General features: G+C 39.1%; 7 protein-coding genes, 1 long non-coding RNA gene and 3 pseudogenes across 8 annotated transcripts; 1 reads left to right on the top strand and 10 right to left on the bottom strand.

Moving 5' to 3' along the window:
• Positions 1-7,453: 7,453 nt before the first annotated feature.
• Positions 7,454-10,019, bottom strand: LOC104449373 (annexin D1). Its single transcript, XM_010063507.2, has 5 exons — positions 9,823-10,019; positions 9,406-9,551; positions 9,097-9,315; positions 8,303-8,515; positions 7,454-8,004 (listed from the first exon to the last, which is right to left on the bottom strand). Exons 1-5 carry the CDS (start codon positions 9,896-9,898, stop codon positions 7,708-7,710), a joined length of 951 nt encoding a protein of 316 aa, XP_010061809.1. The 5' UTR covers positions 9,899-10,019; the 3' UTR covers positions 7,454-7,707.
• Positions 10,020-11,171: 1,152 nt separating this feature from the next.
• On the top strand, positions 11,172-12,073 carry LOC104451894 (early nodulin-like protein 3). Its single transcript, XM_010066455.3, has 2 exons — positions 11,172-11,437; positions 11,557-12,073. Exons 1-2 carry the CDS (start codon positions 11,224-11,226, stop codon positions 11,964-11,966), a joined length of 624 nt encoding a protein of 207 aa, XP_010064757.3. The 5' UTR covers positions 11,172-11,223; the 3' UTR covers positions 11,967-12,073.
• A 2,697-nt stretch (positions 12,074-14,770) lies between these two features.
• LOC104451893 lies at positions 14,771-16,200 on the bottom strand (annotated as a pseudogene).
• Positions 16,201-57,678: 41,478 nt separating this feature from the next.
• On the bottom strand, positions 57,679-61,460 carry LOC104451892 (MDIS1-interacting receptor like kinase 2). The gene is made up of 2 exons (XM_039315258.1): positions 58,592-61,460; positions 57,679-58,259 (listed from the first exon to the last, which is right to left on the bottom strand). Exons 1-2 carry the CDS (start codon positions 59,487-59,489, stop codon positions 58,063-58,065), a joined length of 1,095 nt encoding a protein of 364 aa, XP_039171192.1. The 5' UTR covers positions 59,490-61,460; the 3' UTR covers positions 57,679-58,062.
• A 332-nt stretch (positions 61,461-61,792) lies between these two features.
• LOC120294439 (probable leucine-rich repeat receptor-like protein kinase At1g35710) lies at positions 61,793-62,874 on the bottom strand. Its single transcript, XM_039314520.1, has one exon. It carries the CDS (start codon positions 62,831-62,833, stop codon positions 61,793-61,795), a length of 1,041 nt encoding a protein of 346 aa, XP_039170454.1. The 5' UTR covers positions 62,834-62,874.
• Positions 62,875-75,310: 12,436 nt separating this feature from the next.
• LOC108956357 lies at positions 75,311-77,898 on the bottom strand. The gene is made up of 2 exons (XR_005552088.1): positions 76,820-77,898; positions 75,311-75,581 (listed from the first exon to the last, which is right to left on the bottom strand). It is a non-coding gene; the product is annotated as an uncharacterized LOC108956357 (long non-coding RNA).
• A 2,138-nt stretch (positions 77,899-80,036) lies between these two features.
• LOC104451887 (MDIS1-interacting receptor like kinase 2-like) lies at positions 80,037-81,901 on the bottom strand. Its single transcript, XM_010066449.3, has 2 exons — positions 80,811-81,901; positions 80,037-80,451 (listed from the first exon to the last, which is right to left on the bottom strand). The coding sequence occupies exons 1-2, from the start codon at positions 81,724-81,726 to the stop codon at positions 80,066-80,068; spliced, it is 1,302 nt and encodes a 433-aa protein (XP_010064751.2). The 5' UTR covers positions 81,727-81,901; the 3' UTR covers positions 80,037-80,065.
• A 35,484-nt stretch (positions 81,902-117,385) lies between these two features.
• On the bottom strand, positions 117,386-118,105 carry LOC120294438 (predicted GPI-anchored protein 58). Its single transcript, XM_039314519.1, has one exon. It carries the CDS (start codon positions 118,103-118,105, stop codon positions 117,386-117,388), a length of 720 nt encoding a protein of 239 aa, XP_039170453.1.
• A 2,649-nt stretch (positions 118,106-120,754) lies between these two features.
• LOC104455691 lies at positions 120,755-123,053 on the bottom strand (annotated as a pseudogene).
• A 1,665-nt stretch (positions 123,054-124,718) lies between these two features.
• LOC104434192 (annexin D1) lies at positions 124,719-127,935 on the bottom strand. Its single transcript, XM_039314518.1, has 5 exons — positions 127,741-127,935; positions 127,453-127,593; positions 127,144-127,362; positions 126,488-126,565; positions 124,719-125,040 (listed from the first exon to the last, which is right to left on the bottom strand). Exons 1-5 carry the CDS (start codon positions 127,933-127,935, stop codon positions 124,738-124,740), a joined length of 936 nt encoding a protein of 311 aa, XP_039170452.1. The 3' UTR covers positions 124,719-124,737.
• A 3,004-nt stretch (positions 127,936-130,939) lies between these two features.
• On the bottom strand, positions 130,940-132,677 carry LOC104430028 (annotated as a pseudogene).
• Between the last annotated feature and the right edge of the window lie 11,502 nt (positions 132,678-144,179).

Here is a 144,179-nt window from a genome sequence, read left to right as displayed (position 1 = left end):
TTACTTATTTTTGTTTTTTGAATAGAGACAACTCTTCAAAAGGTTGCAAAAAAGAACAAATGCAACATTTCCCGAAATGTTGCAAAATGAACAAGTATGTCTCAAAGATTACGTTGAAAAGACATTAAAAAAAATTGGAATTAGATAAATAATAAATTAAAAATAATCGTAAATTTCCGTAAACAGTCACACTGTTTCAACAAGACTTTATATTAACCACTGGGATTTGCCTCCGTGCCACCCTTCCAACATGGAAGGGGGAGGTGGGGGATTCGAATCCCCACCTTCTCAAGGGTTGGGGTGGGGACGATATAGTTTCAGGAGTGGGTTTCGATTTCCACACCCCGCAAGGAGGCATGGTAAAAGTCCGAGAGTAGGGGTTTATGACCAACTAAAAAAAAAAAACAAGACTTTATATTTAATTTTTATAGAAATAAATCCGAAAATAAATCCGAATTTTTTCAATAAATAATAATGATCGTTGGTTAATGCCAAATCTCATCCACATGCACACTCACATCTTTTCGATATGGGAGAATGCACCTCTTCATTTGTTTGATAAACAAACTACCAACAACAAGAACTAGGAGACAAACAAACCATATCAAAATACAAGTTTCTGCCTTGAAGAGGTTCTCGCCATAATTCTTGGCGTAGGTTTGCCTAATCAGCTTCCTCTGCACCGAATTCCTATGGAGAAAAGATTAGATTAGACAATAAAGTGTGATTTTTTTTTTCCAAGACCACACTAAATGCCGGGCTCAAGGTAGGAAAACAATTTCTTTACTTTGTACTGGTGAACATGTTGCAGCTACAGTGGGATAATCATGTCGAATTCAAAAGGAAATCATAATGATCGATCGAATTTTTTTGCATCTCCTGATCACTTCTGGACCCAAAAACAGCTCGACCTTAGCAGCTGATCACCCCAAAAAGAAAGCACAAGAACTCTAGAACAGATCGCCACCACAAGATCACTCGGACCGGACCCCTCACGACCAGGGAGCACGAAGAAATGAGAAAGGTGGAGAGGAGATAGCGTGCCCCTGCGAATGCTTTTCGGAGTTGATCGCATTCATCGGCCATGGAGAGCACCGGCTCTGTGTTCACGTCGAAGCGAGAACGAGAGAGAGAGAGAGAGGAGGAAGAAGAAGGAAACGAAACAAGAGAGAGGAAGTCGGCCTCCGCTTCCAAGGCGAGAGAGAGAGAGAGAGAGAGAGAGAGAGAGAGAGAGAGAGGTACAAGTGTTGGTGCAATTCCTACATCGAGTGGAAGCCGGAGGGACGCAGAGTGAGATGAGGGAGATGAGGCACGCGGTAGGCAGGCCCCCTCCGGGCCCGTTGGGCTAGGTTTGGACAAATTTTTCAGGCCATATTAACGGGCGGGCCAGGTCGAGCATGGGTTTTGAGATCTTGCCGGACCATACACACGTTCATTTCAAAATATATAATTAATAATGCAATCTTTAAAGTAAGTCCAAATTTCTAATATAGGAATGAGAAATAGTATGAAAGTCACAAAGGAAAACAGTAAATTAGGATAAATCAAGGCTCTAGGCATTTCATCCATCTTATTGGCTCTTGACACCCCTATTTTCACCTTAAATTGACTATATTATTCATTGCGAGTCTTACTCTTGATTTAAGATTATTTCTTACATTATTTCTTCATTTTCTTTTGTATATATTTTATTAAAAGAAAAAACCACCCACATCCTCTCAAACAACTTTTTTTATTTTTTTCACTCTAGCTGCTTCTTCCACACCCATTACAATTTGAGGTTTTATATTTGTCTTCTTCTAAACTTATTTCACCAATTATTAACTTTATTTTCTCATATAATCATCATGATTTTCAATGTTTCGACTTCATCTTTTGGTACAAAATTATGATAATTTACTCAAAGGTTGAATATTATGGTTGATGAATACATTATATACAATATACTCATCTTTCATTGTATTATTTTTTGTAGTGTAGTCATTATGGAGGACAATATTGAAGAGCAACCAAATTTTTTAAATATATCTATTGATGATGAAACAATGAATGAACAACAATCAATCATGCCAACTAGTTCATTTGGAGCTCTAGTACCATAACATTGAAAATTATTCCTACATACATATATATTTTCAAGAGAGTAAACTTTTTCAGGGGAGCCAAGCAATCGAACGAATAATATCTCTTATTAAGCTGCATATGCAATTTACTATTATTGCAGTACATTTGTATCTTGAGGATAATTTTACTTTTCATTGATGATTTTATGAAAAATTCCGATGCATTTAGAATTGACAAAAAAATAAGTTTGCAAATGATTTGATTGGGTTGTCTTGTAGTGTCATTACAGTTGTCATGAATTCTTGTCAACAATCACGTAATCAAAGCAAAGATAATATTATACGTAACAATGTTTTAGGGAGCATTTTCTTTTGCATTTTGTAATAATAATTGATGTTTAAATTTTTTTATGTACTCAACTTTTTCGTATTTTGGACATCATACCATGATGGCATGAAAAGTAATTAAAAATTGGACTATTCGATTCTCTCAATAAAATGAAAGAAGAGAGGTTAAAATATACAAACTACAATGTAATGACACATGTAAGAATTATAATTAAACAAAATGCATACTAAAAATAATAGATGATTGTTTTTTCTCTTACTTGTGCTAAGGTTATTTTTTTAAAAATAGTTGCCTCGTACAAAAGAAAATTAACTCATTAACATAATAATTAGTCATCTATCTACTAAATAAACTATTTTTCGAAAAAGAGGGACACCAATTTTGTTCCTCAAAATATAGAGCACTTACTATCAAAGGGGGTATGGATATAGGAAGCCCGATCATTATCTACCGGAATGAACAAAGAAAGGAAAAGAAAAACAAAAAAAAACAAAAAACAAAAAAAGAAGGTAAGAAATAATCTTAAATCAAGAGAGGGCCCCACATTTGACCTCAACAAATGTTGTTGGAGCATGGGTAGTCTAGCAAAATTAAAACAATGTACCACCACAGTACGGGTGGACGAAGGTGTAGGGCATTTAAATCATTACTGGTTCAAAGCTTGGTATGTTTGGTTTAATGGGGGTTATTTTGGACCCTTCGAGGTATGTCGAACCACCTAAGGGCCTTGACAAATCCTCACCAGTGTCACAGTGTTGAATCTGCCAAACAGTACGGTGACTGATTCTGACCTCGTCCCCTAAGGACACCGACCTAACCGTGGGGATACTAGCTTTTTACGCCATCCTTGTAGAGGAGTTAGAACTAACCCTCTATCACTTTTGGATGTAATTAGAATGGCCCAACTAAGCGGGCTTGTAAATGCAACCTTTTGATCCTAATGAAGCATAATATAAGTAGTGTGTTTGTGTATGTGTTTTCCTTACTATCAACTTATTATTTATTGATTTGATATTATAGTCGCATGTTCGCGTTTGTGCTTAACTAAAAGATAAAAGTAATGAGACAGCAGCATTTCGTAGGACATTGCAAATTAATCCTGCGAATGTTACTTTCCCACGACAAGGGAAGGTTCGGGGCATGACAGGTACAGGTTCTCATACATTTATCACTTCATATTAATGGAGGATGGTCATAGTATTCTCATTTTATTATATGTTAACAAGATGTCCGTACATTGCACGGGATTGACACTATATACTTCATATTTTCCTAAAAGATTGTTACTTCAAGATAATTATTTGATACAGTTAACGTTGATTGATACTTGTCTTCATCACTTTAAAAAATGTGCCTTATCTTTTCTACGAAAAGTCTGAACAAATACCAATTTATATGCCATTTTTGGGTGAAGCGGCACTTGCGATGAAAATTTACATCTTAGTTTTTTTTTTTTTTTTTTAGGACAGGAGGAACCAGCTTGCATTCGATAGCCGCACCGTAAAACCCCCAGTGACGCTAGTGCAGGACCCACCACCACGGCGTCACACTTAATACACCTAGTGCTGCAAAAATTTACATCTTAGTTTTTTTTTTTTTTTTTTTTTGGACAGGAGGAACCAGCTTGCAGTCGATAGCCGCACCGTAAAACCTCCCAGTGACGCTAGCGCAGGACCCACCACCACGGCGTCACACTTAGTACACCTAGCTACTCCTGCCAGCCTCCTTGCGTAGCAAGGGATTCAAACCTCTCCCCTCTCTCGCAAAGGGTACCCAGCAGAGCCATCACGGCCGGTGGTTTTACATCTTAGTTGTTTATCCCATCTCTCTTGGAGAAGTAATACCAAGGTACTGGTATCTTTTTTTAGTTGATTAGCTGATATCATTTATTTGTATAATATGTTCTAGCAATATTTTGTGATGATTGGTTACGTTATTATCGATACTTTAGCAGAGATTTAGTATAAATTTGTTTATTTATTTATTATACATGGGATATGATGTCATACAATTTTTAACTATTTTTTGTCTGTTAAATATAAATTATCATGTTATAATAAATATTTCTGCACTGTTCAACTATTTGCGAGCATGTTATCTATCATAGATTTGAGACATATTAATGTCATTTATTTGTTGAATATGATCTATCGTTATATAAGTTCTTTATCAATTTGTTAATATCATTTTCAATGCAATTCCACAAAATATTTTGTCATAATGCGTATTCATATAACTAATCATAACAATGGTCACTCATTATACCCTATCCTTATATTTATTGTTGTAACATACACAATCATGCAATAGGACCTTCTAAACATATACTGTTTTTTCCTTCTATGATGGGTGATTTACTATAATGGTTCATTTGTAGAGCATGTTATATAAATTGTTTGTGATGATCAATATTTATTCAATTGATTTTTTTAACGTTATTTATTTGTTAAATATAAATCCAACATGAGATTGATCTTTTGATATTTATTTTTCAAATACGAGTATTATTTATTTGTCAAGTATGAGCCTGGTATCAGATTGATCTTCAGTTATTAATAGCAATCAAATATGAGATAAGATATCTTGATAATGTTAATCTTTTGTAAACCTAATCTTAAGCTAAAGGACATTGTTATTTTCACACCATGAATAGCTGGAAATGCATGCACACCACCGCTTTAAATTTAAACTCTTCATATACCCTCAACATCACTCTCCTCGAAACAGCCATTATCATTTACCTGCATCTGAAGCTGCTCCATGGACCGAAAAAGTAGCCCATATCACCATTGGATTTCCTTTCCTCGATCGAGAATTACAATTACGATCCAATAAGCTAAATCTTAATTGGGTTCGAAACCCCAATTTCCTCAATCTATCAACTCTAAATATCACTCCTCAAAACCATGATCGCTGGCCGATCATCGATGCGTCAGGAGGGGTTAAATGAAAAATCCCTCTTGCAAAATGTTAGAAAGATATGAGAATGATTCCACAAATACTGGAAGAATATATCTCTAGATGGCACTTACAAGATATAGAAACTAGTCATCACGAAATCTCGTCAAGTTGGTTTTATATCCAGTGAACTAAGATAGTGAGGATATGGAGACGTGATAAGCGAATCACAGAACTATGCAAATTAGTTGAATTAACGACAAATTTGTAAACATTATAACTCGTTCGCACCGGGAGTCATTTTGAGGATGGAGGAAAGAGAGATCTTGATAAAAAAATAATAACACAAAAGAGATAGAGGAGAAGCAAACTATTATAACAATGAAAAGGTCATAAGACATTATAAACATTTCAATTGCTTAAGTTGTGCTTTTAAATTAGGGATGAAATTAGCGAGAAACTTTTAATATATATAATATATAGGTATTTCCATATATAATCTATACATAAATAGTTATATTAAGAATTAACGAAATTTGCTAGGATTATATATTTGCTAAAGTCACGATTAAGAGCATCATTACACAAATATGCAGAAGAATTGATTAGAGAATTATTACTTAAAATTCATAAGAATTAGAGATTTGTTAGGATTGGAGGTTTTCTGAAGTCAAAATCAGAAGACAAATTATAGGGTAAAGCTCACACATGAATGTGTCAAACCGTACCATGCCATGTGATAGATATATGACACAACGTAATTGTAAAATGAAAAATCTCTATTGATTTCACCGTAAATAATTTGCATTACTCCTTAATTTTTTGGATGTGCAATTCCTTGGACTTGTCCTTGCTCAAATAGATCAATGGTTTTCTAAGAAAACTTTCTATCCCATCCCTGTTCAAGATGTAGCTTTGAACTATGTATATGCTCCTCATATTAAGAATATGTCACCACCATGTACCTTTCCAATTGCATCAAACTGACCTGCAACGGATTGCAAGTCACAAGGGCTTTGACAATATGTTTGGACTAAGTTACTAATACTAAGTAAGAAAACCATGCCAACCCAAACTCCACGCGAAGAAAAGTCCCTTAGCACTGGGAGTCTAACTTGGCGACGGTATTGCTCAAGGGCTTGGTCAAACCATCGTGTGAAGGTCATGAGAATTCCAAGTGCAGGGGGCTTGACAGGTTCTAGGGAAGAATCTTTCTTTTCCTCTTGGTCCAACAATTCGCTACAACATGATCCTCTCCACTTTGAGAAGGCGCTGAGAAGGCGCATGCTCTGCTGACAAGCCTAATTTGGTTTGGAGATTGGAGGACAATCATAATAAGAACATTGTTTGGCCTGGAACGAAAATATTCTGAAGATTCTACCTGTGGTCATGCCTCACTTCATGTCCTGGGATTGCTCTTGCTCTTGACGGGTAGGGAAACTTCTGCTTGTCCATCCATCAAGTCGGTGCTCTTTCGGCCATCAGTTTGCGTCCCTGCTTTTTTTTTTTTTTCCTTTTTTGGGCCCAATCCAACTTTTGAACTTGGAAATCAACCCTGGAAACCCATCCCAATGGGCCACGTGCCTGTTGGCACTTCCCTGTTGGGATTTTAATCTGATCTGAACCCGTAACGGATTAATTGATAAGGCTTCCTTAGGTGTGCTGCAAAATGTTCCATCGCCATTGCATCATGGTTGTGCTTATTGAGATCAGCCTCGCATCAATTTGCAATTAGCAGCTGAATTTCTTGTGGGAAGTGGGGGTGTGGTGGTAAGCAACTTAAGAGATTGCCATGATACTGCTAAAGCATCTCCAAGGCTCCTGTGGGTGGTTTAATGCTAGATGGTTCGGATAGCATTCGTGCCTGATGGAGGTGTCATAAGAGATGAAAAAGGCAATGCAATCTGTAGTTTCCACATGAAGCTGAAATTACCCTAAGCAATAAGCATTATGGTTGAGATTCTGCCACCCCGATGGACATCCTCTGGCAAAACAACACAAACATTTGATGGATATCCTCAAGCTACTTCAATAGGACTTTAACCTCCGATCGTTATAATATTTGTTCCTCATCAACTAAAAGGCCATAGCATCAGCAGTTTCTGCAGCATTGTCCATTGAATTTGCTAGCACTGGTATAACATGATTGCAAGGAAACCAAGTTCACGATCACTTACTAGCAGTCTTGATTAAAGATCAAAATCAAAGACTTCTCATAAGTACATAAACCAACGCCATTATAAGAAGTGTATTTGCTTCGCATAGCTACAACTGACAACTGGGGAGGCATGTTGGTAACTACACGTTGTTGGAAAGCAAGGAAAATAGAAATGCCTCAAACCACACCAAAAACAGAGATATTGCCTCCACCAGGATAGCTTCATGAGTACTTGTAAATCAAGCCTCGACGTGGCCAATCAATGCCAGAAGCATTTTTTCATAGTCTCCAGTAGTGTCCTTGACAATGGCACGATCGAGAGGGATGCTATTCCTCCTCTGGTACTCCTCACTTATAAACTTCATGTCAACCTCGGCCCTGGTAGCAACTACTCTGGTCAGAGCCCCTTCATCTGTTCCTCGCTTATTGATGGCTAGACGAAGAACCTTCTCAAAATACTTCTCAGGGCGAGTCAGGCACTTTACTGTAGCTCTCAGTATAGTAAGGAACTCGTCTTTTGGATCAGTTTTCAAATCCTGCGAACATGAAGGATCAAGAATTAGACAATCCCTAATCTAGAACAAAGAAAAGTCAATATGTTCTGATGCATAGCACAGATGTTATAGTCTGGAAGTGAATGAACAACTCGGAAATGGGTGATATTATCAAATCTCAATGTTTTTGAAACAAGACATCTTGAAGTTGCCTCTTAACAACATGACTATTAACCAAAAAGAATACTACCCTGGCACTCTTCATCCTTGAGGAGCTATAAGCTTTAGAAATATAGGTAAAAGAACATGAAAGGTCCAGTTCATAGAAATTCCAACTCACCTTGTTGATATCATTTCCAAACTCATTTTTGTAGTGATTCAGCGTAGCATTGACCTGTGCTTTGCTCCTAGTAGCCAAAATCCTTATGAGATCCTCATGGCCATAAGCCTTCTCTGAGATCTTCTCGTGGAGTATCTTAGCCTCTGCTTTTGCCAAAGTCATATTCACCTCATCTCCATCATAACGGTAGGAGCTCACAAGAGGTACCAGCAACTAGGAGACAAAGAAACCATATAAAATTAAAGTTCTTTCCCTACAAGCGAGGAAATTACTTACATCAACACCTCATGAAAATTGAAATGATTTAGGATAGATGAGAATTATTTCACAGGTTGTCATAGGACTAATCTTTTGATAATGGACTTGGTTATTCATTTGACACAATAGAGAGAGGTCCAATGAAGTAGCGTATGTGGTCTCTAGAGTTTCATGAAACCATCTTCAATAAATTGACAAATCAAAATATGAGGAACTGCTCCAAAGTACACCACCATTCCAACAAGCATTCTCCGCAAAACTCCAAAACTGTCTTAAAAATTGAACACCTACCACTAATATTCTCAAACTTTCTGTAATATGCTGAATCAGTCACATTTGATTTTACTTGCCTTCATCAATCCCAAAGAATATTTCCCAGACAGCAATAAGAAATTATTCTGAGTATCACAAGGCTACATAGAATTGATTGTACAGAGTACTTATTGCAAAATGTACGAACCTAAGTTGCTCGGAAGAACAATCATCAGCATTGGGAAATGTCATGGAACAACTTGAGGCAAGCGTAAAAGCAGTACCTTACGAAAATCTCCAGTTGTGTGGTGACCGACGTCCTCTTCCAGCGACTTCTTGTATCGGGCATGATATGCTTGTCTTGCCATAAGCAACTGCTGCGGAGACCTCGTGCAGGCTATTTCCATTAGAACCTGGTTGCTTGAAGTCCATCTTTTCGTCGCTTCATTCGCCAAGTACGCATCACGTTCAGCCGGATCAAGTGACCAAAGGACCACCAGCCTCTGACGATACGGAATGAATATGGATTAATCTGATAGAAAGAGGGACACGTCTCCATGGGATGAATCCAAATAATTAAAGGAAGATCAGACCTCGAAATCATTGGTAAGTTCTCTGTCCAATGCCTTGAGGAGGTCCTCGCCGTAAGTCTCGGCATAGGTTTGCCGAATCAGCTTCCTCTGCGCCGCATTCCTATGACCCAATATGGATATGATCAGCTTCTCATTTGTTCCCCATCCTTCCAGATCGTTCATGATAACCATCCAACGAAGAGAAAAGATTGAATTAGACAATAAAGTTTGATTTTTTTTTTCCGAATTCAAGAGAAATAATAAACCCAGAAATAACTCGATCTTAACAACCGATCCACCGAAAGATCACTCCGATCAGACCACGATCTCCAAGCAGATCGCAGATCCGAACACTAAGAACGGAGCACGACCATCGACGACCGAAGAAACACGCGATAAGAGAATCGGAGGAGGCAGCACGAAGAAGATAGAGCGAACCTGCGAAGGCTGTCCGGAGCTGCTCGCAGTCATCGGCTACAGGGGGCAGTGGCTGCGGGACGGTGAGAGTCGACATTATTGAGGGAATGGAAGATCGTGGGGGTGCGTTCACGACGAAGCGAAAACGAGAGAGAGGAGGGAGGAGACAAAACAGAGAGAGAGAGTCAGCCTCTGCTTTGAAGGAGAGAGAGAGAGAGCGCGCGCAACGTAACAGCTTGCGCGGAGGCGCTGCACGAGCGCCACGTGTCGTTGCAATCACTACGTCCGCTTTCTCGAAGTGGAAACCAGAGGGACGCGGAGGAAGATGAGAGAGAGACGTCGGCACGCGGCAGTGTCCAGGCTCGTTGGGCCGGATTTGGATAAAATTTTGAGATCCGGTCAATGGGCCGGACGGGTCAGGCCCGGGGTTTTGAAATTGGCCACGTTCAGGCAAGGGCAGCAGCCCTTGGCCCCACAATCCAATCCTTTGATTTTGGATAAGGGTGAGCATCGGCTATGTAGCATCGACACGGATACGCGACACGCGACACGGCTATTACGATACGACACGTCGATGCGTTATTTATCAAAAAATGAGAATTCCGACACGTTATATATTAAATATATGCAAAAATAAATAATAGAAAGAGCATATAATTAATTTATACTAAAAATATTAATTCAACATTTGTTAATATTATTCATTTTTTTTTTTTAATTTGACAGAGATTGAATAATAAATTCAAAAATTACAAACACAAAAGAGTAAATTTGAAGAAACACATCATGTTTTCTTACACTTGTCGAATTAGTGAGATTTCTTATAGTCCCAGCCAAAGTTCGGAGTTCATGATATAGACTGGCTTGGAGCTCCGCTTTTCACAATAGAATATTTAGTTTGAGTCATAATTATTCTTCATTTCAAGACAACCCATCACCGTCGCCTCGTACCAGTGGGAGTTGAGTTAATGTTATCTTATGTCATTACACGGTCCAACCTATATTGTAGAGGAACGAAAGACTTTCCGAGTCGGAGGAGCATTTGGGGTTTCGAACCTGTTGACCGGGGCATCAAGCTACTCGAGAATGAGTCCGAAGATTTGAATGTTCTAAGCAAATATTAAAACTTGCAGAACAATGTTTAATAAAAGGTGGGAGGCCCGGAAAGAAGCTCGAAGAACAATTTGTTTACTCCAACCACGTGGAATTGCACATACATTTTGCACTAATAGCTAAGAAATCCAAAGGAAATCATAGAACCTGGAAAAGCAACAAAAGCTTCACCTCCACAGCTTGTAAAGTTCATGGCCACTGGCCTACAAAAACCCCACTCTGTCGAACTCAGATCACATGCCAATCCCAAACAGAAGAGACAATTCTAGATTTCTTCTCGCTGAATCGCTCGTCTGTTCCAATTCTTCAATGGCAATTCCCATGTTGAGATTAGATCGCCAAACGAAGAGAGTTTTTCAAGTGATGCGGGTCTTGCTCTGGGTGACAATGTTGGTGCGACGGAGTGAAGCATTCGAGTTCAGAGTTGGAGATGCCGGCGGTTGGACCGTCCCTACTGATTCCAGTGCAAATGCTTTGAATCAGTGGGCAGAAAGAAACCGTTTCCAAATTGGAGACTCTCTAGGTATGTCGATGCTTCTTATCGTACTAGTCCGATTTTTAACGCAATGTACTTTACGCGAGAACAGCATATATAGATCGGTAATTCATCTTGACAGTCGGTTCTCTCTGTTAATCCCGCAGTCTTCGACTACACGCCTGGCCAAGACTCAGTGCTATATGTGAACCAAAACGACTACAACAACTGCAATGACGCGTCGCCTATCGCCAAATATGTCGATGGCCACACCGTGTTCAAGTTCAACCAATCAGGACCAATTTACTTCATCAGTGGGAATAAAGACAACTGCCAAAAGAATGAGAAGATGGTGGTTGTTGTGATGGCTGATAGGAGCAACAAAACTGGTGGCGCAGTTGCATCATCCCCATCGGGACATAACGGCACTGCCCGATCCCCGGCACCTTCTGGCGAGGAGTCTCCTTCTCCACCGGCTGGTTCGGAAGAGATAAATCCAACTCCGGCTCCCGTTAGTGAAACCCCAAAGAAAGAAGATGATGGTACTTGGGTATTCACCGGTTACACGCCTGGTTAGGTGTTTGTTATTGTTAAATTTTGTTTCGAAGCATTTGTAAAACGCGATCTGCTTGAATAAAAATTTTGTATGATTTGATCGTGAAGATATTTTTCTGATTAAGATAATATGAGTAGCAACTTTCTATTTCTGTTTTTGCCTTTTGATATTGTAGTTGCACAAGGGTTGAGACTAACAATAACCCCACACAAGTCTTTGTTCCCTCTCAAGTTTTCAATTGTAGCATTATGAAAGGCTGGATCAAAGGTCGACACGATTGAACCTTAGCTGATTGCTTGATAGATTGAGTATTTCCAATTGGTGCAATATCCTAAGTTGTCCAGGAATTTCTCCCGTAAACAAATTTTGACTCAGATCAAGAACTTCAAGAGATTGAAGATTGCTGATCTCGATGGGAATACTTCTGCCAAGACTGTTGCTGCTTGAATTCAAAAACTGAAGCTTCAAACATTTCTATGAGCCAAACTGGATGTGATCAACTTCTCATTTGTACTCCATCCTTAAAGATCGTTCATGAGAATGATCAAATCGATCAAAGAAATAGCCCGCACACAAGAACTCTAGGACAGATCGCTCTCGAAGGATCACTCCGATTAGATCACGATCCCCGAGTAGATTATAGATGCGAACACCAAAAACTAAACACGATCATCGACAACCAGACGCGCGACGGGCATTTCCATAGTCAAACATCAAGTGGACTGGAAACGGAGGAGGGAGCGACCCTGCGAATGCTTTCTGGAATTGCTTGCAGTCTTCAGCCGCTGAGGGAAAAGAAGATTGGGCTGTCTGCTTCTAAGCGAACGACAAAGGAAGGAGGAGACAAAACAAAGAGAGCGCGCGCACGAGCGCCGCGTGGCAGGCGGCACTGGTTCTAAGAAGTGATATAAAAGTGATGTGTAAAATAGTGGAGTAAAATAATTTCACAGGCATTATAGTAAATTTTAGTTTATTTCCATACTTTCTGGTTTTTTGTCCTTTACAAGGTATTAGGAGCCAATAGAGGTAGTAATAATGCGAGCCTATGTTTTTTTCATTTAATTTGGAAATCAAACGACACGATTGTGATGCCTCTACTAGATTTAGAATCTCGATCTTAACAGCCAATCAACAAAAAACAAAAAGCACAAAACCTCTAGAACACGTTGAAAGATCACTCCGACCAGACTGTGATCTCCAAGCAGATCATACATCCAAACACTAAAAACGGAACACCATCATTGAGGACCAAACGACACTTGACGGGAGTCGGAGGAAGCGGCACGAATAAGGAAGGAAGGTGGTGAGGAGATAGTGAACCTGCGAATGCTTTTCGGAGTTGTTCGCAGTCATCGGCCAGGAGGGCACTGGCTCTGGGACGGTGAGAGTCTGACGTTGTTGAGGGAATCGAAGATCGTGGGATATTTCCGTTGAAGCGAAAACGAGAGAGGAAGGAGAAGGCAAAACAGAGTGAGAAGGAAAGAGAGAGAGAGATAGAGAGAGCAAGCGCAACGCTAACATGGAAAGCGCTGAGCCGGAGGAGCTGTACGAGCACCACGTGTCGTTGCTGTTACAGCATCCACTTTCTCGAAGTGGGAACCCAAAATTTCAGGCCCAATTTATGGGCAGGCCGGCTCGCGCTCGCGCAAAGGGTTTTGAAATCTGGCCCGCGCATAGTTCATTTGAAAAATATAACTAATGATGCAATCTTTTAAAGTAAGTCAACATTTCTAATATAGGATTGAGAAGCAGTATGAAAGTAACAGGTAAAATAGTAAATTAGAATAATACAAAGGTCTAATCTTAGTTTTTAATTTATTATTCATATTCATTTATTTTTTAAGTTGAAATTTAAAAAGATGAAAATATAAAAAGACCGCTTGATCGGCCCCTGCACGTCCATGTTTTTCCCTCGGGCAAGTTTGGACTCTTGCAGTGGCAATGGACGTAAAAAACAAAGGTTAAGTGTATCATAAATCCTAAAATTTATTGTGATAGTACACTAAAATTTTAAAACTTTGAAAAAGCACAATCAAATCTTAAAATTTGTCAAATTGATGCAATCAAATTCTTTATTAATTATGTCCATCTAGTTAACAAAAAATATTGGTGCGACCTTTTTATATTTCTCTTCCCTATGTGACCATTATGATAATGAAGAGTGCAATAATGACAAGAGGTCCAAAACAATCCTATTGTTTTTCCTAACATTAATTCAAATTAGATTAAAAGAAAAAAATCCAAAAAAAAAAAAGCTTAAAAAAGATGAAAATAAAAAATAAAAGAAAAACAAACCCTACCGAAGGGAGCTTCAAGGCCGATCTGCGATTGGTTTAATTTTCTCAAGGGGATTTAGAGAAATGCAAAACAATTTATGCAATTTAAATGTTAATGTATTAACAATATAAATGTAAGAAAATCACACTTCTTTTTTAGCTAAAAAAAAAAATTGACAAATACAACAATGTATTAAAAAATTTCACTCATTTTAAGGTACAAAGATGCATATTTGGACAATCAACTATACTTGCTCAATCTTACAGAAAACAAAAGTAACTATTAGCAATCTCATGATCCAATGTTGCATTTTTTTCAATTTGAGTTGCTGCCAACACACTAGCCATGCTTATTTAAAAGTTCTTTCCGTTCTCAGGCTGCAAAACCGCTCATATCACATCGATCTCAAGGTGCATATATGCATTGTTAAAATCGACAAAAAGTTACATTTCAAACATCCTGCAAATAGTAATTGATTCTCGTACAGGTGGCGGCATGCTACACAAGAGAGACTGAAATATCTCAATAAGTGAAGCATGTAGGATCAATTAGTTCAATTTGATGTCTTCGGAGGCGCTTAACACGATTGAGCTATGTGCTGACATCACCTGAGAAACTTTTTACATGCTTGGACGATGCTCTGGTTTGGGACTTAAGCACAAAAATGCCATCTTTGTCACGAAAGCCACTTCCTCTAGCACATGACCTTATGGGTATGGAATTCTTTGATCCAAAACTTCTTTCAGCCGCCAAGAAGCTGTTGAATGGCTCAAGACGATGAAAATGAGGATGCAAGACATGATATGAGATCACCCAGATGTCTTCCTAACATTACTTCCAATGTCATAACTCTGGAACTATAAACATCACATTTCTCATTCACTTCCATTGTGTATGCAAGTCCTACATAGAGAAAAGAGCAAATTTTTTCTAGTTTTTATACAATATCCATGCTTTGTAAATTTAAACTGATTTTGAGTAAATCAAATTTAGAGAATTAAGTATAAATCAATACATTCTTTAGATTCTAATGGGATTTAAAAATTTTCATTTCTTTAGGAACAAGTTTGACTTTATTAATTGGTGGCCTAAATCTCAATTAATCTATTATTGAACCTACTTGGTGTAAGGTATTTAGAAGTATAAAGCGAGTAGTTACGGATGAGGATCTTGTACAAGCATTTTCCTATCTATGAAAATGAAGTCGGGGTGAGACCAAGTTACCTGGAGCTGCATATCCAAAGGTGCCTGCAAATGAAGTCCAATTGGATGAATAAGGCTTTAGAACCTTAGATGTGCCAAAATCAGAGACGTGAGCTTTGTATTCTTTATCTAACAAAATGTTCTTGCTCGAGAGATCTTGATGAATTATAGGAGGAGAGCATTCATGGTGCATGTAGGACAAAGGATAAGCCAGCCCTTTAACAACTTTTACTCTTTTATTCCAATCAAATGGCACCATCCCCTGTTCATTGCTCAATATATCCTTCAAGCTGCCTGATTCCAAGAACTCATTCACCAAAAATGAATGTCGAGAACTCGAGCAAAAGCCATAAAGCTTGATGATATTCTGATGCCTAGCTCCAGTCAAAGCATGAATCTCCCTTTTGAATGCTTTTCGATTGGCCATTTCAATAGCCAGTGATTCCTTAAATTTCTTTATAGCAACAATCTCACCTGTTGGCAATTGGGCCTTGTAAACACACCCTTGTCCTCCCACACCAATGTAATATTTGGCATCAAACTCCTCCTTGGCTTTAATAATACTCTGATAAACCATTTTTCCATCAAAGCTCCATACTGTCCACAAGTTTTCATTGCTTCCATCAACCGAACTAGCCTCTATTTTCCTTACTCTTCTTCGGCATAAAATACTTGAAGCTCCCACAACAAGAAGCAGTAGGCAACCTAAAGTGGGAATCAATATTAGCATCAGCTTTTTGTTTTTGTTTTTCCTTTCAACATTGTTGTTGTACATGGGTCGAAACTAGCAATAATTCCACATAAACCTTTGTTCCCTCTCACAACTTCAATTGTAGCATTATGAAATGCTGGAATATTTGGTAACAAACCCTCTAAGTCATTATAAGATATGTCAATGGATGTCAAGCTTGCCATATCATCAAAGGTTGATGCAATTGAACCTGAAAGTTGATTGCATGAGAGATTAAGTATTTCCAATTTGTTTTTTCACCCAAAAAAAAAAAAGTTTTTCCAATTTGCGCAATAGCCCAAGTTGTCTAGGTATCTCTCCCGCAAGGAAATTTTGGCTCAAATCAAGATTCTGAAGAGTGTGGACTTCCAATCTCAATAGGAATACTCCTATAAAGATTATTTCCACTTAAGTTTAAATATTCAAGGTTCACATAGTCCCCAAGTTGTCCAGGAATCAAGCCACTTAGGTTGTTTCCGCGATGTAAATCCTCACTAGATTGGGAAGTGTTCCAATTTCTCTAGGAATATAGCCTGAAAGATGATTTCCATCCAGTGAAAGCTCTAGCAGAGACGATAGCTTTCCTAGTTCTTTTGGAATTTCCCCAAACAGATTATTTGAGGAAAGGTTTAATATATGCAATCTAGTCATCTTTCCAAGATCAGATGGTAGCTCACCCGATAAGTTGTTATTGGAGATTTTTAGGCTTGTCAAATTGCTCCATTCGCCCAATGTGGATGGAAGCTCTCTATAAAGTTCAATTATTGGTCAACTCAAGTTAATCCAAGTTGGGATACATGCCAAGAGCATCAGTAATACTTCCCTTTAACTGGTTGTTGTGGAGCCTAACTCTATACAACCTTCTATAATTTTTTAAGCTTGATGGAATTGCCCATGTAAAATGATTGTCAGAAGCAGTAAGCCATACAAGAGCTTGTCCATTGCATAGGCCTGGTGGCAATCGACCAACAAGCTTGTTATTTGATACTTCAAGGTGTGTGAGTGATGTGAGATTACTAATCTCGATGGGAACATCGCCTTCTAGGTTATTCTCAAATAGAATCAGATCTGTAAGGAGTCCCAATTTTAATATCTCTTTTAGAATCGAGCCAGACAACTCATTTTCGGATAGGATCAAACTGTTAAGTGTGCTCAAGTTACATACAATGGAAGGAATCGATCCAGAGAGGCTGTTACGGAAGCGCCTGAGATCAGAGATAGATTTGAGCATCCCTAGTTCTATAGGAATAGGACCAGACCACTTGTTTTGGTAAAGGTAAAGGACATTCAAATTGCTTAAGTTACCTATGGATGACGAGATAGGACCTGTTAAGTCAGTGTATATCAGTTGGAAATGTATGAGAGATCTCATTCCTCCAACTTCCGAAGGTATGTGGCCACAAAGTTAATTGTTATAGAGGTAAAGATATGCCAAATTACTTAGATTCCCTAGAGTTGTTGGGATGGATCCATTGAGATTATTGCTTGACAAATCAAGTTGACTTAGTGACCCCAACATTCCCAAGTCCTTTGGAATGGGCCCAACGAGTTGATTACGAAAAAGCCATATTTTCCACAAGCTGCTCATGTTTCCAGTGGAAGAAGGAATTGGACCAGTAATGAGGTTGTTCATCAGGTAAAGATAATTGAGAGATTTGATAATTCCTATTGCTTTAGGGATGAAACCTGAAAGCTTATTATCTGAAAGATATAAGCCAGACAAGTTGTTCAAACTTCCTATGTGACTGGGAACTGGACCAGTGAAACTATTATGTGAAATATCTAGAACTTGCAGCAATTCAAGCGATGCAAGTTGAGCAGGGATATGCCCAGAAAGATGATTTTGTCACAAGTCTAGATAAGTGAGCTTGGAAAGATTACCAATACTCGGAGGGATATTCCCATAGAGTGAGTTGTTGGAAAGCTTAAGGGTGATCAAGCTGGGCAATTGGGAGAAATTGAGATGGTGCAGCGTACCACGTATGGTAGAACTTGAAAGGTTCAAGCTGACGATGCTCCCAGAAAGATCACAGGCGATTCCAAGCCAAGAACAAAGGCTACTTTCATTCCATGAAGACAAGATAAAGCGACTCTCCTCGTTGAGATTAGATTTCCATTTCAAGAGGGCCTCTGTTTCCTTGCCTATTGTTTCGCTAGTTACACCAGCAATAGAGCTTTGGGATGAAGCAAGGCTAGGTATATTATGCATGAGTACGAGAAGAAGATACCTGGAATGGAACTGAGAGTTGCTTTTGAGATAGCGCCATGACAGGTTAATCTTTTTATGGGGGTGGGCTTTTCTTCTTTCTAAAGGCGCAAATTTGTTAGCTATGAACATGTATGTCCTAGGCATTTATAGAACTATAATGGACAAATGAAGTCAACAACAGAGTCATTGGTCATCTTCGTTGCAATAGCAAGACTGAAACTGACACTATCACCAAGCACATCCACGAGTCAATAAAATTAGCCATCCTGCGGGCCATGGAATTGATGTTTAATCTCTTCCGTGAAGGTTTGGGATATATTATCAAGAGACATCTACATTGATAGAGTTGTGGAGTCCGACAGAGGAAAATAATATTCAATTGCATAATAATTTATTTTAGGTAGTTACCAATCCTATAATAACATACATGTAATTTCCATATTAAGTATGTATGCCCTAAACTCCTGCTATATAGAGGGCAATATCTTTTATAGCTGTAACACTAAAGCTTGTCACCTAGAGCTTGTAACACTAATACTGATAGTGGAAGATTGCCTAGTGCAGCATTGTGGTTTTTCCTTTTTCCTGATTTTGGGAAAGGTATTCCATGTAAAAATTCTTGCTTGCTTTCTTCTATAATTTTTCTCTTCATATATTCAAGTTCCTAATAATTGGTATTAGAGCTTGGTTTTGGCGAAATAGTGGGAGCGAATATGGATGAAGGGAAGGTGAAGATTGATTGGTTTGATGGCAAGGACTTTGGTTTTTGGAAGATGCAGATTGAGGATATGCTGTACCAAAAGAACTTACATCAACCTTTGTCTGGAGAGAAACAAAAATTATGAATCAAGAAGAGTGGGAATTATTAGATCAACAAGCTCTGGATTTGATTCATCTCACATTGGCATGAAACATTGCTTTTAAAAGTTTATAGATCAATGAGAGCAGTTTGACCAAAGTGTTGAGGGAAATTCCCTTAATAGTTTTAATGATAAACAAAACTTTTTTTAGTTGCTCTTTGATTCTAATGGTAAGATTTTCCAGGTGGAAATTATGATGAGCACTATTGGACATTACTCATCAAACTCATAGAATCGGACTCTAAGTCATGAAGAAATTCATATCCTTGGTACTCAATGATGTTGATCGGGAAATTAATCTTTGTGCAATGGCCAGAAATTTTGTGGATTCCTTGTTGAAATTAAAAGATCTATCTAAGAAAGAAAGTATATCAAATCAAATCTTTCAAAGTGGATTATAGCAAGACTTGGATAAATCAATCTACAAGAGGCGAAATATTCTTTCCAAGTGAAGCACTCGTCTTTCGGAAACTTCATCTGCTGTAAGGGCCTTAGAATCATTAAGAGACTTCAATATTGGCAACTTTGAAGCAATCGGATCTTTTGACAACATTCAAGTCCAACAGGTAGATTGGTTGAGCGATTTTGTAATGATTTGTCTAGTGGTCAGCTTGGACACTGAGGATTATAAAAGAAGGCCGAGATGCTGAAAGGATATAACAAGCTAAAATTGTAAAGTTTATAATTTTTAAGTTTTGAGTGATCTTAAAATCATATACATTTGTTTTTGTGAGCTATATTGTGTAATCTTTTAGAGGTTGAGAGTGTGTAAGGTTTTGTTCACTTGAGTTTGAGTATTTTGTTACCAAAATGTTGTAAACTTTGACAGATTCATTTAGTGAAATCCAGCCAATCGGCTGTCAACGTGGAAGAGTGGATATAGACTTACTAAAACCAAATCACTATAATCATTTGTGTGCAATTTTCTATCACTTACTCCCTCTATTTTACTTTTGATAAGAGTTAATTGTACACTAGTAAGATCTGACAATTACTTGGATTGTCGTCAAATGTTGTTCTATTGCAATAACGTTTTAAATTTATATTATTGCGCACCATCACCAATTCACCCCGCTCTAAATGATCCGTCTAGCCCTAACACAAAGTAACCGTTTATCATGACATGTAGCCATAAGTTCTAACGTGAGAAGACAAAATTATTAGAGAAATTAATGAGAAACATTAAAGAACACTAGATGTGTGGTTCGGTCCACTCCATGGGGAGCTAGTGTTCAAAAAATTAATTAATCCGATAAAAAAATTACAATCGTTTAAGTGTTTTCCAATCTTATATTAAACTCAAGATAAAACTTACACACGTTACCCCCACAGTATCACATTCTCAGTGCTGACTGCACGACAAATTCCTGCACAATTTTTTCCTTTCGTCAACTCTTGACATCTAGTTATTCTACTTCTAAATACGCTTCTTGATTTTAAGTTTTCTGTCGAAGGACTACCCAGATTTTAAGTTCTTCGTCAAAGTCATTTCCATATGTCACAAATGATGGTAATTCTCCTTTATGAATTTGTACGAGACCTTCTATTTTAAAACAACATTGGGAGCTTAGATTTGCTTTTAAAGAAAGTCACGCATATTATTTTAATTTGTGTTAAGGAGATTTTGTAACATCTCAATCTGTTTTAAAGACTTGTGAGACTTTTGTTGTGTCCTTTATATCCTTTTTTAACTTTTACGCAGTGCATGCTTCTCTTAAAGTCCAAAAGCAATGCTTAGCTCCGTCGGAGTCTCTGTATTCTTTTCCAGAAAACAAGCAAAAGACTTACTGGTCATTTTGGAGCAAGGACCGGGATGCAATGATGGTCAACAAAGCGGAGAAGGTTTACCTCTGCGAAGTCGAATATTTTTATTCAGAGAAAATTCTTCCCGGTCGATGAAACACGGCACATAAAAAGTCGGAGAAGTCTAACTAGAATTCTCAAATTTGAGATGAATCTGAGGTAATCGATTTCGAGGATAACAGGGATCAACCCACCTGATCTGGCCACCGTAACCTCATTTCTTTGATGACTCCGCCACAAATTGATGCCAATCTAAGTTCATCGATGTACGGATAAAATGATCAATACTAAAGTAGTAGAGACAAAGACATCGACAATATGGCGGGGCTAGCGATGGCTTCGGTGGTTGAGGAAGGTGCAATGGCATGAAGGGATCGAATGGGGGAGCTATTTCTTGTAAGATAAAATTGTAGGGAGGGAGGAAGAGATAAGTGTTTTCCAAAAAAAAAAAAATTAGGCTCGCCTTATTTTCACCTCTCACATAACTTTAGTCTCATCTTAAAACTTAAATAGTCCAAAACAGCTCCCACCGGATCTCATTACAATTGATGAGAGAGGAAAAATATATTTTTAATGTAGATCAATCGATCTGACTTTTATAAACCATTCCTAAACCGTTGTTCCTCCTTTTGTGTTCAAATTGGACAAGTTCACATGTTTCTTGCTTTTTACGATAATCGTGTAATATTCAAGTACTTTAATCAATTTAGTGATCCGGATTCTTGAAAGAATATTGTAGAGTACATTTATTTACAATGTTTCATTAAAATTCAACCGGAAGCACAGGCATATGGCTACTTCAAATTTCAATTCCTCAAATACCTCAACATCCGTCTCCTCAAAATGGCCGCTATTATCTACTAGCATCCTTCGAGCAGCACCATGGACCCAAAATCGCCGGATTTCCTTTCCTTGGTTGAGAGTTAGCTAAATCTTAATTTGGTTTGAAACCCCAATTCCTCCATCTTTACGCTCTAAAAGTCACTCCTAAAAATCATGCTTGGCAGTAAATCGAAACGTTGAGAGGGTTTAAACGAGAAATGCCTCATACAGAATCTTGTAAAATTATGAGAAAAGTAATATTGGGGGCATATATGTATAAATGGCACTTACAAGCTGTAAAGACTAGTCATAACGAAATCTCCCAAGCCGGGTTTTAAATCCGGTGAACTAAGATGATTTCTGGCCCTAAAAGAAAAAGGAAAACTAAAACTAACATGATGTAGAGAAGAACTGGAGACTAGATAAGCTAAGCACGGAGCAATGGAAATTAGTTGAATGAATGTTAAGTCTGTCAATATTATAATTTATAGCCAATTTGGACCGGAAGTCTTTTATGATGGGGGGAAAGAAAGAGATTTTCGCTGAAGCTATAAATATATATTACAGTTATATTTTAAGATTCATTACCGATATATGAATCATTCCGTTATTTCTTATACATCAATTAGAAATTTATTACGAAAATATGCATAAGAATAGAGATTTGCTAGGATTATAGATTAGCTAAAGTTGTGCTTAAAAGCATTATTGCCCAATATGCATAAAAATCGATTAGAGAATTATTATAAAAAAATGCATAAAAATTAGAGATTTGTTAGGATTTGAAATTTTATAAAGTTACAATCAAACGGGAATGCCACTTCTGCTTTTCACAAAAAAAAAAAAAAAAAAAAAAAAAAAAACTAATGTGTTTATCAAAATTCAAAGTGCTATAATTCTTGATGCCCTTATTATAATTTCCATAAGTTAAGCCCTATGTAGAATTTTCTTTTTCTTTTCATGAGATGGACTCTCTAAAACTTTCTATTCAACAAAATACTGACTCATGCGAATCATCTCTTCACATGCACTCTAAAACTTTCAAATCATTTTTATTCTTTCATGATATTCACTCATTTGTAAGATATGTTCTAATAATATTTTTCTTTCAGGATTAATAACATTCTTATTGCTATTTTAGTACAAATTAAAATATATTTTAAAAAATGATCTCGTTAGAGTTATCTCTGATTATGCATTTATTAGAGTCGTTTGGTTATATTTGTCTATGACATACGGAAATGTAATTTATAAAAATCAATTTTTCCTGCTGTAAACATTGTGAAATGATGGCCTATAAGCATTATGATTTTTTTTTCTATTAGCTAGAACATTTTTGTTGATTTCCAAGTAATTATTTATTCATAAAATACAGTAATTTCGTACCCCTAATATTATATATTCATCAAATATGAACTATCATTTTATATATAGTTATTTTTAATAATCGTCTAATATTATTCATTTGTGAAAATTATTTTTATATTGTTTGTGTATATATATTATTCAACTCTCTTTCAGAATTATACTAATTGCAAAGTGATAAGAATTATTACCCATTATGCATTTACTCGTAAGGGTCATCACGTTTCATTCATTTTTATTCATCAAATATGCACAATCAGGTAAAATGACCTTTAACGTTATACAAGAAGTTATTTTGTATAGACAGGTACTTCTGTTTTATTTGATAGCATTAATTTTATTGATCTCATTATATAAAAAATAATCCATAATTAAGATTTTCTGTTAATAATCTAATACCATGTCTTTATTAAATAGAACACATTGTGTTATATAACTTTTTTTTTTTTTTTAAATTAGCCTCTAACATCCTATATTTACGGAACATGCACTATCATGCTATAAAGCCCTTTTAAGGTTACTGTTTTCTTCAATAGATTGTTTGTGTTAATAGATAATTTATTCTTAGTTTTCTAATTTCCATCTGTACATAAAACATGTGTTATGATCTTAACTAGATCATTTCATATAGCTTGTTCGTTTAATATAGGGCTATCATGTCATGAAATATTTTTTTGACATTTTACTATGATTTATTTGTGAAATAGGGCAACATACTTTTTCAAATGGTTATCATATGTTAGTGAACTTACTTATCATTTACTACCAACGTGACAGGAATAATACCAAACGTAGTATTTTATACTCATCAACTATAAAATAATTGGAATTATACGATATGTAAGGTTTTGATAATAAGAGCCGTGAATAATTATTCATTTAACATAATTGCGCAATATAACCCCCTTAATGTATATTATTTTCATTCCATAGAATTTTCCTAATAATGGATATCTTCTTTCCATTATTTGGGGTGGGATTTTCTCTGTTTCTAGGTGCATATATGTTTTTTTTTTTTTTTTTTGCTAAAAAATTTGATAGCATTTCCTCCTAGTTGCAAAAGGCTCCGGTTCCTTTGGAAAAGCATGTAATATCCGAATTTCCCGCATTGATGGGGCTTGAAAGAGGCCCCTTAAAATTTGTGTATATATATTATTCAACTCTCTTTCAGAATTATACTAATTGCAAAGTGATAAGAATTATTACCCATTATGCATTTACTCGTAAGGGTCATCAAGTTTCATTCATTTTTATTCATCAAATATGCACAATCAGGTAAAATGACCTTTAACGTTATACAAGAAGTTATTTTGTATAGACAGGTACTTCTGTTTTATTTGATAGCATTAATTTTATTGATCTCATTATATAAAAAATAATCCATAATTAAGATTTTCTGTTAATAATCTAATACCATGTCTTTATTAAATAGAACACATTGTGTTATATAACTTTTTTTTTTTAAATTAGCCTCTAACATCCTATATTTACGGAACATGCACTATCATGCTATAAAGCCCTTTTAAGGTTACTGTTTTCTTCAATAGATTGTTTGTGTTAATAGATAATTTATTCTTAGTTTTCTAATTTCCATCTGTACATAAAACATGTGTTATGATCTTAACTAGATCATTTCATATAGCTTGTTCGTTTAATATAGGGCTATCATGTCATGAAATATTTTTTTGACATTTTACTATGATTTATTTGTGAAATAGGGCAACATACTTTTTCAAATGGTTATCATATGTTAGTGAACTTACTTATCATTTACTACCAACGTGACAGGAATAATACCAAACGTAGTATTTTATACTCATCAACTATAAAATAATTGGAATTATACGATATGTAAGGTTTTGATAATAAGAGCCGTGAATAATTATTCATTTAACATAATTGCGCAATATAACCCCCTTAATGTATATTATTTTCATTCCATAGAATTTTCCTAATAATGGATATCTTCTTTCCATTATTTGGGGTGGGATTTCTCTGTTTCTAGGTGCATATATGTTTTTTTTTTTTTTTTTTTTGCTAAAAAATTTGATAGCATTTCCTCCTAGTTGCAAAAGGCTCCGGTTCCTTTGGAAAAGCATGTAATATCCGAATTTCCCGCATTGATGGGGCTTGAAAGAGGCCCCTTAAAATTTGTGTATATATATTATTCAACTCTCTTTCAGAATTATACTAATTGCAAAGTGATAAGAATTATTACCCATTATGCATTTACTCGTAAGGGTCATCAAGTTTCATTCATTTTTATTCATCAAATATGCACAATCAGGTAAAATGACCTTTAACGTTATACAAGAAGTTATTTTGTATAGACAGGTACTTCTGTTTTATTTGATAGCATTAATTTTATTGATCTCATTATATAAAAAATAATCCATAATTAAGATTTTCTGTTAATAATCTAATACCATGTCTTTATTAAATAGAACACATTGTGTTATATAACTTTTTTTTTTTTAAATTAGCCTCTAACATCCTATATTTACGGAACATGCACTATCATGCTATAAAGCCCTTTTAAGGTTACTGTTTTCTTCAATAGATTGTTTGTGTTAATAGATAATTTATTCTTAGTTTTCTAATTTCCATCTGTACATAAAACATGTGTTATGATCTTAACTAGATCATTTCATATAGCTTGTTCGTTTAATATAGGGCTATCATGTCATGAAATATTTTTTTGACATTTTACTATGATTTATTTGTGAAATAGGGCAACATACTTTTTCAAATGGTTATCATATGTTAGTGAACTTACTTATCATTTACTACCAACGTGACAGGAATAATACCAAACGTAGTATTTTATACTCATCAACTATAAAATAATTGGAATTATACGATATGTAAGGTTTTGATAATAAGAGCCGTGAATAATTATTCATTTAACATAATTGCGCAATATAACCCCTTAATGTATATTATTTTCATTCCATAGAATTTTCCTAATAATGGATATCTTCTTTCCATTATTTGGGGTGGGATTTTCTCTGTTTCTAGGTGCATATATGTTTTTTTTTTTTTTTTTTTGCTAAAAAATTTGATAGCATTTCCTCCTAGTTGCAAAAGGCTCCGGTTCCTTTGGAAAAGCATGTAATATCCGAATTTCCCGCATTGATGGGGCTTGAAAGAGGCCCCTTAAAATTTGTGTATATATATTATTCAACTCTCTTTCAGAATTATACTAATTGCAAAGTGATAAGAATTATTACCCATTATGCATTTACTCGTAAGGGTCATCAAGTTTCATTCATTTTTATTCATCAAATATGCACAATCAGGTAAAATGACCTTTAACGTTATACAAGAAGTTATTTTGTATAGACAGGTACTTCTGTTTTATTTGATAGCATTAATTTTATTGATCTCATTATATAAAAAATAATCCATAATTAAGATTTTCTGTTAATAATCTAATACCATGTCTTTATTAAATAGAACACATTGTGTTATATAACTTTTTTTTTTTAAATTAGCCTCTAACATCCTATATTTACGGAACATGCACTATCATGCTATAAAGCCCTTTTAAGGTTACTGTTTTCTTCAATAGATTGTTTGTGTTAATAGATAATTTATTCTTAGTTTTCTAATTTCCATCTGTACATAAAACATGTGTTATGATCTTAACTAGATCATTTCATATAGCTTGTTCGTTTAATATAGGGCTATCATGTCATGAAATATTTTTTTGACATTTTACTATGATTTATTTGTGAAATAGGGCAACATACTTTTTCAAATGGTTATCATATGTTAGTGAACTTACTTATCATTTACTACCAACGTGACAGGAATAATACCAAACGTAGTATTTTATACTCATCAACTATAAAATAATTGGAATTATACGATATGTAAGGTTTTGATAATAAGAGCCGTGAATAATTATTCATTTAACATAATTGCGCAATATAACCCCCTTAATGTATATTATTTTCATTCCATAGAATTTTCCTAATAATGGATATCTTCTTTCCATTATTTGGGGTGGGATTTTCTCTGTTTCTAGGTGCATATATGTTTTTTTTTTTTTTTTTGCTAAAAAAATTTGATAGCATTTCCTCCTAGTTGCAAAAGGCTCCGGTTCCTTTGGAAAAGCATGTAATATCCGAATTTCCCGCATTGATGGGGCTTGAAAGAGGCCCCTTAAACTGATATAATTGAAACTCATCTTATCCGGTCACTTTAAATATTTTATTTGAGGGCTTGACACCTATAGAATGGACGGGATCAATATAAATAGTATAGCAATAAGATCCTCGAGCCCCACGTACCTGTGCTAGTGGTTCTTTCAACATAGGTGTTGGGCTTGAATATTATGTTATCTAGAAAGTATTCATACGGTAAAATAAGTGTGAATGGATTTCCAAATTAAGAAAATAAAATATATCTCACTCGAAGAAGACCCATGAGAAGTTATATCTTCAGGGCTGGCGATTCTACTTTGAAGATAGTGATAGATCGCTTCCTCCAAGTGAGTAAGAGAAAATTCAAATATCCTCTTAGGGAAAATTACACATCGTAAATTTTGAACTGTTATGTATTTATCTCCTGAATTTTCATTTTATTACCATCGTTAACCCTTCATTAAAATTTTTCGTTATTACATGCAATGCACGTTGTACATCTAATATGCGTGGCCCTTTATTTGCAGAGACTTGCAACAGAAAAGTGATCCATAGCCAAGCATCGAGACAACCATGCCCGAATTTAATTAACCTCAGAACAAGAAAATAGAAATTAAGCAGTGAAAAAAGTTGTGGAGTCAATCGTCAAAGTCGCTTTTGCCGACGAGGTGATAGACATCGCTCTAGCTCCGCTGGGGGCCACCACCAGTTTTCGATAGAGGAGTCCACGTTCCTGCTAATTTGGTCCACGGGATGTCCTCTTTCTTTCCTCCTTTTGAACTTAGAGGTTAACCACTGGGATTCGCCCCAGTGGCCACCTTTCCAATATGGAAAGGGGAGGTGAGGGGTTTAAATTCCCACATTCTTAAAGGAGGATGGGGTGTGGACGAGTATATTTTAGGAGTGGGTTTGGACTCCCACGCTCTGCAAGAGGCAGGGCAAAAGTCTGAGAGTGAGTGTAGAGTAGGCATAGAGTATGACTGACCAAAAAAAAAAAAAAGAACTCAGAGGTTCATTCAATGGATTGTGATTAATTGAAAATATAAAAGAAAATAAAAAATTATATAAAACCCAACATGCCAATTTCCAACTTAAGTAATAGGTCACGAGTTTTATAATGCAACATATGTGGGGTTTGCTTTGTTTTGAATTTGAGCTTTTAAAGTAATAACTGATGATTAGTTCAGATTAAGATAACTTGAGAAGAAAGATGTCAAGTCGCATGTTTGATTAATCGTGCTTTTCTAGTTTGCAATTTTGTTAGTTTTGATATGAAACTAAGTGATCAGAAAAAAATTATGATATTCAAATGATCTAAGAAAGAAGAAGTTGATATTCAAATAATCGAAAAAAAAAATTATAAACATATAAGTGAGCTTCATATAAAAGTTATTATATTTATAGTCACTATCTCGTTTTCTATGTGCTTTGGATTGGGCTCGTTGAGTGGTCAGGTTTAGCCGTGATTGACTAAGTATTTGCGAACTGATCATAGGTGCGATCTGGTGTGGGACCTGGTTTTTGTGGAAGGGGACTGTGAACGTGACCGAAGGGCAGGCTTGGCTCGTGGATGCTCATGTTCGAATGTGCTGTGTGTGGCTTGACTTGTAGCATTGAGTTGGAAATCATGTTTGCTTTTTGCTTAATGGTTTGTAGCCTGGTCAAGGCGAGGTTCTTGCCGATAACGCTGGGCTGAGAATTTGCCGATAAAAAATTCTACCCGGCGACACTTGCCAAGGTGGTGATTCGAGTTAATTGAACCTATATTGTTTAGCCTCTTCCTTCCCACATCCTCCGCAGTGGGGTCCTCAACCTCGGCAAGATCAAAGAACGCTTTTTTTTTTTTTTTAATTACCATTTAACGCATCTCGATGTCGTTTCATCAAATATATAATTTTATTTGATATTCCATACATCTTGGCGTCATGGTAAATGAGGAACTTAATTGAAAAAGTGTAAGTACAGATATCCCATTAGAAAAGTAGCGAAAGTACAATGACAAAAAGTGGGGGGTTTTTCTTCTATATTACCATAGACTATCATTGATATTCCTTTTTCTTTTCTTCAAAAGAAGTCCTTTTGAGTTTAAGACTCGAAATCACGGAAGAAAGTTGTTGAATAGCCTTGACTTCATTTTGGTTTCCGAATCAATACTTCTTTTGTCTTTTGCTTTTATAACTCAGATTTATCGACAGATTAGCAAGTTTCGTTCTTCCTGACCGCCATCCCTCTCACTCTTGCTAGATGACTTTGACTAGTAAACATATGATCCCCAACAAAGAAAGATGCTTCTTGCGAGCTGTGATCCACACGTCTCCCACCACAACTTGTGGCCCTCTATTTGCAAAGACTCATTAGTCTTCTTTAGAGCAAGGACCGGGATGTAAATCAACAACACCAAAAAGTAAGCTCGGTTTGTTATAAGAAAAAATAAATTATTTCAAAAATATTTTCCTAAAAATTAATTAGTTAATAAAAAATATTTTTATTATTGACAACAATTTATATATATTTTCCCAAAATAGATGAAGCCTTAAGATTGGTTAAAATTGTGTTTTCATGTGGGTTTAGCATAGTGAGTAAAGTCCCCCTCAAGGATCGTGCGAGATCCGATGTGATGGAAGATAGAGTGACACAAGAGTTCACACCACACTAGAATCGACCGCGGTTTTGGAGAAGATTTTTCCACTCCGCAAAACATGACAATGAATAATGATATCTATGGCCATAAATGCTCGTCGTTTCTACCGGTTACTTCAGATATTTCATTTGAGGCTTCACCCATGTGGATCAAGCTGGCTCATACTCCATCTCAAGTCTAAGCAAGGCATTACGTGTGAAACACGAGATGCAGATGGGACAATGTCGAACGTGTAAAAGGACGAGCACATTAGAAAGAGTAAGAGACGAAATAAGGAGTGTGCAACTCTACATTGTGAGATATCGGGTGAGTTAAATTTTTTGGAAAACAGACCAATAATGGATTCACCACACGCGTGGATGAAAATTAAACGCGCACGGACATGACGATGACAATTAATCTTATATATGCAAACCGCAATGGGTCGAGCTTGTTTTGATCATTTTAGTTTTTTCTCTCCTCTCTCTTGGACTTTTGGGTGGTTTGGCATCCATATTTGTTTTGTGTCTCTGGATGTTTTCATGGTAATCTAGCTTTATTGAACACACGGATTACATTATTGGAAAATATAAATTCCAAATTGCTCGATAAATTCGTACAAATATAACTACACACAAGATGAAGATCTCTTGAGGGACCTGAGTAATGTTGCTAATTTGGTTATTGAGCATTCCCAAGGGATATGCTTGTGCACACAAGAAAAGCCCAAACTGTTTTATCGATTTGACTTTCTATTGGAGCATTGCACAATAGAGGTGAGCAGTTTCAAGTTTCATATAAGTTCCATTTGGAACTTAACTTGGAACTTGAAACTTAACTATTGAAATGGGTTTTTCATTTTGGAACTTGAAACCTACCTACATACCCTAGAATCGATTGTCACAGATTCTAGGGTCTACCCAAGTTCCATCTATATTATTAATTAAACGATTACAATGAATTAAAACCTTTAATAATAACCACTTACTGCTATAATTCACTAACCATAAAGACATACGGAAAAATATGAACATTAATAAAGTAAAATCTCAATCATAAAAAGGAAACTCAAACTAGTGTATCTAAATTTTGCACTCATCATCGAACAGTATGGAATATTATAAGATTCTGGAAAGAAATGAACTAAGTAAAACATGTTGACACCTAAATTTTTGCCCAAAAATATTTCGTGTTAAATTCTTGCATATAAATTATTTATGCATTTAATATAGTGTTTTAAATGGAATATGTTTTTACTTTAAAAGAAAATTGAAAAAAAAAGATTAAAAAAGAAAAGAAAAGAAAAGTTGGGGCCAATGATCTAAATGTGACTAGCCAAGCCCAGGAGGTTAGATTGGAATTCAAATGGTAAGTTGGGGCCAAAATGCAATTTCCAAAAGTTGAGGGACCAATTTGCAAATTTTGCAAAATTTGCGCCTGAGCCCGTAAATCATCATTTTGGTCACCAATTAAGTTGAAATTGAATTTGGGCCAACTCGAATCAATCAAATCGAGCGAAAAAGACCAAATTTGCCTTGAGTTGGGTATTTTCGGATAAGAAAATGGCTAAGTTCGAGGGACTTTCTTGCAAAATTGGGTGGGCACAATTGCAAAATCTGGTTGAGATCTTAAACAACTATACATTTACTTGCTAATTGATCAAAAACCGCAGCCAAATTAATGGATTAAAGCACTCAAACTAGTTACCAAAACCCAGCCCATGATTAGGTCTTAATTCGGAGCTGCTAAGTAGGCATATTGGTGGCCCCACCATATCCTCCTCACCTGCCCAGCCAGCCCGATCTCTGCACGTGATGGAAGACCATCATTGGTACTGCAAGTGGACAAGCATTGGTCAGAGATAAGCTGCTGCAGGCACGGGAAAATCGCACCATATCCGGACACTCAACAGCTGCGAAATTTGAAAATTTTGGCTAAGTCAGAAAGTGGGTGAGCTGGGTCAGTTGACAGGCTTGGTAGGTGGACAAAAGGCCGACCAAAAATTCTCTAATTTGGGGGATAATATCACGGAAGCAAGTTATTTCGAGGGAAGAGAGAGAGGAGACGAGAGGGAGAGGACAGAGCTCGGAATCGTCCCCCAAAGAGGCCCTCAGAAGCAACTCTAGAAAAGAAAACCCAGAAATTCCAGATCAACCTTTTGAGAGAAAAGTGAGATTTTCATAACCCTTCGGAAAAAATTAGCCAAAAACTTCAACTAGAGAGTGAAACTTCACTCAAATATCTTTCCATCCATAGGTCGCACGTTCTAAATGGAGATCGGGAAGGCCTCCTAAAGCCCCCCGAAAAACACCCTCCAGGCAGGCCAGGAAACACTGAAAATTTTTTCCAAGTGTTGAGCCCAGTTGGTCACGAGTGAGGAAAAGGCAGTGTTTTTGAGAAATTTAAGAAACAAACGAGGAAAATATTGACTTCTAACCCAAACTAGAATACATATAGTTTGGTGTGGTATCAATTGTTCCAACAAAAGACGTCTTGAAGTCCAATTTTAGTGGTCAACAAAAACCTTCGTTGTCAGTTCTTCTTTTCTGCAGATTTCATTTCCAGTTGAAGAAGCCAACTTCCACGTGCTTCCAGAGGACAATTTATCGGTTTCCTTGGCCAAGAACCACTTGAAAAGGAAACTAGAAAGTAAGGTAAGCATCCTAGATGTACGTATTTTCGAGTTTGAGCATGTTTTGATCATGAAAATCAAGAGGGAAACCAGCCCGGAACACTGATTTCTGAGGTTGAAATTTTTCCAAGTGTTTGAAATCTCTTCAAGAGTGTTGCATGTGTGCTTCTTAGAGAGGTCGTCTTGATGTTTATTGAATTTGAAAGCTCATGTTACCTAATTTCACTCGGATCAAGTAATGTTTCCTTTAGATCTCATATACGATGAGTGTCGGGGCTTGAATATCGGCATGTAACCTGTTTGTTTGACTTGGGTTCAAACCCAGATTTGCAAAATCAGTTCAAACCCGTGTATTTGAGGATGATTTTAGCTTGGTTCTAGTGTGTTTTTAGCTATGATTTCTATCTAATCTTGTTCTTTGCATGTGGTAGTATGATCTTAATACTTTAGTTCCACATGAGATTGCTTATGAGTGGAGATTGAAGGCTGCAAACATGGCTTGATGAGGCTATTGGGGCTAGTTTAATGCACACCAAGTGTTCGACAAAATGCCCAAACTAAGCTTCGATCTTGAAACGGTCGATTTGAGCTTGATTATTATGATATTCATGTGCTGTGTTACTCCATGTTAGCATAGATCGGTTTAAGGAATTATTATTTTTTTTAAATAATTAAAAAAAGAGAAAAATATTAAATTTTCAAAAATATCAAAAAATGTTAGATAGCATCAAATTAGGATATAAATGACATATATGAAAATTTCCTAATTTTAAAAGGTCATTTTCCTAATTTAATGCTATTTTGGTATTTTATAACCATTTTTGTAAATAATCCATTTTGTGTAGATTAAAACTATTTAAAGTAATTTCATGCATATTTGAATTCTCATTTTGCTCATGGGGGTCCTGTCCCGGGGCGTGATAACAAGACCATGTAATATTATTTGCTCGACTTGTATCGAGTTTACTTTTTCCGCGTTTATTTTCAAGTCATTTCAATTTCTTGGATGTTTATTTACGCACTGCTTTTCATTAATTTGAGTGTAAATTTATCTTCTAAATTATGTTAGGATTAGTCTAGACATTAAAAAAAAAATTACAAAAACATTTGCATGGACACTTAGTGGTTTCATAAAGATTATAATTGGTAATCAAGAATGTGTGGCCATTTAGATAAATAACTTTCTAAGTTAGTGGTACCGCAAGGGCGCTAATAGAAACATTGGCGTAAACATTTCCCCGTTCCTAGAAATCTCTGGTTGCGTAGGAATCGAGACACCACTCCCGTGTCTCGATTGGTTTCTAGCCGACCCCAATAGGCTAGTGGCGACTCCTAGAATTACATAGGTTGTTAAGAACTAAAAAACGAATCCAATGTCGCGCGAGGTATGGGCTTGGGAGAGCCCGCGCCTAATCTAGGGCCATTGGTCCACCTCTTTAGGCAAATACCCCTAAACCTTCTTCATTTTCCCCCGGACGGAAAAAAAGAGGTCGTGACAAAACATTAAAACTTTTTTCAAGTATTATGTTATAGGTTCTAAGTTCCTCCAACTAAGAACCTGAAATTCACCTGTCAAAATAGGTTCCTCATTTTTTTAAACTTGGAATTTACTTTACATACCTTGGAACCTAGAGCCTACAGGTTCCCACTGGTCCCAGTTCTTATGTGACATCCTAGATTTTCAGTTCTGTTTTCTACTGAATAAATCGGGCATTTCATTAACGCGCCTATAGGGTTATTCTCATAACTGATCACTCTCGAGATAACTAGACTACTTAGGGAAACCATTAACGAATTTAAGGCAAATAGACTTAAGAATTCGACCAGAAATCGGCTTCTTGATCGTGCTCATCTTTAGATGCCATTACGGTACAGTATAAAATCAATTTCAAATCAGAGATAGGTTGGTTCGATAGAGATGTATGGTTAATCGTGGGTAACATCACTAAATTAGAAAATTCTCTTCGACCGGTCTTAGAATGATTCTTTTGTTGTTTTGGTACCCTGTGTTCATATTTGAATCCTCGATATTTTCACGACAATCGAGAGTCGCCAATGTGTCGAGTGGGTTCATTGTGGCTCGAAAAAAATTGACCACGGGTCATTTATACCAAAAATTTCTGAAAATTACCCGGTAGCTTAGGTCACGCTAAAAACACGCCGAATGAAAATTAACCGTGAATTCAAGTCCAATTTCAAAAATTGAATATTCTATCTTGTTACAATAAATTCTAAGAGCGTCGGCTCAATCTCATAAGATTTTTTTGCAATCTGAGACTTTTTGAGAAAAAGTTGACATAGGACCGTTTTTGTTCAAAAAAAATAGGATTGTTTTTTATCGCAAAATTGAGACGCAAGGTGGCTTATTGGGTGAAGAAAAATGTCAAGTTGAAGTATTGAAGTGTCAATTTAATTTATGGAGACCAAATGAGGATAAATGGAGCAAGATTGAGCAACTAATTGAAGCCATTTCCTTTAAAATTCGCGTGCCCCCATCCCCCTAGCCATTTTGGACCATTTGGCATGTCCAAGAAGAAGCATTGGTGGCTACATGGCAGCCAAGGAAGTATGCATGGCCTAGGATGAGTTTGGGAGATATTTTTGTGGAAAAATTTGGCAAGTGGCCCCTCCACCTCTCTCTCCCTCATTCTCTTTCCTTGCCCGGCCAAACTAGCAACCATTCTCTCTCTCTCTCTCTCTCTCTCTCTCTCTCTCTCTCTCAGCCTATTCGATGTCACCAACAGTAAAGGAAAAAGACCAACTGCCATCGCCGCCTCACGCTGCCCGTGCCGTCGCCGTCCATGCGTGCACCACTAGCCGCGCGCTGTCCACCCCTGCTCCACTGTCTAGCAGCCTGTCCCGCCATTCCAGCTCTCTGTTCAGCCGATGCAAGTGACTGAGGAAGCCGTTGGAGCCGCCATGCACCTCACTGAACCACCGCCTGCCCTTCTCCGAGCCTTGCTGTCCATCTCAGCTATGTTTCCTTATGTTTTGCAGCCAAACCAGCAAGTAGAAAAGTGGGTTTCCAGCCGGCTTCTAGGCCCGTTTTGAGGTGTTTCCGGGCCTCGGATCCTAGGCCCGCTTTGGAGTAAAACGTCTCCCGTGACGTTCCCGACGTTTCGATCCGAACGGATTGTTAAACGGGTGAGTTTTGCTCACTAATCCCTTATTAGTATGTTAATGATAGTTAGGAGTTGATTATATTTAATTAAGTGCAATTAGGTGGATAGATTAGATTAGAGTAATTAAATTAGAGACTTATCAATGCATGTTAGGCAAATGGTTAGTGTAGTTAGCAAGGAAATATGTCATAATATTTATTAAATGAGTCACGGTAATTTTCCGAGCTCATCTTGGCTTCCAATTAGGCTATAACGGGCCTAAGTTGGATTTATTGCATTTATTTAATATTTTTCCGTAATTATTTTATTAATTATTTTTTTTTCGGAAATTAGACCAGGATGGTCGACGATTGGAATTTTATGCTGATTATCGTGGTGCAGTTTGTTTAATTTATTGAGTGCTAGATTGTTCTGAATTGATTTGTTGGTGATTTTAGGATTTATTTCATAAATTAATTAATTTTGGTAATTAATTGAAAAATAACTGGGCGTCGGTTGACAGCGCCAAAAATATTTTGGTACATTACATAAAATGGTGGGATTGGTGGAAAAGAAATTATAATATTTTGGCTAAGGCCGATCGTGTACCCACACACGTGTATTTTATCGGGTATAATAAAATTAAAGAATTGATTTGAATGGTTGGGTGAGGTGTACTATATCGACCTACAGGTGATATATCAGCTTAGATTGCGAGCAATGCACTGATATACTATATCATCCTATGGGCTCTGATATGTCAGCTTAGATTGCGAGTAGTATATCTTAGATTTGAATGGTTGGGTGTGGTGTGCTATATCGACCTATGGGCGATATGTCAGCTTAGATTGCGAGCAGTACACTGGTATACTATATCATCCTACGAGCTCTGATATGTCAGCTTAAATTGTGAGCAGTACACCGATATACTATATCATCCTACAAGTTTTGATATGTCAGCTTAGATTGCGAGCAGTATACCTTATCAGCTTAGAGGGAGTATTATTAGTGTACTATATTATCCTACGGGCTCCGATATGTCAGCTTAGATTACGAGCGATACATTATTTATCAGCTTAGTGCGAGCTATATTATCTATCTTCAGCTTAGGGTGAGTGGGTCTTGACTTGATAGGACATTATAGATAATATTGAATATGCCGACCGGAGGGAGATTGTAGTGACATGTAATGGACTAGGTCGATTGATTAATGATTTGATCTGATGCTGTGAATTGATTGGTTGTTGTGAATTGAGGCATCTGTAAATGACATTGATTTGCATGATGGAACTGAGGCTAAGGTAAGTCATCTGACTCGTGTTGTGGTTAGGCAGCCTAAGGTATATTGGCTTCCTAATCGGGTCTTAGGGAGTAGAACTTGTTGAAACGTAGTTTCATCTCGGTTATGGGACAACATTTAAGGAGAAACCTAAGGAGGAAGAACCCGAAGAGGAGGACCCTGATGAGGAATTGGAGGAGGAGTCCGAGAAGGACCCCGAGGATGATCCAGAATATGACCCAGATGAATACTGAGACCTCACCCTGTTTTGCAAACTCTAAGTTGTGATCTAATATGTGATAGATCTGATTTGTTAATAGTATTGTAATATATACTATGAGATTTGCTTGTATGAAAGTGTGATTATGGTTTTTCAGTTGTGAAAAATATAGCCCTACTTTTCTATCACATTGCTTTATTGTTCGGGGATTTTATATGCTTCTGCATATGTATTAAAATGAAAGGGTCGGTGATGTGTCATAGGACGTCACTATGTAATCGACCAAGTGAAGGATGGGCACGTACTTGAAGATCAAGGCGTGACATCTCAGGTTCTAGGTTTTCCTCTGAAACCATACTTACTCTTATTAACTTGATTCTCTTCTTAGTGTCATTGGGCAAAAAAATATTATATGGTCTGCTGAATCTCATATGGATAGTTAATCATGTGGGCCCTGATGTGGGGCCCACATGATTGACTATTTTGATTATCATGGGCTCCTCTTCTGTTGTCTCAAAAAGGATTGTGCTTGTCAGCCCTTTAAGGGTTGGGCTAGGCAAGGGAGGGTCCAGAATTTTGGCGTAACCTTATTTTTATTTGGAGAAATTCCAAATAATGGACCGAACTACTCTCATTTTCTCTAATAAGAGCATGAAGTAAACTTTATTTCAAATAAGGACATCAAGTGGTTATGATTGTTTCATTATTTCAAATAAGGACATCAAGCAGTTATGATTGTTTCAAATAAGGGCCTAACCTCATCGACTCATCGGTTGGCAAAAAATTCTGACTAAATAGGGGTATTTTTTTCCAAGCACAATTTAAATTTAAATTTAATTGTATTAAAACTTAAAAAAAATTAAAAAGAAGGGAACACATAGCCATTACGTCATCATCAATGGGGTGGCGGTGATGGTCGGTGGGGTCGTTGGTAGCTGGGCTGTCACGCCCTGAACTCCTGAGCATGCGAACATCTCACAATGGTTGATAAATTTGCGACGTCCCAAGATACGTCGCTGACCCATTCTTTTTATCTTTCAATTAAATGCAACTGGAAACATTTAATATAAATAACACCCAGTCAATCATAACAAATATAACAAGGATAGCACGGAAAACACCACAATATCAAACCAAACACTTCAATTACAAATTTACTGTTAATCCTAGGAAGTTTAGTGATTACAAGCCCTTGCACCGGCAACTTCCAACCAACCAACAAAAACCAATAGTGGGTCAGGGTTAACCTAAACTTCACTAACGCTAGGCCAATATCTAGTCTCCAAAGGGACCCCCAAACTGAGCATGACGGTTCTCCATACTACGAGCCTGAAAAATATTAAACAATAATAGGGTGAGATATAAATATATCAGCGAGTCAACAACCTAAGCCTCAACTAGGACGCTAATTCGTCTTAAAGGCAGCCTAAACATGCAACATTATATCGACGATATATCAATAGCAAAGCAATTCTTGCTTTGCCTTAACTATAAACATGGTCCAGCAATCGATCCCAAAGACAAATATTAAAGCCATCAAATAACTTGTAGGCATCCTTACCTTGCCTTGGCACATCTTGCACATTAGTTAATCACATATGCCTCATGCGACTCATATATATTTCCATGCCATACATGTGCAAGTCATAACATCACTCTCAAACTATGCATTAGCACTCATGCATTTTGCACACACGGCGTCTCAAGAATATCATGGCATCCCACACTACCATGCTATTCTGGAGACCATGATTTCAGATTATTACGATCCATCGGGCCACAGCCACCATAAGGGTTGGCGGTCTTCCGGCATGATGTGGCGCCCCTCGAAGGCCCCCGATCCGTTAGGGTTGGCGATCTCATCCTAAAAGTCTGATACTCTAATACCAAAGGATTTCGATAATCCATGACTTCTGGGGGTTTATATCTTTTTCATTGGTCCCTACGCAAATATGGCGGAAACGCATCCAACAACTCCTTTTAATATATTCATAACGATGCACACATTAAGCATGTTTTTAAATAATTGCGGAACACTTTTATTTACATAAACTAGATGGACATCACTTGTTGGTACACCAAAATGCCATAGTTTTCTATACTCGGCTACACTTCAAAAGTTACCCAACATTTCTAACAGTTGTATACATAAAATCCATCGATCAGTGTTGGCGTCCAAAAATTTCTTCCTCTGCTGACCTTATCTCGCGATCACACCCATCTGTCTAATCCATCTGCTGGTGGTGGTGGCAGCAGCCCCAATGTTCGTCCATTCCGACGGACAAATACTGTAATGTACTCCTGGAGTATAGGGCCGGCGGGAGGACCAATATCGAACACCACTATCACTCGTACCTGTACAAAAATGACAGCCCTCACACCTCAGGGTGGTGATGCTCCGAGCGTTCCCATTGTAAGTCAATTGGGACTCCATAAAATGTGCCAGGAGGTACAGGTAGCAGAGGCATATTGTCTAGTTTGAAATGTTAGTCCCCAAAAGAGATGAGTACAATTACCCAGCAGCTAAAGATCTATTAAGCTATATCATGCAGAGCCATCACTATCTAATTTCATGTAAGGTAGACAAAGCATGTAATCAAGAAATGAGTATGCATCAGATCAACGGAACTTTTCAAAGTAATCACAAGTGCAATTTCAAAACCAAAACACATCATTTCAGTCACACGGGTCCCAATTATAAGGCCAAACTATTATAACACGTCCCATTCAGTGTCACACAATTTTGTCCCATAATTAGGCGCAACTCATTAGAATCATTAGTTTTAGAATTTAGTTTACTTTTCCATTTCCCTATGTCTATCTCATAGGACTAGTGTTTGCATCCCTTTGGGCATTCGCACCCAACCTAGCATTGCAAAAGCCTCCGGTTTTCAATCACTAGGCACCCAGAGCGTGTTACGACACACCTCTTAGGCATCTCGCACCTCACCTAGCATCACGAGGAATCTCCAAGGCTCGCCATGTGAATGGTTACCCTTACCCTCCGGAATCATAGCTCCGGGCATCCCGACACTCCCGGGGTACCTCTGGGGCTTTGCGGACCCCAGGCATCCAAAGGCATGGACCCTACGATCCTATGGGCAACTTGACTCCCGGGGCTTCGTCGACCCGAGGGTCCAATAGCATCAATCACAGTATAGCAGGCAAATCAATGCAACAACAGTAGACTTTAAAACATATGTCAAATTTCATATCGATGAAATCAATTCACAAAAATCAGCAGCATAATATCAATCCCACAAGTCCACTTCCACGGTTAACCCTCCAAAGTATTTCGAAATTCACATGTAAATTCTCGAGCCGCACTTGCGCCTCACGGCCATAATTGAAAGGATTTATCAAAACCGTAAGTAATTTGAAATTGACACATTGACAAATCTAAATCTCACTCCCGACTTCAAGGTTTTCAAAGTGGTTCACGTAAAAGTTCAAGATTTCGAGGGCACCTAACATTTTTCTTTCTTTTTTTGAAACATCCGTGAGCGGCGCCTCGATACATAAAAATTTCAATACAAATCGAGAGGTTTTCCAAAACAGTTTATAAACAGAATTTTCAAGCATTACAAATGCTAAAATCGATGTATAGTCGGAGTCAAAAATCGCATATATTTATGAAAACCACAAGGTTTCCCTCAATCATCTAGCCCCAAACAGATTCGGTCATTCCATATACCACCATTCAACGCCAAATTCATGCAATTCAGTCTAACAATGCAATTCCTCAGACAACAACAGCACTGCACTATATAGATTAGTAGACTTCAACTTACCTCAGGTCCTACAGCGTCGACGGCAAGTAAAACTGGAAGCTTGCGGCCACGGACAGGGCTCGGCGACGGCAAATGCGAGCGGCATCAACAGTGGCAGCGCACGCGAACCGACAGAGGGGCGACCTCCTCTTTTCCCTCACTTTTGCTTGCTGTTCTCACTCTCGCTCACTCTATCCTCTCGCTCGCTCGCTGCGCTCTCTCTCGCGCTCGGACTTTCTCTCTCTTGCTCACATTTACGAGCGTTTTGTTCTTCACTTAATTGACTAACTTAATCAATGCATGCAGGTTGCGGTGGCTGTACGAGAAGAAGACAGATGGGGAGGGCGTGGCTTCCGTTCGGTCGAGCTCCACGGCTCCGCTGGCGGCACCACTTCCGCGCGTCCACGGTGATTTCATTTGTTGACTTTCCTAGTCAACAAAGGAGGTGGCAACAAGGGGCATCGACGGCTGGGGGAGGAGTGGACTGACACTTGCCTCCCCATGCACGGACGTGACTCTTTCTTTCGGTCAACATCTCCATTTAGTTGACTCAGATGCTGCTGCCGCACGCCACCTCGCATGCTACATGCGAACGTGGCCTTTGTTGGCCGGTCGAAGCAACTCACGGTTGCTTCCTTCGGTCAACAATTCTCTCAATTGTTGACCGTCCAAGGCGTGGACGTGGCTGCCGTGCGATACTTCTCAGTCAACATTTCCTTTCTTCTGTTGACTACAAAAGAGATGTGGGCATGGGCTGCATGGGTCAATACATTCACTCTTGTTGATCATCAAATGGAGGGACATGCATGGTCTTTCATGCATGGTCTAATTTCTCCCAAAGATTTGACCCTTAATTTCTGCATGTGCATGGGCAAAAATGAAGTCTCTCGACTCCTTCGCCTAGGGTACATACCCAATGGGAAACGGCTAAAGTTCAACTGATAGATAGCTTGTTGATACTCCCGTCGACCCGTTACGAGCCATTACTTATTCGAGGGTTGTCAAAATTTCCGGATGCCACACATGACCAAGCATCGTCCCCCCATCGGGCACGACAACGTCTAGAATCCCTGCCTAGATGGCATTCCATAAAGGAGTATCGGTCCGGCCTCAACCGCGACTCGGCATCCGGTCCCCCGCCGGGCATTTGATGAACATCGGGGATCGCCCCCAAACTTCAGTTGCGTGACGGGTTCAATTAAGTGACCACTCAAGCACACCAACACTCAAGCCAATTTTATCTTTCATCAATTAGCCTAGTATAAAAGAGTTCGTGCTCAAATAACAAATCTCGAAAAATCTTTACACTTAAAATTCTGGTAAAATAATCACATATAGTCATGTAATTAAAATCAACCCGCCAAATTTTGCATGCTTTCGTTTTAAAACCCCATTGCCCCATTTAGCACATATAACATGGCGTCCAAACATGGCGCCTCAAAGTTTGCCATTTTCTTATAAGAAAAACCTTCTTTGAAAATAACATTTAAAACTTATGATTTGGGTAATCAACATCATGGCATAATAAGCTCAAACAATACGAATTATGCATAAATTCATCCTATAAATTTGTGGCACCCCTTGAGGCGGCTCCGATCCGCTTGGGTTGCCACAGGTCGCTTACCTACTTACCCTTTCACTTGTCCTAATAACATTCCACTCTGACACCATTTCAATTGCAGCGGGTCCATAAATCCTGGAGGGGGGGTTTGTACCATTTCAATCAGTCCTAGCACAGATCATATAACGGAAGCATACTTATCATCTCCCTAACCCATACATAACCAAACAATACAATGCAATACACACAAACTACAAACTTTCATATATATATACATCTTAGGGTCGAATCACTTTTATTTACATACTAAGATGGATTTCACAAGTCGGTATGACAAAAGGGCCAAGACTATAACTAAGCTTGGCTAAACTAAAAAAGAACCTGACTATACATCAAACATGTACATCTATCCATCAGCTAGTGTCGGCCATCCCAAAAAGTGGTAACCTCCACCAGTCACATGCTCCTATCACACCCATCCTAGTGCATCGGCCGGTGGCAGCGGCAGCATCCCCATCATCCTCCCATCTCGGCGAACATGGACAGACAAAAACTCTTGTACTACAGGGCCATCAGGCAAGCCCACGTCGTACATGACCAAAACACGGAGGTGGATAAACACCAAACCATGAACATCGAAGCAAGGGTGCTCCGTGCACTTGACCTCGACATCAAACGGTAATCCATAAAACGTACCACGCGTGATAGGTGCTAGAGGCATAGCTCAATCTGAAATGTTGGTCTCTAAATGGGTGAGTACAACCACTCAACAATAAAGATCCATCAAACTACACAATGCATCAAGCAAGACAATCAAGATATCACGAGTAAAGCACATATCATCCATGCTATCAAGCATATATCACCATGCAGTTGTGCATATAACACCATGCAGTCATGCATATCTTACCATGTCATCGTGCATGTACCACACCATACAATCATACTTGTATTTCCATGAGGTTTATTCTATGCCATATGCACATACATGCTCATGATTCATATCATCCATGCTATCAAGCATACATCACCATACATCACCATGAGATCCATTCATGCCTTCATGATCGCATTTTCAATATCAAATAGCATCAATTTACTTTCATCAGCAGATTATGCATCATGCCATATGCATATACCCATGCACATGATTCAATTTCAATTCTTATATTTCACAAAGATCTCATCATTTTTCTTCCAGGGACCAATGTTTGCATCCCTCAATTTATCGCTCGCACCCAACCTGGCATCGCGAGAAGCCTTTAACACAAACCTCCGGGCATCCGGCACAAACCTCTGGGCATCTCGCATCCCAACTAGCATCACGAGGAATCCCCTGCCACAAACCTCCAACGCTTCCGGAATTATGTACCGCCATACTACCAGGCATTCCCCCTGGACATTACGTACCGTATACTACCGGGCATCTCAAAACTCCCGAGGACCTCCGGCACAAACCTCCAGGCATCTCGAAACTCCCGAGGCATCGTCGGCTCACACCTCCGACGGTCTCGTTATTATCACAATATATAATCTCATATATGTCTCATTTTCATCATGGCATTTGATGCAACAATATCAAAGGTCTAAACCATCTTTTGATGTCACATGATATACCCAACATCACCGTATATGCAGCATATATAACCACTCAAGACATCATATTCGTAGAGCAGTCCATTTATTCTTGAAAATACAGCAAATTTCGGATAAAGCAGAATGCGCTTCTTTAATAAAAATTCTGGAAAAATTAGTAAAAGATCTCAATAAATTCTGAAAATTTGACACGATGTAAAAAAGATCTAGAGGAAGATATTTCATGAAGAACACTATATCAAGAAAGTTCCACATCAATCACATAAGTTCATACATCACAGAAAAAGAAATTCCAGCACTACTTCTTGCACAGTTTCGGGAATAATTTCGATTAAGCACTCAAATGAACTCCAAAAATTCTGAGATTTTAACATGTTATAGTTGAGATCTAGGGGTAAAAGTCTCATGAAGAAATAGAAGTCAAATTACTTCTAGATTAAAATATATAATGTTTTTAATTCTCCCTAACTCTCGGTTCACTGTCCAGATTCATCATTTTCAAAGAAAATCGTTTCCCCCGATCACTACTTGTCCGTTTAGCCTCAAATTTTAGTATGTTTCTCCTCAAGATGTCGTCTACAACTCTTATTAAGAACACAAGATCAAAGTCGGACTGGGTACTTGCACAAAATTCACAGAATCAGAATAGATCATCATAACAGTTTCCAGATCTAGCTTCATCAAAGAAAAATAATTTCACCGACCTATACTTGTTCGTTTCCTCTCAATTTTTAGTATGTTAATCTTCAAGAAGTCCTCTACAGTTTTCATCAAAAAGTTGAAGTCAGATTCCAACTAGAACATCTCATGCAACTCTCGAAATCACCAAAAGTCAGACTGTTTTTCCAGAAATAGAATACTAGGCTAGAACACAACTCCTATAACTTCAAAATTTCTCACTTCAACCACATCCGAAATTCACAATTCATCACACACAAACACAGCAAGCAAATGGTAGATCAATGGACACTACTTGCCTCTAATCCAAGCAAAAACACAGCAAGCAAACGGCAGGGCAAGGCAGCTCAACAGCGGGACTCGGCAGGACGCACGGCAGCGAACGACCTTCCTCTTCCTTTTTTCTCTTCCTCTCTTCCTCTCTTTCTCTCCTTCTCTCGCACGATAGCTCTCTCTCTCTCCCTCTTGGACGGTAACCCTCTCTTCCAATCCGCCTCTCCTATCTTTTCTTCCCTTCATCATTAGCAATCATTTGATTTTGCATTGCTAATGCCACTTGGCTCTAAAGGAAAAACACTTGTCAAGCTTCTCTTGTCACTTGGGGATTTACATGCAGGTTGATGGGCCTTCCTTTTGGGCCGGGCCTCTCCATCCATCCCTCTCTTCCCTTGGTCGATGGCAGCCCTTCCTCCTTTGGGCTTCTTGGGCCGGTCGAATGGTGGGGCTATGGGCTGGTTTGGTCCTTAAATATCCAACCCACCATCATTCCTAATAATCCACCTTAATTTCCTACTTATATAAATACCTAATTGGAATTCATAAAACCATAAAACTTGCAACATAAATTAATAAATTCCAGCCTTTAAATCACATAGCCAATAATGTAATTTTTCCATCAAATAATTATCCATTAAAAGCATGGCCTTAACTTATTGCAAATCATGGATCAAATAGCTACAACATAACTTGATGGTACTTCCATCACCTATCCATGGCTCATAGCACATCTAGAGGTTATCATGAAATTCTAGGATGCCACAAAATCAAGTACAAAACACATAAAAATCATCACTTATCACCTTATCACAATAGCCTATCAACCTTCAACCGATAGCTTATCGCCTATTTAGTGATAGCTTATCGCTCATTTTCCGATAGCTTATCACCCCTTTGGTGATAGCTTATCACCAATTTCTCGATAACTTATCATCCCTTCGGTGATAGCTTATCACCTATTCTTGATAACCTACCCACTTATCACCTATTACGAAAACCTATCAAGTTTACTTATCACCTATTGTGATAACCTATCAAGTTCACTTATCACCTATCGTGATAACCTATCAACTAAGCCATACTAACTACCATTAGCCTTAATCTAAACTACCCATATACACAATTAACACCCTAATAAAATATTATAAAGTTAACTTATGGTTTTACGGCGATGGCGAGCTAACGGCAATGGCGGCACGATGGTGACAAGAACGTGGAGCTCATGGTTCGAACAGTGGCAGCAGTGGCTTGAGCTCACAACCAAGGAAGCTTGATGGCTTGGTTGTGGTCTGGCGGCGATGGTGGCTCACGACTTGAGGGAAGACGAACGGCAAGGTGGCATGGTACGACGACATAGGGCAACAAACCGAGAGAGAAAGAGAGAGGAATGGGTATGAGATGTGAGAGAGAGAGATGAAGGAAAATTCGTCCAAATGGAGGGGTAGAGAGAGTGTGTGAAAGAAATGATGGAAAAAGAGGAAAACTTGGGGGCAGAAGTTGGTTATTTAATGCCCCTTGACTTAATGTCCTAACTTAGGGAGCAATAACACATCTTGGCCCTCAATTCCAACTTGGGGAGTAAGGGCAGATCTCAACTGCACAATTGCCTAAACTTGGGGAGCACACAATTGACTAAACTTGGGGAGCAAGAAGCAATCCTGGCCATCCAATAGTCTAAGCTTGGGGAGCAAGGGTTGATCTTAACCATGCAATTGCTTAGGCTCATCCTCCAAGCTTGGGCGTGTGGTGCTTCTCCTTCAATGTACATAACAGTTTCGAGCAACTTTTGAAAAAATGTCATTATCTTATCAAACAGATTCGAAAAATTATGAAAATTTAATTTTTTATATAGAAGACCTTAAATAACATTTTTTATGAAGGAAACCAAGCCCAATTCATTTTTTTTTTATAAAGAACAGAAAATCACCAAAGACAACCCAACATTTCGTCCGTCGGACAGATTCAATGACCGCAGAAGAAAATTCATTTCGACATCCAAATATTCATAAAACACTTTGAAATTTTACTATATTGTAGACATAGATGTCCTATATAACTTTTGTGAAGGTAGAATTTTCAGATTCCAAAGGGAAGATTTTATAAAAAAAAAAATTAAGAAGACAAATAGGTCATTGTTTTTACTGCACTAGACAGTTTTCACACGGTGAAAGATTAGGCTCTTGTATCAACTATTTCACATTAGAAAAATCTGAAATTAAATTAAGTTATACATCAAGATGTTTTGAACTACTTTTATGAAGGAAGTTTCTCCAAATTTGAACCAAAAGAAGTTCTATAAAATCGAAAAACAGTGAGGGTCCAGGAATTTCGAAAACTGGAATCAAATTAAAATTTAGGAAACCAAAGGTGGCAAGTCTTCTTGCAAGACCAAAATATTTGTCTCTTGTAATCATGGCTTCTAGAGGGCATTAATGAATCAAGACTCTAAAGGCAAGCCTAAAATAAGGCTTCTAGAGGCTAGGTTACTATTCATGCACACTATTCATTAGGGCTTGGGTTTGGGATTGACAAACTTGGACTTGGGCTTAACTCATCCAATTTGGGCCTTTAATTTGGGCGTGAGCCCATTGGGCCTTCGCTTGGCCCGGCTCCCTTTCCAACTTCCAATTCTCGACCTACTAATCCTTGTCCAAAGATTAAGGCTTACTGATAAATTGAAAGATAAATGTGGCGACGTTTGATAGGTTGATCTTGGAATCCTTGAAAGTTTGATACCCAAAATCGGATTAAAATCCATGGTTGAAATCGATCAAATGCAACTTTAATACAACCTAAACTATTGAATGGCTTTAAGAGGTTTTCATGCATTTGACTCACGGTCAATAATTTTCGATCCACATTTGTGCCTTTTTAAATCATGAATAACCCTCAATTATCATGTAATCGCGAGGAATTAATTACTCACCCTGAATACAAGATCAATAGAAAATCGATTTACTGTCGTTTGCAGCAAGCATCGTAATCATGCAAAATCACTCGCAATTCGACCACGTACCTCTGTCGAATCGATTTATATCCATTCACTAATTGACTTGTAACAATGTAGTATTGTCCTTTGTTGATCTTTATGGTCGAGCAGTCCATCTTTGATTGAATTCTTTAGTCATTTGCGTTTTAATCATTTGTGGCCTCTCCCAATAGATTAGTTAACTCATGAGTGATCAAATCAGAGTAAATTCTACTATCAGTACATTGATGAAATAACTATTTCATATATCTCGAGAATGGTCGAATTTCAAGATATGACATGGGTGAGAGCTGGCGACCCCCGCTGACCAGAGGCGAGTGCTCGTTGGCCTTCACGAGGGATGGGAGAGGGCAACGGGAAAGGGCAGTAACCCTCTCCTAGATTTGGGGGTGCTAGGTGGCGAGGTTTGAGGGCCTTAGGTGAGGGTTGCCAGGGCGACACGAGGACCAGCGACTCTAGCCCAAATGGGGGTGAGGGCAGGCGACCCTCGCCTAGATTTGGGAGAGAGTCACCACCCTCTCCCATCTCTAGCGAGGGCTAGCAAGCCCTTGCCTCCAGTTAGCCAGGGTCACCGACCTTCGTCCAGGTGCCGATGATCCTGTTGGTGTCATCGCGCCGGCCCACTTGCGGGCGGGGGCGGCGGCCCCTGTGTTTTCCCTTTTATTTATTTTTTAAAAGTTTTAGTTTTATTTAGTTTTTTTTTTGGTAAATGGTAAATATATATTAACTTTTGAACCAAAGAGTTACACAAATGTATAGCAAAAGACCCTGGCACCAAGGCTTATACTCATAAGACAACTAGTCAAGAGAGTGGAAGATTGCCGAGGAAAGGGGGGGGAAGGAGCTGCAGAAAGAGGAACGAAAGAACATCAGCTAGAACCAGGCTAAACAGCAGCCAAAAAAGAAGAGAAGGGGAAAGACGAAGGCACCTGCGCAGGGGAGAAGGAATACAACCAGAAAATTGAAAAACAGCGAGCTAGGGACACCATGGAAGCATCCAAAGCTGAAGAGACCGGACGCCGCATCACGCAAGGGGAATATCTTGGAAGCACCGAAGATAGCTAGCAACCAGTGTCGAGCAGAAAGCGAACAGCCAACGAAGAGGAACCCTCCGGGGGAAAAGCGGAGAAGGAGGGAGGGTGTCCTTAGAAAACTTGCCGAGATGAACTACAAAGAAAACCAACCAGAATCTTAGAGGCACTGACTAGTAAAAGGTAACGCCTTAGTCAAAGATCGAGGGATGGATACCCCAATTGAGTTGTAGTCTTCTGTTATGGGTTGTATCCGGGACCTTCGAAAAGGTAAAGGCTTTATCCTTGATAGCCTTGTGAAGATGTTCCTTTAAAGCCGGGAGGAATAAGGTTCGGTTGCGGAAGATGATGTTATTCCTCTCCTTCCAAATAGCATAAGGCGGCAAAGCCAAATCGAGCCACCGATTGATAGAAGCTAGTGTCGAAGAGATGCTTGATAACCCAATCTAAGTTATCCTTCCACGTAGAATTCCGCCATGGCAGATTACATTTATTCGCCCAAAATGCACCAAGTCTACCCGTAACCGAACATCCGAAGAACAAATGATCAACAGAGTCGGGTCTAGAGGAATAGAACACACAGGAGGAAATTGGAATTCTCTCATAAGCAAACAGAATTACCTGGGTTGGTAATCGGTTGCGAGTGATCAACCATAAGTGGGTTTGATAACGCGGGGGAAGGACCAAGGCACAAGTTGACCCCTCGCCCTTAGAAGCGTCCAAGCAGAAGCCGTCGTAAACACCCCTGAAGAATGGCCAAGCCATAGGAGTCGGTCATCATTGTCGTTGAGGTTTGGGAGAGGATCATCCCAATCCATAATGGCTGCCGAGACTGCAGAGGGAAGGGGGAGGGCAGTAATACTAGCAGCAACAGAAGCAAGTTGAGGGATGCCAGAATAGTATATGTTCGATCTGTAAAAAGCTTATAGAGCGGCTCCCGGTGATGCCAATGATCGAACCAAAAGGATGTAGATTATCCATTGCCTATGCGCCACATAAATTGATGCTAAATTAAGTCTAGAAGGCCTAGCAGTTTTTTCCAAGACCAAGAGCATATAATAGGCCTAGGAATGACCCAAAAATTCTTATGCTTGATGAAGTTGGAATGGATCCATAGTTTTATTTAGTTTGTTTTTCACAAAAATAGAAAAAATAAAGAAAAAAAGACAATTTAAAAAGACAAAATTACCATTCACAATTAGCGAGTTCATGTCCTTATGTGAGACTAATATGGTCACCTTATGTCATTATTTGAAACAAAGTCCATTTCGAGCCCTTATTTAAGAAAAATGAGAGCATTTCGAGCCCTTATTTGAAATAATGTCCACTTCATATCATTATTTTAGAAAAAAAAAGGGGCATTTCAAGTCTTTATTTGGAATCTTCCCTTTTTATTTTGAATAGATAAATTTAACTTTTCTTTAATAAGTTCAAACTTATGCTTAAGTTTATAAAAAATAATAAAATAAAATAGACCCAAATTTGTAATATAAGATGGGAATAGTATAAAAATCATAGGTAAAATAGTAAAATAAAATAAAATAAATGCCTAATCTTAACTATTAATAGAATATATATATATATATATATATATATATTCATTTTTGAAGTTTGAAATTTTAGAAACCAAAACATATAAAGGTGGCCTAATGGAGGGCTCGCCCCGCCCATGTTTTTCTCTTGGGCGGGCTTGTTGCATTGGCAATAGACATAAAAATAAGAAATAAGTGTATTAGAAAATCTAAAATTTATCATCAACAATGAAATTAAGTTTTAAAACTTTCAAAAATGCAATCAAAACCTAAAACTTGTCAAATTGATACAATTAAGTCACTTTTACATCTGTCTTTGGCAAACAAAATGTGGCGATGTCATCTTTTATATTGCTTTCTCTTTCTTCCGTGGTCGTCATATTAATGAAGAGAAATATAATGACCACAACAATGCTGTTTGTGATATCCAGAATTTTTAGTATTGTTTTCTATTAAATTAATCGGGCATTTCATTGACGTGTCTATAGGGTTGTTCTCAGAGCTGATCACTCTCGAGATAACTAGACTAGCTGGGTATGCCATTAAAGAATATTAAGGCAATAGACTTGAGAATTCGACCAGGAAGCGGCTTCTCGACCGTGTTCATCTTTAGAGGTCATTACTGCACAGTTAAAGATCGAATTGAGATCAGAGATAGGTCGGTTCGACTGAGATGTGTGGCCGATCGTGGGTGACTCCACTAAATTGGAAAATTCTCGTCGATCGGCACTAATTTGATTTTCTGTCGTTTTGGTACCCTGTGTTGGTAGTCGAGCCCTTGAGATGTTCACGACAATTGAGAGTCGCCAATGTGTCGAGTGGGTTCATTGTGGCTTGAAGAAAATCGACCACGAGTCAATTGCCCTAAAAAGTTCTGAAAACTACGCGGTAGTCTAGGTCACACTAAAAGCACGCCGGAGTGAAATTAACCGTCGATTTGAGTCAGATTTCAGAAATCGAAAGTTCAGTGATGTCACAAGCTGTTTTAAGAACATCAACTCTGCCTCAAAAGATTTTTCGGAGATTCAGGAATTTTTATGGAAAACTATTTCGGACGTCGCGGAAATTTGGCGGAAATTCAGATTGGCTAAATTGATGGAAAATTGGGCTTTCGGGTTGAGCCTTTATGTGTCGGGGATTTATAGAAAATCACTTGGGATTTTTCTACATTGAGATTGGACCTCAATTTGGGAAATTGAGCAAGAAAATTTAGTTTATTTGAGTGAAATTCGAAATTGAAAAGGGGTAGAAATTGAGGCTTGATTTGGATAATTAAGTGGATATTAGTCTAGAAAGTAAAAAGGGAACACTAGGATATTTTTGAGAGCTATTGGGGGACAAGCATTTAAGAGAAGAGATGTTGTGTTGATCTTTTCTTTGGCTTGTGGAACACGCACAAACGGCTGGCCTCCATCTTCTCACGCTCGGCAACCCTCCCATCCGCTCATTATTCCTGCTTTAGTTTTAATATCTCTACCGTGCGAAGCAATCCCCATCACTCACCTCTCTCCATCTCCGTTACTTCTCTTCCTCAACCGAAGCCCACACACTCCACTCACGCCAGCTACGAGATCTTCAATTTAAGCTGCTCCTCGCCACTTGTCCATGTCCTGTGGATCTTCAGTCAATAGCAGCAGAGTTTCTCCCATTCGGTTGACCCTGCAACACCAGCGAAGATCCCTGCTGCAACTCCACGATCATTTGCCGCTTCTTCCGTCCGTCCATGATCGAAGCCGCACGTCACCGAGCCATCTTCCCTCGCGTCTTCAGCCCATCTCAGCCGTGCGATTGGTCAACTGCAGCGCTCATTGAAGACCATCAAAACTGTCTTCTCTCGTTCGCTTTTCTAGCAACGTGTTTTCGGCCCATGTTCCACGAAGCTGCTCCATCTCCGCACGTTCGCGCCACTTGTCCAAGCACCGCGGTTCTTCGGTCAACAGCAGCAAGTTTCCTCCCATTTTGTTGACCACCGAGCGAAGCCGAAGCAGCCCTGTCCACGTGGTCTTCAGCTGTTGCTTCATGCGGCCTCGACGTCCAACTTCAGCATCCATCGGTCTCGCCTGCCACTTGTCTTCAACGTCATCGCCCTTGGTCGATCTTCAGCAACGAGCTGCTTCTTCGAGTATTCCGCTAGACCGGTCAACTCCAGCAACCCATCCGAAGACCAAGCCCTGCAGCAAGCCCAGCCCGTGAGCTTCAGTCCTTGGACCACCGAAGCCGCAAGTCCAGCCCAGCGAATTCCAAGCCCAATCGTCCGTGTATCTTCAGCCCATCTGCAGAGGCATTTCTAGCCCAGCATAAATTAGATTAGAAGCCCAGTAATTTCAGTCTTTTGGGCCCAGCAAAGACAGGCCCAATTCAGTTTTATTCCAAACCCATTTTCAGCTATTGTAGTCTTCAAGCCCAGTTTTTGAAGCCCAATCGCAGCTAGGCCCAAGTCCAAGAGCAAGCCCATTCCAGTGCAAGAACAAATCTCATTTGGGCTGAGATTTGTTGGGCCAAGTCCAAGGCCCGGTCCAAGTCCGCCGGTGTCGTCGAAAGTTCTATTTCGGCCGCCGTTGCGTCGCCGTTGCGGTGATTCGGTCTCCGCTTTTGTCAAGTGAGTTTTACTCACTAATGCTTTATTAGTTTGCTAATTATGTCTTAGGGTTGGTTAGATTTAATTACATGCACTTAGGTGGTTAGATTAGGTTAGAACAATTAATTTAGTGACTTAATGATGCATGTTAGGTGGTTAGACCTAGCTATTAGCAAGTAGAAATGTTTGGTTATTTATTGAATGCATCTCGGGATTTTTCCCGACCCGTTTCGGGCTCCAATCAGGCAATATGGGCCTAAATTGGATTTTTAATATTTATTTATTTAATTTTCGAAATTAATTATTTAATTAATTATTTTTCCGGAAATTCAATCGGGATGGCCGGTGACCGGAATTTCGTGCTGATTGTCGTGGTGCAGCCCATTTATTTATTTGAGCTCTACGTTGTGTGGAATTGAATTTATTGTGGAATTTTAGGAATTGTCCTAAATTGTTTGTTATTGAATATTTGATTGGTAATGGCCAAGCATGGGTATATAGCGCCAATACATTGATGGGCTATATAGTAGGGAGAATGGTGAGACCAATCATGTACGATATTATTGGACAAACGTGGTTCGGTGATTGGAAGTATCATTTGGCGAAAACGGCGCCTTAAAGAACGCACGTAAATGACTTATAGACAAACGTGGTTCGGTGGTTATGGGAATATCACTTGTGAAAACGGCGCCTTAAAGAACGCATGATGTTGTCTATAGCTGATGTCACCTTGGCGAAAACGGCGCCCTTGAAAGGACACGTGGTTCGGTGATCAAGGTTATCACTGGTGAAAACGGCGCCTTAGGGCCTGTTTGGCAACTTGCCCAACAGTGCCAGATTCTGATTTTTTGTTCCCAGAATCAGTTTGGGACGAGAATCGCGTTTGGTAAATTTTTTGTTCCCCGGAACAAATTTGTCCCGGGAACAATTTTGGACAAGATTTGAGAATAAAAAAAAAATTTGATTCTACGTCCGAGAATCAGAAAAAGAATCAAAACAATAAAACCTTGTTTTCTCTTTCAACATCTCGGTTGCCATTCGCCATCGCCCGCCGCCGTCGCGCCGTCCGCCGCCGCCGCCGCCGCCCGCCGCCGCCGCCGGTCCGCCGCCGGCCGCCGGTCAGCGAGATCGCGGAGGCTCGCCGAGGCCGGGGCGAGGTCGGCGAGCTCGCGGAGGCAAGCCCGGCCACCGGCGAGGCTCGGCCTCGCCGGATCTGGCGAGGCCCGGCCTCGCCGGTGGCCGAGCCGGCCTCGCCCGGAAGACCGGCGAGGCCGCCCGGCCACCGACGGGGTTGGGCAAGCCTCGCCGGTGGCCGGGCGAGCCTCGCCGGCCATCGGCGAGGCTCGCCCGGCCATCGGCGCCGGTGGCCCGGGCCGCCGAGGCCGGGCGAGGCCAGCCTCGCCGGCGAGGCTCGGCCTCGCCCGCGAGGCGAGGCCCGAGCGAGGGCGGGCGAGCCTCGCCCAGCTGCCCGGCGAGGCTCGGCCGACGAAGGCCGACCTCGCCGAGGGTTGGCGGCGCTCCGGTGAGCGTCGCCGGCCCTCGTCGGCGATCGCCGGTCCGGCGACCGGCCAAATGAAGAAGAAGAAGAATAGGAAAAAAGGGAAAAAAAAAAAGAAAAAGAAAAAAAAAAAAAAAAGGAAAAAAAGAAATTATTTAAAAAATTTAAAAAAAGAAATTATTTAAAATTTATTTAAAAATCAAAAGAAATTAATTTGGAACAGAATCAATTAATACGGTACCAAACGCAATTCTATTCAAGAATCAAAAATTTTGAACGGTTACCAAACACGTGTTTTTACTCGAATCGGTTCAGGAAAGTAATCAAAAAGAATCGGTTCGTCGGAATCAGCTCCGGGAACAGAATCGTTACCAAACGCGCCCTTAAAGAACACACGGTGTCGGTGATCGGTATGTCATTGGCGAAACCGACGCCCGAGAAACACATGTGATTTGGTGAATGAGTGCACCACTGAGAAAGCGTGGTATGAGTGGGAATGACCTAGAGAGGGTCTAATTGACATGTAATCGACTTAGTCGATTGACCAGTGCTTGATCGGATGTCGTGAATTGTTTGAATGTATGTGTTTAACCTTGAATTGCAGGTTGGGCGAGGCTAAGGTAAGTCCTCGACTCGTGTTGTGCTTAGGCAACCGTATGGCATATTAGTTTACTAATCGAGTTGTAGGGGGTAGGACTCGCTGAGACGTGGTCTCATTGGTTATTGAATAACCATTTCAGGACCCTGAGGAAAAGCTGAGGAGGAAGAACCTGAAGGGGAGAAAGTATTTTGAAGTAGAAGATGATCCAGAGAGGGATCTTGAGTACAACCCAGATGTGGATTGAGATCCCATCCCTTTTGTGCACCCTGTCTTAGTGTAGATAGGCGTGAGACTTTTATGTTGTAAATAGTATTGTAAATATACTATGAGTGGTGATGTTAATGAAAGTGTGGTTGTGAATTTCAATATGAAAAATATGGCCTACTTTCCTATCCCATTGTTTTATTGTCTGGGGATTTATAACTGCTTCCGCATGTGCTTAATAACTAGAAAGGGTCGGCGATACATAGTCCTGGGATATCGCATTCTAAAATCGACCAAGTAGAAGGATGTGCGCGCGTCCGAGGATCGGGGCGTGACACTGTTTGCATCCTAGTCTTAAACGAGAAGTAGATTACAAAGTAATAAAAGCTGTTGATATCCGATTTTTAATTTACAATTCAAGCGTTCAGTTTTAGTAAAAATGCAAACAATAATAAAAAATAGATAAATAATAAAAATTGCAGTTATAAAAGGTGATAAAAAGAGGGAAGAACTTCCACAAATTAGTTTCAGTCGAGGCCCGTTCAAACCTCAGGACATTTTTTACTCCTTTATCCTGTACTCGACAGAAGAGAGAAATTTAGAGCCAGTGTTGATGATTCGGGTCTGAATTTTTGCTGATTTGATATTGTTGAATCGAAACATTGCTTTAGCGTTGCGTATAGGACCCTCATCTGACACACTCACCATATGTTCGATGAAATGTCTCTGAGAGGTGCACGTGAGATCATACCTGCTTTGGTTTAATCCGGGGACAGACTAGTGCAGTTTGTTTGTTAGTTGTTACTGATTGATCCGTTAGTCATCAAACATGATTTCGTGGAATTTCACCTGCCAACCGAGAGTGACACAAATATTTTTGTTCTATTTCCCGGTCTGCTTGTCACGGTGGTAAAAAATGGATCACTGATGGGCATATGGATTTGCTTGGATGGCCTGAGTTGATCCCTCGAGTTCTTTTTTTTCTTTTAGGTCGAAGTATTGATCCCTCGAGTTATTCGTGTTAGTTTGTCTCTCTAAACTATGTATCGTCTATCTCCATAGCCATTGAGTTGCTGGTGGTAGTTCGATGATGGCCAACGAAGTGGCCGCGGTGGAGTTCAACTCGATCTTTGAATGTATTGATTTAGTTGAAGATTTGTTGGTTATTTAGTTGTTTTGATTCTTAAGCTTGACATAAGATTAAGATCTGTGAACGATGAACTTAGCAGAAGGGAAAAACAAACAAAAAAAGGAGAAGAGAGAGAGAGAGAGAGAGAGAGAGAGAGAGAGAGAGAGAGAGAGAGAGAGAGAGAGAGAGAGAGAAATAATAATAATAATAATAATAATAATAATAATAATAATAATATAAAAATGGAGAAAAACATATTAATAAAATGGCCTCAAGTTGAATGTAAGTAAATTTGGGTTTGATTTGGTTTTAGGCAGTTTGGGCTTGATTTAGTTTAGAAGAGTTTGGGCTGAGTTTGATTTTTAGTGGGTTGGGTTTAACTCAATTAAAAGAGCCGGGTATAAGAGCCCAATGTCCAAGGCCTAGAACACGCGATGTGCAAGTAAAATCCACATTCGGACCGGGTCCAAGGGCCCGACTCGTATACTCTTTTATTATAATGTATAAAAATATATAAAATAAATAAAACGAATTGGAAAATAGTTGGAAAATAGTTAGAAAAGTAAGTCTTGACTAGGTTGTTAGATCTTGGTATTCGATTTAGTTTAGTTTCATTAAGTTAGTATACGTATAGTTTAGGGATTTTAATTGATATCTTTGGTTTAGTTTAGGTTTACGTAGATTAATCTCTTAGAAAAGAAATATAATTCAATTTGGATTTAACTTATGGGGATTGCTGTCCAGGGCTCGTTATATATTATTTTTTTATTAACTCATATCGGGTTCTTTTACTACATATTATCTTTTACTCGTTCTTTTAAATTGATTATAGATCTTTTATATTACTTTCGTACTGCGGTGTGCTTGTTCTAGTTCAATGGTTACGTTTCATTTCAGGACATAATAAGTCACTCTTTGAAAAATGTAAAGTTGCCTACCTAATTGATCTAAGCAAATCATACTCTAATCTGCATTTGAGTTTTTCTTTCATTTATGACTTTGGTAGACATTCATAAAGTCTGATGCCAGCTTATACCAATTGTGCTCTAGCAACTTTTGAGTGTATCACCTTTTCTTTGCGATTATACATTACAAGAAAGAAGTATTGTGACAAGCAAATGGTAGTGATTCCTAAGTGTTTCGGAGTAATTAATGAAATATTGCAACGATTTATAATAAGATAAATATAATACGAGAGACAGCTTGCTAAAATATCTCAATAAGTGAAGCATGTAGGACCAACTAGTTCTTCCAATTTGGTGTCCTCCGGTGTGGTCAACACGATTGAGCTATGTGTCAACATCGCTCGAGAAACTTGTTGCATGCTCAAACGATACTCTGGTTTGGGACTTAAGCACGAAAATGCCATCTTTGTCACAAATGCAATTTCCCCTAGCACATCACCTTATGGGTATGGAATTCTTTGATCTAAAACTTCTTTCAGTGGCCAAGAGTCTGTTGAATGGCGCGAGGATGATGAAGATGAGGACATAAGAGATGATATGAGATTTCCCGGATGTCTTCCCATGATTACTTCCAATGTCATCACTCCGAAGCTATAAACATCGCATTTTTCGTTCACTTCCATAGTGTACGCAAGTTCTACATAGAGAAAAGACCATAATCTTTCTAGCTTTTATACAGTATCCATGCTCCATCAATCTAAGCTGATTTTGTATAAATCAAATCTACTATAAATCAATGCATACTCCAAATCCCATTTGGTTATTAAAATTTTCATTTATTTAGGGGAAAGTTTCAGTTTATTAACTGATGGGTCTAAATCTCGTTGACCTTCAAACCGTGTGAATAATTTTGAATTTCCCGTTAGGTAATTAGACTTTAAAAGCAAGGCACGTAAGTATGATGATCTTGCATAGCATTTTCATATCTATAAAATGAAGTGGGTGAGATTTAGGAAGAAACCAACTTACCTGGAGCTACATATCCAAAGGTGCCTGCAAAGGAAGTCCAATTGGATGAATAAGGTTTTAGAACCTTCGCCGTGCCAAAATCAGAGACATGAGCTTCGTATTCTTCATCCAGTAAAATGTTCTTGCTTGATATATCACGATGAATTATAGGAGGAGAGCATTCATGGTGCATGTAGCACAAAGCATTAGCCACACCTTTAACCACATTCACTCTCTTGTTCCAGTCAAATGTTGTTATCCTCTCTTCATTATTTAATACATCCTTCAAGCTACCACATTCCAAGAATTCATACACCAGAAATGAATGTTGAGAACTCAAGCAAAAGCCATAGAGCTTGATGATATTGCGGTGCCGAGCTTCAGTCAAAGCATGAATCTCCCTTTCAAATGCTTTTCGAGTGGCAATTTCAACGTCCACTACTTCCTTAAGTTTCTTTACAGCAACAGTCTCACTTGTTTGCAATTGGGCCTTGTAAACACTCCCGTGTCCTCCCACACCGATGCAATATTTGGCATCAAACTCCTCCGTAGCTTCAAGAATGTTCTCATAGGCCATCTTTCCATCAAAGCTCAATATTGCCCATGGGTTTTCATTGCTTCCATTAGTCAAACTAGCCTCTGTTTTCCTTACTCTTCGGCATACGATACTTGAAGCTCCCACGATAAGAAGCAAAGAGAGTAAGCAACCAAAAGTGGGAATCAAAATTAGGATGAACTTTTTGCTTTTGTTTTTGCCTTTCGACGTTGTTGTTGTACAAGGACTAAGAGTAGCAATAACTCCACACAAGCCTTTGTTTCCTCTCACAACTTCAATTGTAGCATTATGAAATGCTAGAATGTTTGGTAAGGCACCCTCTAGATCATTGTACGATATGTCAACATATGTCAAGCTTGCCATGCCATCAAAGCTCGATGCAATGGAACCTGAAAGCTGATTGTGTGAGAGATTGAGTGTTTCCAATTTTTGCAATAACCCAAGTTGTCTAGGTATTTCTCCCGTGAGCAAATTTTGACTTAGATCGAGGAGTTGAAGAGATTGAAGCTTGCTAATCTCAGTGGGAATGCTTCTTTCAAGACTATTTCTACTTAAATTCAAAATTTGAAGCTTCCAACACTCACCAAGTTGTCTAGGAATTGAGCCACTTAGGTTATTTCCGGCCACGTTAATTTTTGACAGATCAAACAATGTTCCGAGTTCTTGAGGTATGTAACCTACAAGATGATTGTCATAGAGTGAAAGCTCAAAAAGAAACTTCAGTTTTCCTAGGTCTTTTGGAATTTCCCCAACAAGACTATTTGAAGAGAGGTCAAGTGCATGCAATTTGGTAATGTTGCCAAGCTCAGAGGGTATCCCGCCTGAGATTAGTGTTGGAGATTTTCAGGCTTGTCAAATTGCTATATTCACCCAGTCTATGTGGTAGCTCACCGTAAAGTTCATTGTTGCTGAACTCAAGATAATCTAAGTGAGGGTATGTGCCAAGACCCTCAGATATATCTCCCTTGAGCCGGTTGTTTTGGAGCCTAACTCTATGCAAACTTGTGCAGTTTTTGAGGCCTCGCGGAATTGGACCGGTGAGGTGATTCTCATCCGCGGAAAATCTCTGAAGAACTCCACCGTTGCAAATATCTTGTGGCAATTCACCAACAAAATTGTTGTCGGCCAGCTGTAGGCTTGTGAGCTTGCTTAAATTACCTATAGTATTTGGAATTGAGCCAGAGAGGCTGTTATTTAGAAGCACGAGATCAGAGAGAAATCCGAGCATTCCTAGTTCTTCAGGGATAGGGCCAGACAACTTATTTTGGTCAAGTTCAAGGCTATATAGAGTGCTCATATTCCCTATGGAGGATGGGATGTGACCTGTTAAATCGTTAGTTGGCAGTTGAAATTGATAGAGGTATCTCATTCCTCCAACTTCCGAAGGTATGGAGCCAGAAAGCTGGTTTTTAGAGAGGGAAAGAATTGTCATTTTACTCAAATTTCCTAAAGTTGTAGGGATGGATCCATTGAGATAATTGGAAGATAAGTCAAGTTGATAGAGAGACCCCAACCTTCCTATTTCTTTTGGAATGGATCCGACAAGTTGATTTTCAAGAAGCATTAACTCCCCCAAGCTACTCATGTTTCCGATGGAAGAAGGAATAGGGCCAGACAACTTATTTGGGCCAAGTTCAAGGCTATATAGAGTGCTCATATTCCCTATGGAGGATGGGATGTGACCTGTTAAATCGTTAGTTGACAGTTGAAAATGATAGAGGTATCTCATTCCTCCAACTTCCGAAGGTATGGAGCCAGAAAGCTGGTTTTTAAAGAGGTAAAGAAATGTCATTTTACTCAAATTTCCTAAAGTTGTAGGGATGGATCCATTGAGATAATTGGAAGATAAGTCAAGTTGATTGAGAGACCCCAACCTTCCTATTTCTTTTGGAATGGATCCGACAAGTTGATTTTTAAGAAGCAATAACTCCCCCAAGCTACTCATGTTTCCGATGGAAGAAGGAATAGGACCGGCAATGTTGTTCTCATGTATGTGGAGAGTATGGAGAGACTTCAGCCTCCCTATTTCTTTAGGGATGAAACTAGAAAGGTTATTAGCCGCAAGGAACAAATAAGTCAAGTTGCTCAAACTAACAATCTCATCGGGAATTGGGCCGGTCAAATTATTACCAGAAAGAGCAAGATGTTGTACAGGTAGCATTCCTATTTCTTTAGGAATGAAACCAGAAAGCTGGTTTTCAGAGAGGGAAAGAATTGTCATTTTACTCAAATTTCCTAAAGTTGTAGGGATGGATCCATTGAGATAATTGGAAGATAAGTCAAGTTGATAGAGAGACCCCAACCTTCCTATTTCTTTTGGAATGGATCCGACAAGTTGATTTTCAAGAAGCATTAACTCCCCAAGCTACTCATGTTTCCGATGGAAGAAGGAATAGGGCCAGACAACTTATTTGGGCCAAGTTCAAGGCTATATAGAGTGCTCATATTCCCTATGGAGGATGGGATGTGACCTGTTAAATTGTTAGTTGACAATTGAAAATGATAGAGGTATCTCATTCCTCCAACTTCCGAAGGTATGGAGCCAGAAAGCTGGTTTTTAAAGAGGTAAAGAAATGTCATTTTACTCAAATTTCCTAAAGTTGTAGGGATGGATCCATTGAGATAATTGGAAGATAAGTCAAGTTGATTGAGAGACCCCAACCTTCCTATTTCTTTTGGAATGGATCCGACAAGTTGATTTTTAAGAAGCAATAACTCCCCAAGCTACTCATGTTTCCGATGGAAGAAGGAATAGGACCGGCAATGCTGTTCTCATGTATGTGGAGAGTATGGAGAGACTTCAGCCTCCCTATTTCTTTAGGGATGAAACCAGAAAGGTTATTAGCCGCAAGGAACAAATAAGTCAAGTTGCTCAAACTAACTATCTCATCGGGAATTGGGCCGGTCAAATCATTACCAGAAAGAGCAAGATGTTGTACAGGTAGCATTCCTATTTCTTTAGGAATGGAACCAGAAAGCTTGTTATTTTGAAAGCGTAGTAACGTCAATTTGCTCAAGCCAAATATCTCAATGGGAATTGGGCCAGTCAAATTATTATCACTAAGATCAAGATATTGTACAGGTAGCATTCCTATTTCTTTAGGAATGGAACCAGAAAGCTTGTTATTTTGAAAGCGTAGTAACGTCAATTTGCTCAAGCCAAATATCTCAATGGGAATTGGGCCAGTCAAATTATTATCACTAAGATCAAGATATTGTAAAGATCGCAATGACCCAAGTTCAATTGGAATGTTTCCCGAAAGGTTATTTTGAAATAACTCCAGACGAATAAGCTTGGAAAGATGGCCAATGCTCAGAGGGATGTTCCCGAAGAGATTATTGTAGGGAAGGCTAAGAGTGACCAAGTTGGGCAAATGGGAGAAATTGAGAGAATGAAGCGTACCGCGTATGGCAGAAAATGAAAGGTTCAAGCTCACAACGCTCCCCAGAGGATCACAATCGATTCCGCGCCATGAGCAAGGGCTGGTTCCATTCCATGAAGACAAATTATAGCGACTCTCGCTGTCTAACTTAGACTTCCATGTTAGGAGTGCCTCCACTTCCTCATTTACCGTATAGTTACTAGCATCAGTAAGGGCCACCAGAGAAGAGCTTCGAGATGAAGCAAGACAAGACATTTGTTGCGGGAATATGAGAAGAAGGTAAGCGAGGAACAACATTGAGAATTGTTTCTGAGACGAGGCCATGAGAGGTTTGAGGTTTTTTGGGGTGGGCTTTTCTTCGTTTCTAGGTGCGTATGTGTTATAATGGACTAACTATAACCCACGTATTTATAAAAGAATCGACACCATCAAGTCAACAAACAAGTCAATGATCGCTGTTTCTCAGTGAATGAGAGAAAATATCAAATTTCTTTTCTGGGAGATATTACACAAAACTCTCTTGAAATTTGAGAGGTAATACATATTTTTCCCTAAATTATCAAATATTATGCAATTACTTTATGAATTCTAATTTGTTACAGTCGCTATTTCCTTTATATTTTTCAGTAATATGCGCAATGGACATTGTATATTTAATATGTATGGCCCTTTATTTGCAAAGACTTATAAGTCTTTGGTAGAGTAAGGATTGGGATATAAGTCCACAAAGCGAGAACTTAATACTGCAGAAATATAATCCCAACCTGCTTTAATAAATAATGAATCCGTTGCCAAAAAAGCATGAAATTCAACAAATGCACAACGAAGTCTTATTTTCGGTTTCCTCTTTCTTTTCCAAAAATACTAATGAGTGGTTTGAGTTATATTTTCTCTTTGTTTTCGTGTAGAGATCGTTATCAGACATCATCAAGAAAAATATATTTTGGCGTGGTGTGTTATAGGCTCAATTGGGTAAATCTTACCTGATCATAAGATGATCACCATTACATGTTTTTGGTTGAAAATGTAATTAACATGGTCAAGAAAATTTCTGTCGGCAATGAAAGATGTGATGTAATAGAAAGTGACAAAAAAGTTCACATCTAACCAGAAGTAATGGTGATTTTGGAGTAGAATCCTCCACGCACTGAGAGCGCATTTCGGACCAAAAGAAAAGAAACGCGGTATTGAAGAAGACTGGACAAATTCCCAAGTATGGACCGACGACGTCAATGGAGGAATTAACCATCTACTCCATTTTCCTTGGTCTCTCACGTGAGTATCGGGTTACGTAACAGTGTCAAATAGATATCGACGGAAAGAAAACAAGCGAAATAGAAATAGAAAGAGCTGAAATAAGGAGTGTCAAATCTATAATGGTAACCTTTGTTGGGATATCGGGTTAGAAAAATTATCTTTTCTCAAAGACACAAAATTGCTTGGAATCAGACCGATATGAATATGTAGCATGGAGAAACATTAAAGCCAGATGGACACGATAATGATAGAACATTTATGCGAACTGCAATGGCTTCTATCACATATATGGTCGCAAGTAAGCATCGAGAGCTTTGTTTTGATTAATTTATCTTTATCTTTTTTCTTTCTTTTTTTCGACTTTTGGGCCTTTTAGCATCCACATTTGTCTTGCGTCTCTTATCCCTTGTTTTCATTCATTGATTCACGGTAACGTAGCTTTATTACATACAATAACGACATTATTGTAAATCTATGAATTCGAAATTGCTTGATAGATTAGTATGAATATAAGTTCACAGTCGATGGAGAGTTTAGCATTGGGAACCGCATATTCAACAAATCGAGCTGTTGGATGTGGAAGTCAAGAGCATCCATTGCTAAAGGACTTTTCTTATGCTTGCACACACAAGAAATGTCCTAGTTGTTTTAATTGATCCCACCTTCTTGTGGACCATTCCATGATGACTTGCTCGATACAAGGACGACATTATTGTAAATCCATGAATTTGAAATTGCTCGATAGATTTGTATGAATTAAGTTCACACTGGATAGAGAGTTCAGTATTTGGACTTGGGTATTCTGCAAATTAAGTCGTTGGACGTGGAAGTCGAGAGTGTTCATCACTAAAGGACTTTCCTTGCACCTGCAGGCACAAGAAAAGTCCTTATTGCTTTAATTGATTCCACCATCTCATGGAGCATTCCATAATGACTTGACTTCATTCTCTTCTAGATGCATTGCATGGTATACCAAGCTCGTCGGGACTATTGATCATGTGTGCTTCCCGACAAATATGGCTAAGGCGAGATAATATGGAGATGATAAGTAGAGTCAGATAAATCCGACAAAAGGATGCACGCCATGTAAAACCTATTCCATTGAAAGAGACGATACTGAAACCACTAAGGTCAAGAGCTTATTGGCTAGTAAGGGTGGTTTGACATGACATGTCATGAACTAGCTACTTGTCATGACATGCAGCCACCAGTATTAATTAAACTACCACATGTAGATCAACATTTAATAACAAAAATAATTCACACTTTAAATACTATGAAAGAAACTTAGATAAGCTTCTCCTTCCTCACATAGTACTTCCCGCCATACACTCTCCTCTCCCGTTACTTAGGCATCAGACGGCCAATCGGATCAAAATCTGAACACCAAAATTCTTGTATGTGGACACATTCCACTTGAAGCGATAGCGATTTTGGAGAACATTTTTCCGCATGGTGAAACACGGCAAAGGAGAAGACTGGACGAATTGCCAATGTGGATAGACTTTGACGTCAATGGAGGACTTAACCATCTACTCCATTTTCATCGGTCCCCATGGAAGTAGCGTGTTACGTGTAAAACATGATATGCGGTATCAGGTTTGACAAGTTATCTTCTCTCAAAAACTTGAACTGTTTGGAAACGGACCAATGTGAAAATATAGTTGAGAATCTATCTTAATATGCCATTAGCAGTACGGAAGATGGGATGAATGAGAAAGTGACGCAATAGTTTACATTCCACTTGAAGCATTAGCGGTTTTGGAGGAGATTTCTCCGCGCGGTGAAAAACGGCATAGGACAAGACTGGACGAATTGCTAATGTGGATAGACTCTGACGTCAATGGAGGACTTAACCATCTACTCCATTTTCCTTGGTCTCCCATGTAAGTAGCGTCTCACGTAACCGTGTCAAATAGATATCGACGGAAAGAAAACAAGCGAACAGAAATAGCAAGAGCTAAAATAAGGAGTTTCAAATCTATAATGGTGACCTTTGTTGTGATATTTGGTTAGACAAATTTTCTTTTCTCAAAGACTTAAAACTGTTTGGAATCGAACCGATATGAATATATAGCATGGAGAGACATTAAAGCTGGATGGACACGATAATGATCGAACATTTATGCGAACCACAATGGCTTCTATCGCATATATGGTCTCAAATAAGCATCGAGAGCTTTGTTTTGATTATTTACCTTTATCTTTGTTCTTTCTTTTTTCGACTTTTGGGCCTTTTAGCATCCACATTTGTCTTGCATCTCTTATTCCTTGTTTTCATTCAGTGATTCACGGTAACATAGCTTTATTACATACAAGGACGACATTATTGTAAATCCATGAATTCGAAATTGCTTGATAGAATAGTATGAATATAAATTCACACTCAATGGAGAGTTTAGCATTCGGATCCACATATTCGACAAATCGAGCTGTTGGATGTGGAAGTCAAGAGCATCCATTGCTGAATGACTTTTCTTATGCCTGGGCACACAAGAAAGGTCCTAATTGCTTTAATTGATCCCACCTTCTTGCGGACCATTCCATGCTGACTTGCTCGAAACAAGGTTGACATTATTGTAAATCCATGAATTCGAAATTGCTCGATAGATTCGTATGAATTGAAGTTCACACTGGATAGAAAGTTCAGGATTTGCACTCAAAGCTTTGAACTTAATGTGAGGAGTAAAAGTAAAAACATGAAATCACAGAACAAGTTGAATAGCCTTGCTTCATTTTGGTTTCTGATTTAAAACTTCTTTTGTCTTTCGCTTTTATAACTCAGATATATCAATGGACTAGCAAGCTTCGTTCATTTAGATTACCGCCCTCTTGCTCTCATTAGATAACTTCTTGTGAATTATGATCCACACGTCTCACATCACAACTTGTAACATTGTACATCTAATATGCGTGCCCCTCTATTTGCAAAGACTCATTAGTCCTTTCTAGAGAAAGGATCGGGATGTAAGTCAACAATGCTGAAAACTTAACATTGGTTAAAGAAAGTTCCCCTCAAAGATAGTAGGAGATCTGATGTGACGGAAGAGAGAGTTACCCAAGAGTTCACATCGCACTTGAATCGATGATATTTATGACGATAAATGGTCATCAGTTTGTCTGATTACTTCAGATATGTCGTTTGGGGCTGGAGCCACATGGATCAAGCTGGATCATATTCCGTCTCTCGTCTAAGCAGGGCGTTACATGTGAAATGCAAGATGCCAATAGGACTTGATTAGTAAACTGACAATTATCAATAAAGAAAGATATGCTTCTTGTGAATTGTGATCCACACATTTCACATCACAACTAGTAACACCGTACATATGATATGCGTGGCCCTTTATTTGCAAATACTCATTAGTCTTCTTTAAAGCAAGGACCGAGATGTAAGTCAACAATGCTAAAAACTTTAAATTGGTTAAAGAATGTTCTCCTAAAAAATCGTAGGAGATCCAATGTGACGAGAGAGAGCGACCCAAGAGTTCACATCCCACTTGAATCGATGATATCTATGATGATAAATGGTCACCAGTTTTTCCAATTACTTCAGATAATTTGCTTGGGGCTCGAGCTAGATCATATTCCATCTCTCATCTAAGTAAGGCATTACATGTGAAATGCAAGATGCATATGGGACTTGACTCATAAACCACCGATTATCAACAAAGAAAATACTTCTTGTGAATTGTGATTCTTGTGAATTGTGATCCACACGTCTCATATCACAAGTTTTAACACTGTATATCTAATATGTGTGGCCCTCTATTTGTGAAGACTCATTAGGCTTCTTTAGAGCAAGGACTGGGATGCAAGTCAACAATACAAAAAACTAGACATTGGTTATGGAAAGTTCTCAAAATTCATACAAGATCCGACATGATGGAAGAGAAGAGCGACCCAAGAGTTCACATCCCACTTGAATGGATGGCGATTTTGGAGAAGGTCCCTTCACTCCTCAAAACATGGTGTAGAAGAATTAATACCCTTGACTATAAATAGTCGTCATTTTGTCCGATGACTTAAGATATTTCATTTGGGGCTTGAGCCACGTGGATTGAGCTAGATCATACTCCATCTCTCGTCTAAGTAAGGCGTTACATGTGAAATGCAAGATGTAGATGGGACTTGACTAGTAAACCAACGATTGTCAACAAAGAAAGATACTTCTTGTGAATTATGATCCACATGTCTCACATCACAAGTTGTAACACCGAACATCTGATATGCATGGCCCTCCTTTTGCGAAGACTCATTAGTCTTCTTTAGAGTAAGGACTGGGATGCAAGTTAACAACATTGACAACTTGACATTGGTTATCGAAAGTTCCCCTCAAAGTTCATAGGACATCCGATGTGATGGAAGAGAGAGCGACCCAAGAGTTCACATCCACTTGAATCAATGGCAGTTTTGGAGAAGATTCCTCCACTCCGCAAAACACGGTGTAGAAGAATTAATACCCATGACTATAAATAGTCGTCCTTTTGTCCGGTTACTTCAGATATTTCATTTGGGGCTTGAGCCACGTGGATTGAGCTAGATCATACTCCATCTCTTGTCTAAGTAAGGCGTTACATGTGCAATGCGAGATGTAGATGGGACTTGACTAGTAAATACCAACAATTATCAACAAAGAAAGATACTTCTTGTGAATTCTTTTCACACATCTCACATCACAAGTTGTAACACTGAACATCTGTTATGCGTCGCCCTCTATTTGCAAAGACTCATTAGTCTTCTTTAGAGTAAGGACTAGGATGCAAGTCAACGGCATTCAAAACTTAACATTGGTTATGGAAAGTTTCCCTCAAAGTTCGTACGAGATCCAATTGATGAAAGAGAGAGTGACCCAAGAGTTCACATCTACTTGAATCGATGGTGTTTTTGGAGAAGATTCCTCCACTCCGCGAAACACGGCGTAGAAGAATTGATACCCATGACCATAAATAGTCGTCGTTTAGTCTGGTTACTTTAGATATATCATTTGGGGCTTGACTCCATCGTTGGAGCTAGATTATACTTCATCTCACATCTAAGCAAGACGTTGCATGTGAAATGTGAGATGCACATATAGGACCATGCCCAACGTCTAACAACCTGTATGAGGAACGAGCAAAATAGAAAGAGTAAGAGATGAAATAAGGAGTGTCTAATTCTATACTGTGAGATGTCGGGTCAGTTAATATTTTTGGAAGCGGACCAATAATGAATATATAAGATTCCACTTAATAACACGCATGGATGAAAAGTAAAGGCTCACGGACCTGACAATGATCATTAATCTTATGTATGCAAACGGCAATGGGTCGAGCTTGTTTTGATCAGTTTAATTTTTTCTCTCTTTTTAAACTTTCTTTTGGACTTTTGGGTGGTTTGGCATCAACATTTATTTTGAGTCTCTAGATGCCTTGTTTTCATGGTAATCTAAATTTAATCAAACACATGGCTAACATTGTTGGAATATACAAATTCCAAATTCCGGGAAATTTGTACAAATATAACTACACACAAGATAGAGATTTCTTAAGGGACCTATGTACTCTGCTAATTTGGGGGTAGGAGAACACCCTAAGTGCCACAACTTGGCATGGGGAGACATATAAGTGTCAAAACTTTCAAAATATACATTTAAGTACCAACGGCGAGCCACATAGACGGCACATCGGATTTTTGGCAAGCCTTGTCAGAGTTGGCATATAAGTGCCCAATTTTCAAAAAATGGTGATACATATATATATACTTTTTGGAAGTTTTGGCACTTATATGTCCCCCATGCCAAGTTGTGACACTTGGAGTGTTCTTTGCCCACTATTGAATGTGGAAGTCAAGAGCATACCCATAGGATATTCCTATGCACACAAGAAAAACCCAAACTGTTTAATCAATCAGACTATCTATTGGGGTAGTGCACAATAACTTGACTTGATTCTCTTCTCGATGTCATCGGGCTTTCACTACATGGGCCCTAATGTTAGACCCACCCGATTAACGGTTTTGATTTGGGTGGAGATTTGTCGGTAATTTTAGTGTTTTCTTTCTTAAGCTTGACATAACATAGATCTGTGAAGGGAAAAAAAAAATGAAACAAAGAGAAAAGAGAATAAAAAATAATATAAAAATAGAGAAAAAGAAAATAATAAATGGGCTTAAGTTGAATTTCAGTAAATTTGGGTTTGCTTTGGTTTTAGTGAGTTTTGGCTTGATTTAGTTCAGAAACAGTTTGGGTTTGACTTAGTTTATAAATGTTTGGGCTCAGTTTGTTTTTGAGTGGGTTGGATTTAGTTCAATTGAGAGGGCCAGATATAAGAGCCCAACTGTGTCCACGGCCTAGAACCTGTGATGTCTAAGTACGATCAATATTTGAACCGGGCCCAAGGGCCCCGGCCCGTGCCCTTTTTTCATAATATATAATAAAAATATAAAACAAAAATTAGGAAATAGTTAGAAATAGAAAAATAGGTCTTACTTAGGTGTTAGATCTTACTATCTTAGTACTCGATTCAGTTTAGTTTCTTTTAGATAGCATGCATGCATGTAGTTCAGGTTTAGTTTATGTTTAGGTAGATTAAACTCTCAGGAAAGAAACAAAACTTCGATTGAGGATTGTTTTGGAAAGGAGGCCATGACAGCTTGTTTAGGTTATTCAGGGTCGGCTTTTCTTTGCTTCTAGGCTCTTATGTGTTTGAATGGACCAAGTACAAACGAGACGTACTTATAGAAAAAAAAAATCCGAGACCATGGAGTAAAGAACCAAATCAATAATATTGAGGATATTCCTTCCCCCTTGCCTGAGTATTCAATTCATTTGTAAAAGGGTTGTCCCAGTGCCCTGTGTCGGATAAAATTATCCAATTTGTCTTAAATTTATTGTTTGGATAATAATATGATTCTGACTTTTCAATTTTGTCAATATAGTCTTAAAATCTTTGTATAAAATTTCAATGTAATTATTCCGATCAATTTTTGCCGAAAGTCACTGAAGTGAGAGTCTAATTTGCTGGTTATTCTATGTGATACACCATCACATCAATGATTTTCAGAGAAAATTAATCGAAATGACTATATTAAAATTTTGTGTAAATATTGAGGACTAAATTGGTAAAATTAAAAAAGTTTAGAATGGAATTGATATCCGTGAAATAGATTTAAGATTAATCGGACAATCTCCTTTCGGATAGGACCTCAAGAAGCCATGTTAGGTGATATATGAAATAACACTCCCACCTCTTGTTTGTCAATTATCTCGACCTAACGTGGGAATACTTTAAATTTATATTATTATTTTATATTATTATCATGGTTGTGGGATTGGGAGCCAGACAATTGGACTTTCAAGTGGGAATTGAAAGGTGACCAGTGGGGATATATGGAGTTGTTTGATCAAGTCTTCCTCAAATGATTCAGTCTACCGAACCTCTCGCTTTGATTATGCAAATGGACTTATCGATTAACAATGTTTAACTAAGAATAATATACTTACTGGTCCATACAACTCACATCACAACTTGTTTTATTATTTTGCAAAGACTTATTGATCATTACGGAGAAATAGATTGCGATGTAATAATGGTCAACAAAACGGAGAAACTAAACTAACGTAACTACTTTGCCTGGAATAAAGCATTATTCCTTGATGAAATTCTAGAAATGCGTCAAGAAAGACCTTTTCTAGATGTTTCTTTATCGTGGATAACTCCTTGATGTTTGGAGCCATATTGGCTAAACCGTCAAGAAGGTTTACTTTTGCGAAGTTGAATGATGTAATATAGAGAAAATTCTTTCCGCTTGTGAAACACGGCACATCAAAGTGTTAGACCGATTCTCATCCATTTGCAACTTGCCGTCAATGGTAGGGAAAAATGCAAGTAAAAATACTACCTATTCAAATCAGTTAAAAATACGGAATTTTAATTTAGTGCTCTTTTTCCTCAATCTCTAATAAAGAGAAAATTCTGTTTGGCCATTCTCCGGTTGGTGTTGCATACATGTATATAATCTCTAATTAAACTTAACTTCAATAAGCATACGAAAATCTAACTTAAAGAAGGGCTAGCCTACCGGCCTCCACACCATCTCCCCTCCATCTGTCTCCCTTGCCTTTGCATGTCTCCACCACCTTGTTGCCCCATTGCAGCCACGAAGTCGCTGTCCTCTACAGGCTTCGATGCTCATCGTTGTTGCAGAGCCAATCACCATGTTGACCATCGCCCCCCCCTCTCTCTCTCTCTCTCTCTCTCTCTCTCTCAGCCACCGGGCCACCATGCCCTTAGATCTAGGTCGACCTAGATGTGGTGCACTTTAAGGACTGGGTCATCAAATTGAGATACATATAAGGTCATCGACGTCAGAGATAACAGGGATCAGTCCTCCTGACCTGGCCACCATAACCTTATATATCTAGGTCAACCAAATACGTTGCAACTTTGGTGACTTTGTTGGGATTTGTTTCAATAAACAAGAATAAGTGCATAGTTAAATATGAATTAAAAAAACGATTCGTAGCAGAAATTAAAACACTCATACACATATTTTCAAAGTACCGTTCGTTCATTTCAATAAAAACATGTAGAAATGAGAAGGAGGCTAATCACATTACTTTTAGTCCTTGCTAAAAAAATTTGGTTCCCATGTTCTTCAAATTTTGACCACAAACTTTTGATGTCCTCACAGCGTCGATTCCAACGTTATTCAAATTCTCACTATGAATGCTTGATCTTCTGGTAATGCTGACTCTGACATTCTTGAAATCCTGACCACGAACGTCTAATGTCTTATGGTAATACTGATTCTGACGTTCTTCATATCCAGACCACAAACATCTTATCTCTTTGTAATGTAAGTACCGACGTTCTTCAGATCCAGTGCCACAAGTGTTAAGCCTCTAGTTCAGACACACCACCAATCTCACATTAAACGGTAGAGAGAAATTGAGAGATCTACAACTACAATTGTGCTAGCAATTACTCTCGTGTGTGAATGACTTGGTTGATCACTATCAACACTCTTAATTGTCGATTGTCGATCATCTCAATTGCCTTTTTATAATCGGTCTTAGATCATATTTAAATCGGCTCATTAACTCTAAAACCATTTCATAAAATTAATTCGACCGTAACATCTGATGGACATAAGTTCAGACACTAATTTAAAAATTAATTCTATAACTATTATAGAATATTATTCCAGGTAATAATTTCTAACCATTATAAGACTTTTGGTGAGTTTGGTTGGACTTTTGGGGAAAGCCTTTGAAAAATACAAAGGACTTTGAGTTAAAGGGGTTTTCTAAAATACAAATTGCGTTTGTTAAATTGTAGTTTGAAAGTCCATTGTGAAATACCATTGTGTAAATAGTGTTTGGAGAAATTAAATTTACAAAGGACTTTGGTGATTAATAACAAAAAATAAAAATAAAAAATAAAAATAAAAAATAAAAATAAAAAGTTGGCCGATGAGGTAGGCGGCCGGTGGTGGCCTCGGGCGGCTCCCGGAGACGATCGGAAAGGGTCGCCGGGGTTGGGCGTCCCCGGCGGCCCTTCACGGAGGTTGCCCAACCCAAATTTGGGTCCGCCGCAAGGTCGCACGACCTCTTGATAACCAGATCTGGGTCGCGACGGTTGCCATGACCGTCCCTGGCCTCTCTATAGTCCGTCGCCCGCCCTCAGCAGCCTTGCACAATCCGAACGTTTGCCTCAACAAAGAAGATGAATAGTAGAAACAAGGGCAAAGCCAAAGCTAAAAGTCCAAGGCACCCTAAGAGGTGCCTTGGGCTTTCAGCCTTTAGAAGGCTAGCTTTCCCTTAATGGGGTTTCCAAATTTTTTCTCAAGCACCTAATATTTGGTCGAAAGGCCTTTAGATGTCCAAAGATCCTTGGGAAAGCGGTTCCCAAACACAACCTTTATTCTAGACATTGAGGCTGCGTTTGGTAGTCGGGATAAAATTCAGGATATGATATGATTTATCATATCTTATGTTTGGTGTTCGCTCAGGACAAAATAAAGTCGGATATAAATGGGATATAGACAGGATAAAATTATCCTATGGGAGAAGTGGGATAAAGGTCGATATGATTTTTAATGTTCATATTAGGAAAGTTATTTTTCTCAAATAACAAACTTATTAAATTAACAAAGTTGAAATTATATTTCAATATAAATAATATTTGAATTCTAATTTAAGAAATTTTAAATGAAAAAAAATATATAAATTTATTTTAAATTAATCTTATTTTAATTTATATATTCAACTTTAAGTCTATCGATAATAAACATTCAATCTATAACTTAAATATTTATATTTATTGTATATTTTAGGTATTTTGTATTTTAGGTATGTTAGTATAGTTTACTATTTGATAAGATTTTATTAAATAATAATGAAAGGGGAAAAGAAAAACAATAAAGCAAATAATATAAAAAAGAGGAAAATTAAAATTAAAAAAATAAAAATAAATTAAGAAAAAAATGTTACGAGAGATTTTCACTATCTCCGTTTATAAACATTTAGGTTCATTTATGATGATATGCCATTTATATATAAAAAAAATGTACATAATATGATGTGAATATATCCAACTTTAATACTACTGTTCACCAAACAATTGACTGAATATAAAAAAATCCCAGGATTTCATATCCTATCCTATCCAATCCTATCCTGATTAGAAATCCGGACGACCAAACGTAGCCTAACTTTGTAACCATTACAAATATTTAATTCGACCGATACATCTAAAATTAATTCAGAACATTAATTGATCGTTTGAATCTGAAACCGTTTCATATTATTAAATTACTCATTGATTCTGAGACCGTTTCAGATCATTAATATGATCGTTAAATCTAAAAGTGTTTCAGGTCTTTAATTTAGCGTTAAGTCTAAAATCATTTTGGATCATTAATTTGACTATTTATTCTAAACTCACTTTAGATCACTAGTGACGTCATTGATTCTAATCATTAATGCAGCTATTAATTTTGAACTTACTTTAAATTATTAATTCAATCATTAAATATGAACTTATGAATATAAATATAATGAACCTATTAACTTTAGCAACCATGTAATTTGATCCTTTTGTCATATCATGTCCCAATAGAACAAAGCCCATTCAATTTGCCACGTATCGATTAGTGTATGGTTAATTGTATCTTCCTACTTGTCATATTAAAAACACCCAATATTTTTTTCCACAGAGGGACACAGAGGGAGATGAGAGAGAGACGTCAGCACCAAGCAGCATGTAGGCCCATTGGGCCAGATTTGGATAAAATTTTCGGGTCCAATTAATGGACCGGCTGGGTCAAGACAAGGGTTTTGAAATCTAGCCTGCCCATACATACATTCGTTTGAAAAGGGATAAATATATTGAAAGTGTCACGCCCCGATCCTCAGGCACGCACACATCCTTATACTTGGTCAATTTTATAATGCGATATCCTAGAACTAAGTATCGCCAACCCTTTTGTTTATTAAGCACATGCGGAAGTAGTTATAATTCCCTAGACAATAGAACAATGAGATAGAAAAACAAGGCCATATTTTTCATATTGAAATTCACAACCGAACCTTTATACATGGCATAACTCAAAGTCTATTCACAGGACTACTCATAACATTCTAGTCACACTATTCACATTTAGACATGAGTCACAAAAGATGATGGGATCTCAGTCCTCATCCAGGTCGTACTCAGGATCATCCTGATCCTCTTCTGACTCTTCTTCACTGAGCTCACATCCTTCAAGCTCTTCATCTTTTACCGGCTCATCGTCCTCTTCTGATTCCTTCTTCACAGGCTCATCTACAGGCCTGAAATGTTGTCCCACAACCGGGATGAGACTACGTCTCAGCAAGTTCTACCCCACTAAGACTCGATTAGGAAACCAATATGCTAACTGGGCTGCCTATACACACACGGGTCATAGGAGTTACCTGGGCCTTAGATTCCACCTGCATATTAACACAGTTCAATAGGCATCCAAGTAATTACATCACAAATCAATATCTCGATCCATCGACCTAGTCGATTTCATGTCAATTCGACTATTCCCCAGTCGTTTCCCTTATTCAGTCTCAAATCATACTCATGACTTCACGAACATCGCCTACCAAATTTCTTGGCAACAAATTACAGTCCCAAAGGACACGACCTATCTTTAGGTAGCAAATTACGGCCCAATGGGCGCGACCTTTAATAGGTGGTAGGTTACGGCCTTATCAAGCGCGACCCCTATCGGGTGGCAAATTACGGCCTTATCAGGCGCGACCCATATCAGGTGGCAGATTACGGCCCAACGGGCGTGACCGACTCCAAATTCGGTGGCAGAACTCGGCCCTACTCGCACAACCATACTTTGGGCGACTTTCGAGGTTCAACTCACAACCTCTCACAGTCAAATTCTAATTGAATACCGACACTAATCAATTTTGGGATAAATCCCCAAAATACTCATTAACTCACTCAAATTTTCACACGATATTAACGTACCCGATGGATCTCAGCCAAGAGTATATTCAATTCACTCTCACAAACTATTCCACTTAATAGCCCATCAAAGCATTATTAACGCTAAACAATCATACTCAGCCATCCGCAACTCAATTACTCAATCTTAATCAATTTAGGAATAATTTCTCAAATTGCACAATTAATTCAATTCAGCACAACGTAGAGCTCAAATAAATAAACGGACTGCACCACGACAATCGCATGAAATTTCAGTCGTCGGCTATCCTTGCCTAATTTTTGAAAAATAAATAATTAAATAATTAATTTAGAAAATGAATAAATAAATACTAAAAATCCAATTTAGGCCCGTAATGCCTAATTGAAGCCCGATAAGGGTCGGGAAAAATCCCGAGATGCATTCAATAAATAATAGTACGTCTCTACTTGCTAATGACTAAGCCTAACCACCTAACATGCATCATTAAGTCACTAATTTAATTGTTCTAAACTAATCTAACCACCTAATTGCACTTAATTAAATCTAATCAACCCTTAAGCATCATTAGTCTACTAAGCGAGGATTAGTGAGATTACTCACTTGATTAAAAGCGGGGACCGGGACACCGCAACAACAACGCGATGGTGGCCGAAATCGGGCTTTCGACGACACCGGCGGGCTTGGACCGGGCCTTAAACTTGGGCCCAACAAATCTTAGCCCAACTGAGATTTGTTCTTGACTTTGGGTTGAACTTGCTCTTGGGCTTGGGCCAAACAACAAAAGAATCTGCTGGACTGGGCTTGAAACAAAGCTGAACTGGGCTTGCTGGTCTTGAGTTGAATTCGGTGGCCCAAAGGACTGAAGACAGGCCCAGCTGTTGGGCCACGAAATTTCTGGCTTCGCTGGGCTAAACAAGAAAGATTCACGTGGGCTTGCCGGGCTTCAGCTTCGTTGGCAGATGGTCCACGAAAGTTGCTGGATTTGCTGCTGGGCTTCGAGGATTCAACTGGTCGAAGACACGCGAGCTGATGACGCATGGACGGAAGCAGCTGCTGGCGAAGACGTCCGTGGAGATGCAACTGGCGTCGTTGCCGAGAGATGGAGCGGACAGCCGTAGCTTGAAGAACTCTCATCGATGGAGTCAACACAGGCTCTTGCGGGCATTTTCTATTGACCGAAGACTTGGACGTGAGCTGGCGATGGGGATTCGGTGGATTGAAGCCGCGTGAGCTTCGGTGGTCAACAATCGGGAGAAGGGGCAGCTTCGTTTGACCAGCAGGGGACGCGTGGAGACTTGGATGAAGACGATGGGCTTTGGTCTTGCTGGCGTTGAGCTGGTGGAGAGATTCACGTGTTGTTCGGTCAACAAAGAGGCTTCAGTGCTTCTGGTTGTTGACTGAAGAGGACGCCTGGCAGAAGACACTTGATGGAGGAGCAGCTTCGCTTGGGCCAAGAGAGACGCGCGTTGAGAGGAAACGGACGAGGGCAGCTCCTTCGGTGGCTTCGGTGGACTTCGTGGACGCGCACTGGACGAGGCAACCGCAAGGGACGTCACACGTGAAGCTGCTTCGTTTGTTGTGGGCCGGTCAGTGAGCTCTCGGGCTGAAGCAACAACGAGAGGGAGAGAGAAATGAAGTTGCGGAGGGGTAGATTGGCGAGCGATGATGAAGACCGAAGATGGAGCGCACGTAAAGGAGAAGCCAGCTAAGAGGAGGGTGAACTTAGACAATCCTTAGCCATTACATTGAATGCTTTGGCTCCACAAGCCCACAATCTCATCCCCTATGTCTCTCAATCACTTTCAAGCACACTATTCCACCAATAAATCAATTTAAAGTCCAAATTAATGCTGCCCTCCTTTAAATCCGAATTTCACAATTTTTCGGGACATCTATTTCTTCGACATTTTCCCAAATTCGACGTCCAATTTGATGTAGAAAAAGTCTGCATAATTTCTATAGGTCCCCTTCGCCTTATAGCTTGGATTGAAAGTCGAAAATCTCTTCAATTCGACCAATCTGAATTTCTGTTAATTTCCGCGACGTCTGAATCGATTTTCCGTAAAAATCCCCGAATCTCCGAAAAATCTTCTGAGACTGAATCAACATTCCTAAAATAACTCGTGACACCATTAAACTTTCGATTTCTGAAATCAGGTTCGAATTCACGGTTAATTTCCATTCGATGCGTTTTTAGCGTGACCTAGACTACTGGGTAGTTTTCAGAACTTTTTAGTGCAAATGACCCGTGGTCGATTTTCTTCGAGTCACAATGAATCCACTCGACACATTGGCAACTCTCGATTGTCGTAGAAATCTCGAGAATTCAAATACGGACATAGGATACCAAAACGATAGAGAATTCAATCTAATGTCGGCCGACGAGAATTTTCCAATTTAGTGATGTCACCCACGATTAGCCACACATCTCTGTCAAACCGACCTATATCTCGATCTCTAATCAATTTACGTCTGTGCCATAATGATCTCGGCAGATGAACACGGTTGAGCAGCCGATTCCTGGTCGAATTTTCAAGTCTATTTGCCTTAAAATTCTTAATAGTTTCCTCAGATAGTCTAGTTATCTTTAAAATGATCAGTTCTGAGAATAGTCCTATAGACGCGTTAATGAAATGCCCGATTTATTCAATAGAAAACAAGACTGAAAATCTGGGATGTCACAGAAAGTCCTAAAACTTGTCATGAAAGTACAATTGAATCCTAAAACATTTAAAAAGTGCAATTAAGTCATCAAACTTATTACAAAATTGTAATAAAGTTTCAAAACTTTCAAAAAGTGGAATCAAATCCTGAAACTTGTCAAATCAAGTCTTTTCATTGATAACTTGTCAAATTTGAAAGTTTTGTGATTCAATTACACTTTTGTGACAAGTTTAGACTTGATTGCACTTTCATAACAATTTTTAGAAATTGCACTTTTTGAAAATTTTAGAATTTCTAATACGCTTATTTATTTGCAAAACAAAATGCCCCCAACTTCTTTGGCAAAGTTCATGCAAGGGCAACAGCACTTGCCCCACAGCCCAATACCTTGGTTTTGCACCTTTAAAAAAGGAATAAACTTGGGTGTTTTATTAATATTTTTCTTTCACTAATTTATCCTTCTTCCTTAGTTATTTTCATTTTGTGATTCATTTTTCTTCTTAAGGACATGCCTCATAGGTGGTGCCACACTAGCGCCACGCACATTAAAAAATTACAAAGATCAAACATTACCATTTCCCATTAGGCAAAGTGGAAGGAACTTATGAAGGAAGTTGATTGCCCAATTTTATGACTCAATTGTGTTTTTGTGATGAGTTTTAGGAATTTTAAGATACTAATCTCTGAAAATAATTCTTGCTAAAATTGATTCTCTCTTTTTTGAAGGATGTAAAGCTACTCACATAATTTGATCAAAGCAAATCATACTCCAATCTGCACCTCATGTTTTCTTTAACCTATGATGTTGGTACACATTCAACTAAAAATAATTGGACCAAAATTCACAGAACTAGATGCCAACGTACATCAATTGTGGTCATTTGAATTTATCATATTTTCGACGCGAAAAGCTAAATTGTAACAAGCAAATGTAATATTTATAAGAAATATTAATAATCTTGTTATCATTAAAACTATTCTTAAGGATTGGACGTTGCAACCGTTCCTGGATGGAATTGCAAATGACAAAAATTCCCAAAAGCTTTCAAGTAACTAACGAACCATTACAAAAATGGATAATGGAATTAGCTAAGATAAATAAAGTACAAAAGATTTTTACCAAAAAAAAAAAGTACAAAAGACGATTTGCTACACAGGCTACAACTGAAAGACCAAAATATCTCAAAAAGTGAAGCATGTAGGATCAACTAGTTCTTCCAATTTGATGTCCTCTAATGCACTTCGCACGATGGAGTTACATGTTGATATCGCCCTAGAAACTTGTTGCATGGTTGGACGATGCTTTGGTTTGGGATTTAAGCATGAAAATGCCGTCTTTGTCACTAAAGCCACTTCCCCTAGTACATTACCTTTTGGGTATGGAATTCTTTGATCTAAAACTTCCTTCAGTGGCCAAGAAGTTGTTGAATTGTTCGATGGTGATGAAGATGAGGACGTGAGTGAAGAAATGAGGTCGCCGGGATGGCTTCCCATGATTACTTCCAATGCCACCACTCCGAAGCTATAAACATCACATTTCTTGTTCACTTCCATCGTGTATGCGAGTTCTACATAGAGAAAAGAGCAAATTTTTTCTAGCTTTTATACAATATCTATGCTTTATAAATTTAAATTGAGTTTCAGTAAATCAAGTGTAGAGAATTATAAATATAAATTAATACATTCTTTAGATTCCAATGGGCTTTAAAATTTTCCAATGCTTTAGGAAAAAGTTTCACTTTTTGAATTAGTGGCCTACATATCAATTAATATTTAATCGAACTTTCAAATCGCGTAGATAGTGTTGGACTTGGTATTAGGAATTTGGAAATAGAAAGGAAGGTGGTTGGAGATGAGGATCCCAAGTATGATCACTTTCCTATCCATAAAAGTTAAGCGAGGTGAAATTTTGAAGAAACCAACTTACCTGGAGTTGCATATCCAAAGGTGCCTGCAAAGGAAGTCCAATTGGATGAATAAGGTTTTAAAACCTTAGCCATGCCAAAATTAGAGACGTGAGCTTCATATTCTTCATCCAATAAAATGTTCTTGCTCGAGACATCTCGATGAATTATAGGAGGAGAGCATTCATGGTGCATGTAGGACAATGCATAAGCCACCCCTTTGACAACATTCACTCTCCTATTCCAGCCAAATGTTGCCATCCTCTCTTCATTGTTCAATACATCCTTCAAGCTGCCCGATTCCAAGAACTTGTATACCAAAAATGAATGTCGAGAACTCGAGCAAAAGCCACGGAGCCTAATGATATTCCGATGCCAAACTTCGGTCAGAGCATGAATCTCCTGTTCAAATGCTTTTTGATTGGCCATTTCTACGTCCACAGCTTCTTTAAATTTCTTTACAGCAACAGTTTCACCTGTTTGCAACTGGGCCTTGTAAACACTCCCCTGTCCTCCCACACCGATACAATATTTGGCATCAAACTCTTCCGTGGCTTCAATGATGCTCTCATAAACCGTTCTTCCATCAAAGCTCCATATTACCCAGGGGTTTTCATAGCTTCCATTAGCCGAAGTAGCCTTTGTTTTTCTTATTCTTCGGCATCCAATACTTGAAGCTCCCACAACAAGAAGCAAAGAAAGTAGGCAACCCAAAGTAGGAATCAAAACTAGCAGCAACTTTTTGTTTTTGTTTCTTCCTTTCAACATTGGTGCTGTACAGGGGCCAAGACCAGCAATGTCTCCGCACAAGCCTTTGTTCCCTCTCACAACTCCAATCGTAGCATTACGAAAGGCTGGAATGTTTGGTAAAGAACCCTCTAACTCATTAAACGATATGTCGATGGATGTCAAGCTTATCATATCTTGAAATGTTGACATAATTGAACCCGATAATTGATTGTGTGAGAGATTGAGTATTTCTAATCTGTGCAATAGCCCAAGTTGTCTAGGTATTTCTCCCGTGAGCAAATTTTGACTTAGATCGAGATGCTGAAGGGATTGAAGATTCCCAATCTCGATGGGAATACTCTTTTCTAGATTATTCCTACTTAAATTTAAGAATAGAAGGTGGGAGCCCTCCCCAAGTTGGGTAGGAATTGAGCCGCTCAAGTTATTTCCTCCAAGTTGAGTGTTTCTAGATTGGACAATGCTCCAAGTTCTTGAGGGATGTGGCCTACCAAAAGGTTACAGTCCAACAAAAGCTGTACTAGCAACTTCAATTTTCCTAGGTCTTTAGGAATTTCTCCAACAATATAATTTGAAGAGAGATCAAGTTTCCCCAATTGAGTCATGTTTCCAAGCTGAGGTGGTATGGCACCGGAGATTTTATTGTTGGAGATTATCAAGCTTGTCAATTTTCTACATTCACTCAATGTCGAGGGTAGCTCACCGTAAAGTTCATTGTTGTTCAACTCAAGGTAATCCAAGGAGGGGTGCACACCAAGTGCATCAGTTATGTTTCCCTTGAGCAAGTTGTTTTTGAGCCCAAGTCTAATCAAACTTGAACAATTTTTCAGGCTTCTTGAGATTCCAGTGAGGTGATTGTTTCTTGCACTAAAATTAATAAGAGTTTGGCTACTGCATATTTCTTGTGGCAATTGGCCAACAAAGTGATTTTCATCCAGACTTACTCTTGTGAGGGATGTGAGATTATTCATCTAGAGCCCGACAATAAGTTGTTGGCAATATGAAGGTCTGATAGGTGGGTCAAGTTGCCTATGGACGACGGGATAGGACCTGTTAAATTATTGGATCCCAATTGCATTTTTATCAATGAACTCATTCCTCCAACTTCCAAAGGTATGGAGCCAGAAAGCTGGTTGTCAGAGAGGTAAAGATATGTCAAATTACTCAAATTTCCTAAAGTTGTAGGGATGGATCCTTTGAGATAATTGGAAGATAAGTCAAGTTGACGGAGAGATCCCAACCTTCCTATTTCCTTTGGAATGGATCCGACAAGTTGACTAACACCAAGCCATAATTCCCCCAAGCTACTCATGTTTCCGATGGAAGAAGGAATAGGACCGATGATGCTGCTGTTAGAAAGATCGAGATATTGTAAAGATCGCAATGACCCAAGTTCAATTGGAATGGATCCTTTGAGATAATTGGAAGATAAGCCAAGTCCATGGAGAGACCCCAACCTTCCTATTTCCTTTGGAATGGATCCGACAAGTTGATTACCATCAAGCCATAACCCCCCAAGCTACTCATGTTTCCAATGGAAGAAGGAATAGGACCGGAAATGTTGTTCTCCTTAACACCGAGACTTTGTAAAGATCGCAATGACCCAAGTTCAATTGGAATGGATCCGACAAATTGATTAACACCAAGCAATAAATGCCCCAAGCTTCTCATGTTTCCGATGGAAGAAGGAATAGGACCGGCGATGATGTTCTCAGAAAGATCGAGATATTGTAAAGATCGCAATGACCCAAGTTCAATTGGAATGGATCCTTTGAGATAATTGGAAGGTAAGTCAAGTTTATGGAGAGACCCCAACCTTCCTATTTCCTTTGGAATGGATCCGACAAGTTGATTACCACCAAGCCATAACTCCCCCAAGCTACTCATGTTTCCGATGGAAGAAGGAATAGGACCAGCGATGCTGTTCCAAGAAAGATCGAGATATTGTAAAGATTGTAATGACCCAAGTTCAATTGGAATGTTTCCCGAAAGGTTATGGTGACTTAAATCCAGATGAATAAGCTTGGAAAGATGGCCAATGCTCAGAGGGATGTTCCCGAAGAGCTTATTATATGCAAGGCTTAGAAATGTCAAGTTGCTCAAGCCAAGTATCTCAACGGGAATTGGGCCAGTCAAATCATTATGACTAAGATTGATATATTGTAAAGGTGGCATTCCTATTTCTTTAGGAATGGAACCATAAAGCTTATTAAATGCAAGGCTTAGTACTGTCAAGTTGCTCAAGCCAAGTATCTCAATGGGAATTGGGCCAGTCAAATTATTACTAGCAAGATCGAGATATTGTAAAGATCGCAATGACCCAAGTTCAATTGGAATGTTTCCCGAAAGGTTATTTCCAGTTAACTCCAGACGAATAAGCTTGGAAAGATGGCCAATGCTCAGAGGGATGTTCCCGAAGAGCTTATTGTAGGGAAGGCTAAGAGTGACCAAGTTGGGCAAATGGGAGAAATTGAGAGAGTGAAGCGTACCACGTATGGCAAAAGATGAAAGGTTGAAGCTCACAACGCTCCCCAGAGGATCACAATCGATTCCGCGCCATGAGCAAGGGCTGCTTCCATTCCATGAAGACAAATTATAGCGACTCCCGCTGTCTAACTTAGACTTCCATGTTTGGAGTGTCTCCACTTCCTCATTTACCGTAGGTTACTAGCATCAGTAAGGGCAACTAGAGAAGAGCTTCGAGATGAAGCAAGACAAGACATTTGTTGCGGGAATATGAGAAGAAGGTAAGCGAGGAACAACATTGAGAGTTGTTTCTGAGATGAGGCCATGAGAGGTTTGAGGTTTTTTGGGGTGGGCTTTTCTTCATTTCTAGGTGCGCATGTGTTATAAGGGACTAACTATAACCCACGTATTTATAAAAGAATCGACACCATCAAGTCAACAAACAGGTCAATGATCGCTGCTTCTCAATGAATGAGAGAAAATATCAAATTTCTTTTCTGGGAGATATTACACAAAACTCTCTTGAAATTTGAGAGGTAATACACATTTTTCCCTAAATTATCAATATTATGCAATTACTTTATGAATTCTCATTTTTGTGGTCGCTATTTCCTTTATATTTTTCGGTAACATGCGCAATGCACATCGTATATTTAATATGCATGGCCCTTTATTTGCAAAGACTTATAAGTCTTTGGTAGAGTAAGGATTGGGATGTAAGTCCACAAAGCGATAACTTATTACTGCAGAAATATAATCCCAACCTGCTTTAATAAATAATCAATCCGTTGCCGAAAAAGCATGAATTCAACAAATGCACTACGAAGTCTTATTTTCGGTTTTCTTTTTCTTTTCCAGAAATACTAATGAGTGTTTTGAGCTATATTTTCTCTTTGTTTTCGTGTAGAGATCGTTATCAGACATCATCAAGAAAAATATATTTTGGCGTGGTGTGTTATAGGCTCAATTGGGTAAATCTTACCTGATCATAAGATGATCACCATTTCATGTTTTTGGTTGAAAAAAGTATTTAACATGGTCAAGAAAATTTCTGTCGGCAATGAAAGATGTGATGTAAGAGAAAGTGACAAAAAAGATCACATCCCACCAGAAGTAATGGTGATTTTGGAGGAGAATCCTCCACGCACTGAGACCGCATTTCGGACCAAAAGAAAGGAAACGCGGTATTGAAGAAGACTGGACAAATTTCCAAGTATGGACCGACGACGTCAATGGAGGAATTAACCATCTACTCCATTTTCCTTGGTCTCTCACGTGAGTATCGGGTTACGTAACCGTGTCAAATAGACATCGACGGAAAGAAAACAAGCGAAATAGAAAGAGAAAGAGCTAAAATAAGGAGTTTCAAATCAATAATGGTGACCTTTGTTGGGATATCGGGTTAGACAAATTATCTTTTCTCAAAGACACAAAACTGCTTGGAATCGGACTGATATGAATAGGTAGCATGGAGAAACATTAAAGCCAGATGGACACGATAATGATCGAACATTTATGTGAACTGCAATGGCTTCTGTCACATATATAGTCTCAAGTAAGCATCGAGAGCTTTGTTTTAATTAGTTTACCTTTTTCTTTTTTCTTTAATTTTTTGACTTTTTTGCCTTTTAGCATCCACATTTGTCTTGCGTCTCTTATCCCTTGTTTTCATTCATCGATTCACGGTAATGTAGCTTTATTACATACATGGACGACATTATTGTAAATCTATGAATTAGAAATTGCTCGATAGATTATGATGAATATAAGTTCACACTCGATGGAGAGTTCAGCATTGGGACCCACATATTCGACAAATCGAGCTGTTGGATGTGGAAGTCAAGAGCATCCATTGCTAAAGGACTTTTCTTACACCTGCGCACACAAGAAAGGTCCTAGATGCTTTAATTGATCCCACCTTCTAGTGGACCATTCCATAATGACTTGCTCGATACAAGGACGACATTATTGTAAATCCGTGAATTTGAAATTGCTCGATAGATTTGTATGAATTTAAGTTCACATTGGATAGAAAGTTCAGTTTCCGGACTTGGGTATTCTGCAAATTGAGTCGTTGGACGTGGAAGTCAAGAGTGTTCATCACTAAAGGACTTTCCTTGCACCTGCAGGCACAAGGAAAGTCTTATTGCTTTAATTGATTCCACCATCTCATGGAGCATTCCATAATGACTTGACTTCATTCTCTTCTAGATGCATTGCATGGTATACCAAGCTCATCTGGACTATTGATCATGTGTGCTTCCCGACAGATATGGTTAAGGCGAGACAATATGGAGATGATAAGTAGAGTCGGGTTAATCTGACAAAAGGATGCATGCCATGTAAAAGCTATTCCATTGAAAGAGTCGATACTGGAACCACTAAGGTCAAGAGCTTATTGGCCAGTAAGGGCGGTTTGACATGACATGTCATGAACTAGCTACTTGTCATGACATGCAGCCACCGATAATAATTAGACTACCACATGTAGATCAACATTTAATAACAAAAATAATTCACACTTTAAAATACTATGAAAGCAACTTAGGTAAGCTTCTCCTTCCTCACATAGTACTTCCTGCCATACACTCTCCTCCCCCGTTACTTAGGCATCGGACGGCCAATCGGATCAAAATCTGAACACCAGAATTCTTGTATGTGGACACATTCCACTTGAAGCGATAGCGATTTTGGAGAAGATTTGTCCGCACGGTGAAACACGGCAAAGGAGAAGACTGGACGAATTGCCAATGTGGATAGACTTTGACGTCAATGGAGGACTTAACCATCTACTCCATTTTCATCGATCTGCATGGAAGTAGCGTGTTACGTGTAAAACATGATATGTGGTATCAGGTTAGACAAGTTATCTTCTCTCAAAAACTTGAACTGTTTGGAAACGGACCAATGTGAAAATATAGTTGAGAAGCTATCTTAATATGCCATTAGCAGTACGGAAGATGGGATGAAAGAGAAAGTGACGCAATGGTTTACATTCCACTTGAAGCAGTAGTGATTTTGGAGAAGATTTCTCCGCGCGGTGAAAAACGGCATAGGACAAGACTGGACGAATTGCCAATGTGGATAGACTTTGACGTCAACGGAGGACCTAACCATCTACTCCATTTTCCTTGGTCTCCCATGTAAGTAGCGTCTCACGTAACCGTGTCAAATAGATATTGACGGAAAGGAAACAAGCAAAACAGAAATAGCAAGAGCTAAAATAAGGAGTTTCAAATCTATTATGGTGACCTTTGTTGTGATATTTGGTTAGACAAATTTTCTTTTCTCAAAGACATAAAATGTTTGGAATTGGACCGATATGAATATATAGCATGGAGAGACATTAAAGCTGGATGGACACAATAATGATCGAACATTTATGCAAACTGCAATGGCTTCTATCGCATATATGGTCTCAAGTAAGCATCGAGAGCTTTATTTTGATTATTCACCTTTTTCTTTTTTCGACTCTTGGGCCTTTTAGCAGCCACATTTGTCTTGTGTCTCTTATCCCTTGTTTTCATTCATCAATTCACGGTAACATATCTTTATTACATACAAGGACGACATTATTGTAAATCCATGAATTCGAAATTGCTCGATAGACTTGTATGAATATAAGTTCACACTCGATGGAGAGTTCAGCATTGGGACCCGCATATTCGACAAATCGAGCTGTTGGATGTGGAAGTCAAGAGCATCCATTGCTAAAGGATTTTTCTTATGCTCACGCACACAAGAAAGGTCCTAATTGCTTTAATTGATCCCACCTTCTTGTGGATCACTCCATGATGACTTGCTCGAGACAAGGACGACATTATTGGAAATCCATGAATTCGAAATTGCTCGATAGATTCGTATGAATGGAAGTTCACACTGGATAGAAAGTTCAGGATTTGCACTCAAAGCTTTGAACTTAATGTGAGGAATAAAAGTAAACACATGAAATCACAGAACAAGTTGAATAGCCTTGCTTCATTTTGGTTTCTGATTTAAAACTTCTTTTGTCTTTCGCTTTTATAAATCAGATATATCAATGGACTAGCAAGCTTCGTTCATTTAGATTACCGCCCTCTTGCTCCCATTAGAAAAATTCTTGTGAATTATGATCCACACGTCTCACATCACAACTTGTAACATTGTACATCTAATATGCGTGCCCCTCTATTTGCAAAGACTCATTAGTCTTTTCTAGAGCAAGGATCGGGATGTAAGTCAACAATGCTGAAAACTTAACATTGGTTAAAGAAAGTTCCCCTCGATGATCGTAGGAGATCTGATGTGACGGAAGAGAGAGTGACCCAAGAGTTCACATCCCACTTGAATCGATGATATTTATGATGATAAATGGATCGAGCTAGAGCCACATGGATCGAGCTGGATCATACTCCATCTCTCATATAAGTAGGGCGTTACATGTCAAATGCAAGATGCAAATGGGACTTGATTAGTAAACTGACAATTATCAATAAAGAAAGATATGCTTCTTGTGAATTGTGATCCACACATCTCAAATCACAACTAGTAACACGTATATATGATATGCGTGGCCCTTTATTTGCAAATACTCATTAGTCTCCTTTAAAGCAAGGACCAAGATGTAAGTCAACAATGCTAAACTTTAAATTGGTTAAAGAATGTTATCCTAAAAAATCGTAGGAGATCCAATGTGACGAGAGAGAGTGACCCAAGAGTTCACATCCCACTTGAATCGATGATATCTATGACAATACATGGTCACCGGTTTTTCCAATTACTTCAGATAGTTTGCTTGGGGCTTGAGCTACATCATATTCCATCTCTCATCTAAGTAAGGCATTACATGTGAAATGCGAGATGCATATTGGACTTGACTCATAAACCAACGATTATCAACAAAGAAAGATACTTCTTGTGAATTGTGATTCTTGTGAATTGTGATCCACATGTCTCATATCACAAGTTTTAACACCGTATATCTGATATGTGTGGCCCTCTATTTGGGAAGACTCATTAGGCTTCTTTAGAGCAAGGACCGGGATGCAAGTCAACAGTACAGAAAACTAGACATTGGTTATGGAAAGTTCTCGAAATTCATACAAGATCTGACGTGATGGAAGAGAGAACAACCCAAGAGTTCACATCCCACTAGAATGGATGGCGGTTTTGGAGAAGGTTCCTCCACTCTACAAAACATGGTATAGAAGAATTAATACCCATCACTATAAATAGTCGTCCTTTTGTCCGGTGACTTTAGATATTTCATTTGGGGCTTGAGCCACATGGATTGAGCTAGATCATACTCCATCTCTCGTCCAACTAAGGCGTTACATGTGAAATCCAAGATGTAGATGGGACTTGACTAGTAAACTAATGATTATCACATGTCTCACATCACAAGTTGTAACACCGAACATCTGATATGCATGGCCCTCTTTTTGCGAAGACTCATTAGTCTTCTTTACAGTAAGGACCAAGATGCGTGTGACATCCCGATTTTCCAATTTGGTTTAAATTGAATTAAGTGTACAAGATTTCATGCCACGGCGGAAAAAGAAATTGGACCCATTGAAGATAGTTGTGGAAGCTTGGTGTGAGTGGAAGATGACCTCATGTGAGGTCATGGTGGGCCAAGTGTTTGTGGATGACCCGAGAGAGAGAGAGAGAGAGAGAGAGAGAGTGAGAGAGAAAAAGAGAAACCGGTTTTCTCTTCTTCCCTCCTCTCTCCTGTTGTTGTCTCTCTCCATCTCCTTCCTCTTCTTGGCTTTTTGGTCGACAGCAGCAACCGAAGAAGACCTCGGCAGCTGCAGAAGATCAGTCGGTGCATACAGCATAGAGAGTTGGAAAATGGGTATGGCAGCACCTTCGTAGCCCGTTTTGGCCGTCTTCTCGAGCCCGGATGCTCGGCCCGCCTTGAGGAAAGTCGATTCTCGTGTTGACCTCGTTGTTTTGTGTGAGTTTTACTCACTAATGCCTTCTTAGTTTGCTAATTATACTTAAAAGTTGATTAGTGTTAGTTAAGTGTAATTAGGTGGCTAGAATAGAATTGATTAGCGATTATTAGTTAATTGCATTGCATATTAGTTGTTTGGTTAGTTTACTTAGATGGAGAATTGCCTATAATATTTATTGGATGCTTCTTGGGATTTTTCCCGACCCTTATCGGGTGTTAATTAGGCAATTCGGGCCTAATTGGAATGTTTAGGAATTAAATATTAATTTTCGAAATTAATTATTTAATTATTTATTTTCCGAAAATTCAACTGGGATGGCCTGTGACCTGGATTTTAAGCTGATGATCGTGGCGTAGCCCATTTATTAATTGAGCTTTATATTGTGCTAAATTGAATTTACTGTACTTATTTATTTAATTTTCAAAATTAATTATTTAATTATTTATTTTCCGGAAATTCAACCGAGATGGTTGGTGACCGGAATTTCGTGCTGATTGTCGTGGTGCAGTCCGTTTATTTAATTGAGTTCTACGTCGTGCTGAATTAATTTAATTGTGGATTTTTAGGGATTATCCCTAAATTGAATTAATTTGAGTAATTGACTGGTGAATAATTGAGTATCGATTGCTAGTGACAAAGGTATTGTGGTAGACTACCGATCATACTGGAAATTATGGAAACAAAAGTGAGTGTGTAAGATGTATGCTGACCCGATGCCTAGACATGGCATCTAGGAATTTGGTCATGTGTATAGTGGATTCATGATAGGTTATGTATCACCTTGGAAAAGGCATGTGGCTCAGTAAATTAATGTATTACCTTGGAGAATGCACGTGGGCTCGGTGATTAAGTGTGGCATCTTGAAAGAGACACGTGGGCTCGGTAATTTGATGCATTACCTCGGAGAATGCACGTGGTCTCAATGAGTACATTTGGCATCTTGAAGAGACACGTGGGCTCGGTGACTTGATGCATCGCCTTCGAGAATGCACGTGGGTTCGCTGATTCAAAATGGCATTTTAAAGGGCACGTGGGCTCGGTGACTTGATGCATCGCCTTGGAGAATGCACGTGGCTCGGTGATTGGTTTTATCGGTTGAGACTATATAGCAATGACTGGAATGACCGAGAAATGGTCCGACTGACATGTAATCGACTAAGTCAATTGATCATTGCCTTGATTTAATATTGTGAATTGATTGATTGAATGGGAATGACCGTGAGTGGTCTTGTTGGCATGTAATCGACTAGGTCGATTTGATCCATGCTTCGATCAGTGATGTGATTGCTTGGATGCCTATTTGACCTGTACTAATATGCAGGTGGCATCTGAGGCCAAGGTAAGTCCTCTGACTCATGTTGTGCATAGGCAGCCCTGAGGTATATTAGTTTACTAATCGGGTCTTAGGGGGTAGAACTTGCTGAGACGTTGTCTCAATGGTTATTGAATAACCATTTCAGGACCCAGATGAGGAGCTTAAGGAGGAGGAATCTGAGGAGGAGATCCCTGATGAGGAACCCGAAGAGGAGTACGTGGAGGAGGACCCCGAGGATGACCCCGAGTACGACTCGGATGAGGACTGAGATCTCGTCCTGTCTTATAAGACCTTGTCTGCATGTGAATAGATGTTAGATCAGACTTACGTATATATAGTATTGTAGAATACTATGAGATGCGTGTAAAAATGTGTGGTTGTGAATTTTCAGTATGAAAAATATATGGCATGCTTTTCTATCCCATTGTTTTATTGTCTGGAGATTTATAACCGCTTTTGCATGTGCATATATAAATGAAAGGGTCGGCGATACATAGTCATGGGATATCGCATTTTAAAATCAATCAAAAAGTAAGGGATGTGCGCGTGCCTGAGGATCGGGGCGTGACAATGCAAGTCGACAACACTGACAACTTAACATTTGTTATGGAAAGTTCCCTTCAAAGTTCGTACGACATCCGATGTGATGGAAGAGAGAGCGACCCAAGAGTTCACATCCACTTGAATCAATGGCAGTTTTGGAGAAGATTCCACTCCGCAAAACACGGTGTAGAAGAAGTAATACCCGTGACTATAAATAGTCGTCCTTTTGTCCAGTTGCTTCAGGTATTTCATTTGGGGCTTGAGCCACGTGGATTGAGTTAGATCATACTCCATCTCTCGTCTAAGTAAGGCGTTACATGTGCAATGCAAGATGTAGATGGGACTTGACTAGTAAATACCAACAATTATCAACAAAGAAAGATACTTCTTGTGATTTTTTTTCACACATCTCACATCACAAGTTGTAACACCAAACATTTGTTATGCGTCACCCTCTATTTGCAAAGACTCCTTAGTCTTCTTTAGAGTAAGGACCAGGATGCAAGTCAACAACATTGAAAACTTAACATTGGTTATGGAAAGTTTCCCTTAAAGTTCGTACGAGATCCGATGTGATGAAAGAGAGAGCAACCCAAGAGTTCACTCCGCAAAACACGGCATAGAAGAATTGATACCCATGACTATAAATAGTCGTCGTTTAGTCCGGTTACTTTAGATATATCATTTGGGGCTTGACTCCGTCGTTGGAGCTAGATTACACGTCATCTAAAGCAAGACGTTTTGCAAAATTTTACTCTTGTTCTTCTGGACGGAATTTTGTGTGATTTTGATGGCTTATATGTGCAATTGATTGCTTGATGGTAGTTGTCGATTATTATTGTAAAACTCAATTTTATGGGCATTTAAATAGAAAAATGCTAGGTGTCGGGTTTCGACGCCAATTTTTATGTACTATATAAAATCATGGAGTTTTAAAATGGGAGCGTGCTATGTTTAATGGTTCAATTTAAATACGTGATCACGCACGATTATTTTACTGGGAATTTTTAATACAAAGGAAAAGTGGCCAAGTTCATTATTTAAAAACGAGGTATTTAAACGCAAAGCACGATATTCTTGGCCAAGTATGCGCTCATATGGTCATTATCGGAACATGTCACCTGACGAGAGTCGAGAGGGCGATTCCTGATTAAGTTCGGATGCCCCACGTCAACGGATGCCAAGTTGCAGAGGAGGTTGGGCCAATACTCCTTTATGGAATGCCATCTAAGCGTGTAGTACTAGATGTTGCCATGCCCGATGGAGAGGGACAATACCCGGTTATGCCGGATGACCGCCGACTACTGAGTTGGCCATGGCCGATGGATCGTAATAACTGGAACACGCCTGAATGGTTATGATAGTTGCGCCTAATTATGAGACAAAATTGTGTGGCACGGTATGGGATGTGTCATAATAGTTTCACCTTATAATCGGGACTCATGTGAATGTTTGAAGAGTGAGAACATGTGTTTCGGTTATTAAATTACGCATGTTGCATTGATAATAGCATGTGTGATGAGCTAACATGCAGGAACGCACCGAGGCGAGGTGAGTTTTGTATGGTGCGTGTTTAGGACCGCCTTCAAGGCGAATTGGCATCCTAATCGAGGTTTAGGGTTTTGACTCACTGAGATTTATCTCACCCTGTCGTGGTTAACTTTTTTCAAGTCCTTAGTATGGGGATACGTCCTGTTCGTTTTGGGTATTCGTGGGAGATGGACTCAAAGTCTACCTTTTTCCCTATTCCTAGGACCACTCAAACTCGCAAGTTAGTGGTGACCACAGTTTGGATTGATGAGAATCTCTTTCATTTGGTACCTCATTGTTTCAAAGCACAGTTCATTAACAAGCGCAACGGTGCTCGGGAGGGTCTTCCGCAGGGTTTTGATGAATCGCCCATCGAAACGGAGGATGGGGAGGTAGGTCACCCCATGGACATCGATATACCGGATGGTGTTGTGGAGGATCCCGAGCCCGAGTCAGAGGGATCCGGGGTGTAGGTTTCTTAGTAGCTCTTTTTGAGACAGACTTGTGTATATGAACTCGTAGGGTTAACTTGATATGTTTATAAAGCGTAGTTTGTGAAAAATCACTAGCATGTTTTTACTATCCATATGTTTATTTATTGGCTGAGGTTTATTTAATTTGCTTCCGAATATGCTTAATTGAAAGATAAAAAGAATGGGTTGACGCGATCTGAGACGTCGCATTTTTAATTGACTGCCAAGGGATGTGCGTGTACCCGGGGTTTGGGGTGTGACATCCTCGCCCGAAGTGGTATCAGAGCCTAGTCAATGTTTGGAGTGATAAGGTGCGATGGGTTATGGGATAGTTAGCTAGGAAAGACTTTTTCCTTACGCTGATGCTTGTCATTGATTCATTGTTTTGTGCGGGTCGTTCAGATTTCTAATTCTGTGTTAGAATTGGAAAGTAGATTTCTGTAAAGATTCTGCCATATGAGCGATCTTCAGCAGAGGACTCCTAGAAAGAAGGCAGTAGCGATTGGTACTCGGGGTAGGATGCTGACTCGGATTGGTACCTGATGTAGAATGCCAGCGAGAGAAAGAGTACTGCCACAGGCTGGTACTGGGGTAGGAGCACCAGGCGATCCTAGGATAGATGGAATCGTTCAGGCGCTAAAGACCCTAGGGAATATGATGGGTCAGCAGGCTCAAAACCAAGCTACTACTACCACCGCCACCACTGTTGCTGCCAATGCCATTGCTGTTATTGCCGCTGCACCTGCTGAAGTCCCACCTAGAAATGGGTATGGTGAGTAGCTCATGCATAAGTTGGTGGAACTGTTCCTGAAGTTGAAACCGCCGAGGTTCTTAGGAGCAGGTGATCCTGAGGTTGCAACCCTCTAGATTCGAGAGCTAGAGAAGGTCTTCACACTACTAAGGTACTTTGAGGAAGACAAGGTAGGCATGGCGGTCTACCAGTTGCAAGGGAACGCAAGCACTTGGTGGGAAGCCACTAGAGTGAGAGTGTTTCCCGAAGGTACGGTTCCGGAGTGGAATGCCTTCGTGGAAGTCTTCTATGGGAAGTACTTTTCAGACCGCACCAAAGAGCATAAAATGGTCGAATTCCAGCGTCTTCGACAGAACCTAATGTTAGTGGACTAGTATAAGGCAAAATTTGCAAAATTGTCCAAGTATGCACCAAGGCTGATTGAAGACCCAGTGGACAGAGCGAGGAGGTTCAGAGACGGTTTGAAGCCAAAGATCAAGGATCCGCTGGTGCCGCTGAATCTCAAGGATTACAATGAGCTGTATGAGAGGGCTCAGCTAATCAAGAGGAACCTGAACGAGCGAGCCGCTGCATCTGGGTCGCGGTTCGGGCCCAACAGAGATAACAATTGGTTCGAAAAAAAGGCTGATGATAGGAGGAAGGTATTCCATTTTGCCCAACCGAAAGGTATTCCATTCCGCCTAACCGAAAGGGTGGAATTGGAAAGTCGGCATCCAACTCGAATTTCGTGTGCCGTTTCTGTGGGAGAAGACATGGATCAACCTCGTGTTTTACTAGGATGGGAGCTTGTTATGGATGTGGCCAGCATGGCTACCAGATTAAGGACTATTCGAGCAAGCCCATGGGAGCACAGGTGCCATTGCTGCAGATGGGACAACCGAGAGGGAGTGCGTCGCAAGACGCACAATAAGGTGTTTTGAACAGGCCTCCGATGTAGGGAAGGGTGTATGATGTCACCTAAAGGGAGGCGGAGGACTCACAGGACATAGTTACACGTACGGTCTCACTGAACGACCATGCTACTTATGCTTTTTTTGATCCTGGAGTCATGCATTCATTTATTGCTGAGCAATTTGTTAAGTTGGTAGGATTGAGTCTAGAATCGTTGGAGGCAGTCATTAATATATCCACCCCGTTAAAGGATAACTGTTGTCTGCGATAAGGTGTCCCGGTTGCAAGTTAGTGATTGGTGAGCAAGGGGAAATGATAGATCTGATTATGATGGCCATGTTTGATTTTGATGTGATCATTGGCATGGATTGGCTCACCAAGCAATGAGCTACCGTAGACTATTATCGTAAAGCGATTTAGTTTAACCCGTTAGCAGGTGAAAGTTTTGAGTTTATTGGAAGTCAAGGGGGACCCTCAATTACCTTAATCTCGTCGCTTGAGGCAACCCGTTTGTTAAAGGTGGGTTGTCAAGGTTATTTAGCAACCGTAGTGGATACGTCAGTTAAGGAGTCGAAGATGGAGAACATCGCCGTAGTGCAGGAGTTTTCTGACGTGTTTCCCGAGGAATTACCTGATTTGCCCCCAGAAAGGGAAATTGAGTTTGTGATTGAGTTAGCACCTGGGACGGAACCAATTTCTAAGGCTCCTTACCGTATGGCACTATCAGAATCAAAGGAATTGAAGGTGTAGATGTAGGAGTTATTAGACAAGGGATTTATACGTCCTAATGCATCACCTTGGATAGTGCCAGTTTTGTTTGTAAGGAAGAATAATGGTTCGTTGCATCTTTGCATCGACTATTGGCAACTTAATCAGGTAACGATTAAGAACAAGTATCCGTTGCCAAGGATTGATGACTTGTTTGATTAGCTACAAGGAGCGTCGATATTTTCCAAGATCAACCTGAGGATGGGTTACCATCAGTTGAGGATTAGAAAGGAAGACATATCAAAGATAGCTTTTAGTATGCGTTACGGTCATTATGAGTTCACCGTAATGCCATTTGGTTTGACCAACACCCCAGCTGCTTTCATGGATTTGATGAATCGAGTATTCAAAGAGTACCTGGACTAGTTCGTGATTGTGTTTATCGACGACATTTTGGTATATTCGAGAAGTCTAGAGGAGCATGAACGATAATTAAGGATGGTACTTCAGACGCTGCGAGAACACAGGCTGTACGTCAAGTTCAATAAGTGTGAACTTTGGCTAACTCGTGTGGCTTTCTTAGATCATGTGATTTCTGGCGAAGGGATTTATGTGGACCTGACTAAGATCGAAGTAGTTATAAACTGGCCAAGACCAATGTTAGTGACAGAGATGAGAAGTTTCTTGGGAATGGCAAGCTATTATAGACGGTTCGTGGAAAGATTTTCTGCGATAGCCATGCCTCTAACTCGATTGCTGAAAAATGAAGAAAAGTTCGAGTGAACAGATAAGTGCGAGCGTAGTTTCCAAGAGTTCAAGGAGAAGCTGATTACCGCACTCGTGCTGACAAATCCGTTTAGTCCTGGAGGATATGAGATCTATAGTGATGCGTCATACCGAGGACCGGGCTGCATTTTAATGCAACATGGGAGAATTGTTGCATACGCATCCCGTCAATTGAGGTCTCATGAGTTGAATTATCCGACGCATGACTTAGAACTCACAGCGATCATCTGTGCTCTGAAGATTTGGAGACATTACTTATGCGGGGAAAAGTTCTAGATTTTTACGAACCACCAGAGCCTAAAGTATTTATTCTCTTAGAAGGAGTTGAACATCAGATAGCGTCATTGGATGGAACTTCTCAAGGACTACAACTACGACATCATGTATCATCTCGGAAAAGCTAACAAGGTCATGGATGCATTAAGTCGGAAGTCTTTGATTGCGTAGATAATGGTTTAAGAGTGGATTCTACTAGAAGGAGTTCAAGATTCGGATTTCAAGTTTGAGGTAGGCCACATTTCAAGTCTTATGGCCACCCTCATAATTGAAGCAGAAGTGTAGATAGGGATTAGGACATTGCAGTTGACAAACCCTGAGATCCAAAAAATTCTGCAAGAGGATGCGGAAAAGAGGAAAGATGACTTTCAAGTTACTGAGGACAGAACACTAAAGTTTCGTGGGCGACTATGTGTACCTGACGATGCAGAGTTTAAGGAGGAGATCTTGTTAGAAGCCCACCGTAGTAGTTGCAACATTCATCCAGGCAGTATGACGATGTATCAGAACCAGTGTCAACATTATTGGTGGACCAGTATGAAAGTAGACATTGTCAAACATGTTGCCAAGTGTCTGATGTGCCAGCAAGTGAAAGCACAACATTGTAAGCCTTAAAGACTTTTGCAACCTCTTGAGATTCTCGAGTGGAAGTGGGAACATATCACAATGGATTTTGTGATGGGATTACCAAGGAGTCAGCAAGGAAATGATTCCATATGGGCTGTAGTCGACAGATTGACGAAGTCTGCTCACTTCATCGTCGTACGAAAGGACTTTGCATCGGACAGATATGCTGACTTGTATGTGCGACAGATAGTTCGTCTTCATGGAGTGCTAGTAACGATCACATTAGATCGAGACCCGAAGTTCACGGTAGCTTTTTGGAAAAGCTTACAAGCTACCTTGGGAGTGAAGCTGTAGTACAACACGGCCTATCATCCGCAGACGGATGGCCAGTCTAAGAGGACGATTCAAACCCTCGAGGACATGCTGCGAGCTTGTGTATTAGATGTCAAATGAAGCTAGGAGGAACAGTTTCATCTAGTTGAGTTCGCCTACAACAACAGTTATTAGCAGAGTATCCAGATGACACCGTTTCAAGCATTATATGGCAAAGCCTGCAGGACTCCTGTTTGTTGGGACGAAGTTGGAGAGCGTAAGATTACGGGTCCTGAGTTGGTTCAGCAGTTAGTCGACGTCATCAAAGTCATTTGAGAAAGACTCAAGACTGCTTAGAGTCGTCAAAAGAATTATGCAGATAAGCGGCATAGACCACTAGAGTTTCAAGTTGGTGAACACGTATTCCTCAAAATGTCACCAATGAGGAGTACTTCGCACTTTGGCAAGAAAGGAAAGTTAAGTCTGAGGTATGTCGGTCCCTTTGAGATTTTAGAGCGAATTGGGACTTTGGCGTATTGTCTTGTGCTGCCGCCGAGACTTACTCAAGTGCATAACGTCTTCCACGTGTTGATGTTGAGAAAGTATGAGCCCAATCCAACCCACGTGCTGAATTTCGAGGAATTAGATGTGGACAATAGTGGATCAAAAAGAGCAAGTGCTACGCAACAAGACAATCCCCTTGGTTAAAGTGGTCTAACAACACCACAGAATAGAAGAAGCCACGTAGGAAAGCGAAGAATTGATGAGACATCAATACCCTTACCTTTTTAAAGAAGGATTGTAATAGTTTAAATTTCAAGGATGAAATTTTTATAAGAGGGGAAGAGTTGTGACATCCTAAAATTTGATCCCATTTTGATTATATGAAATGGTTGTTTCGTCGACGTGCTTATAATTATTTAACTCGAAGCTGACCCCTTACAAGTTAACTAAACTATTTAGTGAGGCCGTTAAGGAACATAAACACGACAGAATAGAGAATTCGATCAGAAATTGATCTGCTCGACCATAATAGTCAGCACAGATCAATACGACACCGTTATAATCGAATTATGATTAGATATAAGTCAATTCGATGGAATTACATAGTCGAATTGTGGGTGGTTCCGAACAAATGTGGTATTCGCGTCGAATGGCAATAATCTGATTTTCTATCGATATTATACTCGGGACACATAATTGAAATCTCGCGATTTTTATGACAACCGAGAGTTGTCTACAATTCGGAGATGCACAAACATAAATCGAAAATTATCGACCACAAGTCAAATGCGCTAAAATCCCTAAAAGTTACCTGATAGGTTAGGTCGTACTAAAATCGCGTTCGGTCGATTTTAACCACGAAATTAAATTTGATTTTGGGAATCGGACGTTCAAGGGTGTCATGATTCATTTATAGGACGTCATCTCATCTTTTGGCGAATTTTTGTCAAATCCAAAAATTTTGCGAAAAATCGGTTTTCGAACAAAAAGGAAATTAAAGGTGAAATTCGGATTGGCTGAACAAAAAGGATTTTCTACCCCTAATTTGGCTTATTTTGGGAAATTTAAAGCTAAATTGTGAGTGGTTGGGCCATTCACATTGAAGGATGAAGACTTTAGGGGAATGTGATGAGTGCATAGATATTTTCCCTAGGCTTTTCATTGGTTGCTGAATTGACTTTCTTTCTTCTCTTTCTTCTTCTCTTCCCCCCATGCGTGCATGAATTTCCCCAGCTGCAGCTAACCAATAGCTTATGCTTCTTCTCCATTTTTCCCATTTCCCTCAGCTTCTCCTTTTGCCATTTTCCTTTATGTTCTTGCTGCAACCACCATCATTCCTCATGCCAAATCACCCCAGCAACCGCACCACCATCCAGCACACCTCCACCGAGCCGTTGTCCGCCTCACGCCTCGATCAACGCATCTGCCCACTACCAGCGTCCAATTGAGGCGCGTCCATCACCGCCCCGTGCCCAGCTGCTCAGCATGTCACCAGACACCACCCGCGGCACCACCCAACCTCAGCACCACAACCCGTGTCTAGCAGCCACCCAGCTCACCGTCTGCCCCTACCTGCCAGCCCCGACCAGCAACTCCACAGAACCGAACCTCCCTCCTTGGCTGAGAGCCTTGTAGGTTCAACCCCGCCTCCGCTAAGCCTTTGTTGGAGATGCGGTAGTCTCAGGTTTTCACTGCCGTCGCGTTACCATCGCCGTGAGCCCTCCTCCATCTTAATCGGTGAGTTAACTCCCTAATCCTTGATTATGTTGTTAATTGCTCTTAGGGGGTTAGATTAGTGTAATGAAGATTAGTTAGTTAATCCCACGTTAGTGTAACTAGCTTGGTTAGTGTAATTAGCTTGGTTAGGTTAGTTAGTTTGGTTAGATTAGTCTACCTTAGTTAGGTTAGTTTACTTTGGTTAGGTTAGTTAACCATGGTTAGGTTAATTAAGTTGGATTAGCTTAATTAATCATAATTTATTTACTTATTCATAATTAGCATAATTAGTTATGAATTAGCCATTTTGCATAATTTTATGCTCGTTCTTCTGGACGAAATTTTGCGTGATTTTGATGGCTTTTAGTGACAGATTAGCTGTCATCCGACGAGAGTCAGGGGGCGATGCCTGATTAAGTTCGGATGCCCCACGTCAACGGATGCCGAGTTGCGATGGAGGCCGAGCTGATACTCCTTTATGGAATGACGTCTAGACATGTAGTGCTAGATGTTGCCGTGCCCGATGGAGCAGGACGATGCTCGATTACGCCGAATAACCGCCGATTGTTGAGTTGGCCGTGGCCAATGGATCATAATAATTGGAACACGCCTAAATGGTTATGATAGTTACCCTAAATTATGAGGCAAAATTGTGTGGCACGGTAAGGGACGTGTCACGGTTTTACCTTATAATCAGGACCTATGTGAATGTTTGAAGAGTGAGAACATGTGTTCCGGTTATTAAATTATGCTTGTTGCATTGATAATAGCATGTGTGATGAGCTAACATGCAGGGACACGTCGAGGCGAGGTGAGTTTTGTATGGTGTGTGTTTAGGACCGCCTTCGAGGCAAATTAGCGTCCTAATCGAGGTTTAGGGTTTTGACTCACTAAGATTTATCACACCCTCTCATGATTAACCTTTTTCAAGTCCTTAGTATGGAGATACGTCCCGTTTGTTTTGGGTATTCGTGGGAGATGGACTCAGAGTCTACCTTTTTCCCTAATCCTGGGACCATCCAGACTCGCAAGTTAGTGGTGACCACAGTTTGGGTCGATGAGGGTCTCTTTCATTTGGTACCTCATCGCTTCAAAGTGTGGTTCATTAATGAGCGCAACAGTGCTTGGGAGGGTCCCCTGCAGGGTTTTGACGGACCGCCCGTCGGAACGGAGGATGGGGAGGTAGGTCACTGTATGGACATCGATATACGGAATGGTGTCGTGGAGGATCCCGAGCCCGAGTCAAAGGGATCTGAGGGGTAGGTTGCTTAGTAGTTCTTTTTTAGATAGACTTGTGTATATGAACCTGTAGGGTTAACTTGATATGTTTATAAAGCATAGTTTGTAAAAAATCACTAGCATGTTTTTACGATCCTTATGTTTTTTTATTGGCTATGGTTTATTTAATTCGCTTTCGTATGTGCTTAATTGAAAGATAAAAAGAATGGGTCAACGACGCATCCTGGGACGTCGCATTTTTAATCGACCGCCGATGGATGTGCGCGTACCCAGGATTCAGGGCGTGACATGAATGATTAGTCATTAACCTCGCTAAAAGCTCTCATATTGCAAATCATTCTATGCATGTCACGTTCAGTGAACTTATTCGAGACAAGCACTTGTGTTCTAGCTCATATATGATAATACTCAATGACTTGTGACTCATCATCCGCTTGGGTATCCAATATTGAATGGTGAAGCTCAAGAACATATTGATCTCAACAGGATTATCAATATCCTTTCAATGATCCATCGATCGGGAAATGTTTAAAGATTAAGTATAATTGTGTACATGTCACACATATTATTAACCCCTTAAGAATAGGTTCAATCCTAACTAATCTTGTGGACTCATTTATATAAATAAAATGATGAATGAATATTTCTTTGCCATTAAATAATCCTTAAAATGTAACTATTACATTATTGTTTTAGGGCATTTAGTTAACAATCTCCCACTTGCATTAAAGCCAACCTATCTCAAGCATCAAACCCATCTTGTTAAGGTATTTTTCAAGAGAAGATTGGGACAACACTTTAGTGAAGGGATCTGCCATGTTTTCCGATGAGCTTGTTTTCTACAAAGTGACATCACCTCTTCCAACAATCTCTCTGATGAGATAGAAGCACCTCTGAATGTACTTGGATTTCTGGTGAGACCTTGGTTTCTTAACTTGAGCTATTGCCCAATTGTTGTCACAAAACAATATAATCAACTCTTCAATGGAAGGAACCACTCCAAATTATGAATTGAACTTTTTCATCCAAACCGCTTCCTTCACTACTTCAGAAGCAGCTACACTGACATAGTGGTGAAATCAGCAGTTTGGAACTTTTCCAATAATTGCACCTCCATTAAGCATAAAGATAAACCCGGACATTGACTTATAGTCATTAGAATCTGATCAAAAATTAGAATCGGTATATGCTTCAACTTTAAAGTCTCATTCTCCATATATTAAGAACAAATCTTTAGTCCTTCTCAAGTTCTTAAGGATAGTCTTGATTGCTATCCAATGTTCTTCACCTGGATTAGACTGATATATGCTAGCGATGCCTATAACATGTGCAATATTAGGTATTGTACATAGCATAACATACGTTATGCTACCAATAGCGGATGCCATGCACCTTTGCCATCAACTCTCTTTCTTCATGAGTATTCGGACACATATTCTTGGAACGACGAATTCCATGCCTAAAAGGCAATAATTCTCTTTTGGAATATTGCATGTTGAAACATGTCGACACTTTGCCACTTTGCCTATGTATATAGATTGTGAGAGGCCAATCATTCATCTTCATCTGTCTCTATAGATCTTGATACCTAGAATATAGGTTGCCTCTCATAAATATTTCATGGAGAACTTTTGTGACAAGAATATCTTGATTTCCGGTTAATAGTATGTCATCCACATACAAAATAAGAAACACAATTGCACTCGCATTGACCCTTTTGTATACACAATGTTCAAATGATTTGATTTTATGTATTATAAGCTCCTACTAAATCTGAGATCCTCATCTGAATTTGGTCATATTTTACATCTAAACCTGCCATTGAATCTAAGGTTTACATATAAACCTGGTCAAACTTTGCATTAAAACCTCTCATTGAATTTGAGGTTTGCATTTGAACTTGGTCAAATTTTGCATCTCCATCGATTTCTTCTTGCAACTCTATTTTCTGCTCAACTTCACTTTTTAGATGAATTAATTCTCCAAAAAGAAGCATGTCTATTGACTGTAACCTTTTGTTTATATTGAAAATAGAAATAGTATCCAAAAGTTTCCTTTGGATATCTAATGAAGCAACCTCATTCAAAAGTTGTCCATTTTCAACTCTTTGATATAAGCTAGATAACCCAAAATCTTAACACGATTAAGACTCGATTTCCTATCATGTTGTAACATCCTGATTTTCAACTAACATGGGTCTAGATTATTAGGATATTTTAACTTTGGATCTTATGGGAATTCGAGTATGTTGTTCAATTAGCAAAAATATTATTTTTGTTTTTGTTAATGGAGAAAAAAAATAATGATAACTACAATTATTTTACTTTTTAAATTTATCTATTTATTTCCAAGTAATGTCTTAATGCTCCATTAATTTTTTTTCTTCCGTATTTTAATTTGGGAATTTTATATTTTGGGCCGTAAATTTAATAAATTTAAAAATTTTGGTTGGTTTGCAAATTGGTCTTGTTGTGTTGGCACTTAGCTAACGAGCGTGTCATGACACGATATTTTATCTCCATGCAGGACTTTTTGTCACGCCTCGATCCTCGGGCACATGCCCATCCTTAGGTTGATCAATTACTAACGACGTCCCAGGACGCATTGCTGACCCATTAATTTCAATATGCACATGCAGAAGCAAATATAAATGCTCAGATAGTAAAACAATGGGATAGAAAAGTAGGACTCCAAATTTTCACTTTAAAAGCAACCACACTTATATACATTGCAAACCATAGTGCAAAATATATACAAGGCGAATTGTTAAGTCAGGTTTTAAACCACAAGTTCATAAAATAAAGTCTGCAAAAAAGAATCGACTTCCATCAAAAAGGAAATGTCATGTGACTAACTAGTCCAATAGGATTATCAATCTTCAAGCTTCACCTCCTACACCTCGGGCCTCTGGTCCTTCACCAATGCCATCTAAAGACCTAAAATTGGTTATACAATAACCAGTGAGACTACGTCTCAGCGAGTTCTACCCTCCTAAGACTCGATTAGGAAACCAATACACCTTAGGGCTACTTAAGCACAACACGAGTCAGAGGACTTACTTTGGCCTCAGTTCCATCTTGTAAATCAAGATTATTCACAGATGCCTTATATCACATCAATCAGTCAATTCACAACCTCAGATCAAATCATTGATCAATCGACCTAGTTGGTTACATGTCATCACAACTCCTTTCTTAGTCGGTTCATCTCATACTATCTATAAAGTCCACTCATATCAGGACTACTCACTACTAAGCTGATAAATAGATAGTATAGTTCACTTCTGAGATGATCGAGTATACTGCTCTCTGCTAAGCTGACATATCGCCCTTGGGCTGATATAGTATATCGACAATACTCAATCTAAGTTGATAAGGTATACTGCTCTCTACTAAGCTGTCATATCGCCCTTGGGCTGATATAGTATACCAATATATTGCTCTCTACTAAGCTGACATATCGCCCTTTGGTCGATATAGTATACTATCCCAAACATATATCCCAATAAAATAGCCGTGTGTGGGTACACGGTCGATCTTAGCCAAAATATCATATATTTGCTTTAGAACATCCCACCATTTTCAACAGCCCATAAACATATTTTTGGCTCTGTAAATCGACGCCTGGTAATTACCAATTAATTACCCAAAATTATTTAATTTTAGGAATAAATTCCCAAAATCATAATTAAATCAATTTAGCACAATTTAGCACTCAAATAAATAAATAAATAAATAGATTGCACCACGATGATCAGCATAAAATTCCAGTCACCAGCCATTCCGGTTGAATTTTCGGAAAATAATTAATTTTAATTAATTACAAAAGTTAATTATTAAATACTAATAAATCCAATTTAGGCCTGTAATGCCTGATTGGACGCCAAAACGGACCTAAAAAAATCTGGAGGTTCATTCTATAAATACTATAGCCTATCTACTCCCTAATGGCTACATCTAACCACCTAACATGTATCGGTAAGTCACTAATTTAATTACTCTAATCTAATCTAATTGCCTATCACACTTAATTAACACTAATCAGCCCCTAAGCATCATTGGTCTACTAAGTGAGGATTAGTGAGCTAAACTCATCCATTTAACAATTCATTCGAATCGAAACGTCGGGAACGAAGCGAGGGTCGCTTTTCTCTAAAGTGGGCCTAGGATCCGAGGCCTGAAACACCGCAAAACAGACCTCAAAGCTGCTGTGAAACCCACAAAAATACTGATATGTTCTTGCTGAAACAGAAGCCAAACAACTCGGTTTAAATCAGGAATTGACCGAGAAAGTGGAAATAGGCCAAACCGGGCCTTAACGGAGGTTTACCGGTGAAGGAATGGCGAAGGACAACCCTGGCTGAACCCTACAAGTTCCGAAATAGCTGTTGGGATGGAGGACAGGCAAGAAGGGAGACAGGATCAGGCGGTGGCGCGCATGGGCAAGGCGGCGTGGCTCCGGCGGTGCGAACGGCAGCGTGAGGTGGCGACGGTTGCTCCGACAATGCTGCTGGCGTCCGCTAGCTCCTCTACTAGCTGGCAGTGCACAAAATGAAGAGGAGAGGGGGTTTGGACAATAGCAAGGGGGAGGATGAGGGAGAGAGAGGAGTGAGGGTCCACTTGGCCTTGAATTTCCACAAAATTGTCCCCCCAAAGACTCATCCTAGGCCACGCATCTTACTTGGTTATCCATGAGCCACCAAGGCACACCAAAAATTCTTGAAATGGTGCATTTTGGCTAGGCTAAGGGAGGGCACACGAATTTTGAAGGGAAATGGCTTCAATTGGTCTTGATCTCCTCTTTCATTCAATCCCAATTGACCTCAATAAATTCAATCAACCCAACATCGGTCATCTCAGCATTTTTCCTCACCCATGGATCCATCTTGCTTCCTAAATTTGCAACCAAAAATAATCCCCGGCCTTTTCTGAACAAAAACAGTCAGATCCCGACTTTTTCCCAAAAAGCCTTGAGTTGCAGAAAAATCTTCTAAGACTGAGTCAACATTCCTAGAATTTATTGTGACATGACAAAATCTTCAATTTCTGAAATCGAACTTAAATTGGCGGTTAATTTCACTCCAACGCGTTTTTAGCGTAACTTAGGCTACTGGGTAGTTTTTAGAACTTTTAGGGCAAATGACCCGTGGTCAATTTTCTTCGAGCCACACTGAACCCACTCAACACATTGGCGACTCTTGATTGTCGTGAAAATCTCAATGATTCAAATATGGACACAGGGTACCAAAACAATAAGAAAATCAATCTAGTGCCGGTCGACGAGAATTTTCCAATTTAGTGGAGTCACCCACGATCGGCCACACATCTCAGTCGAATCGACCTATCTCTAATCTCAAATCGGTTTTATACTGTGCCGTAGTGGCCTCTAAAGATGAACACGGTCGAGAAGCCGATTCCTAGTCAAATTCTCAAGTCTATTGCCTTAAAATTCCTTAATAGCTTCCCTAGATAGTCTAGTTATCTTGAGAGTGATCAGCTCTAAGAACAGCCCTTTAGGTGCGTCGATGAAATGCCTAATTAATTCAGTAGAAAACATGGTTGAAAATTTGGGATGTCACACTTTTACTTTCCTTTTTAGACCTCGACTTGATCGCGAGGTGTCGGGTAATCCATCTAGTGGGTTTGATTCGCGAAAACCCGAACCAAAATCGAGAATCGGGTCAAATGTCAAATTAGGGTTAAATTGCAATTTGATGAAATTTGAAGGCCAATTTGTAAAATTTTAGAAAATTGAAGATGCATAAATGAAATTGACGGAAAAAGGATCTCGAAACCAGTTGTCGGAGGTCCAAACCGGCCGGCAAACGACTGAACCGGCCCGCACCACCAGTAACCGGTCAGACTGGTCAAACCGGTTCTTGACGGGTTTGGTTTGGTTTTCGCTATTTGTTCACTTGGAACCTCTATGGATTCAAAATTTATGCAATTTGATTCCTGAAAAGAAAATTTATCCTATTTGAGAAGAAATTGCCCAGTCATTATTCAATTAAGGTGATTAAATCTCATGAATGCAATCTAGGTTTCATTTAATTGAATTATTCATGCGAAAGATAACGGATCAAAACCATAGATGTTTTGAATTGGGCCTAAAGGGCTAAAAAGATCAAATTTGTGATTCGATGAGCAAAATTGCAACTTGATCAAAATTTGAATTCAATTAGTGCATCGATTACCCTATCTAATCAACCACCCATGTATAAGATCACTTATCGTATTCAAAGTGGCCTCTAATTGAAGTGTTCAAGCTTATGTCAAAAATGAATCTAGGTCTAATATCAAAAATGGACCTAGATTTATGAAATTAAATCATAATCTTGAGTGGATCAACTTTGAATTTTGCCAATTGACGCTTATTTGTTTGGCTTTCTTATGCTTGAAAGAGTAAAATTCTTCAAATCGATAAGTTCTTATGTAAATTTCCCAAAATCAACTTCAGATTTGGACTTATCTTAAAAAAATGAGTGAAGAACAACTGTATGTTTGCAATTCATGAATAATCAATTTTGATTCCCTAATTAGGGCTCAAAACAGCAATTTGTATTTTGACCAAGCAATTCACGAAATCAAATGCACGAGCGGATTTAAAATAGTTCCTAAACCAAATGTCAAAAAAGCAACTATACCTAATTATGGCTACAATGAAAGTAATTTGATTTTTGGCCGATTTAGAACCTAAAACCGAAAAATTCAGAAAATAAGGTTCTTAATTGATTTTTACAAAAATTTTGACACCAAAGTCAAATTGGCATTAAAAGAAATGTATTTGAGAAATTCTGATTTTTTTTTTTTAAAAAAAATGTCAAAGGTTTGACCAAAAGTCAACCTTTTAATTGACTTTTGATTTCTTGATTAAAATTTTGAATTTTTTAGAAATTGATATGATAAAAATGAAATTAAAGCTAAATAGCATATTTTGGGGGTGAAAAGTTAAATTTTGACCTGAGGTTGGCTTTTGGTCAAAGGATTGACCGAAAAGTCAACTGTTAGACTTTTCGGATTTTTCTTGAAAATACTCGTAAATCACATAGTGGTGATAATGCAATGGAAAAAAAATGAAAAATGAAGCTTTTTGGCTAAGAAATGGGCTATATCGCGATCAGAAACCCAAATCTCGATTTTTTACCTTTCTTCAATATGTTAACTAAAAATCAGGTGTCAATACTAGGTAGAGTAGAATCATATATTAAATTTTGTATGGTTTTCTCATGTTTGCTTAAGTTATGGCTACTATTGAACTACTAGCGCCATTATCTTTCTCATTTTACTTTTCTTAAGTATGCAGAAGCGTAAAGGACTAAAAACAATCCTGGGATACACGTTATTTTCTATAACTAGGACAACTTCATTTCTTTTTTATTTATATATGTACATTAGATGACAAGTGAGGTGCACTGGGAAATTCAAAAGATCAAGATTACTGATTATATTGGACTGTACATCGATCACCTATCCCAACCCAGCTATACACGTGTCGCCTAACCCTGGCCCCTAACATCCTCAAAATCCTCTCAGCTCCAAATGATCCACCTTCCCTCCTATGTGAAGTCAACTAGCACCTCGTAACAGATCATCAAGAAGGCAGGTGGGATCGATATTCTATTAATTCAAAAAGATGAAGTCAACATACAGTAAGTCACAACCCAACAAGCAAAAGGTCCACCGGTCTATACCATACAAATCAATCACCATACTTATAAAGAAAGGCACAATAGAAAATTCAGTAAATCACATGCACATCAACTTATTTGAGAATCTTTTCATAATACATGACTGACTAGTACATGTAATAACTTTTTCCAACAGATAACGAGTAACTCAATTCAGAAATACAAAGTCATAATCAATATAATTTCATGCTATTATTATCATCATCCTGGGAATTTTGTTACCCCCTAGGTATCTCACACCCATGCAGCATCACGAGGATATCTAATGGAACCACGTTACACACCTCAGGCATTTGGAAGAACCCAATTATCCCTCCAAGCATTCCTACTATAACTCAGGGCATCATTGTCTCGAGGACCGACAACATTCTCAATCACACATTCACACAATAATGCAGTAATTTCATAATTCAATTAAAAGTACGTTAACGTTACTATCATTTCGAGCCTCATGCATGTATCTAATGAATCAACAATTATTTTCATCCCCTAAACTAATATAAACTCGCCCTGCTGATATTACGTGAACTATCAAAAGACTCGCATCTTTGGCCCTGAAATAGCCTTATAATGTGTCCTGAGCGTCTTAAGAAACAATAGTTGTTGCCTAAGTAAACAAGTTTAAAAAATTATGAAACTTTAGTATGAGCTAGAGAGGAGCTAAAGGAAATTTTTTTTTTTTTGAAGGACTCAAAGTCTGATTCAGCTAATACAATTGTAAATAACTTTTTCAATCCAAGCCCAAAACATTCAAAATTTCCAGAACGAAATTGAGTAGGAAAATAAATATTTTGCCGACCAAATGAAACTGAAAAATGATTAAAATTTAGTATGTTTTAGCTTAGAATGTACTATATAACTTTCATGAAGGACATGTGTTATAATTTTGAACAAAAAAATCTGTGGAAAACGTAAAACAAGGAGAGATCGGGGCAGTATGTCCAGAAACAGATTTCGGATCCCAAAGATTTTCATATATATTTTTTTCGTACAAAGTCCAAAAAATTATGAAATTAAATTATATCATAGAAAATTTAATAAGAGATTACTTTTGTGAAGGAACCCCATGAAATTTGCACCACATAAGTTGGTATAATATTAGAAATCTTCGGGGTCGGGCTAGAACCGAACCCTCCCTTAGTTTCAGCACAGATTTAATTAAGAATTTCAACTAGCTCAACCCCCACATGTGCCAAATGTCAACCAACCATGCTCCTATGACCCAACCACAAGCTCGACTACTTCAAACTTGACAATGTATCTCGGTAACGTGATCAAAACTTTTGTCTAAATGACGTTCAAGAATTTTTTAGGAAATTATTTTCATCGCATGACAAACGATTGATATACGATATAATGGAGGATATCTACTTGTCTTGGGTCCTCATGGACGGCGGTCGTACTGGGCGGGATGAAGGCAAGCTAGCAGTGACGACGCAAGTGTCAAATTGAAAAAAAAAAAAAACCAATCTTCTTGTGCTGAGGAGGGGTCCCTTCGTTGCTGGCTCCTGCACTTCGTTGGTGGTGTAGCTGAAGTGGTGTAGAGGAACAGGGTGAGTTCCGGGGTGAAAGTGAAAGAACGAGTGGACTCTCTCTCTCTCTCTCTCTCTCTCTCTCTCTCTCTCTCTCTCTCTCTCTCTCTATGTTCTTTTCTCTTCCCATAGTTTGCTCTCTCTCTTTGGCGGTGATTTTTTTAGTTGACGCAACATCTCACTTCACGCTAGCTGGGATGTGGCATGATGTTGTGCCTAAAGCAGCATCATGGAGAAGATTCAACAGTCTTTGTGTGCCATGGAGGAAATTCAAGAGTCTTTGGTATTTTTTTGTTTTTTTGGTTATTTCTTTAAAGGGCCATTGCCTTGGAAATTCTTGAAATTGCTGGGATATTCAGATCACAATAGTTTATTGATGATGAGGTAGTGGCAGCAACTCGATGATATAGATGCATCCTCAAATGAGGTGAAAATGGCGTTGCTCGGTGATGACGTTGTGAGGATGCGAACGGCATAGTCTAACGGCAAGCTCACTAACATAGTGTGGACCGTCAAGCATTTAGGGCTCGCTATTTTATCAAGCGAAAAATTCGGATGTCATAGGCTATGAGGTTTGAGAATAGGCGAGAATTTGCTATGTGATCGGTGAGGCTACATGGATTTGTTGTTGTTAATGGATGTGGTTTATCTATATGTTATTGTTTATGTTTGGTTACAAGGATTGGTTGTTGTTTAGTAGATGTGGTTTGTCTATACGTTATTATTGATGCTTGAAAGCACACCCCAAGCCTCCGAAAAGAGATTCACATTGGTTTTAGACATGTTTTGAAGCAAGGCGGGTCAGGTGTCTCTCTTGGTTCGGCAATATTAGGTGTATCGTTTCCAAACTAGGTTTGACTTAGGTCAGTGCTCGAACATAATGGATCAAGCCACAGTTTTTGTTTTGTGCTCGGCATATTTTAATGATGCGATTTCGGTAAGTCACGGCATATACTTCGCTTGGCACACCTTTAAATCGAACTAAAGAAAAGATAAGAACCGATTGTTTGCTTGTTTGAACATGTGGTCACACGAGGGAAGCCATCCTTGATGGATTTCGTGATGATGTCTAATGGATTTCGGAAGGAAATTTGATGGATTTCAGATGCCATCACCAATGAATTTTAGGACATTGCCATGCTCAATGGGGGCAGGATGATACTTGGTGGATTCCGGATGTCTAATGGATTTTGAATGCTTTTCGCGGATAAATTTCGGAACGAAGTTGTACGGATCTCAGATGCTGTCATCAATGGATTTTGTATGTCTTCCACAGAAAAATTTCAGAATGAAGCTCGATGGATTTTGAAACGTTGCCATATCTGATGGGGTGGGACAACACTCAATGGATTTCGGAAGAACTGATGGATTTTGATTACATGTGTAATAAATGAAAGCCGTATGATGTGTTGTGGATGCTCGTGTGCATATATCATGGAATATTATGTGGTTCTTGATCGAGATTGCATTTAAAGCATTTGAGAGTCAAGTACATATTTTAGAAGCCATTATTTGACATTTGCGTATTTTATATGCCATTATTGGTGACTTGAGAGGTATGTGCATATTTTCTACGCCATTATTTCTGACTTGAGAGGCACGCTAATATTTTAGATGCCATTATTTGAGACTTAAGAGTCACATGAATATTTTAGGAGCTATAATTGGCACATGCGTATTTTATATGCCATTAATTGTGACTTGAGAGGCACGTGCACATTTTATGTGCTATTCATTAGGACTTGAGTGTGCATATTGTAGAAGTTATTATTTAGCATGTGTATAATTTTTCATGAATATGGAACATTTTAATGGTCCTTGATCGTGTGAGCATTTTAGTTTTCTTTTGAGAACCCCATTTCATGTACATAGTCAAAGCAAAATAAGGACTTCACTATTGATCTACCATCAACATATTAGCATCAAGTATTCATATGATTCCAATACGAGTCATCCCCCATACGAGATTTAGGCAATTTATTTATTGAGTTTTCAACTCATTTGTTGTTATTTCCTTCTTTTTCAAGCTCATAGGTATGGCTACCCCACCCATTCACTTTGGTGTGCCTGTGGAAATGAACATAGTAGATAGCAGTAATGACTTCAGGTATAGGAGATGTGGGATGAGAATGTAGGGCATTTGGTTTCTCACCAATTCAAGGCTTGGTATGTCCGGTTTGATGGGGGTTATTTTGGACCTCTCTGAGGATATGACAGACCCCATAACGGCCTTAATGGATCCTCACCAGATCCCATGGTGTTGAATCCGCTGACGAGTATGGTGGCCGACTCCGACCCCAAGTCATGGGGACGCTAGCTTAACTGTGAGGGCACCATCTTTTGATGCCATCATTGTTAAGGATTTAGGACTAACCCCCTATCTCTTTTGGATGTAATCGGAATGGCACAACTAAGCAGACTTGTAAATATAACATTCTGATCCTAATGAAGCATAATATAGGTAGTGCGTCTGTGCATATGTTTTCATTACTATCTATTTATTGTTTGTTGTTTGGATATTATAGTTGCACACTTCTGCATGCACTTATTTGAAAAATAAAAGTAATGAGATGGTGACGCCTCTTGAGACATCGCAAATCAATTCCATGGATGTCGCGTTCCTGCGGCGAGGGAAAGTATGGGGCGTGACATGAACGGATTCTCGTACGTTTGTGACTTCACATCAATGGAGGAAGGTTGTAGTATTCTCATTTTATTATATATTAACAAGAGTCCGTACATTGCATGGGATTAACATTATAAATTTTCCTAAAATATTGTTACTTCTAGATAATTATTCGATACGGTTAACGTTGATTGGTACTTGTCTTCATCGCTTTACAAAGTGTGCCTTATCTTTTCTTCGATAAGTCAGAACAAATACCAATTTATTTGCCATTTCTTGGTGAAGCAGCACTAGCGATGAAAATTCGCATCTTAGTTGTTTATCCCATCCTTCTTGGAGACGTAATAACTAGGCACTGGTAACTTTATCTTTTTCGAGTCCCCTACCTGGCTTTATCTGGACTTTTCTAGTGGTCATAGCCTTTTAAGGTCTTGCTAATTAGAGCCAGGTAGGGGGCTTGAAAAAGATTCCCTCCCCACGGGGGGCCCGCCAAGGGGCCTTTAGGGCTACCTCGCTCCCCAGCTGGATGGGCAAGTCCCTCGTGGAGGTAAAACCCCACTGGAATCCTACCCAAATGAAGGTTCGGACCTTCATTTGGGTAGGATTCCAGTGGGGTTTTACTGGGATGGGTCCCGCCTCGGCTAACCCCCTACCCCAAGGAGGGTCCCTTCATTGGCAGCAGCCCGCCTTGTTCCTTGGGTTTTGTCTTACGGATCTCTAGGATAAACCGTCACCCAGTGGTTTACCCCACGTGGGCTTGGGGGAGCCTTTTAAAGACCTAATTTTTAAGTTGATTAGCTAATATCATTTATTTTTAAAATATGTTCTAGCAATATTTTGTGATGATGGGTTACGTTCTTATCGATACTTTAGCAGAGACTTAGTATAAATTTGTATATTTATTTATTATACACGGGGGCTATCATGTCATATAATTTTTAACGAATTTTTATTTGTTAAATTTAAATTATCATGTTATAATAAATATTTCTGCACTGTTCAACATTTGCGAGCATGTTATCTATCATAGATTTGAGACATATTAATGTCATTTATTTGTTAAATATGATCTATCGTTATATAAGTTCTTTATTGATTTGTCAATATCATTTTTCTATGCAATTCCACAAAATATCTTGTCATAATGCGTATTCATATAACCTTTTAATCATAACAATAATCACTCATTATACCCTATCCTTATACTTATTGCTGAAACATACACAGTCATGTAATAGAACCTTCTAAACGTATACTGTTTTTCCCTTCTACGATGGGTGATTAACCATAATTATTTATTTGTAAAGCATGTTACATAAATTGTTCATGATGATTGATATTTATTCAATTGATTTTTTCAATGTTATTTATTTGTTAGATATAAATCCAAGATGAGATTGATCTTTTGATATTTTATTTTTCAAATACGAGTATTATGTATTTGTCAAGTATGAGCTTGGTGTGAGATTGATCTTCAGATATTAATAGCAATCAAACATGAGATGGATATCTTGATAATGTTAAACATTTTAAAACCTAATCTTAAGCAAGTATTCTTAAAGGACATTGCTATTTTCACACCGTGAATAGCTGGAAATGCATGGATACCGCCGCTTTAATTTAAACTCCTCACATGGCATCAACATCACTCTCCTCGAAACAGCCACTATCATTTACCTGCATCTGAAGCTGCTCCATGGGCCAAAAAAGTAGCCCACATCACAATTTGATTTCCTTTCCTTGATCGAGAATTACAATTACGATCCAATAAGATAAATCTTAATTGGGTTCGAAAACCCAATTTCCTCAACCTATCAACTCTAAAAGTCACTCCTCAAAACCATGATCGTCGGCCGATTATCGACGTATCAGGAGGGGTCAAATGAAAAATCCCTCTTGCAAAATGTTAGAAAGATATGAGAATGCTTCCATAAATATTGGAAGAATATATCTCTAGGTGGCACTAACAAGCTGTAGAAACTAGTCATCACGAAATCTCGTCAAGTGGGTTTTATATCTAATGAACTAAGATAGTGAGGATATAGAGACGTGATAAGCTAATCACGGAGCTATGCAAATTAGTTGAATTAACGATAAATTTGTGAACATTATAGCTTAGTTCACACCAGAAGTCATTTTGAGGATAGGGGAAAGAGAGACTTTGATAAAATAATAATAATAATAATAATAATAACAAAAAAGAGATAGAGGAGAAACAAACTATTATAACTATGAAAAGGTCAAAAGACATCATAAACATTTCAATCGCTTTAGTTGTGCTTTTAAATTAGGGACGAAATTGGCAAGAGACTTTTCCATATATATAATAAATAGGTATTTCCATATATAATCTATACATAAATAGTTATTTTAAGAGTTAGAGATTTGCTAGGATTATATATTTGCTAAAGTCGCGATTGAAAGCTGTAGCGACCAATTTTTCAGGTGTGAACCACCTAGCGTTTGGCTAATGGATTGTTAAGCCTAGACTTAACTCGGGCTCTCCCAAGCCCATACCAATTCGCGACTTAGGTTCAAGTTCTTAACATGCAATTGATTTTCAATTAAGAGTCGTCACTAATCTATTTTTGGTGGGTCGATTAGAAACCCAAGTAAAATAACAGGAGAATTATTTTACTCCTACGAATCGAGACTATGGAGTACGGGGACTTGGTTACGCTAGAATTCTCTAACGCCCTTTCGGTACCTTTCTTTTTATTTTGAAAAATGTTTGGCAAGCAGTTTGGATTGATTTTAAATCTATTTCCCTAACATATGAGGTGGTCATATGGGTGCACAATCCACTAATTTAACACCCAAATAAACAATAAATAAATTGCAAAAAAACTTACCTCAAAGCAACGAAAGCATCCGCAATGTTAAATTAAAATTCACATCAATAATCCTATTATGATTTCTAATTAACACGCAATTTCTTTTTTTTGTTTTCAATTTTTTAATGAAAATCATGCAATATGCAATGCAATATTAACTAAATGACCTAATTCTAATGACATGTAATTTCTAATTAAATAGGCCTAGCAAAAATACTAAATGACATGTATCTCAATGAATCTAACCCTAATGACGTGCATATGAAGTTTTTTTTTTCCTAAAAGAATGCATTTCATCCTAAATAATAAAACTAATTTAACCTATGACATTTTTTGTATTTTTCATGAAATTCGAAATTAAATAAAATGTGAAAATTACCTAATTAGATTAAGATCCTATTTAATTTATATTAGGAATTAGGTTGAGCCAAATCCTAATTTAAACTAAAATATTATCTTAACCTAAATCATCCTAAAATGCAATCTATTTAATAAAATTCCTAAACCTATAATAAATTAAGAAAAACATCATCTAAAATTAAACTAAATGCAATTTTACTCTAATATGCAATAACGTGCAAAAGATGCCCTAATTTTTACATGACATATGCATAATGACTTTTTGTGTTTTTCCTTTTTTTCTCTTTTTTTATTTCGAAATTAATAATTGCCAAATAATTAAACATGCAATCCAAGTTTAAAAAAAAAAAACTAAACCTAAATTAATTGATTTGATTTTTTTTTTTGAAAATTCGAAATAAAATTCCTATTATGAGCATGCAAACCCTAAAACTACATTCTTTTTATTTTTTTTAAAGAAAACTAATCTAAGTAATATCACAACAAATCAAGCAATATTGATACCCAAATGATGAACCATATCTCGCGTGAGATCGGGTTGCATTAATTTCACATAAATCACGAATCGGATCTCAAGCGGGAGATTGGATTAGCGATTTTTTAAGTAATTGCGAATCGAATTTCGGGCATGAAAATCGGATTGACAATCACTAATTTTAAGACAATTTCATGTCGGACAATTCATCATTGCATCAGGGAATAATTGTACAAAAGAAAATAATAAAGAATAAAATAAGGCAAATAAATAAAAATAAAAAAACTGTGATTTTGCTTTTTTTTTTTTTTTTTCTCCTCCTTTTCACGATTTGGCAGCTTCGGTGGAGGTCCACCGGGAGTTAATCGTCGGAGCTCCGGCGATGAGGACCAGCAGCGAGCGGATCGGCGGCGAGCAGTGGCGTCGCGAGGAGTAGCGGCAGGCGAGATCTCGGCCGGCGTCGCGGGCGCAGGTGCTCGGCTCCGACGGCAGGGCAGCGAATGGGACTGCAACTCGGGGAATCTGGTCGCGGTGTTGCGGTGGGCTCGGATCTGCAGGCGGAGAGGCTTCACGGGCGTCTGGGTCACAGATCTGCAGGCGGAGCGGCTTCGCGGGCGGATCGGGGACAGGCGACGCAAGGCGGGGCTCAGCGTCGGGGCCGCGTGGGTCGATCGGCGACGGTGTTGCGGGCAAGGCCGGCAGGGCGTTGAGGCGCGGCGCGGAGATCCGAGCGCGATGGTGCGGCACGGTGCAGGGGCACGGTGGTGCGACGACCAGCGGTGCTCGGGCAGCAGCGGTCCGGCTCACATCTGCCGGAGTCGAGCGTTCAAGTGGGCAGATCAGGACAGCGGCAGTGGTGTCGTCTATCGGGCGCGGATCAGCAGCACTCGGAGCAGGGGCACGCGGTGGTTGGTGACTGGGCGCGGGCTGTGCGGGGCGCAGGAGCAGCAGCAACGGTGTGGAGGCGGTGACCGGCAGGCGGTGGAGGCGCGGCTGTCGACGTCGGTAGCAGCGGAAGGGGAGTGCAGAGGGTCGGCGGGGCATTGCACGAAGAAGGAGAAGAAGACTTTTTTTCTTTTCCTTTTTTTTGTCTTTTCTCTCTCTTCTCTTACTGCTGTCTCTTCCCTCTGCCCCTTTTGACTTTTCTTTCCCTCGGCAGCTTTTCCTCACCGGTCTCTCTTTCTCCCTTTTTAACTTTTTATTTCTTTTTTTGAACCGAGAGAACCCCCCGCAATTTACCGTACGTGACCCCTTTTATAAGCCAAAAAATTGTATCTCGGGGCATATTTCATTTCTGATTTTGCTTGCGCACGATACTCCTAAATATATCGCTGAAATATTTTTCACATATTCCATCAAGAAAATCCCCCTTTTGTGCAAAAGTGCATCTCCTAATGTATATTACCTAAATATGTGAAAAAACTTAATAAAATATAACAAAAATTTTTTTCCTAAACTATATGCCATGTGATTATGATTTTTTTTTATTTAGCAAAAAATTAACCCCAAAAATTTAGGTGTCAACAAAAGCATCATTACACAAATATGCATAAGTATTGATTCGAGAATTATTAATTAAAATGCACAAGAATTAGAGATTTGTTAGGATTGGAGGTTTTCTAAAATCAAAATTGAAAGACAAATAATAGAGTAAAGCTCAAGCATGAATGTGTCACATGGTACCATGTCAGGTGATAGATGTATGACACAATGTAATTGTAAAATCCTTAATTTGACAGAGATTTCACCGTTGATAATTTGGATTACTGCTTAATTTTTTGGATGCGGAAGTTAAAAATCATTTCCTTGGACCTGTCCTTGCTCAAATAGATCACTAGTTTTCTAAGATAACTTTCTATCCCATCCATCTTCAAGTTGTAGCTTTGAACTCTGCATATCCTCCTCATATTAAGGATATGTCACCACCATGTACCTTTCCAGTTGCATCAAACTAACCTGTAATGGTTTGCAAATCACAAGGGCTTAGGCAATATGCTTGGACTAAATTACTACTACTAAATAAGAAAACCATGCCAACCCAAACTCCATGCGAAGAAAAGTCCTCTAGCGTTGGGAGTGTGACTTGGCCACGGTATTGCTCAAGGGCTTGGTCAAACCATCATGTGAAGGTCATGAGAATTCCAAGTGCAGGGGGCTTGACAAGTTCTAGGGAAGAATCGTTCTCTTCCTCTTGGTCCAACAATTCGCTACAACATGATCCTCGCCACTTTGAGAAGGCGCGTGCTCTGCTGACAAGCCCAATTTGGTTTGGTGATTGGAGGACAATCATAATAACAACATCGTCTGGCCTGGAACGAAAATATTCTGAAGATTCTACCTGTGGTCATGCCTCACTTCATGTCTCGGGATTGCTCTCGCTCTTGCTCTTGCTCTCGACGGGTAGGGAAACTTTTACTTGTCCATCATCAAGTTGGCGTTCTTTCGGCCATCAGTTTGCTTCCCTGCTTCTTTTTTTGCCCTTTTTGGGCCCACTCCGACCTTTGAACTTGGAAATCACCCCTGGAAACCCACCCCCAACTGGCCGCGTGCCCGTTGGCACTTCCCTGTCGGGATTTTAATCTGATATGAACCCACGACAGATTAATTGATAAGGCTTCCTTAGGTGTGCTGCGAAATGTTCCATCGCCATTGCATCATGGTCGTGCTTGTTGAGATTTGCCTCGCATGAATTTGCAATTAGCAGTTGAATTTCTTGTGGGAAGTGGGGATGCGGTGGTGAGCAACTTAAGAGATTGCCATGATACTGCAAAAGCATCCAAGTTGAAGACTCCAAGACTCATAAGCTTGTTTCATTCAATGTACCATGGAGAAAAGATGTATAGTCCACTTCTTCATTAAAAAGTGGTTTAATGTTGAGTTTAAACATGACAAAGATGTCATAAAGTCGGACTTGACTTCATTGGATAGACCAGTATGTAGCGAGAAAAAGTATCTACAAATATGACATAATACTGAAAGTTCTGTGAAGATTTCCTTTGGTGAGGACCCCAGGATGTCACAATGTATCTTTTCCAAGGCTGCACTTTTTGCAACTTGACAGCTGCTGCAAATGGATTCAGACTTTGTATTACAGAAATCAAGTCTTTATTCTGCAAATGCTTTACTATATTGAAGTTTGCGTGGGCCAATCTTTGATGCCACATCTCTCGCTGTTATTGCTCTATGTCTTCGAGTAAAGTAATCCACACAAGTAAAGATTATTGGCTAATACTTGCCCTGTCAGGATACCACTCACTTCCTCTTGGATCCTTTTAGCGGTTGGAATTTCTTCTGATATGAGATATTGCTGTATCCATAACTCCGGCTGCATTATTCAACGGCCGACCAAAAAGCGTCCTCCTCCATTTGCCACCTCTTTGACTTCCAAAACTTGAAAACTGTATTCTCTTTGAAATTTCCTTTCGGTTGTGTTTTCCATCGATTAGGGTTAAATTGATTCATCGAATATGTCTTTAATCTTGTTTCATCATGGTCGAAATTCTCATACTCGGCCCTAAACCCTCAAGAACACCAAACATTTTTCAGACGTGCCTGATGGAGGTGTCATAAGAGATGAAAAACGCAATGCAATCTGTAGTTTCCACATGAAGCTGAAATGACCCCAAGCATTAAGCATGAATGATTAAGATTTTGCCGCTCGGATGGACATCCTCAAGCTACTTAATGAACAAAGACTTCAACCTCGGATGCTTATTATATTTGTTCCTCATCAACTAAAAGGCCATAGCATCAACAGTTTCTGCAGTATTGTTCATTTAATTTGCTAGCACTGGTATAACATGATTGCAAGGAAACCAAGTTCATGGTCAGTTACTAGCAGTCTCGATTAAAGATCAAAATCAAAGACTTCTCAGAAGTACATAAAAACCAATGCCATGATAAGAAGTGTATTTGCTTCGCATAGGTATAACTGATAACTTTCTGGGGAGGCATGTTGGTAACTATCTGTTACTGGAAAGCAAGGAAAAAAGAAATGCCTCAAACCACACCAAAAAAGAGATATTGCCTCCACCGAGATAGCTTCATGAGTACTTGCAAATCAAGCCTCAATGTGGCCAATCAATACCACAAGCATTTGTTCATAGTCTCCAGTAGTGTCCTTGACAATGGCACGATGAAGGGGGACGCTATTCCTCCTCTGGTACTCCTCACTTATAATCTTCATGTCAACCTCTGCCCTGGTAGCAACCACTCTAATCAGAGCCCCTTCATCTGTTCCTCGCCTATTGATGGCTAGACGAAGAACTTCTCAAAATACTTCTCAGGGCAAGTTAGGCACTTTATTGTAGCTCTCAGTATAGCAAGGAACTCGTCTTTCGAATCAGTTTTCAAATCCTGCAAACACGAAGGATCAAGAATTAGACAATTCTTAATCTAGAACAGAGAAAAGTCAATATGTTCTGATGCATAGTACAAAGGATATAGTCTGGAAGTGAATGAACAACTCGGAAACGGGTGATATTATTACATCTCAATGTTTTAGAAACAAGACATCTTGAAGTTGCCTCTTAAAAAATGACTGCTAACCAAAAACAATGCTGCCCCTGCGCTCTTCATCCTTGAGAAGCTGCTTTAGACATATAGGTAAAAGAACATGGAAGGGCCATTTCATACAAATTCCAACTCACCTTGTTGATATCATTTCCAAACTCATTTTTGTAGTGATTCAGCGTAGCATTGACCTGTGCTTTGCTCCTAGTAGCCAAAATCCTTATGAGATCCTTGTGGCTGTAAACCTTCTCTGAGATCTTCTCGTGGAGTATCTTAGCCTCTGCTTTTGCCAAAGTCATATTCACCTCATTTCCATCATAACAGTAGGAGCTCATGAGAGGTACCAGCAACTAGGAGACAAAGAAACCATATCAAATTAAAGTTCATTCACAACAGGCAAGGAAATTACTTGCATCAATGCCTAATGAAAAATGAAATGATTTAGGATAGATGAGAATTATTTCACGGGTTGTCATAGGACTAATCTTCTGATGATGGACTTGGTTCTTCATTTGACACAATAGGAAGGGGTCCAACGAAGTAGCGTATAGAGTTTCATGAAAACACCTTAAATAAATTGACAAAACAAAATATGGGGAACTTCTCTAAGCCACTCCACCATTCCAACAAGCATTCTCCACATAACTCCAAAACTGTCTAAAAAATTGAATACCTCCCACTTATATTCCCAAACTATCTGTAGTATGCTGAATCAGACACATTTGATTTTACTTGCATTCATCAACCACAAAGAATATTTCCCAAACAGCAATAAGAAATTATTCTGAGTATCATATGGCTACACAGATTTCTTTGTGCAGAGTACTTATTGTGAAACGTATGAACATAAGTTGCTGAGAAGAACAATCATCAGCATTGGGAAATGTCATGGAAAATCTTGAGGCAAGTGTAAAAGCAGTACCTTACGAAAATCTCCAGCTGGGTGGTGAGCGACGTCCTCTTCGAGCGACTTCTTGTATCAAGCATGATATGCTTGTCTTGCAATGAGCAACTGCTGCAGAGACCTCGTGCAGGCTATATCCATGAGAACCTGATCGCTTGAAGTCCATCTTTTAGTCGCTTCATTCACCAAGTATGCATCATGTTCAGCCGGATCAAGTGTCGAAAGGACCACCAGCCTCTGAAGGTATGGAAATTACAGGGATGCAAAGAATTTAGAAAATCATGTCATCTTATAGCCACAGCTTTATGAACGGAACGTACAATCACGTTCATAATCAACGAAAATATAGGAACAAATAATTGAAGAAGATCAGACCTCGAAATCATTGGTGAGTTCTCTGTCCAAAGACTTGAGGAGGTCCTCGCCGTAAGTCTCGGCATAGTTTGCCTAATCAGCTTCCTCTGTGCCGCATTCCTATGACCCAATATGGATATGATCAACTTCTCATTTGTTCCCCATCCTTCCAGATCGTTATATTAGACAATAAAGTTTGACATTTTTTCGAGACCACGCCATATCCGGCGCTCAAGGTAGAGCACAATTTCTTTACTTGTAGCGGCGAACGACATATTGCAGCTACAATGGGAATCTCAGGTCGAGTTCAAAAGGAAATAACAACCCAGAAACAGTTCGTTATAACAACCGATCACCCAAAAAAAAAAAAAAAAAAGAGCACGAGCTGTCTAGAATGGATCGCCACCGAAAGATCACTCCGACCAGATCACGATCTCTACGCAGATCGTGATCTAAACACAAAAAACGGGGCACGATCGTCGACGACCGAACGACACGCGATTAAGAATCCGAGAAGGCAGGAGATAGAGCGAACCTGCAAACAGGGACGGCGAGAGTCGACAGCGTCGAGGGAACAGAAGATCGCCGGGGGTTGTTCGCGAGAGAGAGAGAGAGAGAGAGAGAGGAAGGAGGAGACAAAACGGCGGAGACAGAAAGTCAGCCTCTGCCTTGAAGAAGCGCGCACCGTTACATGGAAAGCAACAAGCGGGGAGACGCTGCACGAGCGCCACGTGTCCATGCAACCACTCCGTCCCGCTTTCCAGAAGTGGAACCAGCGGAGGGACGCGGAGTAAAGATAAGAGGGAGAGACGTCGTTGGGCCGGGCCGGGTTCAGGACAAGGGTTTTAAAATCTGGCCCGCTCATGCATACGTTCATTTGAAAAACAAAACTAACAACACCCCTAACTTTGGGAAGGCGCATGGGCCACCGATAGGTGTGATTTGATTTAGAGATTGAAGGACAATTAGATTTAAAAATTTGACGCCTGGAACAAAAATTATTCCGAGGATTCTATCTATGTTCCCTTCAGGACGGGGCCAGGGGAGGGCATTAGTGTAGATGCTGGGTTGCTGCTCTCTTTTGTTTTTTTTTTAAAGCCTCGTATCTTTTGTTCTTTTGATAAACCTGATAGAACTCTCTCTATATAAATAAGACTGTCGTAGGAAATAAATGAAGCTTGATGGTTGCTCCCAATTTTATGCTTGTTTTCTTTCCTCTACTGTCTTTTTTGCTTCCGCTGATTTATTTTAAGTTTAGAAAAGACGATTTGGGTCAAAAGGGGCTATTGCGTGTGCTTGGGGTGGCGGGCATGACACATGTCATATCTCATAGGGTGTACATGAAACGAACTTGGTCAGAATTTTTTTTTCAGTATATATGTAGCTGTATCAAGGCATATCCCTAAAGGGATATAAGCAAATTGATGTAACTAATTATAAATTGCACAATATCTAATAAAGTGCAATTTCTTCTCTCAAACACACCCTTGTATTCGAGTTCCTGAAGGCATCCATTGCAATTAAATGCCATTAATCTACCTTTAATTCTAAAACCATTTCAGACCATTAATATGACCTTTGAATCTAAAACCATTTTAGAACTTATTGAGTTTGAAATTGTTTTAGAACATTAGACATTGATTTTGAAACCGTTTCAGAACATTAATCTTATGCACAATTGGTGCTGATTGGATATGACATTTACATGATTTTGCTTATTGATGTTGGTAATCACATTACCATACATTGTAATGGTAAAAAGATTATTGTTCTACAAATTAGAACCAACAAATCTTTCATCATGACAAATGGAACATACATCATCAACAAAGAAAATTCATAATTCTTTTTACTCAAGCAAAGTATAGAGATGAGGTTTCGAACAACTTGAAAACGGACGATATTATCACATCTCAATGTTTTGAAACAAGACATCTTGAAGTTGCCTCTTAACAACATGACTATTAACCAAAAAGAACACTACCCAGGCACTCTTCATCCTTGAGGAGCTATAAGCTTTAGACATATAAGTAAAAGAACATGAAAGGTCCGGTTCATAGAAATTCCAACTCACCTTGTTGATATCATTTCCAAACTCATTTTTGTAGTGATTCAGCATAGCATTGACTTGTGCTTTGCTCCTAGTAGCCAAAATCCTTATGAGATCCTCATGGCTGTAAGCCTTCTCTGAGATCTTCTTGTGGAGTATCTTTTTTTTTTTTGTAAAGGGTAAATATATATTAATTTAACTAAAGAACCAAGGAACTACACAAATGTATAGCAACAGACCCTGGCACCAAGGCTTCCACTCAAAAGACAACCGGTCAAGAGAGTGGAAGAATGCCGGGGAAAGGGGGGGGAAGGAGCTGTAGAAAGAGGAACGAAAGAATAGCAGCTAGACCGGGCAAAACAGCAGCCAAAAAGAAGAGAAGGGGAGAGACGAAGGCACCTGCGTAGGGGATAAGGAATACAAGTAGAAAACTGAAAAACATCAAGCTAGGGACACCATGGAAGCATCCAATGCTGAAGAGACCGGACGCCGCATCACGCAGGGGGAATATCTTGGAAGCATCGGAGATAGCCAGCAACCAGTGTCGAGTAGAAAGCGAACAACCAATGAACGGGAACCCTCCGGGGAAAAAACGGAGAAGGAGAGAGGGTGTCCTTAGAAAAACTTGCCGAGATGAACTGCAAAGAAAACCAACTAGAATCTTGGAGGAACTAACCAGTACAAGGTAACGCCTTAGTCAAAGATCGAGAGATGGATACCCCAACTGAGTTGTAGTCTTCTATTACGGGTTGTATCTGAGACCTTCGAAAAGGTAAAGGCTCTATCCTTCATAGCCTTGCGAAGATGTTCCTTTAAAGCTAGGAGGAATAAGGTCTGGTTGCGGAAGATGATGTTCCTCTCCTTCCAAATAAGGTAGCATAAGGCGGCAAAGCCAAACCGAGCCACCGATTGATAGAAGCTAGTGTCGGAGAGATGCTTGATAACCCAATCTAAGTTATCCTTCCACGTAGAATTCCACCATGGGGAGATTACATTTATTCGCCCAAAATGCACCAAGTCTACCCGTAATCGAACATCCGAAGAACAAATGATCAACAGAGTCGGGTCTAGAGGAACAGAACACACAGGAGGAAGCTGGAATTCTCCCATGAGCAAACAAAATTATCTAGGTCAGTAATCGGTTGTGAGTGATCAACCATAAGTGAGTTTGATAGCGGGGCGAGGGGGTGAAGAGAAGAATTCCAAATGAATCTCGACCAAGGCACAAGTTGGCCTCTCGCCCTTAAAAGCGTCCAAGCAGAAGCCGTCGTAAACACCCCTGAAGAATGGCCCAGTCATAGGATTTGGTCATCATTGTCGTTGAGGTTTGGGAGAGGATCATCCCAACCCATAATGGCTGCCGAGACTGCAGAGGGAAGGGGGAGGGCAGTAACACCAGCAGCAACAGAAGCAAGCCGAGGGATGCTAGAACAGTATATGTTCCGATCTGTGAAAAGCTTATAGAGCAGCCCCCGGTGATGCCAATGATCGAACCAAAAGGATGTAGATAATCCATTGCCTATGCGCCACATAAATTGATGCTGAATTAAGTCTCAAAGGCCTAGCAGTTTTTTTCCAAGACCACGAGGATATTCTTGTGGAGTATCTTAGCCTCTGCTTTTGCCAAAGTCATATTCACCTCATCTCCATCATAACGGTAGGAGCTCACAAGAGGTACCATCAACTAGGAGACAAAAAAAACCATGTCAAATTAAAGTTCTTTCCCTACAGGTGAGGAAATTACTTACATCAACACCTAATGAAAATTGAAATGATTTAGGATAGATGAGAATTATTTCACAGGTTGTCATAGGACTAATCTTTTGATGATGGACTTGGCTCTTCATTTGACACAATAGAAAGAGGTCCAATGAAGTAGCGTATATGATCTCTAGAGTTTCATGAAACCATCTTCAATAAATTGACAAATCAAAATATGAGGAACTGCTCCAAAGCACACCACCGTTCCACCAACTCTGCAAAACTCCAAAACTGTCTTAAAAATTGAACACCCTAGAACTTATATTCTCAAATTTTCTGTGATATGCTGAATCAGACACATTTGATTTTAGTTGCCTTCATCAATCCCAAAGAATATTTCCCAGACAGCAATAAGAAATTGTTCTGAGTATCACAAGGCTACATAGACTTGATTGTACAGAGTACTTATTGCAAAATGTACGAACCTAAGTTGCTCAGAAGAACAATCATCAGCATTGGGAAATGTCATGGAACAACTTGGGGCAAGCGTAAAAGCAGTACCTTACGAAAATCTCCAGTTGTGTGGTGAGCGACGTCCTCTTCCAGCGACTTCTTGTATCGAGCATGATATGCTTGTCTTGCCATAAGCAACTGCTGCGGAGACCTCGTGCAGGCTATTTCCATGAGAACCTGGTTGCTTGAAGTCCATCTTTTCGTCGCTTCATTCGCCAAGTACGCATCACGTTCAGCCGGATCAAGTGACCAAAGGACCACCAGCCTCTGCCGATACGGAATAAATATTAATTAATCTGAGACAAAGAGGGACACGTCTCCATGGGATGAATCCAAATAATTAAAGAAGATGCAGACCTCGAAATCATTGGTAAGTTCTCTGTCCAATGCCTTGAGGAGGTCCTCGCCGTAAGTCTCGGCATAGGTTTGCCGAATCAGCTTCCTCTGCGCCGCATTCCTATGACCCAATATGGATATGATCAGCTTCTCATTTGTTCCCTATCCTTCCAGATCGTTCATGATAACCATCCAACGAAGAGAAAAGATTGAATTAGACAATAAAGTTTGATTTTTTTTCCCGAATTCAAGAGAAATAATAAACCCAGAAATAGCTCGATCTTAACAACCGATTCACCGAAAGATCACTCCGATCAAACCGCGATGTCCGAGCAGATCGCAGATCTGAAGACTAAGAATGGAGCACGACCATCGACGACCGAAGAAACACGCGATAAGAGAATCGGAGGAGGCAGCGCAAAGAAGATAGAGTGAACCTTTCCGGAGCTGCTCGCAGTCATTAGCCACGGGGGGCACTGGCTGCGGGACGGTGAGAGTCGACATTGTTGAGGGAATGGAAGATCGGGGGTTGTGGGGGGGGGGTTGTGTGGATGCGTCGAAGCGAAAGGAAGAAGGAGGAGACAAAACGGAGCCTTTGCTTTCAAGGGAGAGAGAGAGAGAAAGGACGCGCGCCACGTAACATGGGAAGCAATAAGCGAGGAGGCGCTGCACGAGCGCCACCTGTGCACCACGTCCAATTTCTCGAAGTGGAAACCGGAGGGACACGGAGGAAGACAACAGAGAGAGAGGCATCGGCACGCGGCGGCGTCCAAGCCCGTTGGGCCGGATTAGGACAAGATTTTCGGGTCTGGTCAATGGGCCGGTCGGGTCAGGACGAGGGTTTTGAAATCGGCAAAGTTCAGGCAAGGGCAGCAGCCCTTGGCCCCACAACCCAATCCCTTCGTTTTGCGCCTTCATTTTTTTTTTTTAATAGATTAGAACTTTGGCTTTTTTATTAACATTTTTGTTTTACTTACTTATCATTTTCCCTTAATAATTTCAATTTTGCAAGTTTTTTTACAACTAGTTGGTGCCACACTTGTGCCACGCACTTCAAAGAATTAAAAAAAATATGATACGTTAGCATTTCTCATCAGGAAAAGTGGACGGAACTTATGAATGAAGTATATTACACCAATTTAATAAGTTTTATAAATCGAATGTGCTTTTTAAATATTTTAATACTCAATTTTATTTTTATGATGAGTTTTAGAAATTCTGAGATACTAATTTCTAAAAATAATCCTCATTAAAATTGATTCTCCCTTTTTCGAAGGATGTAAAGTTACTCATATAATTTAATCTAAGAAAATCATACTCTAATCTGCACTTCATCTTTTCTTAACTTTTGATGTTGGTGTGCATTCAACTAAAATAGTTGGACCAAACTTCACAAAACTAGATGCCAACATACACCAATTGTGCTCGTTTTTGAATTTAACACATTTTCCACCATCAATGTTTAGGATTCTATATGACAAGCCAAATTGTAACAAACAAATGTAATATTTATAAAAAATATCATGATCTTATTATCTTTAAAGCTATTCTTAAGGATTGGATGTCCCAACTGTAGGTCATCATTTCCGATATGGAATTGCAAATGACAATAATTCCCAAGTGCTTTCAAGTAACCAACGAACCATTACAGAAATTGATAATGGAATTAACCAAGATAATAAAGTATAGGAGATGGCTTGCTACACAATAGAAAGACTGAAGTATCTCAATAAGTGAAGCATTTAGGATCAATTAGTTCTTCCAATTTGATGTCCTCTGATAGGCTTAACATGATTGAGCTTTGCAATGATATTGCCCGAGAAACTTGTTGCATGGTTGGACGATGCTCTGGTTTGGGATTTAAGCACAAAAATGCCATCTTTGTCACCAAAGCCACTTCGCCTAACATATTACCTTTGGGGAATGGAACTCTTTGATCTAAAACTTCCTTCATTGGCCAAGAAATTATTGAATTGCTTGATGGTGATGAAGATGCGGACATGAGAGAAAATGAGATCGCCTGGACGGCATCCCATAATTACTTCCAATGTCACCACTCCGAAGCTATAAATATTGCATTGCTCATTCACTTCCATTGTGTATGCGAGTTCTGCAGAGAGAAGAGCAAATTTTTTTCTAGCTTTTATACAATATCCATGCTTTGTAAATCTAAACTGACTTTGAGTAATAAAATCTAGAGAATTAAGTATAAATCAATACATTCTTTATATTCCAATGAGATTTAAAATTTTCCGTTTCTTTAGGAAAAAAAGTTTCAGTTTTTAAATTGGTGGCCTTCATCTCAATTAATCTTTAATCGAACCTTTAAATCGCATGATAGCCTTGGACTTGTTGTTAGGAATTTACAAGTGTAAAAGGAAGGGAGCTAAAAAATGAGGATCTCATGTATGATCATTTTCCTATCTATAAAAATGAAGTGGGGTAAAATTTTGAAGAAACCAACTTACCTGGAGCTGCATATTCAAAGGTGCCTGCAAAGGAAGTCCAATTGGATGAATAAGGTTGTAGAACTTTAGCTATGCCAAAATCAGAGACGTGAGCTTCATATTCTTTAGGGATAAGTGTAATAGAAGTCCTAAAACTTATCATAAAAATGCAATTGAGTCCTAAAAATTTCAAAAAGTGCAATTAAGTCCTAAAACTTATCACGAAAATTCAATCAAGTCCTAAAACTTTCAAAAGGTTTAATAAAGTCCTAAAACTTGTCTCGAAAGTGTAGCCGAGTCCTAAAACTTTCAAAAAATGCAATCAATGGAAGGACTTAGATTGAACCATTTTGATAAGTTTTAGGACTTGATTGCACTTTTTGAAAATTTTAGAACTTAATTGTACTTTATGACAAGTTTTAGGACTTAATTGAACATTTTAAAAGTTTTAGGACTTAATTGTATTTTCATGACAAATTTTAGAACTTCCAATGTACTTATCTCTATTCTTTATCCAATAAAATGTTCTTGCTTGATACGTCTCAATGAATTATTGGGGGTGAGAATTCATGGTGCATGTAGGACAAAGCATAGGCCATACCTTTAACAACATTCACTCTTTTATTCCGGTCAAATGTTGCAATCCTCTCTTCATTGTTTAGTACATCCTTCAAGCTACTTGATTCCAAGAACTCGTACACCAAAAATGAATGTCGAGAACTCGAGCAAAAGCCATGATGTTGGTACACATTCAACTAAAATAATTGGACCAAAATTCACAAAACTAGATGCCAACATACATCAAGTATGGTCATTTGAATTTATCATATTTTCGACGTGAAAAGCTAAATTGTAACAAGACAATGTAATATTTATAAGAAATACTAATGATCTTGTTATCGTTAAAACTATTCTTAAGGATTGGACGTTGCAACCGTTCCAGGATGGAATTGCAAATGACAAAAATTCCCAAAATCTTTCAAGTAACTAACAAACCAATACAGAAATGGATAATGGAATTAGCTAAGATAAATAAAGTACAAAAGACGATTTGGTACATAGGCTACAACTGAAAGACCGAAATATCTCAAAAAGTGAAGCGTGTAGGATCAACTAGTTCTTCCAATTTGATGTCCTCTAATGCACTTCGCACGATGGAGTTACATGTTGATATCGCCCTAGAAACTTGTTGCATGGTTGGACGATGCTCTGGTTTGGGATTTAAGCTTGAAAATGCCGTCTTTGTCACTAAAGCCACTTCCCCTAGCACATTACCTTTCGGGTATGGAATTCTTTGATCTAAAACTTCCTTCAGTGGCCAAGATGTTGTTGAATTGTTCAATGGTGATGAAGATGAGGACGCAAGTGAAGAAATGAGGTCGCCTGGATGGCTTCCCATGATTACTTCCAATGCCACCACTCCGAAGCTATAAACATCGCATTTCTCATTCACTTCCATTGTGTATGCAAGTTCTACATAGAGAAAAGAGCAAGTTTTTTCTAGCTTTTATACAATATCTATGCTTTATAAATTTAAATTGAATTTCAGTAAATCAAGTGTAGAGAATTAAGAATAAATTAATACATTCTTTAGGTTCCAATGGGCTTTAAAATTTTCCAATGCTTTAGGAAAAATTTTCACTTTTTAAGTTAGTGGCATATCAATTAATATTTAGTCGAACTTTCAAATCACGTAGATAGTGTTGGACTTGGTATTAGGAATTGGGAAATAGAAAAGAAGGTGGTTAGATATGAGGATCCCAAGTATGATCACTTTCCTATACATAAAAATTAAGCAAGGTGAAATTTTGAAGAAACCAACTTACCTGGAGCTGCATATCCAAAGGTGCCTGCAAAGGAAGTCCAATTGGATGAATAAGGTTTTAAAACCTTAGCCATGCCAAAATCAGAGATGTGAGCTTCATATTCTTCATCCAATAAAATGTTCTTGCTCGAGACATCTCGATGAATTATAGGAGGAGAGCATTCATGATGCATGTAGGACAATGCATAAGCCACCCCTTTGACAACATTCACTCTCCTATTCCAATCAAATGTTGCCATCCTCTCTTCATTGTTCAATACATCCTTCAAGCTGCCCGATTCCAATAACTCGTATACCAAAAATGAATGTCAAGAACTCGAGCAAAAGCCATAGAGCTTGATGATATTCCGATGCCGAGCTTCGGTCAGAGCATGAATTTCCCTTTCAAATGCTTTTCGATTGCCCACTTCTATGTCCACTACTTCCTTAAATTTCTTTACAGCAACGGTTTCACCTGTTTGCAACTGGGCCTTGTAAACACTCCCCTGTCCTCCCACACCAATGCAATATTTGGCATCAAAGTCCTCTGTGGCTTCAATGATGCTCTCATAAACCATTCTTCCATCAAAGCTCCATATTGCCCATGGGTTTTCATTGCTTCCATTAGCCGAAGTCACCTCTGTTTTTCTTATTCTTCGGCATCCAATACTTGAAGCTCCCACAACAAGAAGCAAAGAAAGTAGGCAACCCAAAGCAGGAATCAAAACTAGCAGCAACTTTTTGTTTCTGCTTCTTCCTTTCAACGTTGGTGTTGTACAGGGGCTAAGACCAGCAATGTCTTCTCACAAGCCTTTGTTCCCTCTCAGAACTCCAATTGTAGCATTACGAAAGGCTGGAATGTTTGGTAAAGAACCCTTTAACTCATTAAACGATATGTCGATGGATGTCAAGCTTATCATATATTGGAATGTCGACATAATTGAACCTGATAACTGATTGTGTGAGAGATTGAGTATTTCTAATCTGTGCAATAGCCCAAGTTGTCTAGGTATTTCCCTCGATGGAAATACTCTTTTCTAGATTATTCCTGCTCAAATTTAAGAATCGAAGTCTGGAGCACCCCCCAAGTTGGGTAGGAATTGAGCCACTCAAGTTATTTCCTGCAATGTTGAGTATTTCCAGATTGGACAATGCTCCAAGTTCTTGAGGGATGTGTCCTACAAGAAGGTTGTAGTCCAACGAAAACTCTAGTAGCAACTTTAATTTTCCTAGGTCTTTGGGAATTTCCCTGATGATATCATTCGAAGAGAGGTCAAGTCTTTGCAATTGAGTCATGTTTCCAAGCTGATATGGTATGGCACCGAAGATTTTATTGTTGGAGATACTAAAGCTCATCAAATTTCTACATTGACCTAATGTTGGTGGTAGCTCATCGTAAAGTTCGTTGTTGCTCAACTCAAGGTAATTTAAGGAGGGGTACACACCAAGAGCATTGGTTATATCTCCCTTGAGCGAGTTGTTTTGGAGCCTAACTCTATACAAACTTGAACAATTTTTCAAGCTTCTTGGGATGGGTCCAGTGAAGTGATTGTTTGCTGCGGAAAAATTCACAAGAGCTTGGTTACCGCATATTTCCGGTGGCAATTGGCCAACAAAGTTGTTATCACCTAGCTGTAAGCTTGTAAGGGATGTGAGATTATTCATCTCGGTGGGAAGAAAGTGTCACGGGCCTAGAGATGGACGACCCGAGAGGTTCCCCAGAGTCGACCCCAACTCGCCCGTGGACCTCCTACTGTCACTCGGATTCCCACCGTCCCTTCTCCCCGAACATTGCAAGGGCGGGCGATACCGTCATTGAGTCATATTACGGGAGTCTGTTCCTTTCATTTATGTCGATAGATGGTAGACGACATTATGTCGGTAGTTGAGGCGGTGCGATCTCGCCCGCCGGATGAAAAGTAGATCAACGGATGTAATCCGAGGCCCTCAACTATAAAAGGGGTGTCCTCCTTCATTTGTAATCATCCAATCCACCATTTCAGTAATACAAAGTTCTTTTCCTTCAGAGCTCCTCTCTCTAAACTTTCTCTCTCAACGATCCGGGTAAGCGAGCGGGTAAGCGTTCGATCGAGCAAGGCTTGACTTGGGTGATCCACAGTTACCCGAGTCGCCGCGCGGTCACGATCCCAATTGATCGGCCCGTGACAAAAGCCTGACATTTCATTTCGGAAAAGGGAAAGACTTTTCAAATTAATTAACTTACCTATGGAGGATGGGATAGGACCCGATAACATATTTTCGAAAAGGTGAAGGTCAAATAGATTGGTCAAGTTGCCTATGGATAACGGGATAGGACCTATTAAATTATTGCCTAAAAGTTGCAACATGGTCAGGGATCTCATTCCTCCAATTTCTAAAGGTATGGCCCCAGAAAGTTGGTTGCCATAGAGGAAAAGATATTGTAATGTACTCAGATTTCCTAGAGTTGTAGGGATGGATCCGGTGAGATTATTGTTTGATAAAACAAGGATATTGAGAGACCCCAACATTCCTATTTCCTTTGAAATGTGATAATGCTAGTATGAGTACCTAGAGGGGGGTGAATAGGTTTATAAAAATTTTCTTGAAGATTGCACAATACTTAGACAGATAAAGGAATATAAAATCAATCGTAAGACTGAGTAAAGGGAAGAGAGAATTAAACACAAGGTTTATAGTGGTTCGGCTTGATTCAAGCCTACGTCCACTCTTCTGCACTGACAGCCGATTGGCTGGATTCCACTATGAACAAAGAGATGTTACAGTGTTGATCTTCCTTGATTTCTAGGTGTAGATGATCTACTACACTCGCTCAAGGTGTCACCAAGTATGAACACTCTCTGTGTATACAATTTTGCTCGAAGCGTATCGACTAACAATCAAGGTTCTTCGGACTCGGAATTTTTCTATCAATCACACACTTAAAACAACTAGAACGTCTTCCTTTTATACTCCTTTATGCCATCATAGCCGTTGGCACTTACCAAAGGAATTCCTCCAATCTACCCGTTGGACGGAATCAATTAAGAAGATCATCCGAGCTATTTAAGGAATCTGATGATAGCCCATCAATCCTGTTCGCCCATACAATCAGAATTTTGGTTTCTAAGAATAGAACATTCCAAGAATGTTTCGTCGACTATCGGATCTTCAATTGTTCTTAGATAAGAATCAAAGAATCCGAAATGATTATCCAACCAAGGGATCTTTTCCAGAGGATTGGATCGAATCCCCAACCATATACTTCGGCCGGATATCCTTCTCCACTTTGGATTAGAAAGCGTCAGTGAGAATAATCTTGAGTCTTAAGTCTTGAGTCTTGAGTCTTGAGATTACAAAGCCTTGAGACTTTAAACTTTCGATATCCGACTAGATCGATAGAAATGTTTTGTCAGCTTCAAAATATTATGGAAAGATTTCTCCAACAATCTCCCCCTTTTTGATGGTGACAAAACTTTCTTGTAGATTTGAACAACTTTGACCTGCAAAAACATTTCTCAAGCAATATGGCTAACTCATAAAGATTAATAAAACAACCAGACTCTGCATCCACAGCAAATTGGTTAGTCTTTCATGAGTAATACCATATAACAATACTTGATATAAATGCAACCAGTCAAGCATCAAAATCCACAGTCAATTCAGTCTCACACCCAAGTTCAAGTTCTCAAGTCATACTCAAAAATAAACATAACCAACATAACCACAAAAGTCAAAGTTTTAAAATAATGTTTGTTCAAATTGGTTCTCCCCCTTTTTGTCATCATTAAAAAGAGAGTGAGAAAGGAGTCATGTCTGCTTGGGAATGCGCACGATCCGGAAATCTCCCATTGGTGGACTACGCCTTCTAGCCTCTTCAAGTCCTCCCTTAGATGAGCTACCTCCTCTCCTTTGGCATTGGCTTGAATTTGCAGAGCGAGGTCTTTCATCTTGTCCTCCAGGCTGACTGAAGATGCTTGTCCAGCATTCTTCATGGCTTGAATTTCACAGTCCGAGCATATATCGGCCACGCATTTCGAAGAATATCCATGATGCGATGAAAATCTGCAGAATTATCTGTCGCGTACGTGCGGCATGAGCTTTTTCAGATGGAGTAAGAGTATACGATGGCGCTTCGTATAGTCTTGCAGATTTGGTGTCGACGTATCATCTTCTTCGAGGCAATTGAGAAGCCTGAAATTCTTTTCCCGGGTCCGCTGGAGATTGTCTTGGACCTTCACTATCGTAGCATGAGGTGTAGACCTTTCTTGCTCGCCAACTCCCCCTGTCTCTAGGACATCCAAAGGGGAAGAGTGATGATCATGCTCTAGATTTCCCTTCTCTCCAGATTCAGCAGACTTTTCTTTCTCTTCTTCAGCTTCTTTCTCCTTTTCTCTCTGCTCTTCTACTTCTCTTCTCTTAGATTGCTCTTCTTCTTCTCTCTGATTCTTCTGAAGTTCTGTCGGCTGAGACACAGAACGTCTGGTTCTTATCAGTGCATGGATAGTAGGATCTTCATCCTCTTCATCTTCATCCTCCAGGATGAGAGATCTTTTCTTCTTTTTCGATGGGGCTCCAATGGCCTCCTTTCCTTTTCTCTTTGAAACAGACTGAACTGGAGATTTCACTCTGAATTTCTCTATTGCCTTGGAAAGTTCTTGCAGACGCATCTTCGTTAACATCTTCAATCCTACCACCATCTTATCACACGGTTGAACACAAAGAGATTGAGGAGGTTCAATATTCATGTGTCTGAAGATCTTGGTCACCAGACCGGGATAAGGCAATTGTCCTTTGTCTTTCGACATTGCTCTGTATATATGGAAGAGAATAGTGTGCGGGAGAGAGAACTTCCTTCCTGAGTTGATCGCGTACATCAACTTTGCTTCAGAAAGAGACACGGAAGTCTTTGACGTAGACTTCGGTCTAAGACAGTTGATCACAATCTTATGAAGCACAATGTTGATGGCATTCATCCTGGAATAGGTAACTTTCTTCTCTGCGTCCCTATCTTTGACCGGTTCCGAGTAGTGCGGCGGGTGAGACTTTGATTGGTAGATAGCGTCCTCGTTCAACTCCAACAATGTCAGCCAACATATTCACATCTACCACGTAGACTTGGTCTCGTACACTGAATGATATTCTATTCGCATCCAGAAAGCTAAGATTTGAATAGAAATAAGCGGTCAGATGAGCATACCCGTCCGTAGAGTCAGAGCAAAAATTCTCAAGTTGAAACAAATTCAACTTTTCTCTTAAGTTTATCTTGATGGCGTCCAGGAAGTCAAAATCAACACTTCTAGGGTTTATCACCCCTCTTTTCAACAGCCTGAAATATACTTTTTCTTGATCCTTGGATTTGAACAAATCCATCCGATTTCCTTTCACCTTTGCTGCCACTCCCATTTTCGGTTGAAATTCAAGGAACATTCTGTCATCATCGTTCCCTTCAATTAAATTTTGTCCTGGCATACGAGGATCACTTGGAATGTTCGCAAGTGCGTCCTCCTTTTCCTTTCGGGGCAATTCCCAATTCCTCCATTTTCTTCAGAAAAGATACTCATTCCCATAATTTTTGTCCTTAAGGAAGTCATCTATATAATTTAATGGAGTACCTGTGCTTTTCAACGCACGATAAAGTTTATAAATAAAGGAGGGCTTTTGGACTCTTACTGGGTCGGCATCCTCGATTATCTCTTCTTCCAGATTATGACTTGCACCTTGTGGGGCAGGAGGCGTTGAATGACGTGGATGAGAGCGAATCGGACTTTGTTGCTGACTTGTTAAGTCTTCTTCCTCAGTGAGATCGAAGTGAGTCGGTCCCTTCTCCATTCTTTGTGGTCCCCTGCTTGTGATTCTTGATGATTTCCTCGAAGAAGACATCTTTCTTTGTCGATTGGAAGATTCCTTCACTTGCTTTCCCAAGTAAAATGACCACTTTCTCGACGAACAAGCAGTAGAAACAATATCGGGAGGAGAGTGCCTTTTAGGGTTTTGAAGATTGGGAAAAGAAAAACTGTATATATATAACCCGGTTTTGAAAAGGGAAGTTCAATCGGTGCAAGGAAAGTGAACGATCACTTCTTTTCAAAATAAATAACTGCCAAAATTATTCCTTAAAAAATAAGTCTTCAAATTTCATGCGGATTATAGAATAACTGAACGAAAGATCGTACCTTTTCGAGTTAAAATAACTAAATGAAAATTCGTACCTCTTAGATGAAATACAACTTACGGTCTATAGCCACGAATGTCGAGTCCGAGGATTTAAAGTCCGAAAGATTAGAGTCTTAGAGTTGGTGAGTCTCTAGACTTTAACTTCTTCAAAGCTTCAAAATGTTGAGTCTTGAACGGATAAAGTCGAATTGATTTTTCTCCAAAGGCTTTGTGAATATATCCGCTAGTTGACTCTTTGAATCAACAAATTGAATCGAGATTTCTCCATTTTGAATATGATCTCTAATGAAGTGATGTCGAATCTCAATATGCTTTGCTCTTGAATGAAGGATTGGATTTTTGGTGAGATTAATCGCACTGGTGTTGTCACATCTGATCTCTGTGCATGAGTCTTCAATCCCAAAGTCTTGTAGCTGTTGTTTTATCCATAGAATTTGCGAACAGCAGCTTCCAAGAGCTACATACTTTGCTTCTGTCGTTGAGAGTGCTACGGTGCTTTGCTTCCTCGAAAACCAAGACACATCCTGTTTCCAAGCAGTTGACAAGTTCCGAAGTGCTTTTTCTATCAACTCGCAACCGGCCAGGCCAGTGCATCCGAGTATCCTAGAAGATTAAAGTCTCCCTTCTTGGGATACCAGAGACCGATGCTTGAAGATGAGGCAACGTATTTGATAACACGTTTTACAGCACTGAGATGGGATTCCCTAGGATCTGATTGAAACCTAGCACAGATGCAAACACTCAACAAAATATCAGGTCTAGAAGTAGTAAGATAAAGAAGTGAACCGATCATGCTCTGTACAGCTTTTGATCTACTTTCTTCCCTTCTTCATCCTTGTCTATCTTCGAGAACATGACATTGGTATGTCGGTCTTTTTACACTTTTCCAATCCAAACCTTTTGACAAGATCATTCGCATATTTTTCTTGATGGATAAAAGTTCCTTCCTTCATTTGTTTCACTTGGAGTTCAAGAAAGAATGTTAACTCTCCCATCATACTCATTTCAAACTCATCCTGCATAGACTTAGAAAATTTCTTGCATAGACTTTCATTAGGTGATCCAAAAATAATATCGTCCACATATATTTGAACAATTAAAAAGCTTTTGCTTTCCTTTTGATAAACAAAGTAGTATCTACTTTACCTTTGACAAAACCATTCTGTAATAAGAACTTACTTAGTACGTCGTACCAAGCTCGAGGTGCTTGCTTTAAACCATACAATGCCTTTTCAGTCCGAAGGCGAGTCGGCTTCTTTGGGTCTTCAAACCCAGGTGGTTGTTCCACATAGACTTCCTCATGGATGAATCCATTTAGGAATGCACTTTTGACGTCCATTTGGAATAACCTGAAATTTTTATAACAAGCAAACGCAAGTAATAGACGAATAGCTTCTAACCTTGCTACTTGGAGCGTAAGTCTCATCATAGTCTATTCCTTCTTCTTGTGTATATCCTTTGGCCACGAGTCTTGCTTTGTTTCGTACGACTTTTCCTTCTTCATTCATCTTGTTCCTGAATACCCATTTGGTTCCAATGACAGTTTTACCTTTTGGTTTAGATGTCAATTCCCAGACATCATTGATGTTGAATTGTCTGAGTTCTTCTTGCATAGCTTCGATCCAGCTTTCATCAGATAAAGCTTCTTCTATGCTTTTTGGTTCAATTTCAGAAATGAGAGCCACAGCACTAGATTCTTCACGCCTTTTTGATCTGGTGCGGATTCCTTCATTGATTTCTCCAATAATGAGATCTTTGGGATGACTGGATTTATGCTTCCAGTTACTGGTTGATCTGCCTGGTTGATGATCTCTTTCTTTGTTTGAATCTTTATGTGCTTCTTGATGTTGAACTTCCATAGACTGAGATGCTTCTTGAGTTGTAAGCGTTGGAAGGTCTGAAGTAGGTTCAGACTCTTCATACTGAGTCTGGCTGGATTCATCTTGCATTGAGTCTTGGAATTTAACATTCGTTGATTCCTCCACCGACTGGCTTTTCTTGTTATAGACTCTGTAGGCTTTGCTTGATGTAGAATATCCAAGGAAGATGCCTTCATCTGATCTTTCTTCAAACTTACCAACTCGATCATTTGCATTTTTCAAAATAAATCATTTGCAACCAAACACATGAAAGTATGAAACAATAGGCTTTTTACCTTTGAACAATTCATAGGGGGTTTTCTCTAAAATAGGTCTTAAAAAGACTCTATTTATAATATAGCATGCTGTTGAAACTTGACTTCAGCCCAAAATCGTGAAGAAATTTTGCTTTCAATTAAAAGTGTTCTAGCCATTTCTTGAAGAGCTCTATTCTTTCTTTCCACAACTCCATTTTGCTCTGGAGTATATGGAGAGGAAAACATATGATTAAAACCAGATTTATCACAAAATTTCGTAAAATCTTGATTTTCAAATTCACTTCCATGATCTGTTCTTATGCTTGAGATTGCACATCCTTTTTCATTTTGAATCTTTTTGGCAAATTTTTCAAAATACGAAAAGGTTTCTGACTTACTTGCAAGAAAATATACCCAAGTAAAGCGGGAGTAATCATCCACAATTACTAGGCAATATTTCTTACCTCCAATGCTCTGGGTTCTGGTTGGTCCGAAGAGATCCATATGAAGCAACTGTAGTACATGATTAGTAGAGACATGATTTATTTGCTTAAATGAATTTCTTACCTGCTTTCCCAGAATGCATGGAGTGCATGAATCAGACTTTTGGTATGGCAATATAGGTAGACCTCGAACAAGCTTCTTTGATGAGATTTTGGCTAATTGCTTCATGTTGACATGGCCAAGCTTTCTGTGCCATAAGACTGCTTCATCTTGAATTGAGATTAAGCATTGTGCTTCATTTGGTTTTACATCGAGAAGGTAGATATTTCCATGCCTTCGACCCATGAAAGACTGAGTTGAGTCTTTGCTAATTCCAGAACATATGCCTTCTTGAAAAGAGATCTTGAAACCAGTATCACACAATTGGCTAATGCTTAGAAGATTGTAGTTAAGTCCTTCCACTAGAGAAACATTGCTTATTGTGAGATTTCCAATTTTCACAGTTCCAAATCCCACAATGCTTCCTTTACTGTTTCCTTCAAATGAGACTTTTCCACCATTCACTTGAACAAGCTTTATGAAGCAATTTGAGTCTCTGTCATGTGTCTTGAACATCCATTTGTCAAGATACCACTTAACTTTCTTTTGACGGGGACTGCATTCAAAAGAGAGTCTCAAGCTTTCTTTGGTACCCAAATTTTCTTGGGTCCTTTGTCGTTAGTAGAATAAGCATTACTAGGCCATACTTTCTTAACAGGCTTCCAAACCATAGGACACTCTTTTTCAAAATGATCCTGACTATTACACTTTGAACACCTTAGAGCACTTCGACCTACAGACTTTACAAAGACTTTCTTGAAATGATTTTTGTAAGCCTCTTTTGACGGTCTTTTTTTAATTCTTTCTTTTACTTTTGGAAAATCAATCAAAGGTATTGTTTCTTCAGTCATACCTAAACCAGACTTGTTAAAATAAGGTCTTTGATTTGAAAGAACTTTTTCAAGTTTTTCAGACCCTATTGAAAATTTCTTTGAAATATTTGATAAGTCAGTTTTTAAGAAAGCATTTTCTTTTGAAAGTTTATCTTCATTCTCCTTAAGAGTAGAAACATTCAAGTCTAAACTTTTCACTTTTTCTTCTAAAATATTTTCCTTTTGTTTTAAAAAACTGAGTTTTCCTTTTTAAGTTCGGAAATCCTTTTTAGAGAAGTCTTAAGACTAAAACATAGTTCATCAATGTATTTAGAGACTTTGACAGGATTTTATAATCACTTACCTCAAATTCACTATCCGAGTCGATCCAGAATCCGAGTCCGATTGTGCCATCGACACGAGTTGGCATATTCCTCATCACTTTCTTCACATTCTGTATTGCTCCAAGTTTCGGCTTTGAGAGCTTTTCGAGACTTTTCAGCTTTTCCTCTCTTCTTCTTCAGGAGAGGACAATTTGGTCTGATGTGTCCCTTTTTCTTACATTCGAAGCAAACTACATCTTTGTTTGGTTCCTCATTATCAACAAACTTGGTTTGCTGTTTCTGAAGATTTTGTTTCCTTGAGTTGAACCTTCTTCCTCTTCTATTCAGCTTTCTGAACTTTCTAATCATTAGAGCAAGCTCCTCATCATCCAGATCTTCTTGAGTCCGTATCATCGAATCATCGTTAGATTTTAATGCAATGGATTTCTTACCTCTTGGATCTTCGTCTTCATTAATTCGTTCCACTTCGTAAGGCGAAGAGTTCCAATCAGCTCGTCTACGAGATAATGGCATAATTTTTTGCGTCTCTCTTATTGAAGTCTTTATATGATTCCAATCCTTGGAGAGTCCACGCAGTAGCTTGTTCACCTTCATAGGATCAGAAATTTTCTGTTCTTGATTCTCAAGACCATTGACAATATCTGTAAAATGGCTAAACATGTCAGTTATAGATTCTCCTGGTTTCATTTTGAAGGATTCATATTGACCAAGGAGAATGTTAATTCTAGTCTCCTTCACTCGGTCTGTCCCTTCATAAGTGATATGTAATCTGTCCCAGACTTCTTTTGCTGTATCACAAGAAGATATTCTGTTATATTCAGTTGGTGATAAAGCACAATATAAAGAGTAAATTGCTTTTGCATCGAGTGCTTGTCTCTTGTTTATTTCTTCTTGAGACATTCCGCTGGTATCAGCAGTTTCTTTCCCTCTTTCGGATGCTGATGCAGCAGTAGGAGTAATTCCTCTTTTTACCACATCCCATTCCAGAGGATCCTTTGACCGTAGAAAAGCTTTCATCTTGTTTTTCTAGATGTTGTAATCCTTTCCATCAAAGTAGGGTGGTCTGGTATTGCTTTGCCCTTCCACCAGCCACGGTGCTAGCATACTAGCCATGGATCTTTTACTCTGAAGTAAAACACTTCAAATAAAGTAAGAACACAAGCTCTGATACCAATTGATAATGCTAGTATGAGTACCTAGAGGGGGGTGAATAGGTTTATAAATTTTTTTTTTGAAGATTGCACAATACTTAGACAGATAAAGGAATATAAAATCAATCGTAAGACTGAGTAAAGGGAAGAGAGAATTAAACACGAGGTTTATAGTGGTTCGGCTTGATTCAAGCCTACGTCCACTCTTCTGTACTGACAGCCGATTGGCTGGATTCCACTATGAACAAAGAGATGTTACAGTGTTGATCTTCCTTGATTTCTAGGTGTAGATGATCTACTACACTCGCTCAAGGTGTCACCAAGTATGAACACTCTCTGTGTATACAATTTTGCTCGAACTGTATCGACTAACAATCAAGGTTCTTCAGACTCTGGAATTTTTCTATCAATCACACACTTAAAACAACTAGAACGTCTTCCTTTTATACTCCTTTATGCCATCATAGCCGTTGGCACTTACCAAAGGAATTCCTCCAATCTACCCGTTGGACGGAATCAATCAAGAAGATCATCCGAGCTATTTAAGGAATCGATGATAGCCCATCAATCTGTTCGCCCATACAATCAGAATTTTGGTTTCCAAGAATAGAACATTCCAAGAATGTTTCGTCGACCATCGGATCTTCAATTGTTCTTAGATAAGAATCAAAGAATCCAAAATGATTATCCAACCAAGGGATCTTTTCCAGAGGATTGGATCGAATCCCCAACCATATGCTTCGGCTTCGGATATCCTTCTCCACTGGATTAGAAAGACTGTCAGTGAGAATAATCTTGAGTCTTAAGTCTTGAGTCTTGAGTCTTGAGTCTTGAGATTACAAAGTCTTGAGACTTTAAACTTTCGATATCCAGACTAGACTGATAAAAATGTTTTGTCAGCTTCAAAATATTCTGGAAAGATTTCTCCAACAAAATGGACCCAACAAATTGATTCGCTGAAAGATCCAAGTTCCACAAGCTGCTCATGTTTCCAATGAAAGAAGGAATTGGACCGGTGAACTTATTCTCATTAAACACGAGAGTTTGTAAAGAGTGCAATGACCCAAGTTGAGTTGGAATCCTTCCCGAAAAGTTAATTTGACGACAGTTAATATAAGTAAGCTTGGAAAGATTGCCAATACCCGGAGGGATGTTTCCGAAGAGTGAGTTGTTGGTAAGCTCAAGGACGACCAAGTTGGGTAAATGGGAGAAATTGAGATGTTGAAGCGTACCGCCTATGGCAGAATGCGAAAGGTTCAACCTGGCAACACTCCCGAAAGAATCACAAATGATTCCGCGCCATGAGCAAGGGCTGCTTCCGTTCCACGAAGACAAAGTAGAGTGGCTCTTGTTGTCTAGCTTAGACTTCCATTTT

The sequence above is a fragment of the Eucalyptus grandis genome, chromosome 6 (assembly GCF_016545825.1).
Source record: "Eucalyptus grandis isolate ANBG69807.140 chromosome 6, ASM1654582v1, whole genome shotgun sequence".
Taxonomy (NCBI): domain Eukaryota; kingdom Viridiplantae; phylum Streptophyta; class Magnoliopsida; order Myrtales; family Myrtaceae; genus Eucalyptus; species Eucalyptus grandis.
This window is presented reverse-complemented; position numbering and strand designations above follow the sequence as displayed.

Bases quoted from the DNA above. Each gene is read 5' to 3' on its own strand.
- LOC104449373 (XM_010063507.2), bottom strand. From the start codon at position 9,898: ATGTCGACTCTCACCGTCCCGCAGCCACTGCCCCCTGTAGCCGATGAC. The intron at 9,552-9,822 runs GTTCGCTCTATC...ACGATCTGGAAG, and splicing joins GCTCCGGACAGCCTTCGCAG to GATGGGGAACAAATGAGAAG. The intron at 8,516-9,096 runs GTACTGCTTTTA...TTTGTCTCCTAG, and splicing joins CAACTGGAGATTTTCGTAAG to TTGCTGGTACCTCTTGTGAG.
- LOC104451894 (XM_010066455.3), top strand. From the start codon at position 11,224: ATGGCAATTCCCATGTTGAGATTAGATCGCCAAACGAAGAGAGTTTTT. The intron at 11,438-11,556 runs GTATGTCGATGC...TTAATCCCGCAG, and splicing joins CCAAATTGGAGACTCTCTAG to TCTTCGACTACACGCCTGGC.
- LOC104451892 (XM_039315258.1), bottom strand. From the start codon at position 59,489: ATGGCAAGCTTGACATATGTTGACATATCGTACAATGATCTAGAGGGT. The intron at 58,260-58,591 runs GTAAGTTGGTTT...TTCTCTATGTAG, and splicing joins CTTTGGATATGTAGCTCCAG to AACTTGCGTACACTATGGAA.
- LOC120294439 (XM_039314520.1), bottom strand. From the start codon at position 62,833: ATGGCCTCGTCTCAGAAACAATTCTCAATGTTGTTCCTCGCTTACCTT.
- LOC104451887 (XM_010066449.3), bottom strand. From the start codon at position 81,726: ATGTCAACATTTCAAGATATGATAAGCTTGACATCCATCGACATATCG. The intron at 80,452-80,810 runs GTAAGTTGGTTT...TTCTCTATGTAG, and splicing joins CTTTGGATATGCAACTCCAG to AACTCGCATACACGATGGAA.
- LOC120294438 (XM_039314519.1), bottom strand. From the start codon at position 118,105: ATGCCCCGCCGACCCTCTGCACTCCCCTTCCGCTGCTACCGACGTCGA.
- LOC104434192 (XM_039314518.1), bottom strand. From the start codon at position 127,935: ATGTCGACTCTCACCGTCCCGCAGCCAGTGCCCCCCGTGGCTAATGAC. The intron at 127,594-127,740 runs GTGATCTTTCGG...CTGGAAGGATAG, and splicing joins GACATCGCGGTTTGATCGGA to GGAACAAATGAGAAGCTGAT. The intron at 125,041-126,487 runs ATACTCCACAAG...AAAAAAAAAAAG, and splicing joins TGGCAAAAGCAGAGGCTAAG to ATACTCCACAAGAAGATCTC.